The following is a 144,179-nucleotide window of genomic DNA, read 5'->3' on the forward strand; positions in this document are numbered from 1 at the left end:
ATAGTAAATAATACTGGGGCATATTACCAAGCATAAGCGATAATTATCGCTAAGCTTGTTTAGCGGCTATAATTTTATCGCCGTGCTTCGCCTACTTTTATCGCTTAGAAACCTTGCTGTTATCAAGGTTTATCTCCTAAGCGATAAAAATCGGCCAAAATGCATGAATATCGCTGAAACGTCCGCGATATTCATGCATTACTTAGCCATGTTATCCACCTACCATTGGATAACATGGCTAGAAACTGCTCTGTGGACTCTTGCATCGTGACCTTGCCCTGTGTGGTTTTACACTTCCTGGATCCTCCCGCTGGGCTGCTCCTCTTTGCCTACACATCTAACAACTCACCGGACCCGCTTCGCGGGTCCCGCATCGTGAAGGAGGACTGCGGGGGTCTTGCGGACTAAGTGGAGGCTTACGGCAACTGGGGAACCTAGGGGCACTGTAGCAGGGCTGCGAGCGATATAGCGGGGACTCCATCTACCAGGAGTCCCTGCCTTGCCAACTCGCTACACCTGGCCCGCTCTCCCTGCTAGCCCCGCCCCCTACGCACAGATCACCATTAAAACTTTCCTGCCCGCTGTCTCGGTGAGACTCTTGCATCGTGACTTTGCCCTGTGTGGTTTTACACTTCCTGGATCCTCCCGCTGGGCTGCTCCTCTTTGCCTACACAGCTAACAACTCGCTGGACCCGCTTCACGGGTCCTGCATCGTGAAGGAGGACTGCGGGGGTCTTGCGGACTAAGTGGAGGCTTACGGCAACTGGGGAACCTAGGGGCACTGTAGCAGGGCTGCGAGCGATATAGCGGGGACTCCATCTACCAGGAGTCCCTGCCTGGCCAACTCGCTACACCTGGCCCGCTCTCCCTGCTAGCCCCGCCCCCTGGGCGGCTCATATCCAATATTAGTAGAACTTACTGCCGCTGCGCGGGAGCGCGCAGGAGAAGTCCGGGAGAAGCCCGGGACAAGGGCGGGGCGGTCTGTGGCCGTCCGTGGTCGGGCAAGGTTGGGCTGGGCCATACCCCTTGGTTTGTTTGTATCTACTGGCCCTCACTGTTTAACTTACGAGGTATTGCGATTCTCCCCTGGTTCATTATAGATTCCCCCCTTCCCCTTCTCCGCTTTTGTTGCTAGGTTGCATTAACCATGCCTCTACGTTCCGGAAAGGAACGAATTGTGCAGTTGCAAACCTCAAAGGGGGTGGTTTCTGGTCCCCTGGATGCCTTCCTCATTAAAGCTACTGGAATTTTGGAGAAGGACATAGCTTTTGCCGAGAAACGGCTCTCACTAGATCTTGTCAGTGAGAAACGTTCCTCGTTAGGCCCTATTGCCGCAGTGTCTAGTCCTGAAGTATTACTAACAGGTACTAACCATTACTTGGTTCCTGTATTGGTGGATGTTCACCGTGATGCTGTGGGAGTTTCTTTGGTATCAAGTTGCAGTGACTTAAACTCCAGTGATTCATCTGGTAGCGGGGTGGGGGGGAAGTATGCTCTTATTAAGTCAATCCCAATTAGATTTATCCCCAGAAGAGGATTCACCAAGGAACCATCCCTGCAAGAGGAAGAGAAACACGGGTCGGCAGAGGGGAGGTGTTTCAAAAGTATCCAAAATAGCTTACACATCACCATTAACCTCTAACCCCGAGGCTATTACTGGCTCACAGCCTACCCTGGTTTCTAGTGTTCACGGGCTTCCTTCCCAAGTTGCATCTGGGTTGCCAAACTCCTGCACTGCGAGCAATAGTGGTGACGATGGCCTCATGGCAAAGATGGAAGTATTAATTAAAACTCTCTTGCTGCCTGTACTTGAAAGTACCAGACTTATGAACTCAAAATTAGATGTGCTTGAGAATCTTGTCAATACAAACACCTGTATGTTAAAAAAGCTGGTTAATGTCCAAGCTGCACCGTCTAACTCCATCTCCTCTAGTATTCCTAAACCGCAGGGAGGAGGTACACTAAATACCCAGTCCCAGTTAGTAATTGCTAAGCCCACTTCTGCCCGGGCCGTCTTAAATAATCCCGACGGCATATGTCCCAGGGGCAGCACTTCAAATGATGTACCTGCGCCCACTCTGGACTCATTAGTACAGGCTTCGAAACCCAAGAAGGCTAGTTTTAAATCAAATCCCTCTCCCCAGCCAAGTACTTCCAAGTCTACTGCTGTTACTTCGGCACAGAATTCTGTGAAATGTGGTCCTAAACCACCCATTCAGCCCAAAGCAAGTTCCAGAGTAGTTGGGAGTTCAAATTGTAATCCTGGCAAAAAACGGGGTTCCCCTCGTACTGATCTACCTATCGATGCAACTCCATACACAATCGTCCTAACGGGTGTTTCACCCATTAGGGAGGGCCAAACAGAATCTCATGGTGACCTCAAAAACAAAGTTGTTTTTTGGTTAAGTAAAAAACGACCCCTCCCACCCTCCTCCTCAACCGAAATACTGAATGTCAGAAGAGTGGATTTGGTGGGTCAAGGTGAGAAGGACCTAGAAGGGGATTGTATCATTATAAACTTCAGGGATCCCTGGGGGGTTGACTACATACGCAGGGAGGCAAGGTTTGGGAGGATGGGGGATGTGCAGTCCTTGGGTTTGGGTTATTTTTACCCTAAAAGATATGGTGCGGCCTTTTCCAACCCCCTGATGCCTAGAAGACCCGTTGATAGATCCCAGATGGATAGGATCCCTTATTCTCCTTTTTATCCACAACTGTTTAACCATTTTGATTCCCTCTCTGGCCTGGAGGGCATTGATTGACTGTACCCCGCATCTAGTAGAGGGTGTCATTTGAGCAACCATGTAAATGGCAATAATGGAGTTTGTAATATAAGCTTGAGTTACGCGGGAGGACATATGGAGAAGGCTGTGGAGAGGGTTGTTGAGACCAGTACAGATGTAAACCTGTCATCCAGCCCTCAACCATGCATGGTTAGTATTACTGGGGAGGAGCTGTGTGATTTGGATCAAGCCACACCCCTTAGTCAGGTTGAGCCGCTCAAAGTTGTTTCATGGAACATCGCAGGGTTAAAGGGACGAATAGGTTCGGAGGATTGGGCTGATTTTATTGATACCTTTGATACTGTAATCCTCCAAGAGAGTTGGGCTCCTGATCCTATATATCGGGTAGGGTTTTTAAACTTTTATAAGCCAGCAATCAGGGGTCCAAAAGGCAGAGCCTCAGGGGGCCTATAAATCTGGGTTAGGCAGTCTATTGGGTATAGACCAATTGAAATTGCAGGGGTTAACCCTGATCTCCTGGGAACTAAGCTTAGTAAGGCTAACCTGCAGGACATTGTAGTTATCAATATTTATGCTCGAGGTCGTCCAGGAGGGCTCTGTCCGGTCATTTTGGATGATTTCGACTCTTATCTTGATCAGATAGGAAGAGACAAATTAATCCTTATAGCAGGGGACCTCAATTGTACCTTGGAACCCCTGTTTAGTGAGGGCGAGGATTTGGGGGCTGAGGAAGATGCAGTATGGAATATTCTGTCTCTATCTTTGATCAATCGTAAAAAGGCCACCGAGGCTGCTCTCCATTGGTTAGGGCTGTGTCTGGAGTGGGGCCTGAGAGCGGCAAATGGGCGAACAGCCTCCGATAAGGCTAGCAAACCCACTTTTGACAATGGCATCAGCAAAAGCCGAATAGATTATATTTTGGTCAAAATGGAATATTGGTCACTCGTGGACGATATGGAAGTAGTGGTCCGTCCGGAGAGTGACCATAACCCATTGTCTTTAAGTCTGCAGCTTCTAGGTGGCCCTGGTAGACCCCTAACAACATCCTGCTTAATGGCAGAGGCCGTCCTGTCCAATGATAGATGAAGGGTTAAATGGTGTAGGGTTGTGGAAGACCACACTTTGTTAGATGGCATAGCAAAGGAAGTCTCGATGACATTGAGTGCCATTTTAAATCTATCGCCCACCATGGATGCTGTTCCTCAGATTAGTGATCTTCACGACCAGTGCTTCACTAAACTCAAAGCCCTTTTAACTCTGCCGCTAAAATGTGGGAATGTGAAGGCATTGGGTGCTCAGAAAAAATGGTACAATAAGAACTGTAGGGTGGCACATAGCAGCCTAATAAAAGCCATTAAATCCAGGGTCTCTAGAGAAATTAAATTGGCCCGCCAAACGTATAAAAAGGTACAGTGGGTCGCGAAGAGAGAATGGGACGAGCGTCATTGGTCCGATCTCTTCGAGGCTTGCCAATCATCTAATCAAGTAAAGTTCTGGGAAATTGTAAAATGGGGTAGGAATCCGGATTCCCAAATTCCTGTAAATCACGCCCCAGCTGATGTATGGGTGGACTTTTATTCCAGCCAGTTTAAGGATCCGGACTTAGAACCCCAAATTGGTCAAGTACTGTGTGCATCCCCGCTCGCTGTCCCTAGTCATACGCTAGTTTTTACAACCTCTGATACCGAGTTTGCACTCAGTTCAGTACAATCGGGGAAAGCCCCAGGGATGGATTCTATCCCTGCTGACCGATTTAAAACAAATCTCCAATTATGGGTTCCCTATATAACTTTGCTTGCCAATGCCATCGCAAAGGGGGCAAGGATTCCAGAGTCCTGGAAAGGGCCGGAAATTCTTCCAATTTTCAAAAAAGGGGACCGTTTGGTCCCGGGAAACTACCGTCCCATAAGCTTAATCGACTCTATACAAAAAATAGTCGCTAGGATGGTTCTTGCTAGAATCCAGGGGTGGATGGAGATGGATAGCATTATCTCCCCATTACAGGCTGGCTTTAGATCAGGCACCAGCACCATCGACCAGGTTTTCAGATTCACCCTGATATACTGGAAGGTGGTGCTATTAGGCGGTGGGTCTATCTATGCCGCCTTTGTGGACCTTAAGTCGGCCTTTGATCTTGTGCCTAGGGCAAAACTGTGGGACGTCCTGAGAAATCTGCCCTTATCGCCCGAACTCCTAGAACTTGTGGTTAAATTGCACGAGGACAACTTTGCCCGGGTGAGGTGGGGAGGCCAAGGGCAAGTGACGGCTAGTTTTCCTGTAACGCGAGGTGTCGGTCAGGGATGCGTTTTGGCTCCTACTCTTTTTCTATTGTTTATTGACCAGATGGTGGAGTTCTTTGCCAACACCCCCACTGACGCTCCCTCTTTAGGTGGAACCAAGTTTCCGATGCTTATATTTGCTGACGATACTTTACTCCTCTCAAAAACACATAGGGGGCTGCAAACTGCACTTAATAGGTTCAAGGAGTTTTGTAAACTAAACGATTTACAAATTAATGTAAAATTTTTTAAGCAGAGTGCAACTTGCTGAAGATGTCTCACAATATATCTGAGGGAGAGAGGTTTACAATGAAAGTGTCTTGCAGAAAGACAATTTCTGTTAGTGCTAGTCTCCTGTTTTATTTGGAGAGTGGTTTTCACATGAGGGGTGCGTTTGCTTAAACAATGTCATGCAAGAACCCGGAAAAAACATTTCCTTCTGACACTGTTATTGTGTGTAATGCCAGACAATGTTTATGGAATTTAACAAATTCTGTGTAGAAAAATTGATACACTGTCGCACATCTCTGCTTGTAAGGGAATCTCCGTCCAAAGAATACAGAGGCCAGAATCAAGACATCAAAGAGCTGACCATCCTTGAATCCATTGGCCCCAGTCATCAGATCTGACTTCCCTTGAATCCAGAGGCCCCACTTACTCATCAAAGCAATGACTGCCCTTGAGGTTGATTCCATATTCAGAGACATGCTGCTCCTTGAGGCAGAGGCCACCAACCTACTGTAGGGAGAATCCTTAACTCACTTCAGAGGACACCATCTTCCCTGGATGAACCTGCAATCTGTGAGTTCAAAGGTCACCATCCTCACTCTTGAAGAGAGAGGTCACCTGCTTGACCCTTTCCCTTCATTGTTTTCTGGTATTACAGTGCACCCTAGTATGCCAACACCTTCTTTGGGCCATTACAAGAGTGAATTTATAAAACATTAGGGAGTCATGAAATCACACTTAGTTCACAGGGTGTATCTCTTCCTGCCGCCCCTGCATTCTTATAAGATTATCTATCATTTCGATGTCAGACTCCCCATGGCTTATTATCCCGGAGGCAGGGCAGACACTCTGTTCTACACAGTCTAATATAGAAGCAATACCCACAATGCCAGGACCTGAAGTGTTTTGTAATTTCAGTGTATCTCTGTTCCTGGCTTATTACCCCTGCCATACCTGAATTACGTCCTATTGGCATACTGACTCTGTGTATGTGGTAAGTGTGCTGGTAAGATGCATCTTTGAGTCTCCTAATGCTCTCTGCAGGCTGTTTGATACTAGTCCTTTCCGTCAGATGTGGTTGTTCTCTTATCTCTTGTTTCCAGCAAGGCCCAGTGGCCTAATGGATAAGGCATCAGCCTCCGAAGCTGGGGATTGTGGGTTCGAGTCCCACCTGGGTCGTATGATATTTTCTTAAACGGCCATATTGTGCTTATGGTGGGATCTAGATTAGCATAATCATGAAGGTCATGTAATTGTCTCCAATAAGATCAAAGACAATCTAGCCAGACTTGGCCAGCACCATCTTGGCACCTGTGAAAAGGACCAAGATCAAATGAGATCATCTCTGACGACATAAGGGCCCTTAAACAGGTCTGCATGAGACAAGAAAAAAGATGGAGAGATTGAGATACTGTGACTCAGAAAAGGTCAAATATAGGATATATCTATCTAGATATAAGATGCTGATTCGCAAGAAGAAATTGGCCTGCTCCCCCAACGAAATTGAGGCAGACGCGAACTCCTCAAAAGAACTGTTTGCAGCTGTGAGAAGTTGTCCTGGCATATGCTGTCCACTATTCTAGTGGGCACCTTGCACCAGTCCAAACCACCCTTATTGATGGTAGGTTTAAAGACAACCTATATAGAAAGCTATCCTAGTGGTAACTGTGGAGAGCAGCATTCAGCCTAAGTCTTGGAGGAATGTAAAGCATCTTGTTTTACCAGTCTATAATCTCGTGAATGACCAAATGAAAGTAGAACCACACCATGTATATATATAAAATATATGTATTTATTCTAAACACATCCCACTAGTCTCTTTATGAGGCTAGTGGCAAAAGTTCATACGGTAAACCTATTTAGCACACAGTAAATTAGCACAATACACGTTGAGCCCCAGGGGCATACACAACCATATATTAAGAAAGTGGTATAAGTACCATGACTTACATAGAGCACAGGCCTAGAGCCTGAAGAACTGCTGGGGCCACCAGGAACCACCCAAGGTAGTGACACAGGGGACCCACAGGGGACGCATGCAGTCTCTAAACACAGCCACGAATGACTTTTAACTTCTATGGAGAAAGTCGTGGTTGGAAAATTACAGATAAAGGATACTTAGAAGAGGCCTTGGAGAAAACCCCCTTAGAACTAGGAGGTTCTAGAGACAACACCCACGGGAGCACCGGAGTACTCGAGTTACCTCACTCAGGGAGTTCGGGTGCATTGGTGTCTTTTCGTGCCGGGTTTCGTAGTCGATTTCAATGGAGAGCTGCTGCAAAGTGCTGCTGGAGTCCAAGTGGAAAGTGTCCGGAGGGATCCAAGGGTGGATCAGAGATCTGAAGAACCTGAAACCAGAGGGGACAGAGTCTGGGTCACTAGCCAGTGACCAGGGGAAAACGACTTAACAACGCCGTCAAAACACCCCAGTACACCCCAGTACATTCACATCGCTGTTTTAACAACGCAAGTCATTACCACGACTAGCACTGGAGGGCGCCCTAGACTAAGAAATAGTGTGATTTACTATTCCAACACCTTCCCTACTGTACGTAGGCTGGAGTTGGAATAGTAAATAATACTGGGGCATATTACCAAGCATAAGCGATAATTATCGCTAAGCTTGTTTAGCGGCTATAATTTTATCCCCGTGCTTCGCCTACTTTTATCGCTTAGAAACCTTGCTGTTATCAAGGTTTATCTCCTAAGCGATAAAAATCGGCCGAAATGCATGAATATCGCTGAAACGTCCGCGATATTCATGCATTACTTAGCCATGTTATCCACCTACCATTGGATAACATGGCTAGAAACTGCTCTGGGGAATCTTGCATCTTGACTTTGCCCTGTGTGGTTTTACACTTCCTGGATCCTCCCGCTGGGCTGCTCCTCTTTGCCTACACAGCTAACAACTCACCGGACCCGCTTCGTGGGTCCCGCATCGTGAAGGAGGACTGCGGGGGTCTTGCGGACTAAGTGGAGGCTTACGGCAACTGGGGAACCTAGGGGCACTGTAGCAGGGCTGCGAGCGATATAGCGGGGACTCCATCTACCAGGAGTCCCTGCCTGGCCAACTCGCTACACCTGGCCCACTCTCCCTGCTAGCCCCGCCCCCTGCGCACAGATCACCATTAAAACTTTCCTGCCCGCTGTCTCTGTGAGACTCTTGCATCGTGACTTTGCCCTGTGTGGTTTTACACTTCCTGGATCCTCCCGCTGGGCTGCTCCTCTTTGCCTACACAGCTAACAACTCGCTGGACCCGCTTCACGGGTCCCGTATCGTGAAGGAGGACTGCGGGGGTCTTGCGGACTAAGTGAAGGCTTACGGCAACTGGGGAACCTAGGGGCACTGTAGCAGGGCTGCGAGCGATATAGCGGGGACTCCATCTACCAGGAGTCCCTGCCTGGCCAACTCGCTACACCTGGCCCACTCTCCCTGCTAGCCCCGCCCCCTGGGCGGCTCATATCCAATATTAGTAGAACTTACTGCCGCTGCGCGGGAGCACGCGAGAGAAGCCCGGGACAAGGGCGGGGCCGTCTGTGGCCGTCCGTGGTCGGGCAAGGTTGGGTTGGGCCATACCCCTTGGTTTGTTTGTATCTACTGGCCTCACTGTTTAACTTACGAGAAATTGCGATTCTCCCCTGGTTCATTATAGATTCTCCCCTTCCCCTTCTCCACTTTTGTTGCTAGGTTGCATTAACCATGCCTCTACGTTCCGGAAAGGAACGAATTGCGCAGTTGCAAACCTCAAAGGGGGTTGTTTCTGGTCCCCTGGATGCCTTCCTCATTAAAGCTACTGGAATTTTGGAGAAGGAAATAGCTTTTGCAGAGAAACGGCTCTCACTAGATCTTGTCAGTGAGAAACGTTCCTCGTTAGGCCCTATTGCCGCAGTGTCTAGTCCTGAAGTATTACTAACAGGTACTAACCATTCCTTGGTTCCTGTATTGGTGGATGTTCACCGTGATGCAGTGGGAGTTCCTTTGGTATCAAGTTGCAGTGACTTAAACTCCAGTGATTCATCTGGTAGCGGGGTGGGGGGAAGTATGCTCTTATTAAGTCAATCCCAATTAGATTTATCCCCAGAAGAGGATTCCCCAAGGAACCATCCCTGCAAGAGGAAGAGAAACACGGGTCGGCAGAGGGGAGGTGTTTCAAAAGTATCCAAAATAGCTTACACATCACAATTAACCTCTAACCCCGAGGCTATTACTGGCTCACAGCCTGGCTCACAGCCTTTCTAGTGTTGTAAATTGTAAATTGTTGTAAATTGTTGTGTCTTATAAAGCGCACTGCTACCCGGAGGCCTCGTAGCGCTATAGACCGCTGGGGAACCCGTCCTGGCTTTCCCTGTGAGATAGTCCCTCCTGGGGGTCTCCAAGGTGAAACCAGGCATCCCCGGCGTTTGTGTGGGGCCGTTGTGGAGATGAGGCAAGCTAATGCCCAGAGTTGCCGAGTGTGCTCCCTGGTCGGAGTAGGCACCGATGCGAGAATTATCAGTCCGCTGATCCTGGTCCAAGACCCTGCCGCGTCGGGAATCGAACCCTGGTCCCGGGCCGTTCTCTGCACTCGGGTCTGCCGCCTCTAACCAGTGAGCCACACCTCTCCACGGGCTTCCTTCCCAAGTTGCATCTGGGTTGCCAAACTCCTGCCCTGCGAGCAATAGTGGTGACGATGGCCTCATAGCAAAGATGGAAGTATTAATTAAAACTCTCTTGCTGCCTGTACTTGAAAGAACCAGACTTATGAACTCAAAATTAGATGTGCTTGAGAATCTTGTCAATACAAACACCTGTATGTTAAAAAAGCTGGTTAATGTCCAAGCTGCACCGTCTAACTCCATCTCCTCTAGTATTCCTAAACCCCAGGGAGGAGCTACTCAAAGTAACCAGTCCCAGTTAGTAATTGCTAAGCCCACCTCTGCCCGGGCCGTCTTAAATAATCCCGACGGCACATGTCCCAGGGGCAGCACTTCAAATGATGTCCCTGCGCCCACTCTGGCCGCATTAGTACATGCTTCGAAACCCAAGAAGGCCAGTTTTAAATCAAATCCCTCTCCCCAGCCAAGTACTTCTAAGTCTACTGCTGTTACTTCGGCACAGAATTCTGTGAAATGTGGTCCTAAACCACCCATTCAACCCAAAGCAAGTTCCAGAGTAGTTGGGAGTGCAAATTGTAAAACTGGCAAAAAACGGGGTTCCCCTCGTACTGATCTACCTATCAATGCAACTCCATACACAATCGTCCTAACGGGTGTTTCATACATTAGGGAGGGCCAAACAGAATCTCATGGTGACCTCAAAAACAAAGTTGTTTTTTGGTTAAGCAAAAACCGACCCCTCCCACCCTCCTCCTCAACCGAGATACTGAATGTCAAAAGAGTGGATTGGGTGGGTCAATGTGAGAAGGACCTAGAAGGGGATTGCATCATTATAAACTTCAGGGATCCCTGGGTGGTTGACTACATATGCAGGGAGGCAAGGTTTGGGAGGATGGGGGATGTGCAGTCCTTGGGTTTGGGTTATTTTTACCCTAAAAGATATGGTGCGGCCTTTTCCAACCCCCTGATGCCTAGAAGACCCGGTGGTAGATCCCAGATGGATAGGATCCCTTATTCTCCTTTTTATCCACAACTGTTTAACCATTTTGATTCCCTCTCTGGCCTGGAGGGCATTGATTGACTGTACCCCGCATCTAGTAGAGGGTGTCATTTGAGAAACCATGTAAATGGCAATAATGGAGTTTGTAATATAAGTTTGAGTTATGCGGGAGGACATATGGAGAAGGCTGTGGAGAGGGTTGTTGAGACCAGTACAGATGTAAACCTGTCATCCAGCCCTCAACCATGCATGGTTAGTATTACTGGGGAGGAGCTGTGTGATTTGGATCAAGCCACACCCCTTAGTCAGGTTGAGCCGCTCAAAGTTGTTTCATGGAACATTGCAGGGTTAAAGGGACGAATAGGTTCGGAGGATTGGGCTGATTTTATTGATACCTTTGATACTGTAATCCTCCAAGAGAGTTGGGCTCCTGATCCTATATATCGGGTAGGGTTTTTAAACTTTTATAAGCCAGCAATCAGGGGTCCAAAAGGCAGAGCCTCAGGGGGCCTAATAATCTGGGTTAGGCAGTCTATTGGGTATAGACCAATTGAAATTGCAGTGGTTAACCCTGATCTCCTGGGAATTAAGCTTAGTAAGGCTAACCTGCAGGACATTGTAGTTATCAATATTTATGCTCAAGGTCGTCCAGGAGGGCGCTGTCCGGTCATTTTGGATGCTTTGGACTCTTATCTTGAGCAGATAGGAAGAGACAAATTAATCCTTATAGCAGGGGACCTCAATTGTACCTTGGAACCCCTGTTTAGTGAGGGGGAGGATTTGGGGGCTGAGGAAGATGCAGTATGGAATATTCCGTCTCTATCTTTGATCAATCGTAAAAAGGCCACCGAGGCTGCTCTCCATTGGTTAGGGCTGTGTTTGGAGTGGGGCCTGAGAGCGGCAAATGGGCGAACAGCCTAGGATAAGGCTAGCAAACCCACTTTTGACAATGGGATCAGCAAAAGCTGAATAGATTATATTTTGGTCAAAATGGAATATTGGTCACTCGTGGACGATATGGAAGTTGTGGTCCATCCGGAGAGTGACCATAACCCATTGTCTTTAAGTCTGCAGCTTTCAGGTGGCCCTGGTAGGCCCCTAACAACATCCTGCTTAACGGCAGAGGCCGTCCTGTCCAATGATAGAAGAAGGGTTAAATGGTGTAGGGTTGTGGAAGACCACACTTTGTTAGATGGCATAGCAAAGGAATCTCGATGACATTGAGTGCCATTTTAAATCTATCGCCCACCATGGATGCTGTTCCTCAGATTAGTGATCTTCACGACCAGTGCTTCACTAAACTCAAAGCCCTTTTAACTCTGTCGCTAAAACGTGGGAATGTGAAGGCATTGGGTGCTCAGAAAAAATGGTACAATAAGAACTGTAGGGTGGCACATAGCAGCCTAATAAAAGCCATTAAATCCAGGGTCTCTAGCGAAATTAAATTGGCCCGCCACACGTATAAAAAGGTACAGTGGGTCGCGAAGAGAGAATGGAACGAGCGTCATTGGTCCGATCTCTTCGAGGCTTGCCAATCATCTAATCAAGTAAAGTTCTGGGAAATTGTAAAATGGGGTAGGAATCCGGATTCCCAAATTCCTGTAAATCACGTCCCAGCTGATGTATGGGTGGACTTTTATTCCAGCCAGTTTAAGGATCCGGACTTAGAACCCCAAATTGGTCAAGTACTGTGTGCATCCCCGCTCGCTGTCCCTAGTCATACGCTAGTTTTTACAACCTCTGATACCGAGTTTGCACTCAGTTCAGTACAATCGGGGAAAGCCCCAGGGATGGATTCTATCCCTGCTGACCGATTTAAAACAAATCTCCAATTATGGGTTCCCTATATAACTTTGCTTGCCAATGCCATCGCAAAGGGGGCAAGGATTCCAGAGTCCTGGAAAGGGGCGGAAATTCTTCCAATTTTCAAAAAAGGGGACCGTTCGGTCCCGGGAAACTACCGGCCCATAAGCTTAATCGACTCCCTACAAAAAATAGTCGCTAGGATGGTTCTTGCTAGAATCCAGGGGTGGATGGAGATGGATAGCATTCTCTCCCCATTACAGGCTGGCTTTAGATCAGGCACCAACACCATCGACCAGGTTTTCAGATTCACCCTGATATACTGGAAGGTGGTGCTATTAGGCGGTGGGTCCATCTATGCCGCCTTTGTGGACCTTAAGTCGGCCTTTGATCTTGTGCCTAGGGCAAAACTGTGGGACGTCCTGAGAAATCTGCCCTTACCGCCCGAACTCCTAGACCTTGTGGTTAAATTGCACGAGGACAACTTTGCCCGGGTGAGGTGGGGAGGCCAAGGGCAAGTGACGGCTAGTTTTCCTGTAACGCGAGGTGTCCGTCAGGGATGCGTTTTGGCTCCTACTCTTTTTCTATTGTTCATTGACCAGGTGGTGAAGTTCTTTGCCAACACCCCCACTGACGCTCCCTCATTAGGTGGAACCAAGTTTCCGATGCTTATATTTGCTGACGATACTTTACTCCTCTCAAAAACACATAGGGGGCTGCAAACTGCACTTAATAGGTTCAAGAAGTTTTGTAAACTAAACGATTTACAAATTAATGTAACATTTTTTAAGCAGAGTGCAACTTGCTGAAGACGTCTCACAATATATCTGAGGAAGAGAGGTTTACAATGAAAGGGTCTTGCAGAAAGACAATTTGTGTTAGTGCTAGTCTCCTGTTTTATTTGGAGAGTTGTTTTCACATGAGGGGTGCGTTTGCTTAAACAATGTCATGCAAGAACTCGGAAAAAACATTTCCTTCTGACACTGTTATTGTGTGTAATACCAGACAATGTTTATGGAATTTAACAAATTCTGTGAAGAAAAATTGATACACTGTCACACATCTCTGCTTGTAAGGGAATCTCCGTCCAAAGAATACAGAGGCCAGAATCAAGACATCAAAGAGCTGACCATCCTTGAATCCATTGGCCCCAGTCATCAGATCTGACTTCCCTTGAATCCAGAGGCCCCACTTACTCATCAAAGTAATGACTGCCCTTGAGTTTGATTCCATATTCAGAGACATGCTGCTCCTTGAGGCAGAGGCCACCAACCTACCGTAGGGAGAATCCTTAACTCACTTCAGAGGACACCATCTTCCCTGGATGAACCTGCAATCTGTGAGTTCAAAGGTCACCATCCTCACTCTTGAAGAGAGAGGTCACCTGCTTGACCCTTTCCCTTCATTGTTTTCTGGTATTACAGTGCACCCTAGTATGCCAACACCTTCTTTGGTAGAAAGATAGGGTTCGTGAAGAGCACTCCGTTTATTTGAAATCAAAATATTCCGCTTGTCAAATGGTGCTACGACTAATCAGGGTAGTCACTTCTGTGCGATATGGCTTGGTTATGATGGGTTTTTGGACCCACCTAGTCGTGCACTGTTCACTTGGTGCTCCGCTCCTTTAAATACTGATAACACTCGTGTTTTGTACTACTGTTATTGCTTTTATTTTGCAATTTTCATTACTTTTATATCTAGATACCTTGTTGTGTGTTATTTTACATTGTGCATAACAAAAACATAAACATATACATTTGTTTCTTTTTCCTTTGTGCAAACATTATATCATTTTTACATTCGTTTCTTTGTCAATACTTTGGCAATTCAATAATCATAGATTCACAAAAGAGCCCTATGCATTTCGGCACCTCTGTGGTACCTTCATCAGGGGCGACTCTGTAATGAAAAACATAAAATGTGTGTAAGAGTCTGGTTTAAAAAGGTACATGGGGGTGTATGTCTGTACTGTGTAGTGGTCATACCTGTTATCACAAGTAGATGTTGTTTGTATTTGCGTCAAACACTCTTGCCCTGTATGGATCACTAGAAAAACGACAATAGTCAAATGACCTATGTTAATTCTGTGTCAGGCTACACTAATCCGCTCTAGTTAAATGGTTTAAACTTAAGGGACATACCTGTAATATATGCTCAAGGATCTCTGAAATAAAAGGATAAAGGACATCTGTTTAAGTCCCAAACAAATGGGTGCTAGCTATGATAATATAACGGTTAATCTAGAGACCCTTACCTTGTCTTCACTATTATTTTCAGTCTGTTCGGTAAGCATAAAAGAAAAAATAGAGGTCGTTTACTATTCTGTGCTGTGGGCGCTTAAAGTTATCAGGACACGATACTGGTAGTTCGAGGAAAAAGCGTACCTGGGTTGCCAAGTTTAAATTCCGTATCCACTACGCGTAGCCCTTCGCTCGCTGTGTATGCTTCAGCATCAAACGATCGCCATTAAAACTCCATGAGCTCTGCTAAATTGCGGAGTTATGAAAATAGAAAACGGACTGTAATACTATTCACTGCTATCTGCTGATTTTACTTGAGCGCCATATTAGCGTGGATCTATTTGATAAATAACTTCCTGACTCGTACCTTTTAGAGCGAGCTTATTCATTTCTGAATGTTGCAAACATCGTACATTAATTATCACTCGCCTTAGGTGGTTTTTACACGTATATTGACATTCTCTCATCCATCGTGTAACGGACGTCATATAATCCCTGTTTTGATGGCTTTTAAGTAACCTATACTATACTAAATGCTTCATTATCTTATTACTCGCTGCTAACCTGAAGAAACTGCTGTGTGCGGTAATGACTAACTGGATAGTTTATTCAAGCACGATCGTCATGTTATTCCTAATGCAGTTATTGGTCAGGTGACCTGCTGTTCACGTCACAGCTTTAGGGTTACTACCTCCTATTTGTAATCAACAATGGTTGCTGTCACTCGATTGCTTACTCAAAGGAATTAGACCTATACTTGTGATCCTGGTAATTATTAGGGAGATTAATGTTGTTGTGTGTTGACTGGTGAGCTAGTGTGAGAAACAAATCATGATCAGTGACATTTGAGACAGTAACACATTGTATAGACTATTCTTAATTTCCTATACATTGTTTGCAGTGTACTAATACTGAGATCCCATAAAAGTACAAAACATTTAAACATTCCTCTTGTAAATCATACTAACTGAGCTCAAATAGTCTTAGTGCTATTTTTCTAGTAACAATCCTAAGCATCTATTTACAAACTAGTGTTCCTGATAAGTAAACCACTATTCCTGTGCTGAAAACTATATATATTTTTGTGGGGATATGTTTCTGTTCATTATTTAGTTCCATTATGTAGATGGTCGGTGCTATTTACAGGTAACAACTCAGATCATATTTATCTTTGAGCCCTGTTGGAGCTAAAGTTTTGAGGTATTTGATCCAAAAAAGCTCTCGTTGCATTAGTCTTTGGTGATTGTCTACCCCTTCTTTCATTTGTACTTTTTCCAATATGAAAAATCTCAGTTGTGAGATGGTGTGTTTTTCATCCCTCCAATGGAGCACCAAAGGTGAAGTTAAATTCTGATTGCGGATTCTGCTCTTGTGCTCCGTTATGCGTATTTTGACTTTTCGCTCAGTTTTGCCTGTGTACATCTTTCCGCATGGACACTTGATAGCATATACTACATTGTCTGTGTTACAGTCACTGGTGTGCTTCAACTGTATAAGTTTTCCTGTAGTTGGGTGTGTGCATGTATTTCCAGTGATTACATTGTTGCAATTGATGCAGTTCAAACAACGTGTTGTGCCCTTATATGTTGCTGGACTGTCAGGGAGTTGTGTGTGTTTAAGCCTTGTTCTCAGGTTTGGTCCTCTTGTATACGCATGTATTGGAAGTTCTTTGAAGATGCCTTGAAAATCTGTTTCTGCTGATAACAGTTCCCACCTTTTGTTGATTATTTTTTTGATTTTTGTCGATAAAGTAGTGTATTTAGTCACAAATACCATCCTATCAAGGGTTTTCTTCTTACTTGGTTTCAGTAGATCTGCTCTGTCCATTAGTTGTACTTTATTGAGCTGTGGTTCGAGTACTTTACTGGGTATCCTCTGTCTTTGTATTTCTGTGCCTGTTTTTCAAGTGTTTTTTGACAAACTTGATCGTTGGAGCATATGCGTTTTATCCTGATGAATTGGGACACTGGTAAGTTAATAATGAGATTCTTGGGATGAAAACTCATGTAGTTCAGAGCACTATTACGGTCCGTCGGTTTGGTATATAGAGCTGTTTCAAAACCATGTTGCGTTTTGGTTATTCTGACATCCAAAAAGTCAATGACCTCTTCACTAATCTTATAGGTTAATTGAATTCTAGTGTCCACTTGGTTCAAAGAACTTATAAGTTGCTCAAGAGTCTGCTGTGTGTCATCCCAGATTAAAAACACGTCATCAATGAATCGACTGTACATTTTAACATGTGCCCATTCTCTCAATGACATCAAGTTCTTGGATTCGTATTGAGCCATAAAGGTATTTGCGTATGCAGGGGCCCCTGCAAATCCCATTGATGTTCCATTCAGTTGCACAAAATACTCATTTTTCCATACAAAATAGCTGTTATGGAGACAAAACTTTAGCAGCTGTATCAGGAAGATCTTCTGGTTCATGGGTAAATTCTCCATTTTAAGCAATGCCCATTCGACAGATTCCAGTCCTGCATGGTGGGGTATTGAGGTATAAAGTGATACCACGTCAATGGTGCAGATGATCCAATGTTGTTGAAATCCTGCTTCTGTCCATTTGAGCTTGTTGAGAAAATCCGTTGTATCACGTATGTAGGACCCCCATTGTTGAACGAATTGTTGTAAGTAGTGATCAATGTATCTGCCAATTGGGTCGAAGATCGACCCACATCCTGAGACTATTGGTCTTAGCGGAGGGTTTGTTGGATGTTTGTGGATCTTCGGGATCATGTACAGTTTAGGGCGCCTGGGGTTCTTCTGGGTGAGATATGCTGACGTTTGCTCATTAATCCACTCATTCTCTGTGGCTGCTTTCAAAATATCATGCAACATTTGTTGGAGTGTTCCTGTTGGATCTACTGGTAATTTGAGATACGTGTTCTCATCTGCCACGTGTTCATTCACTTTTTGTTCATAAAAGACTGTGTCCATTAATACCAGGGCACCGCCTATATCTGCTGGTTGTATCGTGAGTGCTGTATTGTTTGCCAAGTTGTTTATTATTCTCTGCTCAAGTTTGGTCAAGTTGTTGTGTTGTTTTCTTTTGTAGTCTAACTCCTGTAGATCTTTCCTCACCATTGTTTCGAACGTGTCTAACATCTTGTGCGACACTGGTGCTTGGAACACACTCTTAGGTCTAAATTTATTGATAGGATCATCATCAATCTTCTCTGTTGGGTCGACAACATTTTCAAAATAGTGTCTCAATTTTAGTGTTCTCATAAATCTAAAAAATGCTCCCTCGGTTTCCATTTCATTGGTAGCAATTGTTGGAACAAATGTGAGACCTTTATTTAAAGTTGATTTTTGTTGTTGGGTCAACGTGGTGGAAGAAATGTTGATAATCAGATCACAGTTCGTCCGCTCCTCAACGCTTTTCCGGCCACTTCCTCGCCTTGTTTTCCGCTTGCTGTTGCTGTTTCTGATGGTAGCGTTGGTGGTTGTCCTGAGTCCTGTTCCTGTGACAAAAAAGTCGTTTGTCCACTGGTGGTTGCTTGATTGCTCCTCTCTCCTGGCAGTATAGCCCCATCTTGGCTAACTTTTACTGGTCCTCTGCGTATGGATGTTTCATTGTCTGTCACCAGACTTTCCTCGGAGGAACGTGCAGATGTCGGTGTTTTTTTTGGAATGTATTGGCGTCGGGCATAGATGTCCGCCCATGTATAAACCTCGTTGAGCTTATAATCTATAGTATCTCGTTTGTACTTTCTCAATTTACCCTCCTGTAGCTCTTTTTCATATTTGTCTAGTTTGATGTTGATGCCCTCCAGGCTCATTTTCCAACTGTCTGTCTCCATTCTAGTTTCCAGTTCCGTTTTAAGCACATAAATTTCTTCCTCCAATTCCCTGATGGTTTTGGATAGTTCCTCAATTATGAGCAATATCAAGTCCAAGGAGCATTTATTTAGAATGCTAAACCATTTGTCCATAAATCTTGAATTCAAATTAAAACGAAACAACATAGGTTTTATTGATAAACGTAGGCCTCTCGGTATGCGCTTTGCTCGGTGATATTGAATGAGTGTAGACGCATGCATCTGTTGATTTAATTGACGACGTGTTAGATATTCCAGTTGTTTCAGTTGTTGACTTATGGATCCCCCATGTACTTCCATGTTTTTGACTTCTTTGATTAGAGAATAAATTTGGTCTGCCTGTTCATTAGTGTACGCCAATGTATTGGCTCTGTTATCTGTCATTCCTGTGATTGTATCAAACTGCATCCTGAATAATTGGGTGCCTCCTCACTAGTTGACTTGTGATTAATGTAGAAAGATAGGGTTCGTGAAGAGCACTCCGTTTATTTGAAATCAAAATATTCCGCTTGTCAAATGGTGCTACGACTAATCAGGGTAGTCACTCCTGTGCGATATGGCTTGGTTATGATGGGTTTTTGGACCCACCTAGTCGTGCACTGTTCACTTGGTGCTCCGCACCTTTAAATACTGATAACACTCGTGTTTTGTACTACTGTTATTGCTTTTATTTTGCAATTTTCATTACTTTTATATCTAGATACCTTGTTGTGTGTTATTTTACATTGTGCATAACAAAAACATAAACATATACATTTGTTTCTTTTTCCTTTGTGCAAACATTATATAATTTTTACATTTGTTTCTTTGTCAATACTTTGCCAATTCAATAATCATAGATTCACAAAAGAGCCCTATGCATTTCGGCACCTCTGTGGTACCTTCATCAGGGGCGACTCTGTAATGAAAAACATAAAATGTGTGTAAGAGTCTGGTTTAAAAAGGTACATGGGGGTGTATGTCTGTACTGTGTAGTGGTCATACCTGTTATCACAAGTAGATGTTGTTTGTATTTGCGTCAAACACTCTTGCCCTGTATGGATCACTAGAAAAACGACAATAGTCAAATGACCTATGTTAATTCTGTGTCAGGCTACACTAATCCGCTCTAGTTAAATGGTTTAAACTTAAGGGACATACCTGTAATATATGCTCAAGGATCTCTGAAATAAATATAGTTTTCAGCACAGGAATAGTGGTTTACTTATCAGGAACACTAGTTTGTAAATAGATGCTTAGGATTGTTACTAGAAAAATAGCACTAAGACTATTTGAGCTCAGTTAGTATGATTTACAAGAGGAATGTTTAAATGTTTTGTACTTTTATGGGATCTCAGTATTAGTACACTGCAAACAATGTATAGGAAATTAAGAATAGTCTATACAATGTGTTACTGTCTCAAATGTCACTGATCATGATTTGTTTCTCACACTAGCACACCAGTCAACACACAACAACATTAATCTCCCTAATAATTACCAGGATCACAAGTATAGGTCTAATTGCTTTGAGTAAGCAATCGAGTGACAGCAACCATTGTTGATTACAAATAGGAGGTAGCAACCCTAAAGCTGTGACGTGAACAGCAGGTCACCTGACCAATAACTGCATTAGGAATAACATGACGATCGTGCTTGAATAAACTATCCAGTTAGTCATTACCGCACACAGCAGTTTCTTCAGGTTAGCAGCGAGTAATAAGATAATGAAGCATTTAGTATAGTATAGGTTACTTAAAAGCCATCAAAACAGGGATTATATGACGTCCGTTACACGATGGATGAGAGAATGTCAATATACGTGTAAAAACCACCTAAGGCGAGTGATAATTAATGTACGATGTTTGCAACATTCAGAAATGAATAAGCTCGCTCTAAAAGGTACGAGTCAGGAAGTTATTTATCAAATAGATCCACGCTAATATGGCGCTCAAGTAAAATCAGCAGATAGCAGTGAATAGTATTACAGTCCGTTTTCTATTTTCATAACTCCGCAATTTAGCGGAGCTCATGGAGTTTTAATGGCGATCGTTTGATGCTGAAGCATACACAGCGAGCGAAGGGCTACGCGTAGTGGATACGGAATTTAAACTTAGCAACCCAGGTACGCTTTTTCCTCGAACTACCAGTATCGTGTCCTGATAACTTTAAGCGCCCACAGCACAGAATGGTAAACGACCTCTATTTTTTCTTTTATGCTTACCAAACAGACTGAAAATAATAGTGAAGACAAGGTAAGGGTCTCTAGATTAACCGTTATATTATCATAGCTAGCACCCATTTGTTTGGGACTTAAACAGATGTCCTTTATCCTTTTATTTCAGAGATTCTTGAGCATATATTACAGGTATGTCCCTTAAGTTTAAACCATTTAACTAGAGCGGATTAGTGTAGCCTGACACAGAATTAACATAGGTCATTTGACTATTGTCGTTTTTCTAGTGATCCATACAGGGCAAGAGTGTTTGACGCAAATAAAAACAACATCTACTTGTGATAACAGGTATGACCACTACACAGTACAGACATACACCCCCATGTACCTTTTTAAACCAGACTCTTACACACATTTTATGTTTTTCATTACAGAGTCGCCCCTGATGAAGGTACCACAGAGGTGCCGAAATGCATAGGGCTCTTTTGTGAATCTATGATTATTGAATTGCCAAAGTATTGACAAAGAAACGAATGTAAAAATGATATAATGTTTGCACAAAGGAAAAAGAAACAAATGTATATGTTATGTTTTTGTTATGCACAATGTAAAATAACACACAACACGGTATCTAGATATAAAAGTAATGAAAATTGCAAAATAAAAGCAATAACAGTAGTACAAAACACGAGTGTTATCAGTATTTAAAGGTGCGGAGCACCAAGTGAACAGTGCACGACTAGGTGAGTCCAAAAACCCATCATAACCAAAACACCTTCTTTGGGCCATTACAAGAGTGAATTTACAAAACAATAGGGAGTCCTGAAATCACACTTAGTTCACAGGGTGTATCTCTTCCTGCCGCCCCTGCATTCTTATAAGATTATCTATCATTTCGATGTCAGACTCCCCATGGCTTATTATCCCGGAGGCAGGGCAGACACTCTGTTCTACACAGTCTAATATAGAAGCAATACCCACAATGCCAGGACCTGAAGTGTTTTGTAAGTTCAGTGTATCTCTGTTCCTGGCTTCTTACCCCTGCCATACCTGAATTACGTCCTATTGGCATACTGACTCTGTGTATGTGGTAAGTGTGCTGGTAAGATGTATCTTTGAGTCTCCTAATGCTCTCTGCAGGCTGTTTGATACTAGTACTTTCCTTCAGATGTGGTTGTTCTCTTATCTCTTGTTTCCAGCAAGGCCCAGTGGCCTAATGGATAAGGCATCAGCCTCCGAAGCTGGGGATTGTGGGTTCGAGTCCCAACTGGGTCGTATGATATTTTCTTAAACGGCCATATTGTGCTTATGGTGCGATCTAGATTAGCATAATCATGAAGGTCTCCAACAAGATCAAAGACAATCTAGCCAGACTTGGCCAGCACCATCTTGGCACCTGTGAAAAGGACCAAGATCAAATGAGATCATCTCTGACGACATAAGGGCCCTTAAACAGGTCTGCATGAGACAAGAAAAAAGATGGAGAGATTGAGATACTATGACTCAGAAAAGGTCAAATATAGCATATATCTATCTAGATATTAGATGCTGATTCGCATGAAGAAATTGGCCTACTTCCCCAACGAAATTGAGGCAGACGCAAACTCCTCAAAAGAACTGTTTGCAGCTGTGAGAAGTTGTCCTGGCATATGCTGTCCACTATTCTAGTGGGCACCTTGCACAAGTCCAAACGACCCTTATTGATGGTAGGTTTAAAGACAACCTATATAGAAAGCTAACCTAGTGGTAGCTGTGGAGAGCAGCATTCAGGCTAAGTCTTGGAGGAATGTAAAGCATCTTGTTTTACCAGTCTATAATCTCGTAAATGACCAAATGAAAGGAGAACCACACCAGGTATATTTATAAAATATATGTATTTATTCTAAACACATCCCACTAGTCTCTTTATGAGGCTAGTGGCAAAAGTTCATACGGTAAACCTATTTAGCACACAGTAAATTAGCACAATACACGTTGAGCCCCAGGGGCATACACAACCATATATTAAGAAAGTGGTATAAGTACCACGACTTACATAGAGCACAGGCCTAGAGCCTGAAGAACTGCTTGGGGCCACCAGGAACCACCCAAGGTAGTGACACAGGGGACCCACAGGGGACGCGTGCAGTGTCTAAACACAGCCGCAAATCACTTTTAACTTCTATGGAGAAAGTCGCGGTTGGAAAATTACAGATAAAGGATACTTAGAAGAGGACTTGGAGCAAACCCCCTTAGAACTAGGAGGTTCTAGAGACAACACCCACGGGAGCACCGGAGTACTCGAGTTACCTCACTCAGGGAGTTCGGGTGCATTGGTGTCTTTTCGTGCCAGGTTTCGTAGTCGATTTCAATGGAGAGCTGCTGCAAAGTGCTGCTGGAGTCCAAGTGGAAAGTGTTCAATAGGGATCCAAGGGTGGATCAGAGATCTGAAGAACTTGAAACCAGAGGGGACAGAGTCTGGGTCACTAGCCAGTGACCAGGGGGAAACGACTTAACAAAGCGGCCAAAACACCCCAGTACACCCCAGTACATTCACATCGCTGTTTTAACAACGCAAGTCATTACCACGACTAGCACTGGAGGGCGCCCTAGACTAAGAAATAGTGTGATTTACTATTCCAACACCTTCCCTACTGTACGTAGGCTGGAGTTGGAATAGTAAATAATACTGGGGCATATTACCAAGCATAAGCGATAATTATCGCTAAGCTTGTTTAGCGGCTATAATTTTATCGCCGTGCTTCGCCTACTTTTATCGCTTAGAAACCTTGCTGTTATCAAGGTTTATCTGCTAAGCAATAAAAATCAGCCGAAATGCATGAATATCGCTGAAACGTCCGCGATATTCATGCATTACTTAGCCATGTTATCCACCTACCATTGGATAACATGGCTAGAAACTGCTCTGGGGACTCTTGCATCGTGACTTTGCCCTGTGTGGTTTTACACTTCCTGGATCCTCCCGCTGGGCTGCTCCTCTTTGCCTACACAGCTAACAACTCACCGGACCCGCTACGCGGGTCCCGCATCGTGAAGGAGGACTGCGGGGGTCTTGCGGACTAAGTGGAGGCTTACGGCAACTGGGGAACCTAGGGGCACTGTAGCAGGGCTGCGAGCGATATAGCGGGGACTCCATCCCTGCCTGGCCAACTCGCTATACCTGGCCCGCTCTCCCTGCTAACCCCGCCCCCTGCGCACAAATCACCATTAAAACTTTCCTGCCCGCTGTCTCGGTGAAACTCTTGCATCGTGACTTTGCCCTGTGTGGTTTTACACTTCCTGGATCCTCCCGCTGGGCTGCTCCTCTTTGCCTACACAGCTAACAACTCGCTGGACCCGCTTCACGGGTCCCGCATCGTGAAGGAGAACTGCGGGGGTCTTGCGGACTAAGTGGAGGCTTACGGCAACTGGGGAACCTAGGGGCACTGTAGCAGGGCTGCGAGCGATATAGCGGGGACTCCATCTACCAGGAGTCCCTGCCTGGCCAACTCGCTACAGCTGGCCCGCTCTCCCTGCTAGCCCCGCCCCCTGGGCGGCTCATATCCAATATTAGTAGAACTTACTGCCGCTGCGCGGGAGCGCGGGGGAGAAGTCCGGGAGAAGCCCGGGACAAGGGCGGGGCGGTCTGTGGCCGTCCGTGGTCGGGCAAGGTTGGGTTGGGCCATACCCCTTGGTTTGTTTGTATCTACTGGCCCTCACTGTTTAACTTACGAGGTATTGCGATTCTCCCCTGGTTCATTATAGATTCCCCCCTTCCCCTTCTCCACTTTTGTTGCTAGGTTGCATTAACCATGCCTCTACGTTCCGGAAAGGAACGAATTGTGCAGTTGCAAACCTCAAAGGGGGTGGTTTCTGGTCCCCTGGATGCCTTCCTCATTAAAGCTACTGGAATTTTGGAGAAGGAGATAGCTTTTGCCGAGAAACGGCTCTCACTAGATCTTGTCAGTGGGAAACGTTCCTCGTTAGGCCCTATTGCCGCAGTGTCTAGTCCTGAAGTATTACTAACAGGTACTAACCATTCCTTGGTTCCTGTATTGGTGGATGTTCACCGTGATGCAGTGGGAGTTTCTTTGGTATAAAGTTGCAGTGACTTAAACTCCAGTGATTCATCTGGTAGCGGGGTGGGGGGAAGTATGCTCTTACTAAGTCAATCCCAATTAGATTTATCCCAAGAAGAGGATTCACCAAGGAACCATCCCTGCAAGAAGAAGAGAAACACGGGTCGGCAGAGGGGAGGTGTTTCAAAAGTACCCAAAATAGCTTACACATCACAATTAACCTCTAACCCCAAGGCTATTACTGGCTCACAGCCTACCCTGGTTTCTAGTGTTCATGGGCTTCCTTCCCAAGTTGCATCTGGGTTGCCAAACTCCTGCCCTGCGAGCAGTAGTGGTGACGATGGCCTCATGGCAAAGATGGAAGTATTAATTAAAACTCTCTTGCTGCCTGTACTTGAAAGTACCAGACTTATGAACTCAAAATTAGATGTGCTTGAGAATCTTGTCAATACAAACACCTGTATGTTAAAAAAGCTGGTTAATGTCCAAGCTGCACCGTCTAACTCCATCTCCTTTAGTATTCCTAAACCCCAGGGAGGAGCTTCACTAAATAACCAGTCCCAGTTAGTAATTGCTAAGCCCACTTCTGCCCGGGCCGTCTTAAATAATCCCGACGGCATATGTCCCAGGGGCAGCACTTCAAATGATGTACCTGCGCCCACTCTGGACGCATTAGTACAGGCTTCGAAACCCAAGAAGGCCAGTTTTAAATCAAATCCCTCTCCCCAGCCAAGTACTTCCAAGTCTACTGCTGTTACTTCGGCACAGAGTTCTGTGAAATGTGGTCCGAAACCACCCATTCAGCCCAAAGCAAGTTCCAGAGTAGTTGGGAGTGCAAATTGTAATCCTGGCAAAAAACGGGGTTCCCCTCGTACTGATCTACCTATCGATGCAACTCCATACACAATCGTCCTAACGGGTGTTTCACCCATTAGGGAGGGCCAAACAGAATCTCATGGTGACCTCAAAAACAAAGTTGTTTTTTGGTTAAGTAAAAACCGACCCCTCCCACCCTCCTCCTCAACCGAGATACTGAATGTCAGAAGAGTGGATTGGGTGGGTCAATGTGAGAAGGACCTAGAAGGGGATTGTATCATTATAAACTTCAGGGATCCCTGGGTGGTTGACTACATATGCAGGGAGGCAAGGTTTGGGAGGATGGGGGATGTGCAGTCCTTGGGTTTGGGTTATGTTTACCCTAAAAGATATGGTGCGGCCTTTTCCAACCCCCTGATGCCTAGAAGACCCGTTGGTAGATCCCAGATGGATAGGATCCCTTATTCTCCTTTTTATCCACAACTGTTTAACCATTTTGATTCCCTCTCTGGCCTGGAGGGCATTGATTGACTGTACCCCGCATCTAGTAGAGGGTGTCATTTGAGAAACCATGTAAATGGCAATAATGGAGTTTGTAATATAAGCTTGAGTTATGCGGGAGGACATATGGAGAAGGCTGTGGAGAGGGTTGTTGAGACCAGTACAGATGTAAACCTGTCATCCAGCCCTCAACCATGCATGGTTAGTATTACTGGGGAGGAGCTGTGTGATTTGGATCAAGCCACACCCCTTAGTCAGGTTGAGCCGCTCAAAGTTGTTTCATGGAACATCGCAGGGTTAAAGGGACGAATAGGTTCGGAGGATTGGGCTGATTTTATTGATACCTTTGATATTGTAATCCTCCAAGAGAGTTGGGCTCCTGATCCTATATATCTGGTAGGGTTTTTAAACTTTCATAAGCCAGCAATCAGGGGTCCAAAAGGCAGAGCCTCAGGGGGCCTAATAATATGGGTTAGGCAGTCTATTGGGTATAGACCAATTGAAATTGCAGGGGTTAACCCTGATCTCCTGGGAATTAAGCTTAGTAAGGCTAACCTGCAGGACATTGCAGTTATCAATATTTATGCTCGAGGTCGTCCAGGAGGGCTCTGTCGGTCATTTTGGATGATTTGGACTCTTATCTTGAGCAGATAGGAAGAGACAAATTAATCCTTATAGCAGGGGACCTCAATTGTACCTTGGAACCCCTGTTTAGTGAGGGGGAGGATTTGGGGGCTGAGGAAGATGCAGTATGGAATATTCCGTCTCTATCTTTGATCAATCGTAAAAAGGCCACCGTGGCTGCTCTCCATTGGTTAGGGCTGTGTCTGGAGTGGGGCCTGAGAGCGGCAAATGGGCGAACGGCCTCCGATAAGGCTGGCAAACCCACTTTTGACAATGGGATCAGCAAAAGCCGAATAGATTATATTTTGGTCAAAATGGAATATTGGTCACTCGTGGACGATATGGAAGTTGTGGTCGGTCCGGAGAGTGACCATAAGCCATTGTCTTTAAGTCTGCAGCTTCCAGGTTGCCCTGGTAGGCCCCTAACAACATCCTGCTTAACGGCAGAGGCCGTCCTGTCCAATGATAGAAGAAGGGTTAAATGGTGTAGGGTTGTGGAAGACCACACTTTGTTAGATGGCATAGCAAAGGAAGTCTCGATGACATTGAGTACCATTTTAAATCTATCGCCCACCATGGATGCTGTTCCTCAGATTAGTGATCTTCACGACCAGTGCTTCACTAAACTCAAAGCCCTTTTAACTCTGCCGCTAAAACGTGGGAATGTGAAGGCATTGGGTGCTCAGAAAAAATGGTACAATAAGAACTGTAGGGTGGCACATAGCAGCCTAATAAAAGCCATTAAATCCAGGGTCTCTAGCGAAATTAAATTGGCCCGCCAAACGTATAAAAAAGGTACAGTGGGTCGCGAAGAGAGAATGGGACGAGCGTCATTGGTCCGATCTCTTCGAGGCTTGCCAATCATCTAATCAAGTAAAGTTTGGGAAATTGTAAAATGGGGTAGGAATCCGGATTCCCAAATTCCTGTAAATCACGTCCCAGCTGATGTATGGGTGGACTTTTATTCCAGCCAGTTTAAGGATCCGGACTTAGAACCCCAAATTGGTCAAGTACTGGGTGCATCCCCGCTCGCTGTCCCTAGTCATACGCTAGTTTTTACAACCTCTGATACCGAGTTTGCACTCAGTTCAGTACAATCGGGGAAGCCCCAGGGATGGATTCTATCCCTGCTGACCGATTTAAAACAAATCTCCAATCATGGGTTCCCTATATAACTTTGCTTGCCAATGCCATCGCAAAGGGGGCAAGGATTCCAGAGTCCTGGAAAGGGGCGGAAATTCTTCCAATTTTAAAAAAAGGGGACCGTTCGGTCCCGGGAAACTACCGTCCCATAAGCTTAATCGACTCCATACAAAAAATAGTCGCTAGGATGGTTCTTGCTAGAATCCAGGGGTGGATGGAGATGGATAGCATTCTCTCCCCATTACAGGCTGGCTTTAGATCAGGCACCAGCACCATCGACCAGGTTTTCAGATTCACCCTGATATACTGGAAGGTGGTGCTATTAGGCGGTGGGTCCATCTATGCCGCCTTTGTGGACCTTAAGTCGGCCTTTGATCTTGTGCCTAGGGCAAAACTGTGGGACGTCCTGAGAAATCTGCCCTTACCGCACGAACTCATAGACCTTGTGGTTAAATTGCACGAGGACAACTTTGCCCGGGTGAGGTGGGGAGGCCAAGGGCAAGTGACGGCTAGTTTTCCTGTAACGCGAGGTGTCGGTCAGGGATGCGTTTTGGCTCCTACTCTTTTTCTATTGTTCATTGACCAAGTGGTGAAGTTCTTTGCCAGCACCCCCACTGACGCTCCCTCTTTAGGTGGAACCAAGTTTCCGATGCTTATATTTGCTGACGATACTTTACTCCTCTCAAAAACACATAGGGGGCTGCAAACTGCACTTAATAGGTTCAAGGAGTTTTGTAAACTAAACGATTTACAAATTATTGTACCATTTTTTAAGCAGAGTGCAACTTGCTGAAGACGTCTCACAATATATCTGAGGGAGAGAGGTTTACAATGAAAGTGTCTTGCAGAAAGACAATTTGTGTTAGTGCTAGTCTCCTGTTTTATTTGGAGAGTTGTTTTCACATGAGGGGTGCGTTTGCTTAAACAATGTCATGCAAGAACCCGGAAAAAACATTTCCTTCTGACACTGTTATTGCGTGTAATGCCAGACAATGTTTATGGAATTTAACTAATTCTGTGTAGAAAAATTGATACACTGTCGCACATCTCTGCTTGTAAGGGAATCTCCGTCCAAAGAATACAGAGGCCAGAATCAAGACATCAAAGAGCTGACCATCCTTGAATCCATTGGCCCCAGTCATCAGAGACCTGACCATCCTTGAATCCATTGGCCCCAGTCATCAGAGACCTGACCATCCTTAAATCCATTGGCCCCAGTCATCAGAGACCTGACTTCCCTTGAATCCATTGGCCCCAGTCATCAGAGATCTGACTTCCCTTGAATCCAGAGGCCCCACTTACTCATCAAAGTAATGACTGTCCTTGAGTTTGATTCCATATTCAGAGACATGCTGCTCCTTGAGGCAAAGGCCACCAACCTCCCGCAGGGAAAATCCCTAACAGAGGACACCATCTTCGCTGGATGAACCTGCAATCTGTGAGTTCAAAGGTCGCCATCCTCACTCTTGAAGAGAGAGGTCACCTGCTTGACCCTTTCCCTTCATTTTTTACTGGTATTACTGTGCACCCTAGTATGCCAACACCTTCTTTGGGCCATTACAAGAGTGAATTTATAAAACAATAGGGAGTCCTGAAATCACACTTAGTTTACAGGGTGTTTCTCTTCCTTCCGCCCCTGCATTCTTATAAGATTATCTATCATTTCGATGTCAGACTCCCCATGGCTCATTATTCCGGAGGCAGGGCAGACACTCTGTTCTAGACAATCTAATCTAGATGAAATAACCACAATGCCAGGACCTGAAGTGTTTTGTAATTTCAGTATATCTCCGTCCTGGCTTCTTACCCCTGACATGTTTGAAGGACGTCCCATTGGCATATTGACTCTTTGGATGTGGTCAGTGTGCTGTTAAGATGTATCTTTGCGTCTCCTAATGCTCTCTGCAGGCTGTTTGATACTCGTCCTTTCCTTCAGATGTGGTTGTTCTCTTATCTCTTTTTTCCAGCAAGGCCCAGTGGCCTAATGGATAAGGCATCAGCCTCCGAAGCTGGGGATTGGGGGTTCGAGTTCCTCCTGGGTCGTATGATATTTTCTTAAATGGCCATATTGTGCTTATGGTGGGATGTAGCTTAGAATAATCATGAAGGTCATGTAAATGTCTCCAGCAAGATGTAAGACAATCTAGCCAGACTCGGCCAGCACCATCTTGGCACCTGTGAAAAGGACCAAGATCAAATGAGATCATCTACCTGCCTATGGTTCTCTGACGACATAAGGGCCCTTAAACAGGTCTGCAGGAGACAAGAGAAAAGATGGAGAGAGTCGGACACTGTGACTCACAAAAGGTCAAATATAAGATATGTCTATCTAGATATAAGACGCTGACACGCAAGGAGAAATCTGCCTACTTCCCCAACAAAATTGATGCAGACGCGAACTCCTCAAAAGAACTGTTTGCGGCTATCAAATAACTCACCACCAACACTTCCTCCTTGCCTAAATACTGTAGGCAATCCTTTTGTAACTCTGCGGCGGAGGCCTTCTGCCTCAAAGTTGAAGACATTTACAATAACTTCTCCTCTCTTACATCTACATCCTCATCAGCTGTGCTATTTCCAATTCAAACTGATTTGGGTTTCTCGCTTATCCACTTCATGCCACCTTCTATGTTTGAGGTTACAAAACTGATCAAAACCTCTAAATCGGTATCGCCATGCACCCCTTGCCCTCCTATAGTTGCCATCCTTGCAGCTCAGACTATTGGGCCAATACTGACCGACATTACCAATAAATAAATAATGTGCCAGTCAGGAGTATTCCATTCAGTCTGGAAGCAGTGTTGGCTCTAACATTAATAAAAAAGAATCTTCCCTCGATCAACGAGACCCTTGCAGCTATCGATCCATCTCCTGTCTTCCATTGCCGGCCATGAGCATTGTAAAGGTGCTGGACAAACATTTGGTGGAGCAAATTCACAATAACAAGCTTCTGGATGCCCCCCAATTCGGCTTTCGTGCTAAGCACACTACGGAGACTGCCCACATTAAAGTGACTGAGCAGATGAGTCTGCCACTTGATCAGGGAAGCAGAGCCGCCCTGATCCTGCTTGATCTGTCATCAGCCTTTGAGACTGTAGATCACGGGCTGCTGATGGATCGCTTGGGTAGGATAAGGGGGACCAGAACAGGTTGGGAGTTGTTAAACTCGCAGCTCACTGGTCACGAGCAATCAGTAATACTTGGTGATGTTATCTCTACTTCCTTCTCTCTTCCCTGTGGGGTCCCCCAGGGGTCCTCACTTAGCCCTACTCTGTATGTATAGGCATTTTATATAGCGCACTACTTACCCGGAGGGTCCCAAGGCGCTTCGACCGCTGCGAAACCCTTCCTGGCTTCCCTGAGAGATGGTCCCTTAATGGGTATCTCCAGGGTGAGACCAGGCATCCCCGGCGGTCTGGTGGGGCCGTTAGTGAAGATGAGGCAAGCTAATGCCCAGAGTTGCCGAGTGTGATCGCTGATCAGAGTGGGCACCGAGGCGAGAGAATTATCGAGTCCGCTGACCCTGGTCCAGAAACCTGCCGCGCCGGGAATCGAACCCTGGTCCCGGGCTGTCCTCTGCTCTCGGGTCTGCCGCCTCTAACCAGTGAGCCACACTACTTCACTATAATATATATGTCACCCCCTTGGCAGCACTGATTCAATCTCATGGCTTTGCAGTGACATCATATTCTGAAAGCACACAAATCATTGTTTCACTTGCTATGGAGGACAAGGATGTTGCCACCAGAATCTGTGACTGCAAGAAGGCAGTCAGTCTACCGATGGCTATGAAATGCCGCAAACTCACCTCTAGTAAAACAGAGGTGTTGCTGGTCGGGGCTCAGGTGGTGTAGTCCTTCGCTTTAGTCGTTCCTCTTCTCCATTAGAAAGCTTGCTTCCTTGCAGACAAAGGTCAGCTGCATCTCTGCAGATAACCTACTTAAATTGAGTGGTAACCCATCCACACTGCAGTGAGACCTTTCTACAGATTCAGAAGTGATCACATTCTCTGCAAGTAATGCCCTCCCTTATAGTCAGTTAGAGTGGAGTGCTTTTAGCTTGAAAGTAGCTTGAATAGTTGAAGCAGGAAGGCTTGAGGGGGGAGGGATTAGAAGTGGAAGGAAGGGGAGTGCTGCTTGGAAGTTTTCATTTTAAAGCATGGAGAGAATGAGAGAACACAGCGTGAATGAAGGGTGTAATTCCAGGGTTAGTGTTTTGTAACACTCGTAGAAAAGGTTTTCTCAAAAGCATGTATGAAGGTGGGGAGGTAGTGTGGGGGTTTCATGTTGGGAAGGTTAAAGGGGTCGAGCAAAGTTTGAACTAAAACTCGTGGGCATTGGGGGATGCATTTGATGACAGAGTGACACTGACATGATGTTTGATGTGATTTACGAGTAAGGGATATACAATAAATAATGTATCGTGTTAATCAGGGTGAATTGAGACCAATACAGTAATTAATATTTTTTAATACTTACAGTGACACCTGAAGAAGAGCGTGCAGTGCTCGAAATGCCCTGGGTTTTTTAATAAAGGAAACTGCTATGGACAATCATGCGTTTCCATTGTGTTCGTGACAGAGCCTGGATGGGCACATCGTAAGCATGTAAGTTGGGAGAGAGCATGATCCCTACCTGTGGATGAAACCGAAATAAGATTGGTAAAATTATGGATGAAATGGACAAATAGAATAAGACAAATGGAATAAAATAACATATATTTGTAGAAGATTGGAGGAATTCCACTTATCAGCTGTGCTGCTGGGTTAGGGGAAATGTTCCCGCACACAGTCTGGCTCCCTTATATTCTGACATCACATTTAACATTAGCAGCTTCCCTTGGTATCCAAGGGGACCATCTTCTCTCCAGAAATGTGAGAGTTCACTGTGTTGTGCCAGAGATCTACACCATTTGGCTTGAGAGAATGCCTGGGTATAGTATTTTTTTTTAAAGGAATGATTTTACTTGTCTTTACTCAGTAAAATATACCCAACCATAGAAGTTTCAGCATTGGTTGTACAAATACATGGGTATATCAGAGTTTAAGTTGGACTACAGGGAAATGTAGCAGTCTTAAAATAATATTACTGGTTGGCTACGGTATGCACCAATGCCAGGCAGGAATCACCACTCTAGTCAGGGTAAGCAAGACACACAGTAATAGAAAACCTGTGTTCACCCTCTGGTGGCTTGGCACAGAGCAGTAAGGCTTATCTAAAGAGGCAATGTGTATTTATTTATAAAGTTTTATATAGCGCAAACAAGATCCCGAAGGATATCAGAGCGCTTTACAATAGGCAGAAAGAAAGAACATGGGGGTATATTATATAAACATCAATTGGAAAACAGCACCAAAAAGAGGAAGATAATACAGTAAACAGGTGTACGCATGTGAAAAAAACAACATCAAAAACCACAAACAGAGGAGATGATCCATTGTAGCTGGAGGTACCTTGGTGAAAGGAACAAAGTCAGACGAATTAGTATTTTTGCAACACTCCCACATAGTACACAATGAATAAACCACAAAAAGACTCCACAAATATTTAGAAAAAAATAGATTATTTATCTGAGCAAAATAAGACCAAATTGACAAAAATCCAATAAGTAGAAGTCAAGATGTGAATTTTTCAAGAACACACCAACAATAGTGCTTAGATGTCACTAGCGGTCAAAAGGTTACCTGAGGTCGTGAGGGACCAGTGCAAATCCAAAGTTCAGGCTGACCGCAATGGAGGACAGGCCAGCTACAGGACCCACACAGGGCCCACTGAGAAACTACCTTGGATGGAGCAAAGAGTCGAAGCGGAGTTCTCGATGCATCGATTTTTTCCATGCAGTCGGGTTGCTGTGCCGTGGTCGTCGAGCTTCTCTGAAGTGAAGGTAATGTGTCACCAAGCCGTGCAGAACATTGTTGTAGAGCCACTCAGGCTGTGGAACTGCTGTTGTCAGGCAGCTGCTGCGTGGGTGTCGAAGGGCGATGCAGCAGAATTTCACATGCAGTCGATGCAATGCATTGATTTTTTATGGAAGCAGGTGCAGAACCCATTTCCGAGGCCCAGAGCTTGGAGGGGGCACCTCAGGCAAGCATTGTAGGAAGTATTTCATGTCCCCGAAACTTCAGAAGAACAGGAGGCCAACCAGCAAGCCCTTGGAGATCACTTGGAAGGAAGACAGAGTCCTTCCAGCCGTCAGGGTGCAGCAGGCAGCAGGGCAACAAGCAGTAAAGCAGTCCTTCCCGAAAAGCAGTCTAGTTGCGTTCTTAAAGCAGCACAGCAGTCCTTCTGACAGAGGTTCAGTTCAAGATCCAGAAGTGTCTGATTTCAGGGGGTCAGCCTTTGATGTAGGGGATGACTTCAAAGGAACTCTCTGAAGAACATAAGGAACCAGCCCTGGCTGCCAGGCTAACCCGGGGCGGGGGTGGGGGGGGGGTGGTAGAGCATTGCTTTGTGTGAGGACAGGGCAATACCTATTGAAGTGTGTCTGCACCTCCCATTCCTTTCCTGCCCAGGTAGACCCATCAGAATGCAGACAAGGGCTCAGAAGGCAGATGAGCCTCCCCTTCCAGTGTTTGTGGCTGTTGAGAGGTATGCAAAAAGTGTACCTGTCACCCGCCCCAGACGTGGATTGGAGCATAGCTGTCAGGTACAAAGAGCGTAAGTACAGAGAAATGTCCACATTCTAAAAGTGCATTTCTAAAACAGCAATGCTAAATCCAACTTCACCAGCAAGGAGGATTTACCATGATCATTCCAAACATATCACATATGAAAAAGCTACTCCTCTGTGATCAGGAATTACATATTAAAAGTATATTGGGCCGAACGGAGTTGAGTGAAGAAATAAATAAATAAACTAATTACATTGTGCGCTTTTTCGCCGATTTGGCGTTGCAGCACACGCAATGTAATTCCAAAACCTCGGACATGAGCGGCGCTCAGCCTCTCTTGGGAGCTTTCATCAGTGCAGTTCATGGGACCTCTCGGATCCTCTGCGGTCGGGCCTGGGCAAATTGTAATTATGCTTCTGAAATCCTAGAATTTTGCCTTATTTTAGAATCTTCTTGAAACATCACCTAAGGCAATTTTGTGTAGCTTTTTAAACAAGCACTGGCGTTGCCAATAGGTCCCGTAGTAGGAAAGTTGGAGCTATTGGTTTTGTAAATGACAAAGCCCTTTATGTTTTGAAAATGAAAACAAAAATAAAAGGCATTGTTATTTGCAATTGTAATAGCTCCAACTTTCCTCCTGCGAGACCAATTGGCAACGCCAGTGCTTGTTTTGTTTCTTGGAGGGGGAGGCAAGACATAGCCAAGGAGTGTGGCAAATGGCCGGAGGGAAGCCGGGTGGGGGCGGGAGAGCCTGGTGGGGGGGGGGGCGGGAATGCGAGCGAGGGGAGGAGAAGTGTGAATGCAACACAGAGATGCAAGCTGCTCTTTAGTACTGGCAGTCGCAAAAATAATTTAAAAAATGTGAATGAAACATAAATAAAGCAAGGCGTGTTGGGGGTTGATTAATGTTTTGGAGCAAAAGACCAGTAGGAAGGCCCTGTCGGGAATGTGCAGCTGTCGGGTATTCACAAAAATAAATAAATAAAAAATAACAGTGGGAGGAGTGAAGAAAGTAATGCCCTGCCATGGAGTGCTGAAACCTAAATTAAACCAGTGCTTACTGCATTAACCGGCAAATCCTGGTGGGACCAGCGGCACTTTTCTTTCAGCAAGATAGGAAGGTATGCCTATAATATCCACCACCCGGGCAACTAGGTGAATAGACCAAGCTGCGTTCTCATAAGGGATACGCGGGGACAGCTTGCTAGGAGAAGTTGGGGGCTCAGGCCCGACCCAAAATGACAAAAAAATGGAGATATGAAGAAAATTGCCTTGGCTTCACGACTCCCCACGTTTAAAACCGTTTACGAGCATAGAGAGACCCTATTTCAGCCTGACCATGGTGATTCTCTGACGAGGCCAGAGGAGTTCAACACTTGCAACGCTATAGTCACAGAGGCGACAGATGGTTAATAGGCAAAGGGCTTGGATCGGGCAGAGAGCAATGCCCGCAATCAGGTTAATGTTAGATGGCGGCCTGGGGGCAGGGGCGCCGTTTCCTGTGATGGTAATCGCTGAGGTATCCGCTTACTGCATATTAAATTTGACTAATGAAGCCCGCCCGAGCGCGGCTGGGTGCAAGGAGGAGCTAGGCGGCAGCAAACATGGCTTGAGTGAGGACGCGCTGCAAGGGGCTCTCCAGGGCACGAGCTCCGATGAGGGGAAGACGGACAAAGAGTGGGGAAATAAGTAACAGCACACAGGGTCTGTCTGAGTGTCGCAGGAAGCAAGAGATGAAAGGGACATAGGAATCAGACAACGCAAGGTTATTGCCCGGAGGTTATTCAATAGGTTATTTGCAGGCTGATCCGGGAGTGGTTTAATCCAATCTCCGGGACATAAGAGTGTCCTCGGGAGAGACATATCTTCACTTATAGAACTCCCCGAGATTAGGGGACGGCATGACTGAGTTGCGGGATTGGGACTTTTCTCTTTACACATAATTTGAATACATTGATTGGTTCCTGTTTTTACACCACTTTACTGGCACATGTTCTAACATCTGTATGTAGCTCAGTGGTAGATCGTGTGCTTTGCATGTATGAGGCCGCGGGTTCAATCCCCGGCCTCTCCAGTTAATGTAAAAAATGTTTGCTTTGAAGAGCACATCGCTTTCTTTAGTCAAAAAGGAACATATAAAAAGCCACACATCAGCAAAGACGGAGGGAAGGCAGAGAAGGGGAGAAGCTGGCTGGGGAGGTACGGCCGGCCTGCGGCTGGCCATGAATAATTAGGGGAGGAGAAGCCCTTTGATGTGCTGGGCTGGCCTTGAATGCGCGGGCTTGTTTGCTCACGTGATTCACGTGAACTTCAAGAAAAACGCGGCTGAAAGCCCTTGGTTTGACGAGGATTTTGCCGACTTGAATGCTCGCTCCCTCAATGCGCTTGCGCGCATTGTAGGTCACGAGACCTAAAAATTTATCTGAGGGAGAGTGGTTTTACAAAGAAAATGTCCCCGTGAGAGACATTTTCTGCTAGTGCTAGCATCCTGCTGTATCGTGAAAGTCATTTTCACGCGTTTGCTTAAAAAATGTCATGTAAGATACCGACAAACCACATTTCCCTCTTACATTGTCATTTTGTGTAATATCACACTTGCGTTAGAACAGTGCCGCAGTAGCCAGTAGTTTCTTGACAGGAGAATCATAGCTGCGCTTTTCTCGCCATCTGGTGGCTTGGTTTTGAAGTGCTACTGAAATAAAAATCCTGTGGCTCGGTACCCAGGTTGAATTAGGCAGTATTAGAAGGAGGGGGCCAAGCGGCACAGAAGAAGAATGATACATATCCCTGGCCGGTAATCCACGCCCTTTGCACTGTCAACATAAGGTGGCAGACGAGAACATAAAGCGCATTACCAGGTTATTCCAAGAACACTCCCAAGCCAACAAGAGTAAGAAGAATAGAGATACCTGTATTTATGCACAACACGACAGTATCAGCTTTATTTGAGTGAATGCGCTTTACAAGGTTTGCAACAGCATTATTATTAACCCCTAGAATCCGGTGGTCTGACCATGTGACACGTATTCAGACACAGATCGGCGTTAATAGTCTTAACATAAGCGCGGAGCTGTCTTATCCTTGGCACCTCGTTGATTCGGATGTAGGTGGCTCGCTCGTGCCGTTGCTGGATTCCCTCCTGCGGCACAGCGCGACCCCCGCCGTTGCAGAAGCGTGAATAGATGGTCAGGTGAGTGTACTCAGTGGCGTAACTAGTTCCGTACCAACCATTAGCAACTGAGAAGGGGCTAACACTTCCAATAATAGGCATCGGAATCCTTACAGCCAAAATACGAAAACAGGGTGAAAATAAGCGCATCTTAAACATAAATAGTGTTCAAGACATGTACAATTTGAACAAAACTTTTTTAGTGGGTTTCACAGTGCTTAATTTTGTGAAAGAGCTGAGAAATACTTACCAAGAAACTGTCATTGAGGACCTGTCTCTGGCATAGTCCAGCACACAGCAATGAAATAATTGTGTGTTTCCTGGAAGCTGCAGCAGCCTGGGCTAAGACACAATGATGGGGGGACTCAAGCTCTTACAGCCCAATAGCGTTGCACAAGGCCACAGCCCGTGCAGGTAAGAGCTGTGGGGTGTGGTGAGGCCTGGTGAGGGGGATTTTGACGGACAATGACGTGGGGAAAGTAATTATTTATTTCATTTTCCCTCGTCGTCGTCCATCGAATTCCCCCCCCCCCCCCCTCACCCGGCCCCACGCTCCATCGCTCACACCTGCACAGGTAAGGCCGGCACTATGTATGGGCAGTGTAGGCAGCTGCCCAGGGCCTCACACTCAGCCTGCCAGCATGGGGCCCTCACCGCTGGTGTGTCCTGTTGTTTCCCTGGCAAACCATTTGAAAGAAAGGTGTCTCCTTGCAGTTAGGGTCCATGGGAGGGCCCCCCTCCCGGGTCTCTCAGGGATGGTGTCTGGAGGCCTAGGGGATGGAAACACTTCCTCTTGTCCCAGTTGCAAGGAGGCCATTTATAGACACTGCGGGATGCCAATTGTCCAGCATTTTTGCCCCCCTACAGTTTTAACCTTCAGCCCACAAGCAATTCTCACACCTTCAGCCCGATAGGAGCTGTAAAAGAGGTGCTTGTCGGAGGCTGGGGGAAGGAGCTGAACCCCAGGAGGAGTCTGCACAAAGCAGCCTTCTGAGCTGTGTCACTTATGAAAACTAGAGGGGCCTCGCACATTCCCTTTTGGCCCGGGGCCTGCAAATCCTAGAACCAGTCTTGCCGCTGATTGCACACCTGATTGTACTGAACACTGAATAGGGAAAAGAGTTGATTAGACTTCCACTGTGCTGGGGTGTGTCTCCAAGGTGGTGGGGGACTGACATAGACCAAATCACTAGCTCTGCGGGCGCAGACAATACACACGCACACACAGCTATTTCTACTTCGGGGCAGAACCCGAGCGGTCAGCCCTGTAGTGGCCGGCTGGTTACTGTTCCAGTGTGCAAAGTTGTATCATTGTACCAGCCACTCCCCGAGGGCTGGCTTACACTACCCCACACCCATCCATCACAGGTGTCAGAGGCAGTTGCGGCTGGTGGAATTTGAAACTAGTGAGGCGTAGGAGCAATTAATGAGCTTTGGGACACATGTGAGCAAGCTGGAATTTGTTTTAGGAAAGTTTCTCCCCCAGAGAATCTTTATTGAAAATGGTTGTAAAAATGTGCATTTTCCAGCTCAATGTCTATAATAAATTACGAAAATGCATATTTCTTACAGGCCTTTTTTTTGGGGGGGGGAGGAGGGGGGCTTTAAAATAACATCATGAAAAGTGTCCTTGGTTTAGCATGACGCACATTTCATGAGGCTATTTGGTAGCTGTGTCCCATTTCTTTTACTACTACAAAGACGTGCCCTTGAACTATGCGCTTAGCTTTTAGGGGCTGTGAAGAAATGTTGCCTGTGTGATTGAAAAATGCAAGACGTAGTAGTATTCTGCACTTTGCAAATTAATAGCATACAGAAATCTGTGTTAACTTGTGTCAGGGCTTGCTTGTCTCTTTGTATACTTTAATGCTACCAAGAAAGTCCTCAGCATTCCAAGTACCTCCCAGCTAATTGTTCTCCCGCCTTGTGCCCCTTTTAATTTGGTACGCCACTATGCTAGCATGGAGGGCCCAGATATCCCTTAAAGCAGGTTCTCTTTTCACTGAGAGCTTGCCTACAATGAGATGATTCCCTGTCTGTCAGAACCCAGCACTCGGTGACCCCTGAGCATATGGCCATGTCTCTGAGACTCCAACTTCACAGAACTGGTGTCACAGGCTCCTAGATATCGTTACATGACATTGACAAGTGTCATAGGGTCCTGGCTGGTGGCACATGGCCAGTGTCAGATGAGCCTGACTAACCTCACAGGGCCCTGGACTGTGTCACAGGACCCCAACCTGTGTCACATGACCATAACAAGCACACAAGACCTTGACCGGTGCCCCAGTTTCTCGATCTGGCTAGTGTCACATGGCCCTGCCGAGGTGCAGTGAGTTCCATATGGTGACACATGCCACTGACCAGAATTCTGTCCCGCTACTGTGGCTCCGACTTGGCAGAGCTTTTCCCTGCTCTGATCCCAGGCTCGTGCTGCAATAGCCAGATGCCAAGAGAGAGCCAGGTTTTGCGTTAGCATGCTTGATTTTTAATTACACGCTTCGATTTGATGTGCCCATTAGGATGAAATGCAGAGTTGGCAGGACCCTCGGTGACCCAACTCTTCCGCACTCACTTATTTGCTGATGTAACATTTGTTCTTGAAAGTGATAAATAAAAAAATACACACATATGATTGACTCTGCTCGGGCACTGCTTTTTATGTTTGAATAATGCTGCACCTTCGTTGGAGTATTTTCACGATCTGACAGATTGAATGTGACTTATGCTTTTACTGGTGCTGCCTACACTGAGTGCCCTTCACATAGGCCGGAGCATAAGATGAAAGGCAGCGCCATTTAACACTTTGAGACTAAAAATGTATCTTTCTTAAACCAAACGGTTAATCGTCGCGTTAATGGAAAAATACTTAAAGCTATGACTGGGGATGTACGTTTGAATTTATGCATAAAAGCAAACTGTTTGAACACTGAGTCCGGGCCGGGGGAGGCACTGATTCATGCATTGTGGTTAAGAACGCGCACGCCAACTCGCACATGCACTGTATAACATTAAGCCTCATCACTCACCATAATGTATTTCCACGGGTGCTGCTATGACATATATCATCAGCACAGGGTGGTTACATATAAGCATGGTTATGGCGCCAACAATGCTTATATTTGACTGCATGCAATTTGCCGGCATGACGGACGGGTGGGAGGAGGGGTGGAAATGGGGTAATCGCGGGAGAGATTGGGGAGAGGCGGGGGGGGGGGGTTAATTAAAGAAAACTATTTAAAAAACGTACTGTCCAGCTTCTGGGTGGGTCCCAAGTCCGACTCTCGCTCCCACCGTCCACCATTTTCTAATTCAGACCTGCACCCTCCACCAATCTCAATGCTGTGCACCACATTGTTGCTGTGCCACTGTCAGCTACAAAATATAAATTATGTAAACTATTAACTAAACTCACTCACTATGACTATGAGGAGGAATCCTGGCTCCATCCGTCTGACTCAGAGCTCAGCCGTATCGGGTTCAAGGGGGAGCGCGTGCCATCACTCTCCTCGTGACTCTGGTGTTCTTGTTGTAGCAGGCCTGTCCACGCCAGGGCGTGGTGACGTCCCAACAGCGCCGGCCAATTACTGACTACATGGAGCAGGGCTAATACTGCCCATAATGAGACCCGGCTCCCCCCCGGTCTCTGCCTGTGTGAATGCAAGAAGAGGAGGAGGAGGGAAGGGGCTACTGCATGTTTGCGCATGCGTGGGCAAGTCATAAAAATGACTTGTCCTAAATGCGCACACACTGCTGCTGCCCCCTGCCCTCCCTGTCACGCTGCTGCTATCTGCTAGCCCATCCTACCACTCACTGCAGCAGGCCCGCCCCCCACAGACTTTCACGATGACGTCACTATAGTTAGTGACTCCGACCGACCTCAAGGCTAAAAAAAAATGCATTATGACTCGGTAATTGGTATGTATGCAGTGACGGTCGTCCATGGCTAGTGGGGCAATGCCCCAACGCCCTCAATGGACGAACCGCCACTGGTCAGAGGACATGGGACCATGCCAATAAAAAGGGCCACACACACGTTCCCAGGGCCAGTTCTAGATACCCTAATACCGTGTCTATGTGTTCCTTATTACTGCATGGGGGCCTAGGGCCCAACACTTTAAAAGCCCAGTTTTATTTAACACCTTGGCTGTGCTCAGCCGAGGTGGTGCGTGCTGACATCAGGGCATATCATATTGCCCGGGTAGCTCAGTACATCCCATCTAACGTTAGTTGGCTGGGAACACATCGGCTTGGGCACACACAAAGTCACAGAGTCTCTGATTGGGAGTCGGATTGGATTTCAGTCCATATGAGTGGTTTCTCCTACCCTGTTGAGCCATTGGCATTCTCGATATTGTGGGGTTGGGCCTGTCTCCATCCAGGTAGGTCATGTTCCCTCTCTGAGCCCTTGTGGGGAACTAAAGGTCGCCAGAGCCCTCCGTTGCCTCTGCACTCCCCAGTGTGGGGTTGTTGAGCACCGGAATGTCCTCGTTGTTCTACTGCCTCTCTTGCACATGCATTAGTTGGGCTCAACCCAGGGGTGGCTCCTCCATTGGAGTGGAGGAGCATTGCTCCACTTAAATGCACCCAGAACAGCCCCAGAGACAAAAAATAAAATGGTAATAAAGTTAATTCCTTACCATTGTATTGTTCGTCAACCTGTCGTGACTCAGGAAGGGACGGGGCCTGCTGAGTGGCAGCAGTTTTGGGTTGGCAGTGCTCTAGTTTATAGTGTGCATGTCCCTTAGGCATGCACACTATTAACCTCTTAACCCAGCTGTCTCCGAAAGCTGGGTTGAGAGCCAGCACTCCACTGTCCTCGGGAGCACCAAGAGACGCTGCTTCCTCTAATCCTGGCACTTCTCTCATGCCGAGAGCAGCACCAGGATTGGTTAAGTAGGTTAGCTGGGGCCCTGGATGTGAGGTTGGAAAAGAAGAGGACCGGAGTGAGGAGGATGTGACTGCGCAAGCAGGTACTTTTTTAAAATTGATTTAATGTATTTATGTTGTGTATTTGTTGTATGCCCCCACCCATTTGCCCACGCCTCTAGACGGCATACTGGCCAGCCACCACTGGCTAAACCACAATATGTTTCGTGTGGTGACCTCATGACCTTGCTGTACAGTTATCATAGTGCCACTGATTTTCGTTACTGCCCACGCTCCTCTATTGAATGGGGTGTGGAACTTTCACCCAATGTGTCAGTCCATCACCAGAACTTGGACCCCCACATCTAGATGTCTTTCCACAGCCTTCTTTGCCCGACTGGTTCTTTTGTTGGTTTTCCGGTGCCTTCCTTGTGTGCCTTCCATAATCAATGCAGCCGGGCTCCAGTCTGAGCCAGTCGGGATGCTGTCCTTTACAAGCCTTTAAAATATCAGGTCCATTCGGGTGCATGAGGGTCATGCAGTGAGGGGTGTTGCGGTACACCCTCAGAAATCTATGCACTCTCTTCTAGGTCCGTTTTTTGGTCTACTGCAATACAGAGGGCTTTATTCAAGGTCCTCATAAACCTCTCCACCATGCCAATGGCTTGTGGCCACTGAGATGTTATTTTCTGGTGCTTGATTCCAAGTGTCTCCAGGTACTCTCAAAATTCCGTCCCATGAAAAGGGTCTCCATTGTCCATCAGGATGGTCTCTTGTAGACCATATGCTGCGAAGGTCATTTCCAGCAGTGGGCCTTACTTTGGGAAATGCTGTTGTGGTTTCCAGCTCTACAAGGGGTGCTTGGACCAGTCATCGAGCATTACCATGGCGAACCTGCCATTGGGGAAGCTCCCGAAGTCCAGACTGACTTTTGCCCAAGTTGTCGTTTGTATGTCTTCCGTGTCAACGGGTGCTAGCGCACCCGGGCCCCCCATGATCTGACAGGTCATAAACTGCCAAATGGCCTCTTCCACTCTGGTGTCTATGCTGGGAAAGCACACCTTTTTCTTCAGCCGGGCTTAGTTTTTTTTAGCCCCTTGGTACCCCTCGTGGACCTGGTCAATCACGTGGTCCATCAGTGACTTGAAAACCATGATATGATGACCGCGCATTATGATGCCTCCAACCATGGAGCTCAACTCATCTCATATTCTCCATTGGTGCTACAACTGGGGCTTCTCCGCTGGATCCTATTAGTTAGCGTCTTGAAGGAACAGCTCCCAGGCATTGTTGTTGATGGCCTCTGTTACTCTCTTGAGGCCATCATTGGTGTCAGTGGCTCGCAGCATGTCCTCAGCTGTCAGGGCTTGCAGATAAGCTGCTGTTACCACCAAGCGGGCAAATTCTTCTGCGCCTTCATTGTCTGGGGACACGCTGACAGCTCCTTCAGAGGGGTGCCAGGACAGAAAGCCAGTTGGTTGCCGGCTCCCAGCCAATACACTACACAAATTGGTATGGTAGCAGCTGCACAACTAATTGCTCAATGCATGAGGGTGGGCACGGGGACAACACTCAAAGCAGTCTCACTAGTGAGTTGTGGTCTTTAATCACCTTTAATTCCCACCCATATATGTACAGGTGAAAATGGTGACAAGCCCATTTGATAGCAGGGTCTGCCTTTCTGTATGTGTGTACCACGCTTCTGTTGCTGTGAGCGCTCAGCTTGCAAAGCAAGGGGGGTCCACTCCCCCCCAGGCACCTACTCTTGTTTTAGGAATGCTCCAGAGCCACTGGGGCTTGTGTCTACCACTAGTTTGCTGGCCCTGTCGGGGTCAAAGTACACCATTGTGGCATCGACCAGGACAGCATGCTTGATCTTATCGAAGGCCTCTTGCTTCTCTGAGCCCCTGCCTCAACGTGTTATGGCCTTCGTGAGAGCATGGAAATGCCCAGACAGAGTGGCTAGGTTTAGTAGGAATCGACCGCAGTAAGTCACCATGTCTAGAAAACTGCACACCTCTGTCTTGTTCTTGGGTGCAGGAGCCTCTTTGCTGGAGAACACAAAGCATAGGAATTTGATTTGGGCTCAAAGAATGAGCGTTTGTCCTTGTGCACAGGTAGCCCACTGTCCCGTAGTCTCTGGAGTGTAACTTTGAGAAGACTCTGGTGCTCTTCCATGGTGGTCAAGTAGACAAGAATGTTTTCGATTATATTGAGGACCCCAACAGCGTTTTCCAGAATACATTCTGAAACATCTCGGCGGCAGAAGAGATCCCAAAGTTCAGTCTCTTGTATCTTCTAAGTCCTTTTTTGGCCTCTATTCGAGTTTGTGGTGACGCCCTACATCTGGTTATACCAGTAACTCAGGGTTCATATTTTAGACTCTTTTTTTACTAATACTCCAATATATACTGAGCTACCGGTGACCCTGATCTGTATTTATGCTATGACTTTTTACTTTTACGCCAGAGGGTTCACATTACTTAATGCCCCATTTACTTTGTTGTGGTTTTATGAATTACAACTGAATCTTCGTATATTTTAGTAATATGCTGAATATTTTACATAGGTGCACGCTCACTTATGATACCTTCAAGCTTTATATGTTTAGAATATTATTACATGATTAGGATGCGATGACTCTAACTATTTTTTCGAGACCTGACCATCTTTTATTATTCTTTCACTATGTTATCAATTATATCTTGATAGAATACATTTTTCATACTAGACTGTTCATTTATAGGGCTTCTCTGCTTCAGCCCATCTGAAATTTCCCTATATTGTAGTTACCGACCTTTTATCTTCAAGTGACCTGAACCATTTATGATACCTCTGACCGCCTTATAGGTGGGTTCCTTCTGATTAGCTCTTTAATTACTGTATGCCCTACATATTTCACTGATATGAATTCTCTTCTCATGTTCACAAATGTATTGTCAGCATGTTAACGCCCAATGGGTATCTAGTGACCAGTCCTGTATGCTAGATAATTTTCGAACTTCCTAATATACTCAATCAAACAGCCTAGGTGGTACATGTGACACCCTAGGATGGTGTTTGGTGTTGACGTCTACTTGTGTCTTTTCTGGACACCATCACTTTTATCAGCACTTCTGATATTTTTGTCTTTGCTGGGAGTTTTTATCACATTCAAACTTTTTTTCTGCACACTTATTCTCGGTGGTCCTTCCCTCTTCTTTTCCCTGAGTCATGATCATGTATCATGTCCGTTAATAATGCTGTGTTTAATGTATAATTATTATCTGTTAGATTTATGTTCATATTATCTGTGTCTACAGCCTTGAGAAAGTCTGAGTACCAACGTTGTACAGACGAAACACGTGTTGGCTGCATATCACGCTTGAATTTGAACAACGAATAAAGAAAACAACACGCATAAATACCCTGATTTGGTCATCTTGTTCTGATGCAATTAGAAATTTGTTTATGTCATTACTATATTCTGTATCTTCATAGGTTGACTTCTTGATTAAATAATCTTGAAACTGACAAGATCTTTAACAGTTGTTATTGGGTTGTGCTTCGCTGACCTTTCTATTTTGATATTTGTGTGGGCAGGTCGTTCTGATCTGCTCTAGTCACTCTTTGGTAGTGAGTGGCATTGGTCTCTATAGCACCCCGGCTGTACTTACAGCAATCTTGACATAAAAGTGCCCTGATTACATGGTTGCCTTACACATTTGTTAATGCTTTGATGTGCGGTTATTCCCTTATAGGAAACACTACTACCAGATTGTTTTCACTTAAGTCCGAGGTGTGTTGAGAATGTCGTGAAGTATCAACAGTCCGGGTAGAGGACCAGTTGGTGGTATCCAGCATTCAGATCGTTCTTCGAGAACCACCTTGCCCTGTTCAGGTCTGCTATGATGTTGTCCATTATCGGGGTGAAATGCCATTCCCTGCAAATGGCCAGATTGGGGAGCTTCATGTCTACACAGAGCTGTATTCCGCTGGGTTGCTTGGGTTTCTCAGGTATGACTGGGGGTGACACTGTGTAGGTCCTGAGTCACTTTCAAAAACATCCATGTGCTCTAGTGTGTCTAGCTCCTCTTCTACCTGGGCTCACAGGTGAAATGGTACCCTTTAGTGTCGGACCACTATTTGTTGTATTATCATGTCGAGATCGAGTTTGACCGGAGCTCTTTTTCGGCACCCAGCCTTTGGAATAGCTCTGGGAATTGGCTGACTAGTTGATCCACTTGCAGGTCATTAATGGCCTGATGCATAAGACCAGGCCCAGGTCTTTGGCTGTGCTGCAGCCAATTAGGGTCCCTTCTCTGACTTTCGTCACATGAAACATTGCTGTGACTTCTCTGTCTCTATGTCTTACCAACGCATGCATTGCTCACACCAGCGGAAGTGGTTCTGTGCCTCCTTAGGCACATACCCTGTTGCAAGAGGGTTGTATAGGTGGTTGCGAGTGCTGTTGCTGATAATGGTGATGGTTCATCACATTGACAGAAGCACCCTTAACGATGAGGGCTTGTATCATTGTGCTGATAATTGTGACATTGCAAACCAGGTCCCTGGAGCTGCATATAAAATGAGGGACACCTCCTCTTCATCCAGGTCTTCCTCATCAAAATCTCCCTCTCTCCTCTGATCTCTGCTCATGCAGCTGAGCTATGATTGATCACCTATGGACAGGTAGCGAATAGCCTTCGTCTGTGACCTTCTGCCGCAGGCTCGGCTGCCCTGGTCATTGCTTCTGCAGACTATTGAAAAGTGGCTGTGTTTGTTGTATGCAGTGCATGTGCGTCTTTCAACTGGGCATTGCGGTTTCAGATTTGGTCCAGGTTTTTCCCTGTGTGAGGCGGGGGTTTGTTGCAGATGCCATCCACCATTTCAGTTTCGATGGCTGACATTTTGGTGTTGGGGGGCAGTCATGTCCCTCTGTTCAGTGCCACTCCAATTTCTTCCACCCTTGCTCTGGACAGGTCATTGGTGCGAACATGTCGTCCTGCTTGATTCCTGGTTGACTGGTGATGAGCCTCCACAAGTTGGCCGATCTGCACCCCTGAATAAGTTGTGCTCTTAACTCCTTCTGCTGGTCATCGTCTGTGCAGGTGCTTTCCAAAGCCCGAAGGCAGGAGTAGAAATTGCCCATTGATTCCTCTAACGCTGCCGTGCCTGGTGCAATTTGAAACGTTCAAAATTGGGGTTAAGGTGGGTGTCAAATTGCATATTAAGGGCAGTGATCGTAGTCGTCATCAATGTCCCCTGTGTCTGGAAGGTGCTGTAGCAGTTTATATATTTCTCCCCCCGCAAAATGTAGTAGAAGGGACCTTTTTTCCTCGTTGTCCCTCTTTCTTGTGGCCCTAAAATAATTCTCCAGCCACCTCACTCAAGTCTTCCAACCGTGGCGGCAGTATCCAGGTCTACCAGATTGCTGAACAAGTCCAGAACTCCTGTAGTCGAATGAGAACTCGTACCTGCCCCTGCCCCTGCTGGGTTGTGTCCTCTGCCAGGGCCGGCCTTAGGCATGTGCAAGCTGTGCACCTGCACAGGGCCACCAAACCCCAGGGGCCACCACACCAATATATATCCTTAATATATTTATCGTCTGAGGATGGATACATATTTGTGTGGCGGCCCCTGGCAGGGATTTGGTGGCCTCCGGCTCAGTTCCACTTCTAAACACTCTGACATCCCCCCCCCCCTCTTTACTGGCCTCCGCGCTCTGCCCCACCCGGACCCCCTCTTCCGGGGGCCCCCTACCTACGCTCCCTGCCCAGGGCCACCATGACCCTAGAGCCGCCCCTGCCTCTGCGGACTGTGCATCATCTGCCATACCCAGGCATTGTTCAGGTCGGGGTGGTGTGCATGCTGCTGGAGTGGGCGTGTGTACTGGTTGGTGTGTTCACTCCTAAAAGCAAGACAAAAGGTCAATTTTAAGCAAGTAGTTTAGCTAACCTGTGAATGCAATTTTACAGTGCCCACAGTAATTTTTAAAATCTGTAAAGCATTGCCCTTCACGTTTAGCTCCTACTTTTTCCCTTTTATGTGCCTTCCAGGATTATCAGGAACTCACCAAAAACTCAGAACAGATTAAAACTAATACACTTTGCTGACCTCCTCAAAACTCAATAAACTTCCTGTCTACTATGGAAACGTTTGCAATGTCTTACCATAGACTAGCCAAAGATGCCATGCTAATGGCATATTGTGCACCATACAAATGCTAATTTTAGGTTAAAATATCCGGTGAGGAGGCTACAATCTACATGTTTAGCAAGCACTGACAATGCCTGTAGGTGTGGCTTTAATTTCCTGCCCTCAGCTCTGCAGTCACACACAGACACACAACTCTCCCTGCAGATACAGAAGGACCAGCTCTCCCTGAACTCGCAGAGGGACACCTCATGTTGTACTCACATAGGCACACACTGCATGCAGACATGCATGTCTCTCATCTTGCACTCACATAGGCACAACTCTTCCTTCCTTCTATCCATTCCTTCTCTCTATTCCACATTTGGAACCTCCCAATCAACCTCTACTACTAACCGTTATGGTATTTCACCCACACACTATAGCTCACAGGGTCCTAACTTCCAGCGGCGGCTGGTAATTTGAGCAGGGAGTGGGGACGAGTGGGTCACACACGGAAACATAGGCCCTCTCCCCACCTTTAAAACAGATTTGTTCCACCTATAGGAGAGCAAAAAGAGAAAACTCCTCACACTCACTCATCACTCTTGTGTTTAAAACAGACCACCTCATCATGCACATAGCTGTCGTTCCCAATACAGCAGCAGCCCAAAACTTCAACACTCCTGTTAGAAATGGGGATCTCTAATTGGCAGTGGCTGGCGCCAAGGTCCAAATACGGATCCTTCTTCCTAAGTCAGAGTAAGGGGGCTACACCCTTTGATAACCCCTGCTCAACCCTGTAGTAATGTATCATGACCAGACAGGCCTATCTCAGAGGCAGTGTGTAAAGCATTTATGACCATACACAATAACGCAGGAGAGACGCTACAAACGGACACCACAAGTAGTTATAGAAAATTAGTTATCTTTATATAGACTGAACACAAGGCTAAAAGCGCTCAAGGAGCCACAATGCATATCATTACAGATTCACTTCAAAAGCAATAAAGGCACTCAAAAAGGGCCCTCCCCATACTCCCACTGCAGATCTCTCTGTTCACTCTAGGTTGTGCTCAGCCTGCCGTGTCCCTCCAAAACCAGACAGCCAATACACATAACAGCAGAGCCCACTGGAAGGCTTAGGCAGGAAAACATCCACTTTTCAAAAGTGGCCCTTTCAAACACAGAATGAAAGGTGGTGTGGCACACCTTGAGTTTAGTACAAGTTCAAAGAAGGTAATCCTCAATAAAAAGTTTAACTCGTTTCTGGGCGCCTCAGGAATGGTCCCTTCTGGCAGGTGAGGGACTCTAAAGTAAAGACTAATACCAGGGGGGTGTGGGGGATTCCCACACTGAATCCTGTAGGTGCTCCTGTAGAGGTGACTACCTCTAGTTTTTTTCAAAATTATTCTGATTCAAAGGTCCAATTAGTTCATCCCCCCAGGATAAAGGGGTGAAAACATCACCCAAAATATCCCTACAACTTCTGGTGTTCCTTTTTTAGAGAAAGGTCCAACCGTCACCGTAGAACCAGGAGGGGCAGAAACCGCAGCCACAGCAGCAACAACGTCTATAGCTCAAGCAACCAGGAGCAAAAGAATCTAGTCATTAACATTTCGCAAACATCTTTGTCTACTAATCAGATGAATGTGTTACAAAAAGAGATATCTTTTGTGCCCACCTACCATGCCAATGAACTTGAGATGGAAATTTGTTTATTCAAATTCATGCGTAACCTACGACTACGCCATTTTTTCACCAACGTGAACCCTCCTACAGGTCCTCCCGTCCAACATACTTGTAAAGACTTAAGAAGTAAGTGCTCGGAGGAGGAGCTACGCTAGCAAGCAAGATGGCCGCATAAGCTCCCGGCTCCGCCGACCTCTGCCAGCAGCTCGTATATCCTGCAAGTTATCCTGTTTTCACACCGGACTCCCGTGTACATGAGGAGTGACTGACTCTGAAGGCGCAATCCCGAACCTTTTACCACATCGGGTGACGAAGATACGCTGTGTTTCATTCTCGGCCTACCTCAGCGTGGAAGCCGGGGCCTCGATTTCCAACCCATCCGGGCTGGAGTTGAACAACATCGGCTGTGAACTTTGGGCTTCGTCCGGTCTCCCGAACGGAGACACACTTTACCTGTTTTTAACGGCGATTTCGTATCCTGCCTGCACCGCACACGCTGCAGCGTGACTCTTCCTTTGCTGCGGCCCTGTAACCGACGCTCGGAGACACCGTAAGCCTTTCGGGGGTGGCGGACGGGAGCCCTGACCAGCGGCGAAGGTGCAGAAATTGTGAGGTGAGAGCGCCCATTGTTGTTGTCTGCTCCGGTTGTGCCTGCTACCCCAGTGTAGTTGACCTCCGGGGTTCACATACTGCTCTGTCGCTTCGCGAGAGGAGATGGAGGGGACAGAAGACACACCACCGTTGCATGCCGTAATGGCGGCCATTAGAGCGCTCCACTCACAGATCATCGCCAACTACCAGGCACTGTCGGTAACAGTGGGCGATCTTTGCCGGAGACCGGACGGCAACTTTTCGGCATCATCTCAGCCAGCTGTATTACCCACGGAACATCATATGCTCAACTTTGAGGACCCTGTGCGGAAGCCGGATTCCGTGTGCGCTGCTGGTCCCTTCAAGACACGTCTCGTGCCCGTGAACATTGTTAGCGTCCCCTGCTTGAGCCATATCCCGCTGAATATCGCTATGGACAACCTTGAGTGCCTCAACAAGATCGCCGGTGGCTATTGGAGAGCTTTATCATCCTTCCACGCTTTTCCTCGCTTGCTCTGTGGATATCGTGAACTTTTATCCTTTCTTCGGTTCGCTCATACTGACTTGAACTTTTATGAAAGCTTTGCTTCTCTCATTGTTGCTGTGATCTGGGTTATAAGTAAGCATGGGCGGAAAATCCGGTCCGCTCGCGGATTTTGCGGATTTTCGGTAAATTCGCGATCCGCAAACGCTCGCGTATACCGAAAATCCGCAAAATTCGCACGCAGCGGATTTTTTTTTCTTGGTGATACAATTTTGTGGCGTGCGGCGTAAGTTCGCAATTGCGAACATGTAGGTGCGGCGTACAGCAACAATCTCGCACTCGCGAAATTACAAAATTTGCAATTCTGCACAAGAAATCCACTAGCAAGCAGCATATACCTTCTGAAAATGATGATTTTTATCAGAATAACTCCTCAGGTTGACATTTGCCTGCCCTTTTTTGGATTTGAGGCCTTTTGACTTTCTTTGGATCACTTTTGGATTAGAAATCAACTTTCACAAGTAAGTTTGTTTGGGGCATTACATTTGCTGTTCTGCAGAAAAACGAGTTTTGCTAAACTGAAAGCACTCAGCAGGTGCAAAAGTTCAAATTCATCATTAGTAACCATTCCCTGTGTGCTTCCTGACTGGGGCCCCTTCAGAGTTCAGTTGCTAGTTGCAACAATTGTATGACCCTGCTCTGACCCTCACAGCCGGATCATAGAATAGCTACAAGTAGGCCACAAAGGTCCTGGAAAAAAAAATTGCACTGCAACAGAAAGCAAATTACAGATAAGGAAGCAGGTGCCAGACTGGAATTTTAAAACAGTGACACATTAATAAATCAACCCCAAATTAATTCATGTCAGTTGAAGCAGGGCAGGTGTGCTTGCTTTTTCCCCCCATAATCTACAGTGATGATGATGAACCAGAGGGTGGCATTGATGTACCAGAGGTTGGCATGCGTGAAACTGAGGGTGGCAGTGTTGAAACAGAGGGTGCTGTGAACCTATGATGATGAACCAGACGTAGAAACAACATAGTCGCGACCGTTGCGTGCCGACAAGTAAGTTCGCAATTGCGAACTGGTACAAAATCCTCGTGAACTGGCAGAAACCCTTGCGAACACTATAAAAACAAAAAAATCCGCAAATTCGCGAGAATTCGCAGATTTTGCGGATTGCGAGTTTGCAAATACGCAAATTCGCGAATGCTAGATTCGCAAAATTCACCCATGCTTAGTTATAAGTGCTCTAGTGAAGAATCGTACTGGCCAGGGTTAACTTGGGTTTTTTTAGGGTTCGGAAAAATAATTTAATCTGCTGCTGGGATTGTGATCTGTAAAGTGCGGGAGTCGGGTGGTATGTATCATGCTTCCCCGGATTGATTGTGTATTTCCCTGCATTCTATTTTGACCTTGTTTCGGGGTGGTCGCAACTGGTGGGGGGTAAGGGAGTCCGGGAGTGTGTTTTTGTCTCTCCTCCTCCGCTTCTCTTCTCTTTTAGGGACGTTTCTGGGCGACAGGCACGCTGCTAGTGGGTTAGGCCGTAGGGGTGCAGGGTGGTGGGGGGGTTTGGTTTTTTGCCTTTGTTTTGTTCTATGGCCCCTTTTTCTTTCTTTCTCTCTCTTTTTAGGGTATTCCTCTGGGCGACAGGCACGCTGCTAGTGAGGTAGGCTGCTGTAGCCATTGCAGGGGTGCAGGGTGGGGGGTGCGTGGGGGGTTTGTTATTTTGCCTTTGTTGTGTTCTATGGCCCCTTTTTTCTTTTCTTCTTGCAGGGTCCGGTAGCAGTACTTTCGGTTTCATCCTGGAATATACAAGTGGGCGGGGTCTGGGGTGGGCGGCTACGACGAGAGATCGGTAGTTTTGTTCTTCACCCTCAGTGAACTTATTAGCGCTTGCGTCTTTACTGTTTCTTTAACTTGGTCCGCGACTACCTTCTTACACCTACCCGCATTTATTATACCTTCGAGTGTGTGGCTCCGGATATCCTGTATCTTCTTCTTTATCTTGTCTCTGGGGGGGTTGGGGGATTAAATGTAAAATGAAACCTTATGTATATCCTTGATCCGAAATATTTTCAATGCACCGTATATCCTTTAGCGCTACCGGACCCCAGGGTTGCCGGCTGAAGAGCTGTGTTATTGGAACTCCTGATACGTATCGCTTACATGTGGTGACCGGCCCCTGTGGTTGTAGGGCTACTTCTGTACTTTTTGTTGAACGATATAATAAAGGTTTTCAAAAAAAAAAAAAATGAAGTAAGAGCTCCTTTATGGCTCCTGTAAGTCAAAAGATTCTGGATTCATATGAGACCATAACTCTCAATGCACTGAAAGAAAACTTTAAAGAATCTCCTCCAAAGGTTAACAATTTCAATGCTAGAGACTACAGAGCACTCAGAGAAATCACCGACAACAAGAAAATCACCTGTTGTAAGGCCGATAAGGGGGGAGCCCTGGTCGTCCTTGACCAGGAGTTCTACCAAACAAATGTAACCGCTCATGTGAATGACAAGGAACTTTATATGAAATTAATTTCTGACCCAACTGAAACTTTCTCTAAGATCCTGAAATTGAACCATTCTGGAAAAAGCCATGGAAATGGGGACTATCACCCAAAAAGATTTGAAATATTTGATCCATCCTCACCCTAAGTGCCCTAGCATCCATATGCTGCCTAAAATTCATATAAACTTACATCAACCGCCATTTAGACCCATTGTGTCTACGAGGAATTCCATTCACTAACCCACCGGGAAGTTTGTTGACATGTACCTTCAGCCTATTGTGAGGGGCATGTCCACATACATACGTGACTCTACTGATTTCCTTAACCAACGGAATAAAGTGACCTTAAATCCAAATATCCAATACACTCTGGTTACCATCGACGTGTGTGCCCTATACACATCAATACCACATAACAGGGGCATTTAAGCTTTGGAATCCTTTAAACTTTCAAACCCTATGAATGATGACTTGAAAGTGCTACTACTTGAGCTCATGCAATTCATGTTATACCATAGCTATTTCACCTGGAATAATGAGTTTTATATGCAATTAGTGGGCACTTCAATGGGCAATTGTGCAGCTCCCAGCTACGCGAACTTGTTTATGCACCGTCTTGAAATAGATCACATTTTGAAGAATGTCCAGTGGCGCAAAAAAATTGAAACATACTGGAGATACATAGATGATATCTTTCTGATTTGGGCAGGACCACCAGAAGAGTTACCAGAATTCATCTTCTACATCAATCGAGTCGATGATCACATTTGATTCACTCACAATGTAGACACCACGAGTTTACCCTTTCTGGACATTCTAGTCACCCTTGATAATGGCAGTTTAAAAAATTTGCTGTTTGTAAAAGCAACCGATCGGAACAATGCTCTCTTGTATACTAGCTGTCATGCAACTCCCTTGAAAAAGCATCTTCCTTTTTCCCAGCTGTTGAGGGCCAAAAGGATCTGTTCTGAACCGAAAGAATATCTACACACTGAAAAGAACATTTTGCAAAAATACAGGGAGAGAAAATACCCTGAAGTTACTCTGCAGGCTGCTCGTGACCGCATCATGCTTAAGAACAGAAATGACCTTCTAATTCCCAGCACGGGCATGCGCAAAACTGAAAAACCAGTATTCTTGTCTAAATGCTCCTCCAGAAGTCCAGAGATAAAAAACATCATCCTAAGCAACTGGCAGATGATACAACTCGAACCAGATTTTCAAGGTATATTCAACTGTACCCCATTGTTTGCCTATCAAAGAGCGAACAACCTGAAAAACATGTTGGAACTCAAACCTGAAACATCTGACTCTGTTTTCTCCGGTACCAAACCATGCCACAATTGCAGCCACTGCAACAATATAATCAGAGGCAATTACACCAACCATCCTCTATCTGGCAAACTAATTAAACTAAGAACTAATGCTACTTGTGACTCTATGAATACCTGCTGAAGTGCCCTTGTGGCTTACCCTATGTTGGGAAAACCGAAGGAAAACTCAAAGTTCGTCTAACGGAGCATAAAAGCACAATAAGGAACAAGAATTTGAAATCTCCCTTAGTTGCTCACTTCATTTCATCTCAACATAATATCAACCAGTTAAGGTTCCTTGTACTGGAGGTTGTCCCGACGAGACCTGGCGTTGACAATCGGAAAAAATTATTACAACGCAAACTTTTCTGGATTAAATTGTTAGAATCGTGCCAACCAAAAGGACTCAATGAACGGATTGAAAATAGTTGTTTCCTTTGAACATGTCTCTCGCTCTCTGTCTATCATATTTGGTTTGTCTGGTTAATATGTTCCTTCTTTTTCATGTTCTTTTACATGTTCTTTTTCATCTTCTTTTTCATCCTCTTTCTATTATATCTTTCCCCTCTGTGATGATGATCTTTTATCTTAATGTTTTCCACCTTTCCCACTTTTCATTCTAAAGGTTTTCCATTCTCCTTATACTTTCCATTTCTTTAATTCACTTTTTTGAGTCACTCATTTCTTTACTTCTTTTCACAGTCCTGTTTTTGCGTTCACTCTCTCTCTTATGACCTTCCTCCTAAATAGTTGTGATGACAATTGTGTTTTTTTTGTGAGTTATCATTCCCTACTTACTGATTTTACATTTCGTTCCTAAACTTTCCTTATCCAAGATGGCCGACACTTGTTGTGTTATATGGGTTATTGCGTTTATACATCACTGTTGATTACGTTTGTATGTTATTTTAATTCAGCTTACATTGGCTACTTATATTTATATTTGTCACTTTTTATGGAGCCCCAGGGCCCTTTTAATACACTTTACACTGTTTAAACCTTGCACTCGCGACACTCTGTTTACAGTCCTTTCTTTATGTCCTTTGTTCCATATGGTCTGTTTTCTATGTCGCACTACCCGTTCTTAACAACACACTCCCTTTTCCGCACACCACGCTTCCCCGCCGGTATTCGTCACTGAGCGCGGCAACTCGAACGTTTGGGTAAGAACTATGCACTTGAATCCCGGTTTCGCACAGTTTCCTGCCACTCAAGTAATACGCTCAAGTTGGGTGTTTTATCGGTGATTTCTACGCGTTTTTAAGATATCTTTTTACCGTCCATCTTTCCGTAATGCACGCATCTCTCTCACTTTTAGTTTTGGGTTTCCGTTTTCACTCAGGCTTATCCTTTGGGGTTCACAATTTCATAGTATTAGATTTCACTTCGCTTTTGCTTTTGCGTCACCCATCACTCTTGGTTCCCATCTTCCAGCTACATTTTATTTATTTTGAGGGTAAAGTCCCCTTCCTGAAACAGTGTTTTTTTCCCTTACAGATAAACCTGATTCCCCTGATGAAGGGACATCTGTCCCGAAATGCATAGGGATTTTGGCATTTTGAAAAGTTTGTGATGGATAATGAACTGAATATTATCATCTGAGTCAATATGATCATAATATATGACCTTTTCAAATAAAAACTTTGATGAACTAATTGGACCTTTGAATCAGAATAATTTTGAAAAAACTAGAGGTAGTCACCTCTACAGGAACACCTACCAGATTCAGTGTGGGAATCCCCCACACCCCCCTGGTATTAGCCTTTCAAACACAGAACACGAAAATAACCTTCACCACAAGATGCATTCTAATATCCTGAGCTCAGGCATACTAAACTCTGTTTTCCTATCATGTCCCTTGGGTCAATTTACAATAGGGAGGATTCGCACTGTAGCACTGAATGGCAGTAGCCCAGCGCCCAGAGCACCTAACACCAGCAAACACAGAGGAGACAAAAGAGAAAAAATGGAAGGGAGACCGACGCCAATGGTGCCATGTCTAACAACTTCCAACAACACAAACTTTCATACTTCACCTCCCAGGGAAACCACACAAAACCACTGCTAAGTTTCTTTGAACAGGAGAGTGACAATATGAATCCCTATTGAACGAGGTCCTATCCCTACATAACATGCTGAAAGTTAAAACCTACTCTTACCAAACCCCCTCTGCCCTACACATGCCTTGCCTCCTACTTAAGCTGTCTGCTCATCAGCGCTATATAAAACTTTGCAAATAAATAAATAATTGCCAGATTGGTAGGCAAAAGTAAAAAATACATCTATGACTTACTATCTGACAAAAAAACAGACCTCTTTGTCTTCACAGAAACATGGCTGGGAGACGATGATTTTCAGTACTCCACCAGGCAATTCCACTATGATAGATGCAAAAATTGCTGTGCTGTTCCTTGGAGGGAAAGGGGGGAGAGAGAAGACCAATACAGTGTATGATGCGAGTGGTATTGTTAGGGTAACAGGAAGTTAACCATGGGGATCCATTTTGTTGGGTTTAATGCCCTCACACACCCTTTCAGGTGTCATGCTTCATCATTTGGGCCTGCTCCTCGTTGGGTCGGGGGTGCAATACCCAACGGGCAACACCTCAAAGAGGGGCTCTTTGGCGGAGATCTTTTTCCAACAGCCGTATGGATGAAGTGCGTGTATGGGGCCAGAATGGATTAGTAGACGTTGAAGAGTGAATTAAAATAAAGCTAGGGGTACCGGGAATGATTTATTCGGGTGGTCCGCTGCTTTAACTAAAAACGAATTTCTAGAGGAGGAAGCTGCAGCCCCTGGTAAAGCAAATTCCATCCTATATCCAGGATACGACAGATTTGTTACGTCTGCTGCAGGACTACGAAGAGGCCCCATCAATTGACTTCCTCATAACCCTAGATGTTGAGGCCCTCTACACAAACAACCCCCAGAGGGCCTCCCTAGGAGTAATCGAGGCAGAACTCAATAAGACCCAGTGGACGTCTCAAACACCGATCACTTTCATTATGGAATGCGCAGAAAAGGTCCTTACTGAGAACTATTTTGAGTTCAAAGGAAGGTACTATCATCAGACACAAGTTACCTGTATGGGGAGCACGGTAGCCCCAAGTGTAGCATGTCTCTACATGGCCGACTTTGAAGAGAATCATATATCACCACTGACAAATCCCTATCATGACAATATCAAACTATGGAAACGATACATAGATGACATCTTGATTTTTTGGGCAGGTAATGAAGAATCTTACACTGAGTTTTTCGTGTGGATTAATAACATAAACCCATACCTGAAGTTCACTATTACGGCTTCCAACAGAGACATAGCATTCCTGGACCTCAAAATAAGTATCGAAGGGGGATCCCTCGGCACTACTTTATTCAAAAAGAGCACAGACCGTAATAGCCTGCTACATTACACTAGCCACCATCCTATTGCTTTACGTACCAACCTACCGTTTGGGCAATTCCTCAGGATACGACGTAATTGCAGCACAATGGCCAACTACAACACTGAGTCATCTATTCTCTCAAGGAACCTAAAAGAGAGAGGTTACCCCACTAGAGAGATTAAGAAATGTAGAAAAAGGGCACAGAATAACAACAGAGAAGGCCTGTTAGAACCAAAAGAAAGAGATCCCTTGGCCAATCAACCCATGACCTGTGTGACAACCTTCACACCGGCATCGAACCATTTGAGAAAAATCGTGAGACGCCACTGGTCTATACTTAACACAGGGTCACTCACATTAGACCAACCGAGATTTGCTTTTAAGAGGTCTAAAAATATCAAAAACATCTTGGTACACACTATACCCAAGGAGGCAATCCAAACAACCCGCCAAACCACATTGTGGAATCTACCAGCCGTGAGAGGCCACTATCCCTGGGGGGGTGCGCAGCATGCCCCTTCACTAAAAAATACAAAAGCATTACCCTGACAGACTCATTCGAGTGGGATATGAGAGGTCATACTAATTGTAACAGCTCAAACTGTATTTACCTGATCATATGCCCATGTAATCTTTATTACATTGGCATGATGACCCGAAACATGAAAACAAGAATTTCGGAATACCGAAGCAACTTCAGGTGCAAGAAAAATAACACCAAAATGTGCAGGCACTTTCTAGAAATGAACCATACCCCAGATTCCCTCCAATGGTTGATACTTGAAGCAAACCACAAGATATCCAAACAGTGCCTGTTTTACAAAGAACAACGATGGATTCACAGATTGTCTTCGGATAGCCGTGGCCTCAATGAAGACATCCCCTGGATCAGCCTCTGAGCAACTGTACCTGTATACTTCACCGTTCAAATAACACTTTTTAAGTCCCCCTTATGAATGCCTTAGCCACTTTACACCGGGATCAAATATAACCTCTGATTAATTGAGTTTAACAACTCAGAATATACACGGATCTACTTTATAGGTCTTGTGGTCTCGCAACGCCGCGTCTACCACAACTGACATATCCGAGATGACCACTGCAAGATGGTCGCCACCAATGTCGTGACTAGCTAGACACAACACTGAGCGTGACGCCGGCACCAAACTCTACATGCAGTTCTTCCAAGGACCCACATAACCTACTAAGTTTAGCGAATAAACTTTTGGTTAATGACTTGCAAGGGATTGAACCCCAGGTTAGCATAATACTATACAGGAGGCTAGAAACTATAAGATGGCCCCCGCACTAACTTCATTATCACGTGGAGGCTCTAATACCTTTATATTCGGCCTCGACCCCGCCCTCTGCCTCCACCCAGATCCAGCGGCGAGGGGTAGGCGCTAGCAACGCAGCTCATGCACTCCCAAGTAAGTTCCTTAACAATAACTGAGTTACCGCCTCCAGCAGCGCATTCTTTTACTAACAGACCAGACCCTCTTTTTAAGCAGGCACTCCCAAGCAAGTCCCTAGACATAAGCCTAGTTACAGTAGCTAAAGTCTTAACTAACAGACCCGCCACTGCGGATATGTCTTGTTTAACCTTAAATGAAATGTGGCGGCTCCGCTACTCCAAACTAGCATACCACACGCCTTTAATGAATTTCCCTCTACCTTTCTCAGTCCTGACTCTACGGAACATATGAGGTTCCAATGTACACGGGGTAACTCTTTTAATCATGCCTCGATCCTCCCCATTACCCGTAAGACGTTTAACACGGCAACGGATGAAATTACGATTGCTTCGCTCTGGTATTATAGACTGTAGATACCAATCCTTCCCCTTGCCATACGCCTATTCCAGCCCGCTTGCAATTCTAATGTAATCGCTGGCGGATAATTAGGTCTCCAATAGGTTTTAACCATTGATGCTTCACCAATCCTTGGTATGAAATTTTGAAATTGTATAATGATTGCCATGGCCACTTTCCTTACTCAGAGTTTCAATGGCTAATCCTTTGTTATATAACGTAGACGCACACCATTACCATGGCCACACGCCAGCTAGAGTACGCGTTTGAACCCCAACTCATTAGCCGGCTGATACACAGTTCCTTAAGCGCTGTTTAACGACTGATGGTTATCAGTCTAACCTTCGAACAAGCTGTACTGAAAGATGTTAACAACAACTAACTGGTATATCCTCTTTCAGCAACATTTCCAAGGATGAAAGGGACATTCTTGACATACTGGCCAATGACCCCTCTATAACTATCAAACAGGCAGACAAGGGGGGCGCGATAGTACTAATGGACACCAAAGACTACGACATAGAGTGTCAAAGACAACTAGATGACACCCAATACTATAGGGCCATCGCACAAAACCCCACTGAACGCCTCACTGTGTCCATCACCAGTATGGTGGAATAAGCTGAAGGTCACGGTTGGTTAGGTAAAAAGAAGGCAGACTTCCTGGTGAAAAAGAATCCTAGGGTACCGTATTTTTATACGTTGCCGAAGATTCACAAAGGTGTTACACCAGTCCCTGGACGACCTATTGTTTCTGGCATTGACTCAGTGTTAGAACCTTTATAACAATTCTGTGACCATTTTCTGCAGCCCCTGGTAAAGCAAATTCCATCCTATATCCAGGATACAACAGATTTGTTATGTCTGCTGCAGGACTACGAAGAGGCCCCATCAATTGACTTCCTCATAACCCTAGGCGTTGAGGCCCTCTACTAAGCATGAGCGGGAAATCCGTTACTCTCGCGGATTTTGCGGACTTTTGGGAAATCCGCAATCCGCGAATTTTGCGGATTTCCCGCAAAATCCGCAAAAAAAAATCCGCGAACGTAACGGGTTCAAAAGTTGAACCCCCACTCATGCAACTATTTTACAATGGTGGCAGCAAGCTGCCAGCGCCTTTGTAAAATAGTTACAAAGTTAGCTTGCACAGGAACCACTAGATAAAACGAAGCAGGTGCTTCCTGTGCAAGCTAACTTTGTAACTATTTTACAACGGTGCTGGCAGCTTGCTGGCGCCATTGTAAAATAGTTACAGCCTTACACAGGTCACTCAAGGGACCCCTGCGCCCTTCAGGGCGATTGCATAGTAACACACACATGGTCACTCGAACTAGTTGATGCTCAAATTCAGTGACTCATTCATTAGCCCAAAAACAATCATGAGCGTCTTCGAGGCTGGACAGGTGTGCCTCTTCCCAAATCTACCGTGGAAAATCAGCTGTGATGCTGGGTAGAGGGCGGCCTTTGCATGGTCGCTCGAACTAGTTGATGCTCAAAATCAGTGACTCATTCATTAGCCCAAAAACAATCATGAGCGTCTTCGAGGCTGGACAGGTGTAACTCTTCCCAAATCTACTGTGGAAAATCAGCTGTGATGCTGGGTAGAGGCCTTTGCATCCTTGACTTTCATGAGCGCAATCCCTGTGCTGTTCCTGTGGCCAGGAGCTTCTTTCTCTTCATATAATTGTGTTCGCACGGGTTGCTGCAAGTTCGCACGCGTTTTGTACAATTTCGCAATTTGCGAAATTGTACAAAACCCTCGCGAACTTGCAGAAACCCGTGCGAACATTAAAAAAAAAAAAAATCCGCGTGCATTCGCGGATTTTGCGGATTTTGGCAATCCGCAAATTCGCAAATCCGCAAATTCGCGGATTGCCAATCCGCAAAATCCGCTCATGCCTACCCTCTACACAAACATCCCCCAGAGGGCCTCCCTAGGAGTGATCGAGGCAGTACTCAATAAGACCCAGTGGACATCTCAAACACCGATCACTTTCATTATGGAATGCGCAGAAAAGGTCCTTACTGAGAACTATTTTGAGTTCAAAGGCAGGTACTATCATCAGACACAAGGTACTTGTATGGGGAGCACGGTAGCCCCTAGTGTAGCCTGTCTCTACATGGCCGATTTTGAAGAGAATCATATATCACCACTGACAAATCCCTATCATGACAATATCAAACTATGGAAACGATACATAGAGGACATCTTGATTTTTGGGCAGGTAATGAAGAATCTTACACAGAGTTTTTCGTGTGGATTAATAACATAAACCCATACCTGAAGTTCACTATTACGGCTTCCAACAGAGACATAGCATTATTGGACCTCAAAATAAGTATTGAAGGGGGATCCCTCGGCACTACTTTATTCAAAAAGAGCACAGACCGTAATAGCCTGCTACATTACACTACCCACCATCCTATTGCTTTACGTACCAACCTACCGTTTGGGCAATTCATCAGGATACGACGTAATTGCAGTACAATGGCCAACTACAAGACTGAGTCATCTATTCTCCCAAGGACCCTAAAAGAGAGAGGTTACCCCACTAGAGAGATTAAGAAATGTAGAAAAAGGGAACAGAATAACAAAAGAGAGGGCCTGTTCGAACCAAAAGAAAGAGATCCCTAGGCCAATCAACCCATGACCTGTGTGACAGCCTTCACACCGGCATCGAACCATTTGAGAAAAGTCATGAGACGCCACTGGTCTATACTTAACACAGGGTCACTCACATTAGACGAACCAAGATTTGCTTTTAAGAGGTCTAAAAATATCAAAAACATCTTGGTACACACTAGACCCAAGGAGGCAATCCAAACAACCCGCCAAACCACATTGTGGAATCTACCAGCCGTGAGAGGCCACTATCTCTGTGGGGGGTGCGCAGCATGCCCCTTCACTAAAAAATACAAAAGCATTACCCTGACAGACTCATCCGAGTGGGAAATGAGAGGTCATACTAATTGTAACAGCTCAAACTGTATTTACCTGATCATATGCCCATGTAATCTTTATTGCATTGGCATGACGACCCGAAACATAGAAACAAGAATTTCGAAGGACCGAAGCAACTTCAGGTGCAAGAAAAATAACACCAAAATGTGCAGGCCCTTTCTAAAAATGAACCATACCCCAGATTCCCTCCAATGGTTGATACTTGAAGCAAACCACAAGATATCCAAACAGTGCCTGTTTTACAAAGAACAACGATTGATTCACAGATTGTCTTCGGATAGCCATGGCCTCAATGAAGACATCCCCTGGATCAGCCTCTGAGCAACTGTACCTGTATACATCACCATTCAAATAATACTTTTTAAGTCCCCCTTATGAATGCCTTAGCCACTTTACACCGGGACCAAATATAACCTCTGATTAATTGAGTTTAACAACTCAGAATATACAGGGATCTACTTTATAGGTCTTGTGGTCTCGCAACGCCGCGACTACCACAACTGACATATCCGAGATGACCACTGCAAGATGGCCGCCACCAATGTCGTGACTAGCTAGACACAACACTGAGCGTGACGCCGGCACCAAACTCTACATGCAGTTCTTCCAAGGACCCACATAACCTACTAAGTTTAGTGAATAAACTTTTGTTTAATGACTAGCAAGGGATTGAACCCCAGGTTAGCATAATACCATACAGGAGGCTAAACACTATAAGATGGCCCCCGCGCTAACTTCATTATCACGTGGAGGCTCTAATACCTTTATATTCGGCCTCGACCCCGCCCTCCGCCTAGGCATGGGCGGAAAATCCGTTCCGCTCGCGGATTTTGCGGATTTTCGGGAAATCCGCAATCCGCGAGATTTGCGAATCTCCCGCAAAATTCGCAAATCCGCGAGCAGCGGATTTTGCTCGCACTGCTCGCACTGTTCGCGTGAGTTCGCGTGAGTTCGCGCCCCGCGAATAAGTGCAAAATTGCAGAAATACGATCTTAGCAAAACTGAAAGTAACTACTTACCAGGTTCAAAAGTTCAGGCTCATCATTAGTAGCCATTTCCTGTAGTGCTTCCTGAGGGGCCCCTCCAGAGTTCAGTTGCCAGTTGAAACTATTATGTGACCCTGCTCTGAACCTCAGAATAGTTACACATATGCCACAAAGGTCCTGAATTACAGCTAAGGGAGACAAGTAGGAGCCAGGCTGGAAGTTAAAATCCATTAATCAGCCCCTAATTCATTATTGTCAGTTGGGGCAGGGCAGGTGTTGTAACTAATTTTGCAACAATGAAAGCACTTAGCAAGTGCAAAAGATCACTAATCAGGGCGCACTAAGGAAGCAGGTGCCAGCTAAAAAAATATTCTGTGATACATTAATCAGCCCCAAATTAATTCAGGTCACTTGAGGCAGGGAAGGTGTGCTTTGCTTTGCCGAAAATAATGTACACTGGACAACCAGAGGGTTTGGTGATGAAACAGAGGGTGGCATGGGTGGGCCAGAGGGTGGCATGAGTAGTCAGAGAGTGGCAGTGGTGACAGAGAGTGGCAGTGATGAAGAAGAGTGTCCCAAACAGGCTGGACACGTACAAACAACAAGTTCGCGAAACTTGCGACCCGACAGGTAAGTTCGCAATTTGCGAAAGTGTACAAAACCCTCGCGAACTGGCAGAAACACGGGCGAACACAAAAAAAAAAAAATCCGCAAATTCGCGGGAATTCGCGGATTTTGCGGATTGCGAATCCGCAAATCCGCAAAATTCGCGAACGCGAGATCCGCAAAATTCGCTCATGCTTACCTCCGCCTACACACGGATCCACCGGCGAGGGGTAGGCACTAGCAACGCAGCTCATGCACTCCCAAGTTAGTTCCTTAACAATAACTGAGTTACCGCCTCCAGCAGCGCATTCTTTTACTAACAGACCAGACCCTCTTTTTAAGCAGGCACTCCCAAGCAAGTCCCTAGACATAAGCCTAGTTACAGTAGCTAAAGTCTTAACTAACAGACCCCCCACTGCTGATATGTCTTGTTTAACCTTAAATGAAATGTGGCGGCTTCGCTACTCCAAACTAGCATACCACACGCCTTTAATGAATTTCCCTCTACTTTTTTCAGCCCTGACTCTACGGAATATATGAGGTTCCAATGTACACGGGGTAACTCTTTTAATCATGCCTCAATCCTCCCTGTTACCCGTAAGACGTTTAACACGGCAACGGGTGAAATTACGATTGCTTCGCTCTGGTATTATAGACTGTAGATACCAATCCTTCCCCTTGTCATACGCCTATTCCAGCCCGCTTGCAATTCTAATGTAATCGCTGGCGGATAATTAGGTCTCCAATAGGTTTTAACCATTGATGCTTCACCAATCCCTGGTATGACATTTTGAAATTGTATAATGATTGCCATGGCCACTTTCCTTACTCAGAGTTTCAATGGCTAATCCTTTGTTATATAACGTAGACGCACACCATTACCATGGCCACACGCCAGCTAGAGTACGCGTTTGAACCCCAACTCATTAGCCGGCTGATACACAGTTCCTTAAGCGCTGTTTCACGACTGATGGTTATCATACATGAAGTTCTCACTGCTGAATTCAATCTTATGTATGCCACTACCACTTTCATGATAGGGAGTGTCCAGGTTATACAGAATAGTTATACAGACAGTGTGACCCACACACACAATGCAATTCTAACACATCAATGAATGCTGATTATTAGGTAACCTAGATTCCCCCCTATACATAACCATGCGGTGGAAGATCTAACCTGAAGCTTTACCCGCTGGATACTGTTGTTATCTGACCATTACATTTTTTAGGTGAGTTTGGATATGTTGCTGCAACCCAAACCTACTTGGTATTTTTATTGTTTCTGTGTATATATGTTTTAATATTCCTTCCACACCACTCTCACTGAATTTTTCACATATGAGAGTGCATGTACACTATTGTTATGGTGTCGAGACACGCTAGTGGAATATGACACTGGCATGTAACCCACAGAAGATATACTGTCACTGATGCGAATGTTATAAACCCTTTTGTGATTTGCTTTTCCTCTTTCCTTAACAGGTAATGACAGCTTAACACAGGTTTCAATAGAAGAAGGGTAATATACGGATAATTTCCCTCCCAATCCCCTTCATCCCTAGTTATTGGTGTTTTGTACCCACACTATTGTACACACACTATACATTAGGGAATCAGAGTAGACAGTTTCCACTTTTTTAGATACTAGGTAAATATCCCATAGGTCCTGAAGAATCGCTTGTTTAATTAACGCCAGTGAGAAACATGTTGACCGGACAATAACACAATCTAGAGGATCTCTGGAAGCATAATATTCCAGCTCCCTCCTCTAGAAATCCGTTTTTAATTAAAGCAGCGGACCACCCGAATAAATCATTCCCGGTACCCCTAGCTTTATTTTAATTCACTCTTCAACGTCTACTAATCCATTCTGGCCCCATACCCGCACTTCATCCATACGGCTGTTGGAAAAAGATCTCCGCCAAAGAGCCCCTCTTTGAGGTGTTGCCCGTTGGGTATTGCACCGCCGACCCAACGAGGAGCAGGCCCAAATGATGAAGCATGACACCTGAAAGGGTGTGTGAGGGCATTAAATCCAACAAAATGGATCCCCAGGGTTAACTTCCTGTTACCCTAACAATACCACTCGCATCATACACTGTATTGGTCTTCTCTCTCCCCCCCCCTCTCCCTCCAGGAACAGCATAGCAATTTTTGCATCTACGTATCCTTTAAGGGCACGCTGTAGCTGGACCTTCTACTTAAGACTAAGTAGTAATAGCTCTTTACTCCTCTCTTTGATACCATACCCTATGCACGGCTTGCCCCCGTAGGAGTATATTCTATCTGAAGGTGGGTAAGATTTGTTCTGTCCCCCACTGCTTATATCTCCGCTCAAAAGGAGCCTGTTTATCTCCACCCGTATTGGGTCTGGATTTCCTTAAACTTTTCATTCCCACACTGTTCACCCTGCTCCACATTATGGATGGTCAGGGCCTCAGTTTTGGGGAGGATGATGCTGCAGCTATCCTCAGAACTCCCTCTATTTTAACTTTGGATAATGATAACGCGACAGGAAGTAACACAGCTGACTGGCAAAGCCTTTCAGACTTAAAAAGGGAATGGATAAGGGTCAGTTTACACGGGGCACTAATGGCTGAATATTTCAAGGCCAAAATAGCCCCGAATGGTTTGATTGTAAAAAACTTCCCAAGAATTTTCTGGGAGGACGGCCAATTTAAGGTTGAATGGTCCCAGATATCCTGGAAGTGTACACATGACCTAATGATCTTGATTGTTAACACCTCCAAAGGTCTCGCTGATGCTCTACTGGAACGGATCCAGGCATTAGAGGCAACGCTAAAAAACGCGGTCACCAATCCCGGTTTTAAAACCAAATTGGCTGAGATCAATAAAGATATAAGTGAACATAAGGAATACCTTATGAAGCAAAAAGTCACCAAATTGCAAAAGGACATTTTGTTTCGACAAAGAAAAAGTATATCCATACCTGAAAGCGGATTACACCCCATCAGCCACAGGCTGCCTCTCTGATTCTAGCAACAACTCCTCAAGAAGAGGGTCCAATTGCGACAGTAATTCCAGTGGGGAGGAGTGGCAACCCCGCCAACGCAGAGGCGGGAGAGGAGGCAGATGTGGACAATATCCATTGCCTCACCCACAAATGCCATTTCAGGGACACCCACTTTGGCAATATCCCCCGTTCCCTCAAGCAATGCCACAGTTCGGCCCTCAATACCCTCCCCAATTTGCTACTCAGGGAAAACAGCCTTTTTTAGACAGAGGTTGAGGCAGAGGGCGAGGGCGAAAGAGAGGAAACGCAACAGTGGGAAGACACAACACCCCAAGGAATGGACACTCGGAGCAAAATGAGCAGGAAATGAGCCTTGTGGTTAATCTTTCCTCACACCATCTAACCCCTGAACAGAGCGGGGTTTACAAAAGGGACTTGGATTTGTCCCTAAGCCAAAAACTGATAATTTCCTACAAACTGTGGAATTGCAGAAATTCTTCAGAAAAATCAGATTGCACGCCTTCTTTGATGGCAAGCCGCAGGAAGCATGTGATGACTTCGGGCTACATAATCCATCGACTTTTACCCCTCATAGCGGCATGGTACCCAGTGAGGTCCTAACCTTCGAACAAGCTGTACTGAAAGATGTTAACAACCTAACTGGTATATCCTCTTTCAGCAACATTTCCAAGGATGAAAGGGACATTCTTGACATACTGGCCAATGACCCCTCTATAACCATCAAACAGGCAGACAAGGGGGGCGCGACAGTACTAATGGACACCAAAGACTACGACATAGAGTGTCAAAGACAACTAGATGACACCCGATACTATAGGGCCATCGCACAAAACCCCACTGAACGCCTCACTGTGTCCATCACCAGTATGGTGGAATAAGCTGAATGTCACGGTTGGTTAGGTAAAAAGGAGGCAGACTTCCTGGTGAAAAAGAATCCTAGGGTCCCATATTTTTATACCTTGCCGAAGATTCACAAAGGTGTTAAACCAGTCCCTGGACGACCTATTGTTTCTGGCATCGACTCAATGTTAGAACCTTTATCACAATTATGTGACCATTTTCTGCAGCCCCTGGTAAAGCAAATTCCATCCTATATCCAGGATACGACAGATTTGTTACGTCTGCTGCAGGACTACGAAGAGGCCCCATCAATTGTCTTCCTCATAACCCTAGGTGTTGAGGCCCTCTACACAAACATCCCCCAGAGGGACTCCCTAGGAGTGATCGAGGCAGTACTCAATAAGACCCAGTGGACATCTCAAACACCGATCACTTTCATTATGGAATGCGCAGAAAAGGTCCTTACTGAGAACTATTTTGAGTTCAAAGGCAGGTACTATCATCAGACACAAGGTACTTGTATGGGGAGCACGGTAGCCCCTAGTGTAGCCTGTCTCTACATGGCCGACTTTGAAGAGAATCATATATCACCACTGACAAATCCCTATCATGACAATATCAAACTATGGAAACGATACATAGAGGACATCTTGATTTTTGGGCAGGTAATGAAGAATCTTACACAGAGTTTTTCGTCTGCATTAATAACATAAACCCATACCTGAAGTTCACTATTACGGCTTCCAACAGAGACATAGCATTCCAGGACCTCAAAATAAGTATCGAAGGGGGATCCCTCAGCACTACTTTATTCAAAAAGAGCACAGACCGTAATAGCCTGCTACATTACACTCGCCACCATCCTATTGCTTTACGTACCAACCTACCATTTGGGCAATTCCTCAGGATACGACGTAATTGCAGCAAAATGGCCAACTACAAGACTGAGTCATCTATTCTCTCAAGGAACCTAAAAGAGAGAGGTTACCCCACTAGAGAGATTAAGAAATGTAGAAAACTGCCACAGAATAACAACAGAGAGGGCCTGTTAGAACCAAAAGAAAGAGATCCCTTGGCCAATCAACCCATGACCTGTGTGACAACCTTCACACCGGCATCGAACCATTTGAGAAAAGTCGTGAGACGCCACTGGTCTATACTTAACACAGGGTCACTCACATTAGACCAACCGAGATTTGCTTTTAAGAGGTCTAAAAATATCAAAAACATCTTGGTACACACTAGACCCAAGGAGGCAATCCAAACAACCCGCCAACCAACATTGTGGAATCTACCAGCCGTGAGAGGCCCCTTCACTAAAAAATACAAAAGCATTACCCTGACAGACTCATCCGAGTGGGAAATGAGAGGTCATACTAATTGTAACAGCTCAAACTGTATTTACCTGATCATATGCCCATGCAATCTTTATTACATTGGCATGAAAACCCGAAACATGAAAACAAGAATTTCGGAGCACCAAATCGAGAAGGCGGACATGGTGTCCTTCCTCCACTCTTGGCTGATGGAAACCTTCCCAGCGGTACAATTTTCACCTTGCTTCATTATTGAGAGGGCGCACAGGGCCCTACTGGCAAAACCACCGGAGGGGGCATGACTGCGACCGGTCATTGCGCGTTTTCTCAACTTCGCCGACAGGGACCTGATTCTGCGAGAGGCGAGGAAACTGGGTGAGATCCGTCTAGAAAACGCACACATCATGGTCTTTCCGGACTACAGTCAGGAGGTCCAGAAACAACGCCGCTCTTTTGATGCCGTGAAGGCGAAACATAGAGATTTAAAGATCTCGTACATGCTCCTCTTTCTGGCGAAACTTTAGGTGCTCTACAAGGAACAGTCACTCTTCTTCACCCATCCGGAGAATGCCTGGCAATGGCTGGAGGAACGCCCAATCCTCAACAGCAGAGAGACCGTCGGACGGGACCTGCTAGACAGGTCCTTGCGAAGCGCAACCCAGTGGGAAATACCGAAGGCACAGAGATTGAAATCCAGGAGGTCTAAGAGACAAACCCCGGCGACACCTTATCAGGCCGTGGTATGGGAAACAAGCGGAAAGGATGTTCGGCCTCCCCGAAAGGTGCTGCAGAGGCGGGCTCGAGATTTGTCGGTCTGCGATCCACTGCTTGCTCAGAGGGCGACGACGAGAAAGGACTAGATAGCCGCACGTCTGGAGGGGAGGAAGAGGAAGAGGGGGACAATCTGTTCATCCGCTGGTTGAGGAGATCCGAGTGTTGGAGCAGGACATGTGTGCACAGCATAGTGCGCCCGAATCAGAGACTCAAGACTCCAAATCTTGAACACTGGTGGATCGGGGGACACTGAGCATGCAGCACGATGTTGGGACACACACAAGTTGACACGCCTTTTGAGCGATGGTGCATTGGAGACTGGAAATGGCAGCCCGACATAGGGAAGCACGCAAGTTGACACGCCTCTCTGTTTTACACGTTTTACTGTTTTTTGGTTTTTTGAAGGGAGGGTTCTGTGGGTGGGCGACAGGCCTACTCTTACGGTAAGTTATGTCCTGCGCTAGGATAAGACTGGAAGGGGAGGGAGGTGGGGAGAGGGGTGGGAGAGGGGGATTTCAAGTTTATTCAGGTAGGGGAACGGGTGGGAAAAATTGGAGGGGGACAACAGTTGGGAAAATGCAGCAACGCACATTGAACCTCCACACCACATACACATGCCAGAGTCTAACCACATATAGCCATCACATCTTTGAATGGCAAGTACCTTAGACACTCCACATTGGGGAGATAGGGCAATGAGCATCCTGACGTGGAATGTCAACGGACTAGGGTCTAAGGTCAAGAGGGGCCTAGTGAACTCCTACATCAAAAAGGTGGACCCGGCTGTCACCTTATTACAGGAAACACACCTCAAGGGCACACAGTGTGCCTTCATCGCTAGAAGCCGATATAGAGTTCTGGCTCATGCGGGTTACACATCGGATTCCAGAGGGGTAGCAGTCATCATTAACGAGTCCTCACCATTCTGCATCACACGCACCTGGGTAGATCCACAGGGGACATACGCTGGAGTACAGGGTACCTGGAATAGACACATGTACACGCTAATTTCAGTTTATGCACCACCCAAACTACAGACCCGTACGCTTACAGCGCTTGCGAACATCCTTTTAGACACAGCGGACACTATACAAGTGGTGGGAGGTGATTTTAATGATGTTATGAATATAGGACTAGACAGATCCGGGGACGCAGGGAGAGGAGGGCACCAGACCGCACTGTTCAGTCAGATGTCCAATGTAGGACTTACGGATATCTGGAGGTGGCTACACCCGACACAGCAAACCTACTCATATTATTCTAGGGCCCACAGGGTGTTCTCGAGACTGGACTATGTCTTCATGTCCCGACAGTACCTGAGGGTAGACGATATTGCAGAGTACAAGGCCAGAGGCATATCGGATCACTCGCCACTGTTTGAAAGGGTGGGACACAACCAGGGCAGGGGCACAGGTTCCTGGCGCTTGGCGGCCTGGGACCTTCAAAACGCAGCCATACTGAGAGACATTCGAAGAGACATCAAGGTCTATATCGCAGAAAATGAGGGTACGGTGAAATCGAGTGTCACACTGTGGGAAGCCCTAAAGCCGGTACTACGAGATAGGATTAAATGCAGATTGGGAGAGGAAAGACGTAAACTTCAGGCCGAGGTTGCTGCCCTAGAACAGGCTATCCTGGGATGGGAGAGGGAATATCTGACCCATAAAAACAGCGAGACTCTTAGAAGGCTACTTGATGCCCAGAGACAATATAGAGAATTGGCAACTAACGATGCGAAGACCCAATCCCTCGCCACCCTTCACCGCCTATATGACGTGGGGGACAAGTCAGGCAAACTTCTAGCGTGGCTCAGTAAAAATGAGCGAGCAGCTAGGTGGGTAGACAGTATTTCTATCACCGACGGGACTAGTGTTAACACCGACACCGAGATAGCGGAAGCATTTGCTACGCACTATGAACAGTTCTATGCAACGCGAGATCTTGTAACTTGTGAGGAAGCATTACAATATATGGAACAGACGATCCTACCGGTGCTGCCTCCCGAGGCCCTGGAGGTGTTGGAGGCGGACATAATGACTGATGACATTGCGGACGCCATTGCCAAGCTGAGACCAGGCAAAACCCCAGGCCCGAATGGTTTCCCAGCCGAGCTCTTCAAGCGTGCGGCGGACCTTTTGACACGCCATCTTAAAGGCCTCTTTACTGGTGCCTTCCTGGAGGGGGAGCTCCCTCCGGACCTCACTATGGCAACGATTGTCCCGATCTATAAGGAGGGCAAGTCACGAGAGAATTGTGCTTCCTACCGCCCCATCTCCCTACTCAACACGGAAGTAAAACTGTTAGCAACCATCTTGGCAGTCCGCTTGAGAGCGGTTATTCCAGGCCTCATACATCTAGACCAATCAGGTTTCTTACCAGATAGGGCGACTAAATTGAACCTTAGGAGAACCCATAACTGGCTACAGGAAGTACGGGGGCGGAGCGAACCACATTGGTTCCTTTCCTTAGATGCCGAGAAGGCATTTGACGCGGTACACTGGCCATTCCTCTTTGCAGTGCTTCACAAGTTTGGTTTTGGACCAAACTTTGTCAAATGGGTCCAGCTTCTCTACACTGCCCCGAGGGCCAAGGTGAGGGTGAACGGGAAAATGTCGCGTGAGTTCCGGATTCAGAGAGGCACCCGACAGTGTTGTCCCCTGTCTCCCCTCCTCTTTACACTCACTATTGAGGTACTCGCAGCCAGGATCCAGCAAAACAAGGACATCTCTGGCTTTACAAGCAACGACACGGACCAGACACAAGAAAAGATCTCGCTGTATGCGGACGATATCTTGCTATATATAACTAAACCAGAGACCACCATCCCGGAGTCATTCCGGGAATTAGAGCATTATGGCGGGCAGGCGGGACACAAAATAAATTGGCACAAGTCTTTCCTTTATGACCCTGGGGGACGAGACCGATGGGTAAGGTTGCCGGAGAGACTACTGACGACTACCGAAGGCTTCCAATACCTCAGGATCTATATGACCCTGAGTGCGACCCTCTTGTTCCAAAGAAACCTGGAACGGATCATATTGAACGCGTTAGCGGATATGGATCGTTGGAGACAGCTCCCACTCACACTCCTAGGCCGAGCCGCCATGTACAAAATGATTACTCTACCCAAATTCCTTTACGCCCTACAAAACGAATATTATCCAATACCTACGGCGGTCTTCACTAGGATCCATGCAGACCTGCGATCCTTTCTTTGGCTAGGCAAACATGCTAGGTTGGCTCTGTCCACGCTTCAGAGACACCAGTACAGTGGGGGGATCTCGCTCCCTAACCTAGAGGCCTACTACTGGGCGGAACATCTGAAACCAATTATTGATTGGTTCCACGCCCCGGCGGACCACCCGACTTACGCCCTGGAGAGAGCAAAAATGCCGTCCAAAAACCTATTGTGTTTTCTCTACGGGGGCGCTAGAAGGGCACTGCTCCTCCCGGCAACATCTATAACACTAAATGCATGGATAAAGGCCACAAGACGCATGGGTTGGGATAAGAAGCCCACACGGCAGACACCGCTGTGGCACTGCCAATGGTTGGCAGAACTTAACAAGCTGCGAGATTTCCAAAGGTGGGACGATATCGGCATCTCTACTATAGGAGATGTGATAGCCAAAGGGGAGCTAAAATCCTTTCAAGTACTTAAATCAGAGTTCGGCCTACATAATACACAGCAGTTCAAATACATCCAACTAAGGCACGCATGGCGAGCCCAAAAAATCACACTCACCGATGTCCCAGAATATGCACCATTAGAGGGGCGGCTCTTCCAAGAGCAGATAACGGGGAAGGCGGTCTCCCTAACCTATAAAACCTTAACTAATCATATGTTGGGGGACCTGGCAAAACTCAGAGGCACGTGGGAGGCAGAGGTGGGAGAGATGGAAGACCTGGATTGGGAAATAGTGTTGATGCATCCCCGAGAGGTGGCAATCAAATCAAGACTGCGACTCATTCCATTTAATGTACTCCATAGAACTTACTATGATAGACTACGTCTTAGCAAAATGGGGAAAGTAGAGGACTCACGGTGTCTTAGATGTCACCAGTCTGATGGGGACTTCTATCATACTATATGGGCGTGTGGCACAATACAAACATACTGGACACAGGTATTCAAGGAATAAGAGGAGGTCTTGGAGGTTCCGATCCAACGGGATCCCAAGCTGGCACTGCTAGGCATGACTAATGAGGTAGACCTGACTCGCCCACTTCTTACATTCCTAGTCCTTGCACTGGTTGTAGCAAAAAGGGACATCGCAAAATATTGGGGGGCGCCGGAACCGCCGGGACTGGAGGAGTGGAGGAGGGGACTGGATCTATATATGGCAGCCGAGAGGGTTACTTATAAGGCAAGGGGGTGCCCCGAAAAATTCCGGAGAGTTTGGTCCAAGTGGCGCCACTATCATGGGCTAGATGGGGGGTGTGAGGGGTTTTATGTTAAGTATAGGTTAATACACCGGGACAACCTTGACACCACTAAGATGGATAAGATGAGACAAAATGAACACGCAGGGTGTCAGGAGGCACTGGAAATCTGAGGCTCAGAACTGTGAAAGACTCTACTGGCATGGAGGGGGATGGGGGGGAATTAGAAGTGTAACTGCTGCTATTTTCGTGACTGTATTGTTAGAGGTATAACAAAATGTGTTTACTGATTCACTGGGGGGGGTGGGAGGGGTTAAAAAAGAAAAGCAGATGCTCGGAATGCTCATTGGATGCTCACATTTGTTTATGAGTTTGTATTTCCAGCGCTCTAACGATATTTGCCGCCCAACCTCCGGGTTGTGGGCTAAATGGCTGTGTGTTGCTCCACCGACTGTGCGGTGCACTAATATTGGTGAATAACTGGAATAACTGATTGATTGCTGGTAGCTTTCTGTGAATCTGCAATAAAAATAAATAAAAAATAAAAAAAAGAATTTCGTAGCACCGAAGCAACTTCAGGTGCAAGAAAAATAACACCAAAATGTGCAGGAACTTTCTAGAAATGAACCATACCCCAGATTCCCTCCAATGGTTGATACTTGAAGCAAACCAAAAGATATCCAAACAGTGCCTGTTTTACAAAGAACAACAATTGATTCACAGATTGTCTTCGGATAGCCATGGCCTCAATGAAGACATCCCCTGGATCAGCCTCTGAGCAACTGTACCTGTATACATCACCATTCAAATAATACTTTTTAAGTCCCCCTTATGAATGCCTTAGCCACTTTATACCGGGACCAAATATAACCTCTGATTAATTGAGTTTAACAACTCAGAATATACAGGGATCTACTTTATAGGTCTTGTGGTCTCGCAACGCCGCGACTACCACAACTGACATATCCGAGAGGACCACTGCAAGATGGCCGCCACCAATGTCGTGACTAGCTAGACACAACACAGAGCGTGACGCCGGCACCAAACTCTACATGCAGTTCTTCCAAGGACCATCATAACCTACTAAGTTTAGCGAATAAACTTTTGGTTAATGACTAGCAAGGGATTGAACCCCAGGTTAGCATAATACCATACAGGAGGCTAGACACTATAAGATGCCCCCCCGCGCTAACTTCATTATCAAGTGGAGGCTCTAATACCTATATATTCGGCCTTGACCCCGCCCTCTGCCTCCACCCGGATCCAGCGGCGAGGGTTAGGCGCTAGCAGCACAGCTCAGGCACTCCCAAGTAAGTTCCTTAACAATAACTGAGTTACCGTCTCCAGCAGCGCATTCTTTTACTAACAGACCAGACCCTCTTTTTAAGCAGGCACTCCCAAGCAAGTCCCTAGACATAAGCCTAGTTACAGTAGCTAAAGTCTTAACTAACAGACCCGTCACTGCGGATATGTCTTGTTTAACCTTAAATGAAATGTGGCGGCTTCGCTACTCCAAACTAGCATACCACACGCCTTTAATGAATTTCCCTCTACCTTTTCTCAGCCCTGACTCTACGGAATATATGAGGTTCCAATGTACACGGGGTAACTCTTTTAATCATGCCTCGATCCACCCCATTACCCATAAGACGTTTAACACATCAATGGGTGAAATTACGATTGCTTCTCTCTGGTATTATAGACTGTAGAAACCAATCCTTCCCCTTTCCATATGCCTATTCCAGCCCGCTTGCAATCCTAATGTAATCGCTGGCGGATAATTAAGTCTCCAATAGGTTTTAACCATTGATGCTTCACCAATCCCTGGTATGAAATTTTGAAATTGTATAATGATTGCCATGGCCACTTTCCTTACTCAGAGTTTCAATGGCTAATCCTTTGTTATATAACGTAGACGCACACCATTACCATGGCCACACACCAGCTAGAGTACGCGTTTGAACCCCAACAGTGGAGAAATATGTTCTCATTTTCGTTTACGTGTCCTATAGAGCGGTGCTTCACTCTACTCCTGAGCCACTGCCAGGTGGGGTGAGGTCTTCACTTCTTACAAGCTATGGTAAGATTTCCTTTAATATATTTGGCATATAATTCATATATCCTGATATGGTAAATCAACCACACTACTTTTATGACTGTCCACAGTCAGCAGTGGCACTAGAAGTTTGACTTAGTCTAAGGTCCGTATTTATTAGACCTAGCTTTCATGTGTGTTTTTGTGTGTGTAGTCAGTCTTTCTGACATTTCACCCTTTCTGTTTTGACCTTTCTAGTGAACGACATAACCTGTAAGCAAAAGACAAGACTCTTCACCTGGAGACTCAGGTGATCTCAGTACTTGTCTGTGAACGTTGTTTCTTAGTTGGCACTTATTATTTCTTTTATACTTGCAGTAGCATTTATTTGTTGTAAGGTCCTGAAGAAAGCAAGGACAACTGTGTCCACGTATTGCTGAAACATGTCGACCTGGTTCCATTTCTAGACAGCGCATTTCTCAAACTATCTTAACAAATTTTTAATATTGGCGGAGTGAGTATCATACGAATAAAATTTGTTCTATGCTCCCTCATCCAATTTTAAACACACCTTTCTATTTTATTTTTTCACGTACAAGTTTTTTCTGCACTGCACTCCCCCAGTCACACTACACTCGACCACTCACCAATCTCGAGGAGTGGTATACCATACTATTGTTTTTTCAGTGGAAGAGATCTATTAACATCTTGGTCTCTCTCTCTCTGTCTGAAAAAAACATATCTGTGTAGATGGTTTTGAAAAATCCCAAATGATGAAGTGCGGCTCCGAGTGGTGACTGATGGGTATCTCTGACCATCTATCAGGTTGTCATTGAATACCATGTTTTATAGGTCAGTCTAGAGGTCTTTTGTTGTTTGCCTGTTTTCCGCACACTATAAACCCACCTTTTCTTCTAGACCCTCTGGTACTCTTTTGTTGTTCTGTATCTGTGAGGGCTGTTCCCAGAGTTTGGTCTTTAAATATTCCACCGGGTCCTACCCTACCATAGTGTTGTTGTTGTTCCCACACTATTGTACACACACAATACATTAGGGAATCAGAGTAGACAGTTTTCACTTTTTTAGATACTAGCTAAATAGTCCCATAGGTCCTGAAGAATCGCTTGTTTAATTAACGCCAGTGAGAAACATGTTGACCGGACAATAACACAATCTGGAGGATCTCGGGAAGCATAATATTCCAGCTCCCTCCTCTAGAAATCCGTTTTTAATTAAAGCAGCGGACCACCCGAATAAATCATTCCCAGTACCCCTAGCTTTATTTTAATTTACTCTTCAACGTCTACTAATCCATTCTGGCCCCATACCCGCACTTCATCCATACGGCTGTTGGAAAAAGATCTCCACCAAAGAGCCCCTCTTTGAGGTGTTGCCCGTTGGGTATTGCACCGCCGACCCAACGAGGAGCAGGCCCAAATGATGAATCATGACACCTGAAAGGGTGTGTGAGGGCATTAAATCCAACAAAATGGATCCCCAGGGTTAACTTCCTGTTACCCTAACAATACCACTCGCATCATACACTGTATTGGTCTTCTCTCTCCCCCCTCTCCCTCCAGGAACAGCACGGCAATTTTTGCATCTACGTATCCTTTAAGGGTACGCTGTAGCTGGACCTTCAACTTATGACTAAGTAGTAATAGCCCTTTACTCCTCTCTTTGATACCAATTCCACTATGATACTATGGGGCATATTAGCAAGAAATAGCGATATTTATCGCTAAATGTGCTTAGTGCATTTTTTTTATTGCTGCCTATCGCTGGATATGTTAGTGGAGAAAACCTGCTATAAGCAACGTTTTTCTCCCTTGTGCTAAAATGTCCAGCGATAGTGGCGAAATGCATTCATATCGCTGGAAATCTAGCGATATTCACGCATTAACGTCAATGGGGACTTAACCTGAAGATTCACCTCCCATTGGATAAACAGGTAAGTCATGTTTTTAGCAGGCGTTAGAATATAGTGATTTTTTAATCGCTATGCCTGCCTTGCTAATAGGCGATAGCTGTGTTAGCGACTGCTTTCAGTCGTTAACAGTTTGGGTACGCCCACTTTGCATGTCATTAGCGATAAATATCGCTGACATGCAAAGCGGGCCCCAAACCGGTCGCTATCGCCTAAAAGCGGTCTCTAACTGCTGTTAGCGACAGCTTGCTAATAGGGTGATAAAAATATCGCCCTATCGGCAAAAAGTGCTGCTAAAGCGGCGATATGGCCCTTGCTAATATGCCCCTATGTTTTGTGCATAAGTGGAAATACAAAAAAGAAGACCTAACTATTCATGGGTAAAAATTTTACCCATTCACTATAAATGGATGTGAAAACGCAGGCAATTTTGCCTCTCGGGGATTGGAAAAAGTAAGGAATACAGGTGAAATGCTCTGCAAAACAAGAATTCCTCTTTCCGGGCATCGAGGAATATAAGAAGCAAGGAATTGCTGACCAGCACTGGGGGCGGCCATTTTAATTACCATATTACAATGTGTGGCCTTTGTCAGTGCTCTTCAAGAAACCTTCTCAACAGCAAGGCTTGCGTGTGAGGCATCCCAGCCAGAAGGGCCTTGCAGGCAGATGCTGCACACAGACGTCCCTGCTTGAGAGGCTGCAGTACAGAGCTCTCTGAAGGGTCTGGACAATGTATTTAGCTTTAATACAGTTTGCTCTGTGGGCAGGAAAAACTGGTGAAATTCCTGCGTTTCAATTTCCACATGGAAACGTTGCCCACGCCTAAACATACCCACCCCAAAAAAGGAAGATATATGAACGTCAGGATGTGAATCTCTACTGACAAGCTACAACCCCACCCTAATCTTCTCATGCACATTTCTACTATTGTAACTACCTCCACCAGAAAAACAAGCATTGGAAATGCAATAGGTCTCGCATTAGAAAAGTTGGAGCTATTGGTCTTGTAAATGACAAATATTTTATTTATTTGTTGGTTTTTAAAATAGCTAAATTGATAGCTTTGTCATTTACAACGCCAATAGTTATAACTTTCGCGAATGTGACACCTATAGCATTTGGAATGCAACATGTTTTGTATTTACGTGACATAGATGGCAGCTCTGGTCGTTAGGCCACATCTCTAGAGAGCAGGAGAGTGCAGCAGGGGAGAGAAGCACAGCAATGCAATAGGTCTCGCATTAGGAAAGTTTGAGCTATTGGTATTGTAAAGACACATTTTTCATTTATGTGCTTGTTTTGAAAATTGCGAAATTAATAGCTTTGTTATTTACAATGCCAATAGTTTTATCTTTCGCAAATGTGACACCTATTGCAACACAATATGTGTTGTAGCACTGAGTGGTGTGATGGTGAGTGGGTGTGTGAGGGTGTGAGGGTGAGTGAGGGTGAGGGTGTGTGAGGGTGAGGGTGTGGGTGTGTGAGGGTGAGTGAGGGTGTTTGACGGTGTGTGAGGGTGAGTGAGGGTGTGTGAGGTGGTGAGGGTGAGGGTGAGGGTTAGGGGGTGTGAGGGTGAGGGTGAGAGGGTGACAGAGTGTGTGTGAGGGTGAGGGGATGAGGGTAAGGGTGTGTGAGGGAGAGGGGGTGATGGTGAGAGGGTGCGAGGGTGAGGGTGGGTGAGGGTGTGTGAGGATGTGTGAGGGTGAGGGGGTGAGGATGTGAAGGCGCGTTTGGCAGTGTATGTTTTAACGCTCGGAATATCATAATTAAACGTACGTAGCGTCACCAGAACTCATTTTGTTTAAAAAAAAAAAAAAGTAATAAAAAATTTGCAGTCTGTTGCTGTCCTTGCAAATCAGAGAAACACTGCACGGTAACAATTATTCACCTTCCTTTAAGTAGAGTACCTCGTCGGCCATCTTGGATCGGTTATTGATACCGAGGTCCAAACCATGTAGTTGGGGAATCTTACTAAGCCCTCTTTTTTATATCTACGGGGCACGGTAAGCAGCCAGTTCTGAGATGGCAGCTCCTGCGCGTGGCCCGCGTGTGGACTCGGACTCTGACAGCAGCGAGGACCTGCAACGTTTTCGAGAAGCGACGTGGGTGGTGGCACCGGTGCGAGGTATCGTGGGGAGAAAAGGGGTGCATAGAAAATGTGGATGTGTTTGTACGGCGCTCAAGCGTTGAAACTGAGAAAGGACCAGAGTTGCAGGCAGAGATACAGAGGGTTAATCTATGTCAACCGACTGCGGCTGGTTGCGTCTTATTGTGGGAAATAATGGAAACGACCAGGCTGGAATGGACTGCTTATCAGACGACCGTTTTGGAGTTTCATGAATTACGTCAAGGGGGTGTGACCGTGATGTGTTAATGAGCGTAATAAGCGGTGCAAAATATTGCTTACGGCCGCAGAACAGTGGTGGTTGTAATTCAAAAAGTTGAATGTTAACAGGTGTTTACGTGCTTGGAGTGGAGAAGAATGGTAATTAACTACATGCATACCTTGTAGTTCGTTTTACTATACTTTTTTAAATGTCCACGTCCTGCTAATACAAGATGGACCGCTCTGTCAACAAGAGAATGCTGTGCTTATAGCTGGTGTAGTTGATGTAAGAGAGCAATCTGTTCTGGGTTACCTAGCGGCCATCTTGGAGTGATGCAAAGTCACAGATAATGTTTAGGAAGGTGTGGACTTTGTGATCGTTGAATGAGTTACGTGATGAACGATCAGATTTTTTGGGGACAAAACATGTTGCAAAAGAAACGTGTAGGAACTTTGAATGAACCCTTACCTTTGTTTGCACAAAGGTTTATGTTCTCTACAGGATGCGAGTACAAGAAGGGAAGGCAGAGAAGGGGAGGGGGGAGGAGAAATGCGACACAAACAAGACGGAGGGAAGGCAGATAAGGGGAGGGGGGAGGAGAAATGCGACACGGCGGGCAGGGGAGGGGGCGAGGGGGGAGGAGAAATGCGACGTGCGGATGAGGGAACTGATGTGCACGCGCTTTTAAGCTCAATGCGCATGCGCATTGAGCTTAAAAGTCACGGGCACTGCAGGAATCGCCACGATTCCTTGCAAGTTAGTTAAAGAGTGGTTAAGCCCCCATAGTCTCGCAAGCTCGATGCGCATGCGCATCGACAGGCGAGACCTAAAAACAATCACAGATGCCTTTCTAGACACCATATTAAACCTTAACATCAAATACCCTAACTTATGCATCATCGGTGAGTAAACCATTTAATTTGATAAACCTTTAATGCCACAGTCTAATACAAACACATATGGAATAAAACACCCCTAATCTCTGGACAATGGACGCTGTTTTCTGCAATCCAGGTCTAGGAAAATTCCCTGCAATAAGTCTTCTTATTTCGATAAAATCTCTAACCAACTTCCTGTCTCACATAAGGAAATACAAAATTGGAAAAAGACTGTATGGAGAACATTGAAGCCAACCTTTCAAAAAACATACAGACGGATCAAATAAACTCAATAGAGTAGCAAAATGATAAAATGAACACTGACAAAAAAGTTATCCTACTAAAAATGTGATGACAACAAAAAAGGAAACAGAAGACGCCTTGAATGATAATAAAAAGATAAAAGCACAAATATGTACCCTTCACCTACCATGGTACAGATCATAAACCACTGGACAAAACATGCCTATAAAGACACAACATAACGTACAAATCATACATCAAAAAAGCTAAGAAGACCTACTTCTCAAACAGTATTACGACAGCCAATTGTCAGTTGACATAGCTGATCAAGATTCTAGCAGAATTTAGCCATCTAAATTGCACAACAATATCAACTCTTCAACAGAGCTTCTGCAGCCAAACGGCTGCGCATTTAATCACTAAAGCTAACAAACTGGATGCAGGGCCGGCTTTAGCACTGGTGGCGCCCTGTGTGACAATGTCTGTTGGCACCCCCCCAATGACGACCTCCGCCACGTATTCCATCACTACCACCATTTGACAGTGCCCCTCAAGTCTCCATAACCACTGTCTCTTAGATTTTTTTAGTTTTATAGTGCCACTTGTAGCAGTTAAAGGTATCAGAGCACTTTACATCACACACACTTTGCACTGAGACAATCCTACATTTACATTTACATTTTACATGAAAATCAGTATATAGGAACTGTTATACAAGACAGAGGTCTACAAGGTGTGGGAGTCACATTTCATCCATACTGGGATGCAGTATAGTTTAAGAGTCCTTGTAACACTATTGTTAGGGGTTTTCTTTAATAATAAGAATTGATTTGTACCCAAATGAACCCCTTTTGCATTATTAGGACAACGAAAGACTGGGCAAAAAATATATAGCTCTAATATGTTCCTTGCAGTTTGCACACAGCTCTTTGAAGGCAGTTAATAGCTCACTGCTCTATTATCAGGATTTTAACTTATAAACTTAAAGTAACAAAAGGATCTCTGACAAAAGCAGTAACCCATTGACCTATTTATATGATATGCACTTTGTGATGTGAATAGAACACGTTCTTTACAGCTTGCACATTAACCCTCTGCGCTAAGATGAGTCAAAACGTTCACTAGACGAAGCTCCGGTCTCTCTCCAGGAAAAACATTAATCACCAGAGTTGTCATTTTTATTGATGCCTGAAAATTGTTGGGACAATGTATGTGGCATCAGGTGCTTTTAAAATAGATGAACATGGCGCCCCAACCCTAGTCAGTGCCCGGTGCAATCGCACCGATCGCACCGCCCTAGAGCCAGCTCTGACTGGATGAATACCTATTTAATAAAAGAAAAATTATACTTTTTCAGCAACCTGACAAAGAAAGGTCAGATGTGACATACCCACTCTGGCCTCCTTCCAGCAACTGTCTTTCACAGAATCCCATGAGATAGTGCATTGGATGGTCCATTCGGCAATCCTTCAGACATCAATCCTATTAAAAATATCTTACTATCAATGTCAGCAGCAATCTCAACACTGAATATCATCAAGTCCCTAACCCATAGGCATGATTTCCTTCAGAACTCAAAACATCAAACATACAACTGCTATATAAGATGACTTACTTGACCCTAGCAAACCCCAACAACTACAGTCCACTTTCCAACAGACCATTTCTAATACAACTGCTAGAAAGTGCTACCTTCTCCCATACCTCAAAAAACAGAGAGGTAAACGCATTTTTATCTGACTACCAAAAAAGTTTAATGTTTAAAGTTTAATGAGGGAATTAATCCACCATGCCGTCAATATGAGACAACCTGAAAAATACTTTGGATAAAAGAATAGTGGTGTGGTGTGTGGTGTGGTGTGTGTTGAATTATGCCTAGCAGCATAATTCAACAACGTACATCAAGAAATCTTACTGAATAGATTAAATGATATGGGTATTAAAAGAAATATTCTTGAACTGATCACCTTCTATTTTAAAGACAGGTCAAGCATAATCTCTATTCCCCAATTTTTCCTCCAAGTCATAGAGCATCTAGAGAGGAGTTATAAAAGAATCAATCATTTCAACACTTTATTTCAATGTGTAAATTAAACCACTCCTGGAACTCCTCAATTCTTTCAACTTCACATGTGATGGCAATGCTAATGATACCCAGATAAAAAAGTATACAAAAAGAGATGGATGGAATGCTTGAATTAATCTCAGTCACTGGAAATTCCTCGAGCTGCATCCCTGTCCATCGTTGTTTTACACACCATACCTTCACAGTTAGGACCCAGTTACATGCAAATGAGTCTTGAACTTGCTCCAATGGGAACAGTCCAGCACAAACTGCAAGGCCCCATGAACCGGAACACAGCAACCCACAGCCATGCACACTGTGTCACTGAAACCAAGCTATGTCTGGCTGATGAGCCCAAATAAGGGCAAAACTGGTCTTGGGTTGCGTGTGTTCTGGTTCATAGTTGACTTGGCTTTGCCTCTTTCTCTCACTCATTTCCATTACTTTGCCTCTTTCTCTCACTCGTTTCCTTACTTTACCTCTTTTTCTCACACTCTTCCTTTTTCTCTGTGCCCCTTTACATTGTGCAATTTTGCATTGTGCTTCTTTTATTTATGTCTCTTTTCCTTGTGCTGCTTTACTTTGTGCCTCTGTATCCTGTGCCTCAATTTTCCCCTCACCCCCAGCTCCCTCTTCGTGCTTTTTCTCCTCCTGCCTCCCCCGGCTCCTTGCCTGCTCTCCTGCGTCTTTTTCCAGTCTCCCATTAGCCCTGCCCACCACCCCCTTCATTCACCCCATCCACCATTCCCCTTCACCCACCCCACCCACTGCCTCCCCTCACTCACCCGCCTCCCAGGACCTGCTTAATGGTAGCACAGCAAGAGCAAGCCCGTCTTGTCGCATCTGGCATGGGCCCAGCGCCATGACCCCTGTCCTGATCATCCAACATTGCGTCTCTGCAGCGACCCTCCAAGCACATGACCATGGATGCACACCAGACCTCCTCTTCCTATTGGAAACCTGGATGAACCTCCCCCCAGCCCCTGACATCGCTGTGGGTATCCCCGAAGGATACAAAATTGTATGCCATCCACAAACCCGGCAAAGGTCTCACTATCCTCTACAAAGACACCCTCAAATGCACTACCACCACCGATCCAGACACCCCTTTCATGGAACACATAAGCTTCAACCGGCAACCAAACAACAGCACCACCGATAAGGGCACCATAACTTACAGACTAACTGGTCTACGAGTCAACTTCAGCAAACTCATCTCAGAATTCATTGCCCTCCCCTCACCGTCAACTCCAAGAACTTCCTTCTTCTTAACAAATTCAACTTCCACCCAGAAGGCACCTCCAACTGCTCCACCAACCTCCTTGGAAGTCAACACTACATAAGACCTTTCTAGCTCTTCACGGAATCTACTCACAATGCAGGACACACCTTAGATGCAATCTTCGCCTCCGGCAGCTGCATCACTTACCGCTCCACCTCTCTACTCACATGAGCTGACCACTGCCATATTTATTTCATATCTCTATGACACAAGCCAAAGCTTTCATCCACACCAACCAACCCAGACAGAACAGAAACAGACTGGCGTGAAACTCTTGAAGCAAACCAACCCGACCCCACCAAAGACCTAGCTACGCACATCACAAACTTCAACCAATGGATCTTCAACTGCGCCAAAGTTCGCGCACCCATAAAAAAAACACAAACATCGCAGAACCTACACCCGCACCACATGGTACACTCTGGGACTCCAAAAGATTCAGCAAACCCCAGAAGTGGAGAACCAACCAAGACGCTGAAGCCAGCTCAACCTACAAAGCCGCCCTCAGGCACTACCACCACCTCCTGACAGTTACCAAGAAAAGTGTCAGGATTTGCGTAATGGCGCCTACAGAACTACAACTCCCATAAAGCTAGGTGTGGAACAGAGTCTATATATTTGTGTTGTCCACTAGATGGCGCTGTAATTGATTACTCTTTGGAACCTGAAAGAGAGTGTGGTCGTGTTCCCTGTTTCGGGAGCTTTATTCCAGGATCAAAGATTGGGAACCTGAATGTTTGCTGGAGTTTCTGAGCGGCAAGATTATCACGTTAGCCAAACAGACTTGGGGAAGGCTTTCCCTACTTGTTCTTTCCGAACGCGAGCGGCTGCCACGAGGAGAGAAATGCGTGTCATCAAGGATGAAGCCGTGTTTGTGTAACGGCTGCCAAAAGAAGGCGTTCCTGTGTTCTAAGGAGATTTCCCGACCGCGAGCGGCTGCCGCGAGGGAAGATCCCCGGTTTCTGGGTGTCCATTTCGAGGGGCGCTTTACTTCGAACTTTGTTGTGGCTAGAAAGCTTGTCAGCGCTGAGAAGTCTACTGTGCCTTGGTTTTTACCGCGAGCGGCTGCCGCGAGGAGGAAAGCAGCTGATACTGTGACAATTCTGGGTTGCTGGAACACGAGAAAACTCGCGCAACCAAATTTCTGAACTATATAAATCTCATTCAAGGGAAGCTGGTAAGCCTCGGAGGAGGAAGCATTTCATGTCTATTTTTGTTAGTGTTCCATTATTAGTTGGGCCCAGCTAGGAATACTAATTCGAACACTATTTTTTGTCCTTGGATGATTTGGAAGTGCTTACCAAGATACTTTTATGAATTCCTGATCTTCAGTGTGTTGGAACTGAGGTTTTGGCAGTATCATAACTATAACCACTGGGTTACTGGAGAAAACTATTATCTACTCAAGGGAAGCATTATAAGGGTATGTGTGGTGAAGGATTGGCCTTTTGAATGCTTTGCTGAAGGTTGTTGAAAAGTTAGTAATACGTGGTTTTCTTACAGGGAGCACTCTGATATAGAGAAGTATCTATGGTTTAGAGGAAAGAGGTCCCCTCCTGATTTAATTGGTATGTATCGTTTCATTAGCGAGACTTGAATGAGAGTAGTCAGAATTGATGTGATAATCCTCTTTTTTCTTGTCATTTCAGCTATCCCATCCGTTCCAGACCCCTTCCTTACCTTCCCTGATTTATCCCTCGCTTGATTACCTTTACGCTCTGTGTTATTTGTACAGTCAGAGTGTGGGGAAATCAGGAGGTGGACCCCTTTCGGCATCACCCTGATCCTGAGGTTTCCAGAATCGTGACAAAAAGAGCCCTCGCGGGTAGGATCAAATCCAGTTTCAACAGCAGCAAAGAAAGGTTTGCCATAATCGAGGAATTCGCCACCCCAAACACCTCAACCAATTCCAATTCCCCTTTTCAGGAACTCTGTGATGACCTTTCACATTTCTTCAACAACAAAATCGGGAAGGTCTACAACAAGTTCAAAAAGCAACCAAATCCAGGGGACATCATAAGCAAACTGCACACCTACCACTTGGACAGTCACCTAACCAACTGGAGAACACTCACTGAGGAAGATACTGTGAGAAATGCCGTTGCCGGTTCCACATTCTTGTGTATGTGGAGTAATGGGGCACCGGCACCTCCCATACTTACCTGGTCCTCTGCCTCACATGCGCAGGCACAGACAGAGGAGCATAAAACCCCTCTGACCCCGTACTGAAATACTTCGCGTTCCAGCTTCGGGTTTGGTTCCAGGTCCTTCCGGTTCACTCACCTGTGCTTCCGGGTCACGTCACTAAGGCGTCCTCTGGTTCTTAGTCGGGTTGCCAGCGTTCTCGCTCCTCTCCTCATCACACCTTCTACTCGGGACGCCCTGGTGTTTCCTGCACGTTCCTGGTGGCTTTTCCGGCTGTTCCTTTCCTCAGCTCCCACTTACTTCTTCTCAGCCTAGTTCACGGCTCTGGCATTGCGGAAGCACCCCCCAGCTCTACTCCGACTCTGCATAATAGAGAAAACATTACAAGAAAACTACAATTAACCCTCTACACTACTGTAACAGGGCTTTTAGCACTGAGCATGCAATTAGCATTCAGTTAAATTTTGTATACTAATCTGTATGGTTTCCTTGTCCATGGAGATGTGGGTTTTCCTGTCGTTTTTCTTTTTTTATTCTTAAGAATTATTCCTGAAATTTAAAAGGAATGCTAATTTATTCTACCTGGCGTTAAGGTGGACTCAGTTTAGGTTTCACATATCAGTAATTTGCACTGGATTGAATTTAGAGTATTAGTTCCTTCATAAGAACATAACATGTGTATTTGTAAAGCGCAGGTTTACCCCATCAGGGTCTCTTGGCACTGAATAGCAGATGTTTACTGTTACCCAACTCAATGGTACTCATTTTATCAACCACAGATAGATGAAAGGCTGAGTGAACCCGCTGGGATTTGAACCTGTGACCATGAGGTTGAAGAAACTCAAATCTTCATTCTCAGGGGTCTCACTAATACTTGATAACAAAGAACTTGGCACAGAAGCTGAAATATGAAAAGACAGCTTTATTAAACTTAAATAAGTGAGACTACGCCACACAGAAGCCTTAGCAACTGAATGAGGCAGTTTGAGGAGTACAGAAAACAGAGGCCTTATATATGCTTAGGGTTACAAACTCAGCATAAAAGTAAGGGGCAGTCCTAGCTTTTGCAAGCATGCAAAATGCCTAACATGGACATGCAAGATCTGCCAAATATCAGCCAATAGGAAAACTTTCAAAACAAGGCATCATGTAAACACAACATCCCCCTTGAGTCATGTCTTTGCCCGATCCCATATGTCAATCAATGACAGCACCTATAGGTCAATCAGTAATGGCAGAACATGTTTGCATGCTTCAAAGGAAAGGTTTGTGGAATAGGAAAACACAGGGAGAGAATAGCGAAGGCCAAAAGATAAGATACGGCACGAAAAGAATACTAAAGGCTAACATATAGTTGATACAGGGATTAGGTGGTCCAGACAAGAATTAGTTTAGGCCGGCTGATGTCTGAGATGGGTTTCAAGACAAGGACGGAGGGGGTTCTCAACACATTGCAGTCCAAAAGGGCAGAGACACTTCGTGAATCATGCAGCCTCTGTAAAGGCAACACAAAATGGAGTTGAATGTAAAATGGAGTCAAAATTAAAGAACCTCAGACCCTCCTTTTGCCATTACACAGGCAAATCCTAATTAATTGCTAGGCGAGCATTTTCCATTCTAAACATTTCATTAAAGGTATGAGCAGGAATACAAAGAGAACAGGGCATTGGGTAATGAATGAATGAATGAATGAATGAATGAATGAATGAATGAATGAATGAATGAATGAAAGTATTTATAGAGCGCACGATGGCCAAACGGCTTCCTGGCGCTGAGAGCTCTAGAGAACAGAACAGACAGGGCCGAGGAGGTTAGCGGGGGTAGGCCTGGGCAAACAGGAATGTTTTGAGCGCTTTACGGAAGTGTGAGAAGATAGGGATAGAACGCATAGAAAGAGGAAGGGAGTTCCAAAACCGGGGCGCAAGGACAGAGAATCTGGTTCCACCAGTGCGAGTTTTGCGGAAACGGGGAACAGTGAGGAAGGCAGAGGAGGATGATCGGAGAGTGCGAACAGGGGTGTGCGTAGAAATCAGAGAGTTGATGAACGCCGGTGCAGAGCGATCGAGAGCCCGATAGACGAGGCACCCTAGTTTGAACAGGGATCTCTGCAGGATAGGTAACCAGTGGAGAGATTTGAGGACAGGAGTGATGTGGTGAGTTTTGGGCAGATGAAAGATGAGACGGGCAGCCTGATTTTGGATTGCTTGAAGGCGGCGAGTTTCGTAGGCAGGAATACCCACGAACAAGCTATTTCCATAATCAAGGCGGGAAGTGATGAGGGCAGAAATGATAATTTTAAGAGAGTCAAGGGAAAAGAAACGGGAAATTTTTCGGATCAACCGAAGGGAAAGAAAGCAGGAAGATACTACAGCACTGACCTGGCCATGCATAGACAGGTCCTGGCTGACCTTAATGCCCAACGTTTTAACGGAGGGAACGGGGGTGGGAGGGGGGCCAAGAATAGGGGGCCAAAAAGTGGAGGACCAAGGGCTGGATGAGCCGCCGGTCAGGACAAGCTCAGTCTTGTCTGGATTGAGCTTGAGGTGATTGGCGCTCATCCACCCAGAAATAAAGACCATGGTGGAGCGAAAAAAAGATAGGGAGTGAGAAGAAGAAGAAAGATCAAAGACGAGCTGGAGGTCATCTGCGTAGTTATACACAGAGACCCCCAGCTCAAGGAGGGAAGAAATAAGGGGGTGAATGTAAAGGTTGAAGAGAAGAGGAGAGAGGGAGGAGCCTTGGGGGACCCCACAGGGCACCGGGAGGGGAGGAGCAGAAAAACCGGGGAGGTGGACAGCTTGTGAGCGTCCTGTTAGGAAGGACGTGATCCAGGAGAGGGCAGGGCCTCGAATGCCCGCTGCGCTGACACGGTCCAAAAGAATGTTGTGATCGACCGTGTCAAACGCAGCGGACAAATCGAGAAGAACCAAAGCTTGGGGAGAGTTGGTGTCAGCCTTAGCTTTCAGCTCGTCGAGGACGGCGAGCACCACAGATTCGGTTGAGTGGCCCGAACGGAAACCTGCTTGGTGGGAAGCAAGAAGAGGGTTCTGCTCGATATAAGAAGAGAGACAGGAAGTGACGTAACTTTCAAGAATTTTAGCAAGATAGGGAAGGAGAGAGATAGGTCTGAAATTAGAAGGGAGGGAGGAGTCAAGACTAGGTTTTTTGAGAATGGGGGAGACAATAGCAGACTTAAATGAAGAGGGAACCAATCCAGTAGAAAGAGAAGCATTAAGAAGGGAAAGAGGGGTGGCAGGGCAAGAAGAAAAGAGAGTTTTCAGGATGCGAGCGGGGGCACAATCGGTAGGAGAGCCAGACTTGATTTTTGTGAGCAGAACTAAAAAGGAGTCCAAGGAAAGGGGCGGGAAAGAGGAAAAGGAAGAATTAGACACAGAGGGGGCAGAATGGAGTGGAGTGAAAGGAGTGATAGAAATGTTGGATTTAATTTTAACGATCTTCTCGATGAAGAAGTCGTTTAAAGAGGAGCAGAGGGCTTGGGAAGGAATAAAGTTAGGGCAGGCACGGTCAGAGGTGGCCAAGTTGTTAACCAAGGAGAAGATCTCTTTAGATTTGTTAGCAGATAGGGTTACCTGCTCGGAAAAGTACTTGGTCTTGGACACAAGAATGGCTTTCTTGTACTCTTTAAGGAGAGATTTGTATTTGGCCTTGAGGTCGGGGCAGTAGCTGCGGCGCCAGAGGCGCTCAGAGCGTCTAAGTTCCAGTTTGAGGACCTTAAGCTCAGAGTTGAACCATCGGTGTGCCTCGTGTGGACGAATGGACTTGACTAGCTTGAGGGGGGCTACTAGATCGCAGGCGGAAGATAACCAGTTGCTAACTGCAGCGGCCTGTAAGTCAAGGGGAATGCCATTGAGATCAGGTAAGGAAGAGGCAAGGGAATGAGAAAGCGAGACCAGGTCAGCGCGATTCCAGCTGCGTGTAAAAACATTCTTAGGACGAGGGGATTTGTGAGGGGAGCCAAGGTTGATAGTAAAGAAAATAAGGGAATGGTCGGACCAGGTGCAAGGAAGGATGCTGGGGGGGGGGAACTATGTCCTGGGATGACCAGACTTGGTCCAAGATATATCCAAGATTATGGGTAGGAATCGATACATGAGACTTGAGGTTAAGGCACAAGAGAGTGGCCGTGAAGTCCTTGGACGCTAAGTCCTCCCTGCGGTCACCAGGCCAATAATTGAAGTCGCCTAGCAGGAGAACAGAGGAGTTATTAACTACGAGCGTAGCAAGGAGTTCCTGCAGGGAGGCCACAAACAGAGGCATACTCAGGGGGGGGCGATAGACAAGGACGACTGTGAGAGGTGCAAAAAGATTAGTGGAGCGGGCAACCAGAAAATCCACCCCAGCTATAGAAGGTTGGGAGAGAAGCTGGAATTGGAGACTGGTTCGAGCAATCATGGCTACACCCCCCCCGGTCTTGCCGTCGGGGCGGTCGGCCCGGAGGGCATAATAAGAATCAGGTAGGATGGCTAGAATGTCAGGGAGAGAGGCCTCAGAGAACCATGTTTCCGTTAAAAACAGAATATCAGGGGAATCTGTGGTAGGAGGTTGAACAGTCCTAATTGATGCTTGCCTGCCGAGCGAGTATTGAGAAGGCAGGCAGAGGCAATGTGTGGTGGTGAAGGTGTAGTGGGAGAAAGTCTGGTGTCCTGAGTGGGCAAGGAGAGCGTGGGCCGCGGAGAAGTGACACGGTCTGAGTGGGGGACATAGATACCTAGAGAGATAAGGTGCTGCGTGAGAGAATGGGATAAGGGCACAGGAGAGAAGTTGTGCAGGTGTGTATGCCAATGAGGAGGCAGGGGGTGTGGCCCCTGGTCCCGGCCCGTCGCGGACGGGCGCAGACGGGCTTAACTTAGGCGCAACTTCGGCGCGCCTTCGTCGCGCCCGCCGCGCTCGTCCGCTGCGTGGCCAGGATAGGAGTGCCATGAAGTAGGCAACCGGTAGTAGTAGGGGCGTGGCAGGAGGTGGAGGGACAGAGGAGCTGCCCCGCCAACCACAGAGCAACCCGAAGTGGTAGCCACGCCCGTCCCCGCCCTCGTGACCTGCCCGTCAGAGGGGGAGGGACCGCTCAGCGTGGGGCGCTCTGGCGGCGGCAGCCAAGGGAATCCGGTGGCGAGAAGGGGTGCGCGATGTCCACAGCGCAGCCCCTGAACCAGTGAGGCAAGGTAATTAAAAACAGTCTTGAAGCACTGTTAAAAGCGAAGTTGCGCCACGCCTAGGCAGCGTTGTTGCTCCCGGCAGAGCCTCGGGAGATCTGAACAGTTACAGAGAGCTGGAGCGGGACTCGCCCGGCTGAAGGAAATTGCCAGGGGGGGAGGGACAGAGGAGCTGCCCCGCCAACCACAGAGCAGCCCGAGGTGGTAGCCACGCCCGTCCCCGCCCTCGTGACCTGCCCGTCAGAGGGGGAGGGAACGCTCAGCGTGGGGCACACTGGCGGCGGCAGCCAAGGGAATCCGGTGGCGAGAAAGGGTGCGCGATGTCCACAGCGCAGCCCCTGAACCAGTGAGGCAAGGTAATTAAAAACAGTCTTGAAGCACGGTTAAAAGCGAAGTTGCGCCACGCCTAGGCAGCGTTGTTGCTCCCGGCAGAGCCTCGGGAGATCTGAACAGTTACAGAGTTACATAATTAACATATAGACAACAGGAGAAAGTAATGACCTCTATTACAAACAAAAATATCAATTTTCACAACCCTAAGCAAAAAGCAAATCCTAAAATTATCTAGTAACATTTTAGGGCTCCTATGTTTTTCAGTAATTTATTATATATTCAGGTGAAACAGTGGCGATCTTTATCCATGCTCTGAGGTGAAAAGGGAATACTCTTCCACAGAGAATGGACTTTATTCTGCTTTTACTAAACAGAATACTACTTTAAAACAATGCCAGCAAAACAATAAGAATCAGTCTCCTAACACCCATTTTATGCAATCGCACGGAAACCACTTGTGAAACCACAACCATGCCCAGAGTCCGTTTTAAGCCTCTCTGGCAGGCTTCTATTGTCCATCAAATCTGCTCCCATTGTTTTCGCATTGGGCCTCTCAATTCAGGCATTCCATGAAAATAGTGCTTCTTAGTATCCGTTGGAGTGCCCTCCTGGCAAACACTTACAGCTCACTTGAAAGCCTCAATGTCTCAATGCAGTGCACCAGTGTCTCTCCTCTGCGGCAGACACTACAGATATTGTGCTCTTCATTGGTCATGGGCACAGATCATCTTGTGCAGACCCAGGACCATTCTCAGGCTCCAACACTCATTATTCATTGTCAGAGGATGCTCAAGCTGCTCTTTCATTGGCACCAGAATGTAGTGCCTTTTGCCAATCATGGATCCTCCGGTACACTGCACTTCCGTTGGAGCAAAGGAAAAGGGGGATGTTTGTGGCCAAAACTCAGGCCAAGGGGCTCAAGGGACTGCACACTGTCAGAGGTTACCAACATATGACAGGTGGAAAACTGAAGCCTCAAAACAACAGGAATCCTTCTCTTTCGCTCTTTTGCACTGAAATTCTGGTTCTGTGATGTCCAATGCCGTTTGATGGAGCAAGTGCGATGCTTTAAGCAGTTCATTGTATAACAAGGGAACTGCAAGCAGGTGGCCTGCAATCTTCAAAGGAGTGGCTATACACCATGGGACAATTCTGGTCTAGAATACACTGTCATTCTCAAAGGCAATACAAAGACAAAGGCAGTAGGCAAAACAGTGCCTCTAGCCTCTTCAATTGGGTTTCCGTGTGAGAGCATATCCTCCACCATCTAAGGGTAGATAGCGACATGATTAAGTCTAGGTATTCCTAAATTCCTTATCTAGAACATCTCAGAAGAAAAATCGCATAATACAGATTATCAGGGACATGTAGATACCTCCCTTTTAATAACTGTGCATCAGGTGCACTATGCAACACACAAGCTAATGATCAAATGTGGAAACAAAAGACAAGAACTAGAGAGTCCTAGTATTTCCATGATTTAGAACACATCTGATCTCACCAAAAATTAAAGAAGCAGGAACAAAAGGGTAAAAAACCAAATTAAAATAGTCATTGAAAATTTGTCATGTTCAAAAAAATAAATGTAAGGTATCTCCTATTGAGGTGGAAAACGTGTCTTACTATAGTATTGAGTCAGTTAACCAGTCCATCACTACTCTGACAGTCAGACTGGAAAACCTCGAAGTAGGCCTAAAAAAAATTCTTAAAAACCAGTCTGGTCATACAAAAGGGAATTATACATAATATAGGGTCTCCTGGAACATTACTGCAGTCTAGAAGTGTGAACCTGAACAATACACCAATAATAATAAATGGGCTGACTGGTGAAAGGAATATGGAAAAGAGAAATGGATCTAGGACACAGCTAAAATCCCCAATAACTAGGCACGATGCGACATCGGTCAGGAGAGAAGAGACAAAAGAAAAATCTATAGGAAGAACTTGGGTGATAGTCAAGCATGTGACACAATACCAAGAGTATGGGTGATACACAAAAGTCAAAATAGTTCATAAAGGTTAGCTCTACCGCTGGCCGCTAAACCATATACGGTAACCTCAGATAATGTTCCAGTTCCTTCTTCAGGAAAAAATGAAACCTTGTTTCCTTTATGGTACAAAGCCATACACTACTTAGGAAGCAGAACAAAACTGACTAATGTAATATAGAAATTAGGTCACCATGTACAAGAGTCACAGATCTATAAATTATCCTTACGTCCAATCAGGGTACATAAATCTAGGGCTGTCTGTTCCTTAAGGGAAGGGGGCAGTAACATGACTAACAGCAGGTGACACACTTTGATCCTGTATATCTCTTTTATTTTTCTTGAATACTATTTAGAGCCAAATTGACATACACTGGTGAAGTTTTGTCTGTGTCGTGCACAGTATGAAAATATCATATCTGTGAAATTTAGCAAATCAACCCAATTGTTGTGCAGCGATATGCATCGTCATGAAGATCCCTTCACAACACAGGGGAACTTGTAATAGTATCAGAAGCAGCAACATAAAACAAAAACATGCATAGAATAAAAAAACGCACAAAACGCACATGTCAAGCCATCAGATATACTTGCTGTATATCAAGCACAAAAAGCATAGACAAAACAATAGCATATGTGAATGAGCGGTGACGCACAACACCATGTCATGTACTTTATGCACTATGAACCTGCAGCCCAAAACCCAATATTCGGGCCTGCTTAATTTGTCAGGTTTAAAATCCTTACCCTCCTTTTGACAGCAGATCACCAGGCAGTGGAAATCGGCTGTCAAATACAACTTACTGTGTCTCTTCTGACATACAGGACCAGCAAGAACAATTCATGATAGGACCAAATACACAAACATAAAAAATATATGAACATTTCTTTTCAAAGGAGTTACGCAAAAACACATCTCGTTTCAACCAACCAAACACACGTGTCTTGAAATCACCCAGAACAATCCATGAATGATCTGTGGGCAGAAGCAAAAAAAAAATACACAACACACAAAAGAGAGACATTTCTCATAACAAACAAATATCAATTATAACTTTTAATCAGAAGACAAAACATGATACACATTAACAAACACAAAAATAATTTTCCATTACTTAACTGTTACCATCTTGTCAGTCAGCTTGCAACATTAAGCCGCCTTAATTTTAACTTTCTAAAAGTCAAGCAATCAATCAATCAATCACGTCATTTGTATAGCGCACTACTCACCCGGAGGGTCTCAAGGCGCTGGGGGAGGGGAAAGTTACTGCTCGAACAGCCAGGTCTTGAGCTGTTTCCTGAAGGCAAGATGGTCTTGGGTTCGCCGAAGGTGGGTGGGGAGGGAGTTCCACGTCTTGGCTGCCAGGTAGGAGAAGGATCTTCCTCCGGCCGAGGCTCTGCGGATGCGTGGTATGGTGGCGAGAGCATGGCCGGTAGATCGTAGCTGGCGGGTGGGCGTGTAGAAGGTCATGCGGTCGTTGAGGTACTTGGGGCCCAGGTCGTGGAGAGCCTTGTGTGCGTGGGTGAGGAGTCTGAACATGATTCTCTTGCTGACGGGGAGCCAGTGCAGGTCTCTCAGGTGTCCGGTGATGTGGCTGTGTCGGGGGAGGTCGAGGATGAGTCGGGCGGAGGCGTTCTGGATGCGTTGGAGTCTTTTTTGAAGTTTAGCTGTGGTTCCGGCATAGAGGGTGTTCCCGTAGTCCAGTCGGCTGGTGACGAGTGCCTGGGTGACGGTCTTCCTGGTTTCCGTGGGGATCCATCTGAAGATCTTGCGGAGCATGCGCAGGGTGATGTAGCACGAGGATGAGACGGCGTTGACTTGTCTGGTCATTGACAGGGAGGAGTCCAGGATGAAGCCCAGGTTGCGTGCATGGTCCGTCGGTTTGGGAGCAGTGCCCAGGGCCACCAGGAGTCGTCCCAGGTGGAGGGTGACAATCCCAGGATGAGGACTTCCGTCTTGTCCGAGTTCAGTTTGAGGCGGCTGTTCCTCATCCAGTCGGCGACATTTTTCATCCCTTCGTGTAGGTTGGCTCTGGCGGTGGTGGGGTCGCTGGTGAGGGAGAGGATGAGCTGGGTGTCGTCGGCGTAGGAGATGATGTTGAGGTTGTGCTGGCGTGTGATGGCTGCGAGGGGGCTCATGTAGACATTGAAGAGGGTTGGGCTGAGTGAAGATCCTTGGGGTATGCCGCAGATGACTTCGGTGGCCTCGGATCTGAACAGAGGGAGGCGGACTCTCTGGGTTCTTCCGGTGAGGAACAAGATGATCCATTCCAGCGCTTTTTCTCGAATTCCGATGTTGCTGAGGCGCTTCACTAGAGTTCGGTGGCAGACGGTGTCGAATGCCGCAGAGAGGTCCAGGAGGATGAGGGCCGCTGTTTCCCCGTTGTCGATCAGGGTTCTGATGTCGTCAGTGGCTGCGATCAGGGCGGTCTCGGTGCTGTGGTTGGCCCGAAACCCGGACTGCGAGGGGTCGAGGGATCCGTTAGTCTCGAGGAAGGCGGCCAGCTGTCTGTTGACGGTCTTCTCGATGACTTTGGCCCGAAAAGGAAGGAGCGAGATGGGATGGTAGTTCTTGAGGTGGGTGGGGTCCGCCGTTGGTTTCTTCAGGAGGGCGGTCAGCTCGGCGTGCTTCCAGCTCTCCGGGAAGGTGGCTGTGTGGAAGGAGGAGTTGATGGTGTCTCGGAGATGGGGTGCGATGTTGGTGTCGTCTTTGTTGAAGACGTGGTGTGGGCACGGGTCAGTTGGTGATCCGGAGTGGATGGAGTTCATCGTGCGGGTGGTGTCTTCGGTGCTGATTGGGGTCCAGTTGCAGAGGGTGGTGGTGGCGGGCGTTAGTTTGGTGGTAGGGTGCGTGGTCTGTGCGTCGAAGCTGTTGTGTATGTCGGCGATCTTGCGGTGGAAGAACGAGGCGAGTGAGTTGCAGAGGTCTTGCGAGGGAGTGATGTAGTTGTTTCCGGCACTGGGGTTGGAGAACTCTTTGACGATGCTGAAGAGTTCCTTGCTGTCGTGGGTGTTGTTGTCCAGTCGTTCTTTGAGTGCCATCTTCTTGGTGGCGCGGATCAGCTGATGGTGTTTGCGGATGGCGTGCTTGAGGGCGGTCCTGTTGTCTGTGGTGTGGTCGAGCCGCCAGGCTTTCTCGAGGGTGCGGCAGTTCTTCTTGGATTCCTTGAGTTCGTCGGTGAACCAGGGGGTTTTCTTGCTGCCGTGTCTGCTGGGAGGGTTCTTTAGTGGTGCGAGGTCATCGGCGCAGGAGGTCAGCCACTTGGTGAGGTTGCTGGCTGCTTCGTTGGGGTCCGTTGTGCTGGTGGGAATGTTCTGGCTAAGGGAGGCGGTGAGCTGCTCGGCGGTGATCTTGCTCCAGCATCGGCGGGGGACCTGTTGCGGGTGGTGGTGGGTCGTGGTTTTTTTAAGCTGAAGTGGACGCAGCTGTGGCCGGTCCAGTGGAGTCCGGTGGTGTGGCTGAAGGAGATGTGCTTGCTGGATGTGAAGACTGGGTCGAGCGTGTGGCCGGCATAGTGGGTGGGGGCGTTCACCAGTTGCTTGAGTCCGAGGTTGGCGAGGTTGTCCAGCAGGGCGGTCGTGCTTCTGTCGTTGTTGTTCTCCAGGTGAAAGTTGAGGTCTCCTGGGAGGATGTAGTTGGCGGAGGGAAGGGCGTGCGGGCTGATGAAGTCTGCGATGTCTTCGCTGAATTGTGTGCGTGGTCCCGGTGGTCTGTAGATGAGGGTGCCGCGGAGGGTGGTCTTGGGGTCAGTGTATATCTGGAAATGCAGGTGTTCAGCGGCGGTGAAGGTATCGTCGGTGTTAGTTGAGATGCGGATGGTGTTCTTGTGTACGATGGCGATGCCTCCCCCCGTCTGGTTGACGCGGTCCTTCCGGGTGATCTTGTATCCGTCCGGGATGGCTATGGCGATGTCGGGCGCTGAGGAGGCGTTCACCAGGTTTCGGTGAGGAAGGCGACGTCCGGTGCTGTCGTGTCGAGCAGGTCCCAGAGTTCCACGGCGTGCCTGTGGATGGAGCGGGTGTTGAGCAGGATGCACTTCAGGTGGTTGTTGCTGGTGCCGGGCTTGGCGGGGGCCGTGCAGGTCCGGAAGCAGGAGAAACGGCAGGCTTGGCAGGCAAAGGCTCCGTGGGTGAGTCTCGGGGTGGCTCGGTAGCAGGCAGGGTTCCGGCCAGTGTTGAGTGCGTTGAGTGTTGCGGCGTCGTAGGTCTGTCGGGTCGTCTTGCTTCCGCGGGGGCCAGGGGTCCTGGCACTGGGCGCGGTCCAGGCGCGGACGGGCCTGGACCACGCCTGTTTCACTGACACTCCATGTTAATTTGACACCACAATTTCTACTGCGAAAAATCATTCTTAATTGGCAAATCGTTCTCACTTAGGCATGTAGCCTTCAAAATTTTAGTAAAGGGCTTCGTCTTATTTTCTGTCTAAGACTTAATGCAATACTTCGTTTTCTGGCAAATGAAAGCAACTAGCAGACATTATTTTTTCAGAGCAGAGCTACAAATGCATCAGTTCTGCAGAGCATTTAGCATGATGTTGGGACATTCAAAGAAACCATTTTTTCATATTTTCCCTTTGGAATTAAGTTCTTTAATTTTATTGATGTTCTTATGGAGAAACCAGAAACCCCCCCTTTTAGAGGCCCGTTTAGCAAGGTCATTCTGCACTTCACAGAGACAAGGCCCTAATTTAAAAGGTCACAGATGTCAACATGACAGCCTCCTTCCATTGTTTACAGGGAAACTAAAGATAGCACCTCAGCGCGACTTGAGCCAGCCTCTGCAGCTCTCCTAGCCCCCAGCTTCTGCTCACTCTGAGGCTGTCACAGACAAAAGGCCTTCCTAATTCCTCCTAACCTGCAATAATTCACTTTATTTTGAAAAATAATTTCTCCTTTTTAGGCGCTAAAATATTATCTCTATTCACAGATCATTAAACAGCATTTACTGTGAATAATTTACAGAACCTAATAACACACATACCAGTTTTTAGAACAAATGCTTGTTGCAATGGTACTCATTTCATCACCCTTAAATGGATCTCACTGGGCCATTTAAAAGCAAACCCCAAATGGGGACAACCTGCAAATTTGTATTATACCTAAATGTATGCATTTTACTGAAGCCTAAAGCACTTTAAAACTATTATAAATGGCAAAAATACTGTTCTAAATGATCTATTTTACCCAAATTCGACTTTGATATTAGAGTCACTTAAAAATAAATATCCTATAATTGTGTTACATATTAATCATCCTCATAATGTTCTTTACAAATTGCAGAGATTGGACATTAGACATATCCCATGTAAATCCTTAGAAAAATGAGTTTTTTACGCCTGCGCTAAGTAAAATTCCATATGCTAATGTCCTCATTATGCAGGACAGCACACCTCAAATTAAATTATAATGCTAGGAGGACACAGTATGAGCATTAAGCTTCATGAATAGTAAAAAACGAATTTTGTAGCACTTATGTTTAATAATTATTTTTCATAATTAATAATTATTTTGAATAAACCCAATAATTTTTGATAATTCCACATATAAAAGCAAGCTGCATCCCTTGCCTATCATTTTTAGACGCATTCATTTATAAGCCTAAGCACAGAAGCCTAACTTGAAACATGACAAAATTTCGCGCCACATTTTTTCTTTCTAAAAAGGACAATTTTTATTTAGCGATAGAACCAGGAATATGCTTACAAAAATGCTTAAAGAGAGGAAACCCTTAATTGAAATGCCTTCCTGTAATACAAAATAATGAACCTTAGTTTTGGAACCTTTTGAAAACAACATTCTGAAATGCAAAGATTCACCCGTGTTTAACTGAGGGCAAAGTCCTGGCTGAGTAAATACTCCTGTTTATTTAGCTTGTCTCTCAGCATTGTAACATGAGCACGGTGGCAGTCTTTTTCAAACGAAGACACATCAATGCATGTTCTATAATATGCGTCTGAGTTCAGCAAAAATTTACTTCAGCTGAAGTGTTTGCCCGGAAATTTCTAATACAATGTATGTAAGTAAAAAATGCTATAAGTTTGGTTTTCTACAAAACACACCATTCGTTTTTGGGGGCCTTTTTAGTCCTAGTGAATGTGAATGTTTTTTTTTTTAAGCATTTAGACATTTTGCTTAATAGACTGAAAACATAAAAAAACACAAACACACATTTAAGCTCATTTCAGACATAAACAGAAAGATGTCAAAACACTCAGGACACACAATAGGGCACGCTTTAGCCATGCATTTCGTGAATAGCGCCATCGCTATTCACTTACAGAAGTTTGCACTAATGGGAAAACCACATAGACATTTAAATGCACATTTAACCCACAAATCAATACTCAGAACAGAAACAAAGGACAGCCCCCCGACTGTACTTGAACCAAACCATTTGCAAATACTAGTTGTAAGTCATATTTACAAGAAACGCTTCTTAATAGTGTTCCTAAAGACTGCAAAAACAGCCCAACACACTGATGTATGTCCAAGAAGCGAAAATACACTCAATTCACTAGCTTTGGCTAGCAGAACACCAAAAGAAATCGTTCTGCATATCTTCATTCATAAAATTGCGCAGAACAAAGGATCCTTGTTTTGTATTATGTCATATTTTAATTCCCTGGGGATACAAAATCACCAAGGAAGAAATATGCTTTAAATCTAAACCTATTTAGATATTCCCTCTATGGGAGCCGGCTAATTTACTTCACATCACACTATAGTACCTTTCAAAAAAGGCAACACATTCTTCGATGTGCGCTTGAAAACAGGCATGCCAAAAATATGTGCAGAATATGCAAATATTATAATCAAAGTAGTGCTTAAGGTACTTTTCGTACGTGCACCGTTCAACAAAACCAAATAGAGAAAAATCTCCTCATTACCTGCCTACACAAATTGCAATTTGCATATCCAAAATCCAAAACATATCTAAAGTTGTCCAACACAAATTCCAAAATTCCAAAGCTACTAAACTACCTTACTCTTGCCAATCAAAAGGTTCTCAGTCAGGAGTGACATCATGTGGAGGGTCAAAAACAGGAAGATCAGAAATATACTGGGCTGCAGAGGCAAAGAATCTCCAGAATCTCTGTGCACAGAGTACCTTCTTAGTAGAATCCTGTTCTGTCCTCCTCAGTAGATTTCAGTCTCCTGACAAGATCACTCCCACAGAAAGTCACTTCTCTGATGAAGCCCATGTTGGCCGCGCCAATTGAAGAAACTCAAATCTTCATTCTCAGGGGTCTCACTAATACTTGATAATAAAGAACTTGGCACAGAAGCTGAAATATGAAAAGACATCTTTATTAAACTTAAAAAAGTGAGACTACGTCACACAGAAGCCTTAGCAACTGAATGAGGCAGTCTGAGGAGTACAGAAAACAGAGGCCTTATATATGCTTAGGGTTACAAACTCAGCATAAAAGTAAGGGGCAGTCCTAGCTTTTGCAGGCATGCAAAATGCCTAACATGGACATGCTGTGCCATCTGCCAAATGTTAGCTAATATGAAAACATTCAAAACAAGGCATCATGTAACCAGAACATCCCCCTTGAGTCATGTCTTTGCCCGATCCCATAAGTCAATCAATAACAGCACCTATAGGTCAATCAGTAATGGCAGAACATATTTGCGTGCTTCAAAGGAAAGGTTTGTGGAATAGGAAAACACAGGGAGAGAATAGCGAAGGCCAAAAGATAAGATACGGCACGAAAAGAATACTAAAGGCTAACAGATAGTTGATACAGGGATTAGGTGGTCCAGACAAGAATTAGTTTAGGCCGGCTGGTGTCTGAGATGGGTTTCAAGACAAGGACGGAGGGGGTTTTCAACACATTGCAGTCCAAAAGGGCAGAGACACTTCGTGAATCATGCAGCCTGTGTAAAGGCAACACAAAATGGAGTTGAATGTAAAATGGAGTCAAAATTAAAGAACCTCAAGGTCAAGCACAGGCCCCTGCATTAGTCCACTGAGCCACCAGACCAGCTGGAAGTCCAGTCATTGTGGTTCTCCACTTCGAGTCAATAGGTGGGTCCCTATGTGCTCTCCGTTTTATTTTCTTTTTCCTTATTTAATGCATTCCTGAGTTACCCCCTTCCTTTCGCTTATTTCAGAGGAGGAGAAACATGCTGCAATCTCAGTCCGCCTAAAAAAACATTGGCTGACCCCAATAAAGTTAACAACTTCCAACCCATCTCTCTACTACCGTTCCCAACGAAGATGATAGAGAAAGCAATTGACCAACAAACGTCTGACTCTCCACATTATTCTCGATCACTCCTAATCCGGATTCCGCAGCGATCACAGCACTGAGACAGCACTTATCGCCACCACAGATAAAATTCAAACCCTTCTAGACCAAGAAGAAACTGCCACACTCATACTGCTGGACCTCTCTGCAGCATTTGACACTGTGTCTCATCCTCATCAAACAAATACATGGCACAGGCATCCAAGACCCTGCCCTCTAACAGATATGATCCTTCCTCACAATGATAATACAGCGAGTCAGACTTCCACTACACATCGAAGAACAAAGGCCTGATCTGTATAGTCCCTAAAGGATCATCCCTCAGACCCACATGGTTCAAAAATGGAAAAAAGAATTTTAAAATATTAAACGTATGTAATTAAAACTAATTAAAAAAATTGCAATACTTAAGAAAATATTTCTACTCTCTGTTTAATATTTATGTCACTCCTTTAGCAAAACTAATTCGATCACATGGTTTCTCAGCAATCTGTTATGCGAATGATACACAAATAGTGGTATTTTTATCATCTGAGTCAGATAATGTGGCAAAGAGGTTTAACAACTGCATGGCACACATCATCAGATGGATGCAGGAAAATTGTCTAAAGTTAAACACCAAGAACTCCTCAGAAATGACTCCTCGTTTTGGAACAACTCTTGGTTGCCGGGCGTCGCTGGACCGTGACCATATCCCATTTGAAAAGTAAAAAATCTGAGAGTTATGCTAGATGATCAGCTGTCCTTTTAATTTTATTTGACTTACAAAAACCAGTAATTATCACTTTGGTTCTATCGAAGATAGACTATTGTAATGCTCTCTACTTGGGAGTACAAAAGCGTATCCAGTTGAAGCTTCAATCTCAGCAGAATGCGGCAGCCCACCTAATATTAAAAATCCCTAAATTTAGGCCCGTATCAAAAAGCATCAGGGACTTTCACTGGCTGCCCTTCCAGGCTAGGGTGACATTTAAGGCCTTGTGCATTGTCCACAATGCACTCCATGGATCTGGCCCCGTTGATTTCCATAAGTTATTTAGGGTGTATGTTCCTCGACGCAATCTTAGATCATCCACTGCTTGATTGTTGGTCATCCCCAGGGCCAAGATGTCAAAAGAGGGGGGGGGGGAATTTTTTTCCACTTGGCCGGTAAGTTGTGGAACACAATGCCATTCCCAATGTGGTCTCAAACTAGTAGGCAAGGGTTCAGAAAATTTTGAAGACTCTGCTATTTGCTTAGGGGTCTAAGTATTTGCATCCCTGTCCCTTCTGATTGGTTATACCACTCCCTAGTGCTAAGACGCCTTGGCATTCATGCGTTTTATAAAAACAGAACTTACTTACCTACTTACCCTCTAGGGGGTCACCAGTGACTACACAATGTCATCTATGGTAGGTTCCAGCTGCCTATGTATATTTGTAAATTATTGTGAAGTATTTAGTGATGTGAGAGTCATAAATGTACTTCTCCTTTTTCTAAAGAAAAGTACTGACTGGACAATCATTTATTGAGTGTTGTTCATGCGTGCCAGTGATTGGTGATAACTAGCCCACACCAGATCCCTTGAGAGGACCTTAGATTGCACTGCCTCACTATCTTGTGAGAGTCAAGCGCTACAATGGGGTGTTTAGTTCCCACTGAGGACAATTGATGAACTATTACTTGTGCTGGTCACACAACCAGCAACCCAATTTCCAACAGATACCCTTTCATTGGTTGTTAATCGACCTATCAAATGTGACTCATTTATTGATTTCGCACGTCAAGGTGAAGGTCAGCAGCAGTCTTGGTGCAGTGTGAAGAGATGATGTTCCTGATAGGTTTTTCCTGCATATACAATGGAATCACAAAATAATTAAAAGTCTTGAGGTGAACCTATGTAGATTGGCTCCATATGAAAGATTCTTTCCAGGAAAAAACAAGATTGAAGAACATAAGGACTGTGATTTTATTATGGGAAGAAACACCAATTGGTGAAGATTTTTCCATTACTTTAGGAAAACTAGAGTTCTTACCTGTGAACAACAAACCCCAGGTGAGCTTACTAATGAAACCAGTGTTAGTCCCATAGCTATTACTATACCCATAGGGCCTTGGCAAGCAACAGCAGCAATCAGCCTTGAGCCTCTGGTTATTTACTGACAAGTTCTGCTATACTCAAAAAAAGATCCCTCTTCAAAAGATTAATTTGGTTTATTTCACTTTAGGCATTGATGGAACTCATTTGGTATCTGTTGATATACAAAGAGAAACCAAATCACTGATAGTAGAGGCAGACTATGGGCATATTGAATCATTAACGTTTAATATCAGAATAAATAACTCTCAGATTTGAATATTATTGGTAAAACTGCTGACTTTGATCTGAGATAAAGTTTTGCTAGTCACTGACAGTCTTCTCCCGGCAAAAAGATAGCTAATTATGTCCCACAAGCATATACAGAATTTCAAGAGGGCTAATCTTATCATATTTATCATTGTGCCACTGATCGGCTGCCTCAGGTGTAAATACGTCATGGCAGCATTTACCCACTCACAAATAAAGAAGATGCAGTATTGAAAGAATACCTAGAAGAAATTCTCACCAAGGGATTCACTTGCCATTCGGCTTTGCCTGCAGAGGTGCCAATATTTTTCATTCCTAAACCAGATGGTGAGTATCAACCAAGTGTGAACTATAGAGACCTAAGCACAGTTGCAATCTGCAGTACTCATCCTCTACTCCTTATTCTGGTTCTACTTCATTGAGTCAAGATGGTCATTGCATTTGCAAAGTTAGATATCCAATGTGCCTTTAGTCTGGTAAGGACCAAAAATGGTAGATGCACCTCAGTCCCAAATGTGTGCATTATGACTGCCTAGTTATATCGTTTGGCTGATATAAAGCCATGGCTCCCTTCCAATATCTAACAAATGATGTATTCAGAGATGCGTGACATATGTCCTTATTTATCTGGACAATATCTTAGTATTCACTGACATGTTGGACATCGCCAAGTTCAGAACTTCATGTGAGAGAAACTGTCCTTTTACAGAAAAAATAATTATTGCATACTAAGACAGAAACATTTATTTTTGGAGATCAACCGATAATCTATTCTTGATTTCTCATTTCCGATCAAGGGATTCAGATGGATTCTGAGAAGATCAAGGCCATTTTAGAATAACAGCCACCCACAAATGTTAAACAAATGCATGAGAACTGCTCTGCACAGGCAAAGGTCTGAAGATGCCCTTTCATGCTGCTCTGAATGATGTTCACCGCTATGAACTTGAATCTCTGGAATCAAAGGGGCGTTTATCTAGGCCTAGGTGTAGTTCTCATTGACACTTGTTGACTCCTGAGGACACAGGGGACAGGCCCTTTCAGGAAGGCTGTCTGTCAGGTGGGACTTTTCTCTTTGGGCTGTTAAATTCTAAAGGTCATATTGCCTGGAGTTGCTGCTTCTATCTACGAGGAAACCAACACAACAGTTGCAACTAAACATTTCTTATGCCCGCCTATGTGAAACTCTTCCTCATTCCTGTGTCTAGGAAGTGGAGAAGGCTCTGCAGAGCCAGAGCGTTGGAGATGCTGTCGGGTAATTCCTTTAACCAGTTGTAACTGGACATTTGTCTGTGGATCTTGTCTGCAGTTGTGGGGGGTGCGTTCCTACAGTTTGCACTTGTGGCCTGTTGTCCAAGAAGCCTTTTCTGAAAATACGGAGACGTTTGGAGCACCATAAAAGAAGCTACAAAAATGTATGTAAAATTGCGCCTTTGAACAATTTCCATCTATGGAGGACTGGGACACGGTGCTAATCCACCTAAATAAAGATTTAACCCCGCCCCATCTACATTTTATCAGTTTCACCACGCTAAAGTAATGCCTTTTGACCATGACATTTGAGTGACTACAAAATGAAGAGAATCCATCCATGTCTGACTGCAGTCTTGTCCCAGTTGAGATGTTTAACCTCCAAAAATGCTGTCTGTCTAAAGATAAAGTTTATTACCGGGACAAACTACCAACTTTTACCTGACTGTGATCCATCAAAGGTTATCTGTGAATAGTGCCACGGTTTTTCACATTCGATAGACTAAAATCAAGTTTTGACTTCCCATTTATTCTGTAACAAAGGTTTTTTGTTTTTCATATAAGGCCTGAATAATTAATTTCTCCTTCCTACTTTAGAAATTGTAAGCCACTTCTCTTTTACAAACTAAATTTTGTTTTGATATTTTTGCTCATGTCTCACATTTATGTTTCTCTGAGGAAGGCCATGCTGCTTGTATCAAGGTCGCAAGTGTGAGTGTGGGCATTCCTCACTTCTGCAGCGCCTGTATGTTGACTGTTTCTGTTTGGAGCTGCTACATGCAGGCAGCAAGGGGGATTTCTTACTTTAAATTCCAGTTGGGCCTAAAACAAAGGCTATTTTTAAGGGGCCATCAGCCCCCCTTTTGTTTGAATGTAGTCCTGGCTGGGTGCTGTCTGGAACTTAAAGCCTAGACACCAATGCAATGGAGGGGAAACAAATGTGCACAGCTTGTTATCACTTAACAGGTACTTAAGAGAAACTAAGATTTGGGGGCAAGCTTTTGACTATGTTTAATAACTGTTTATAAGAGATATTAAAGTTCTGTAAGAATGTCAGGTATATCGGTCAGTATGAGTATTAACATGAATAGCAATTAAATAGCATTAACTATTTTTTTTAAATGTAATTCTTTTATAGCACTACTCATCCCAATGTAGGGTGTCTGAGTGTTTACATCACACACACACATCATACATTGATATGCAAGTGTAGAAAGGTAGGATCCTTCTGCATGGTTACCCCCACTTCTTGCCTAGTGCTGTGATGGTTTCGGACTAGTCTGACTGGGATCCTGCTAATCAGGACGCCCAGTATCTCTGCTTTCTACCTTAAATTATTATGTTTAGCACTTAGGTACCTCCCAGATTGGATACTGAGGAACCCTTGTCAGTCCCTAGTATATGGTAGTAAGGTACCAAGGGCACAGGTATTCCAGAGGTCCCCCATGGGCTGAAGCATGTATTTGGCCACCCATGGGAGACCATTCAAACTGTAACTACAGGCCTGCCATTGCAGCCTGTGTAAACTTATTGTAGCACCACTTACCCTTTTCAGTACCCATCAATAACAACAGTTGAAAAAAAACAACAAGGTTCTAAAAAGGTCTTGCAGTTTGCATGCAGATCGCTGCTTACCATTTTATACTAGAAGGATTGTAATTTATAAACTCCAAGTATTAAAAGGATCATGTATGAAAAGTAGTAATCCACTTACCTGTCTATATAAAATAAAAATCTGTCTTCTGCATGTTACACGGTGTGCTTTGCAGTAGAACCATTAACCTGTTTCGCGCTGCACTAATTTTTGTGCTGTGCGGGCGTTTTATTGAGTGGGTGGAGATTGGACGACCCCAGGCCGTCCTCCGCACATGCCCGCCCGCCGTGACGTCGGACGGCCAGGGGCCGTCCAAAGCACACAAGGGGTTAACACTCTGCTACTCTAATGCGTCAAAACTGTGACTTCACAAAACACAGACCTCTTCACCGAGTGCATTAACTACCAGAGTTATCTTACCATTATTATGATTCCCAGAGACTTATGGGGCACACAAACCTCTCTGCAGCATGTGCCTTAACCCCAAAGGGTATTTGAAAATGTAGCCCCTGCAATCAATTAAGCCAGAACAAATCAACTGCTGGGTTTCTCCTTGTTGCCAACTTCTTGGTGGCACAGTCTTTACTGTATTAGTTGACTGTGAGACTGCTTTTCATGACTCTGCCCCTCATGACTCCACCTCCCTTTTATTGCTACACTTGCGCCCCTAATGTATGGGTTCCAGGAGTAAAGTTTTTCCACTTCCAGCACTAGGAGTGGGTGAAAGGTTAGGTGTGTGAGTAGGGGTACTGTCTAGGTCAATGCTTCTAAGAATTTGGCACCTGACAGCGCTTCTTGATACCGAGCACCCCACAATACCCGTTTTAGGCTTATTTCAATGCCACTGCTTTTTAAAAATAAATCTCACTTAGCTGGGGTGTCAGAAAGGATGGAGAAATAAACAGGTGCTCAAGTAAGGAATTGGGTTTCCCTGGGGACAGGTAGTGGCCCTGGGGATGTGCGGGGTGAGGATCCCATAATAGAGTCATGGACCTTCTTCTCTTCTTTCCAACACGTCACCACACTGCAACCGAACAGAGCGGCATAATAGCAACAAATAGCGATATTTATTGCTAAATGCGCTCAGCGCATTTTTTTTTATCGCCGGATATTATTGCAGAAATAACATGCATTTAGCAACGTTTATCTCTAATGCGATAAAATATCCGCCGATATCGGCTCAATGCGTGAATATCGCTGGAAATCCAGCGATATTCAGGCATTAACGCTAATATGGACTTAACCTGAATATCCACCTCCCATTGGATATACAGGTTAAGTCATGGTCTGAGCAGGCGTTAGGTTCTGGCGATAATCGCTCTTAGAGTGACTTTTTTAATCGCACAGCCTGTCTTGCTAATAGGTGATAGCTGTGTTAGCGACTGCTTTCAGTCGCTAACAGGTTGGGTACGCCCACTTTGCAAGTCATTAGCGGTAAATAGCGCTGACATGCAAAGTGGGCCCCAAACCGGTCGCTATCGCCTAAAAGCTGTCGCTAACTGCTGTTAGCAACAGCTTGCTGATAGGGCTTTAAAATTATTGCCGCTTTAGCGGGAAAAAGTCCTGCTAAAGCGGCGATAGTGCCCTTGCTAATATGCCCCACAGTCACTATGACATCACAGATTGCCATTTACCGCCCAGCTGCTTTCACAACGTCTGTGATAAGGCACAAAGTGATGGGGTCTTGGGAGATTCCCACGCCCGAAAGACCCGAGAACTCTGTCAGTGAACTGGTGTCAGAGCCAGCCCTGACAAGAAAGGCTGCTACCAATAACTTTCAGAAATATGTGTTGGTTGTTTACAGACTCATTGCAGTTAAAGCAGGTCCCAAAAAAACCTTTTGGAGTTTTGCACAGTTATGAAAGGCGTGGGACCCAACTTCTGTAAGAGCATGTAAGTGAGAATGCTTTTGCTTGACTTGCAGTTTAATTTACTTGAGTCGTTGGTTGTAAAGGTCAATAATGAGTATTGCTGCCAAAAAAAACATGTGTGACACCCTAAGTCTACCCTGGTTTTTAACCAACAAAACGTTTCCTTCTGGAACGAGTGGTATTGACGTAAACATTTTATGTATGGAATTGAAAATCCCAGCATTTTAAGTGCTGTTGGAAATATAAAACATGTGTTGCTCTTTTATTGGACTGGGTATAATGTTCTCTCTTTTTTCTAAAACAGCCGCAATATATTATTTACATTACATGTACTTAACCCAACATATATTATGTACTTTCCAAACATTTTGTTGCAGTGGTAACATGCCATTTCTTTGGATAGCTTCCTCGTGCCTTGGCTCTTTGGCCACGCCACACTCTGGCTCGGCTCGGCCCGCAGACTCCCTGGTTTACCCACGTCCACCTTCCTCTGTTACGTTATTTTGGGAGGCCTCTACCCGTGAACAGTGGAGATCTCTATGCTATCTTTGTCCAGCCCCTCCCGCCCGTGTCCCTCCGCTGTCTCCATGTGTACATTCATTCTGAGCCTCTTGTCACTCACTGAAGGTTAAACCCCGGCCTGTTTCAACATGGCACGCGTTCCTGGACAGCCACACTGGGGGATATTTAAAGCTGGTAAGACAACACAGTGGGGTACTGTAATGACCACTGATCCTGCCTGTGTGTAACCCGAGCATCAAAAACTAGTGTTGACTTCCTGGAAGGCGTGCCCGATAGATCGTGTAACACACAGGGGAATAACAAAGGCCCCTGCGGCGTAGGGTAGGGGGCAATCCTTTACTGGGTCCTCCGCAACCAGCTCAAGGCCAATAAATATCTGTGAGATTTGTGACATAAGGCGCCATCACATTCTGTGGGGGTGGGGGGGAGGGGGCGCACATCATTGTACATTACACCACTGGTGACACAAAGTACACGGCAACCCAGGCTTGGGGAAATACAACAAAAGAGTCAACAGTTCTGTGGGTGGGCAGGGTAAAGAACTCTTAATGGTATTATATAACTGAAACCTATAGGATGTGTGCCATATAATTCTAGAATGTGTATGTGGTGAATGTGTGGTCACTCTCCTGGTTGGACATCTGTTGCAAGTTTGGACAATGACACACAGGTGAAAAAGAAGATCGAAATTATTGAAGTACATCCAGTGTCCCCAGGCTCGCTAACCCGCAACGCCGGTTCTCAACGTTCTAATCCAAGCTCTCCCTCAGAGTTCTAAACGGGGCATACCAAGGCAGGAGGGAAAGGAAGGGGAGGGGACAGGTGAGAAGAGGTAAAACTGAAGGAAGGATTTTAACACATATCTCTGCTTAAGCAAGAGTGAAACATTAGAGAGCAAAACATACTGGAAAGAGTAGGCATACATAACAAGGATTCAAAACAAGCATTGGAAATGCAATAGGTCTCGCATTAGGAAAGTTTGAGCTATTGGTATTGTAAATGACACTTTTTTTATTTATGGGTTGGTTTTGAAAGTAGCAAAATTAATAGCTTTGTCAGTTACAATGTCAATAGTTTTAACTTTTGCAAATGTGACACCTATAGCATTTGTAATGCAATGTGTGTTGTATTTACGTGACTTAGATGTCTTGATATTACAAATAACAATGGCTTTTAATTTTGTAAATAATTAATACTTAAATAAAAGTTATTGTAATGTATAATGGCAATAGCTTAAACGTTTGTAAATAACTTTTGTGAAGATTATGTTCAGTGTATTTTATTGTGACGAAAATCCAAGAACATTGCATTTGCACCTACACACACACAGAGCCACACACATATAGATGTGGTGGTGGTGGATCTGGGGGATATGGTGGTGGTGGATGTGGTGGTGGTGGTAATGGTGGATGTGGTGGTGATGGTGGTGGATGTGGGGTGGATGTGGTGGTGGATGTGGTGGTGGTGGTGGATGTGGTGGAGGTGGTGGATGTGGTGGTGATGTGGTGGATGTGCTGGATGTGGTGGTGGTGGATGTGGTGGTTGTGGATGTGGTGGATGTGGTGGTGGATGTGGTGGTGGGTGTGGTGGATGTGGTTGCGGTGGATGCGGTGGCGGATGAGGTGGCGGATGAGGTGGTGGATGTGCTGGTGGATGTGGTGGTGGTGGATGCAGTGGTGGATGTGGTGGTGGTGGTGGATGTGGTGGTGGATGTGGTGGTGGTGGATGCGGTGGATGTGGTGGTGGTGGATGCGGTGGAAGTGGTGGTGGATGTGGTGGTGGATGTGGTGGTGGATTTCATGGTGGATGTGGAGGTGATGGTGGATGTGGTGGTGGATGTGGTGGTGGATGTGGTGGTGGTGGTGGATGTGATGGTGGATGTGATGGTGGATGTGGTGGTGATGGTGGATGCGGTGGTGGTGGAAGTGATGGTGGTGGGTGTGGTGGATGTAGTGGTGGTGGATGCGGTGGTGGATGAGGTGGTGGATGAGGTGGTGGTGGATGTGGTGGTGGATGTGGTGGTGGATGTGGTGGTGGTGGATGCGGTGGTGGATGTGGTGGTGGTGGTGGTGGATGTGGTGGTGGTGGATGCGGTGGATGTGGTGGTGGATGTGGTGGTGGATGTGATGGTGGATGTGATGGTGGATGTGGTGGTGGTGGTGGATGCGGTGGTGGTGGTGGATGCGGTGGTGGATGAGGTGGTGGATGAGGTGGTGGTGGATGTGGTGTTGGATGTGGTGGTGGATGTGGTGGTGGTGGATGCAGTGGTGGATGTGGTGGTGGTGGTGGATGTGGTGGTGGTGGATGCGGTGGAAGTGGTGGATGTGGTAGTGGATGTGGTGGTGGATGTGGTGGTGGTGGATGCGGTGGAAGTGGTGGTGGATGTGGTGGTGGTGGATGTGGTGGTGGTGGATGTGGTGGTGGATGTGGTGGTGGATTTCATGGTGGATGTGGAGGTGATGGTGGATGTGGTGGTGGATGTGGTGGTGGATGTGGTGGTGGATGTGATGGTGGATGTGATGGTGGTGGATGTGGTGGTGGTGGATGTGGTGGTGGTGGATTTCATGGTGGATGTGGAGGTGATGGTGGATGTGGTGGTGGATGTGGTGGTGGATGTGGTGGTGGTGGTGGATGTGATGGTGGATGTGATGGTGGATGTGGTGGTGATGGTGGATGCGGTGGTGTTGGAAGTGATGGTGGTGGGTGTGGTGGATGTAGTGGTGGTGGATGAGGTGGTGGATGTGGTGGTGGATGTGGTGGTGGTGGATGCGGTGGTGGATGTGGTGGTGGTGGTGGTGGATGCGGTGGAAGTGGTGGATGTGGTGGTGGATGTGGTGGTGGATGTGGTGGTGGATGCGGTGGATGTGGTGGTTGCCTTCCGCAAGGCCACTAAAACTCATTTATTTTCTGAGCTTTGTTAAATCCTTCACTCCCCAATTTCTTAATAATTATTTCTGTTCCCCAGTTGTGTTGTGTTCGCCACCTTGTCGGTGCGCCGGGACGCTCCTTCGCTGGAGCAGCCGTGCGCAATACAAATAGCACTAACATAACATAACATAACATAACATGGTGGATGTGATGGTGGTGGTGGTGGATGTGGTGGTGGATGTGGTGGTGGATGCGGTGGTGGTGGATGTGGTGGTGGATGCGGTGGTGGATGCGGTGGTGGTGGTGGATGCGGTGGTGGTGGTTGTAGTGGATGTGGTGGTGGATGTAGTGGTGGTGGGTGTGGTGGTGGTGGTTTATGCGGTGGTGGTAGATGCGGTGGTGGTGGATGTGGTGGATGTGGTGGTGGATGTGGTGTATGTGGTGGTGGATGTGGCGGTGGATGTCATGGTGGATGTGGAGGTGATGGTGGATGTCATGGTGGATGTGGAGGTGATGGTGGATGTGATGGTGGATGTGGTGGTGGTGGGGGTGGTGGATGTGATGGTGGATGTGGTGGTGATGGTGGATGTCATGGTGGATGTGGAGGTGATGGTGGATGTGATGGTGGATGTGGTGGTGGTGGGGGTGGTGGATGTGATGGTGGATGTGGTGGTGATGGTGGATGTGGTGGTGATGTGGTGGATGTGGTGGTGGTGGATGTGGTGGTTGTGGATGTGGTGAAAGTGGTGGTGGATGTGGTGGTGGAAGTGATGGTGGTGGGTGTGGTGGATGTGGTGGTGGTGGATGCGGTGGTGGATGAGGTGGTGGATGAGGTGGTGGATGTGGTGGTGGATGTGGTGGTGGTGGATGCAGTGGTGGATGTGGTGGTGGTGGTGGATGTGGTGGTGGATGCGGTGGAAGTGGTGGATGTGGTGGTGGATGTGGTTGTGGATGTGGTGGTGGATGTGGTGGTGGATGCAGTGGTGGTGGTGGATGTGGCGGTGGTGGATGTGGTGGTGGTGGATGTGGTGGTGGTGGATGTGGCGGTGGTGGATGTGGTGGTGGATGCAGTGGTGGATGTGGTGGTGGATGTCATGGTGGATGTGGGTGTGATGGTGGATGTGGTGGTGGTGGATGCGGTGGTGAAGTGGTGGTGGATGTGGTGGTGGTGGATGTGGTGGTGGATGTGGTGTTGGATGTGGTGGTGGATGTGGTGGTGGATGTGATGGTGGATGCGGTGGATGTGGTGGTGGTGGATGCGGTGGATGTGGTGGATGCGGTGGTGGATGATGGAGTGGTGGTTGTTGTGCATGTGGTGGTGGATGTGGTGGTGATGGTGGATGTGGTGGTGGATGCGGTGGATGTGGTGGTGGTGGATGCGGTGGATGTGGTGGTGGTGGTGGATGCGGTGGTGGTTGTAGTGGATGTGGTGGTGGGTGTGGTGGTGGTGGTGGATGCGGTGGTGGTGGATGTGGTGGTGGTGGATGCGGTGGTGGATGTGGTGGTGGTTGATGCGGTGGTGGTGGATGCGGTGGGGGTGGATGCGGTGGTGGTGGATGCGGTGGAAGTGGTGGATGTGGTGGTGGATGTGGTGGTGGTGGTGGATGCGGTGGTGGATGTGGTGGTGGATGTGGTGGTGGATGCGGTGGATGTGGTGGTGGTGGTGGATGTGATGGTGGATGTGATGGTGGATGTGGTCGTGGTGGTGGATGTGGTGGTGGATGTGGTGGTGGATGTGGTGGTGGATGCGGTGGTGGATGCGGTGGTGGTGGTGGATGTGGTGGTGGATGCGGTGGTGAATGCGGTGGTGGTGGTGGATGCAGTGGTGTTGGTTGTAGTGGATGTGGTGGTGGATGTAGTGGTGGTGGGTGTGGTGGTGGTGGATGTGGTGGTGGATGTGGTGTATGTGGTGGTGGATGTGGTGGATGTGGTGGTGGATGTGGTGTATGTGGTGGTGGATGTGGTGTATGTGGTGGTGGATGTGGCGGTGGATGTCATGGTGGATGTGGAGGTGATGGTGGATGGGATGGTGGATGTGGTGGTGGTGGGGGTGGTGGATGTGATGGTGGATGTGGTGGTGATGTGGTGGATGCGGTGGTGGTGGATGTGCTGGTTGTGGATGTGGTGAAAGTGGTAGTGGATGTGGTGGTGGAAGTGATGGTGGTGGGTGTGGTGGATGTGGTGGTGGTGGATGAGGTGGTGGATGAGGTGGTGGATGTGGTGGTGGATGTGGTGGTGGTGGATGCGGTGGTGGATGTGGTGGTGGTGGTGGTGGATGTGGTGGTGGTGGATACAGTGGAAGTGGTGGATGTGGTGGTGGATGTGGTTGTGGATGTGGTGGTGGATGTGGTGGTGGATGCGGTGGTGGTGGTGGATGTGGTGGTGGATGTGGCGGTGGTGGATGTGGTGGTGGTGGATGTGGCAGTGGTGGATGTGGTGGTGGTGGATGTGGTGGTGGATGCGGTGGTGGATGTGGCGGTGGATGTCATGGTGGATGTGGGTGTGATGGTGGATGTGGTGGTGGTGGATGCGGTGGTGAAGTGGTGGTGGATGTGGTGGTGGTGGATGTGGATGTGGTGGTGGATGTGGTGGTGGATGTGGTGGTGGATGTGGTGGTGGATGTGATGGTGGATGTGGTGTGGTGGATGCGGTGGATGTGGTGGATGCGGTGGTGGTGGTGGATGCAGTGGTGGTGGATGGGGTGGTGGTTGTAGTGGATGTGGATGTGGTGGTGATGGTGGATGTGGTGGTGGGTGCGGTGGATGTGGTGGTGGTGGATGCGGTGGATGTGTTGGATGCGGTGGTGGTGGTGGATGCGGTGGTGGTGGATGGGGTGGTGGTTGTAGTGGATGTGGTGGTGGTGGTGGTGGATGCGGTGGTGGTGGATGTGGTGGTGGTGGATGCGGTGGTGGATGAGGTGGTGGATGAGGTGGTGGATGAGGTGGTGGATGAGGTGGTGGATGTGGTGGTGGATGTGGTGGTGGTGGATGCGGTGGTGGTAGATGCGGTGGTGGTGGATGCGGTGAAAGTGGTGGATGTGGTGGTGGATGTGGTGGTGGATGTGGTGGTGGTGGATGCGGTGGATGTGGTGGTGGTGGTGGATGTGGTGGTGGTGGATGTGGTGGTGGATGTGGCGGTGGTGGATGTGGCAGTGGTGGATGTGGCGGTGGTGGATGTGGTGGTGGTGGATGTGGTAGTGGATGCGGTGGTGGATGTGGCGGTGGATGTCATGGTGGATGTGGATGTGATGGTGGATGTGGTGGTGGTGGATGCGGTGGTGAAATGGTGGTGGATGTGGTGATTGAAAAAATCTTTTTAAACCAAAATAGTTGAGAAACATGTACAGTAAAAGGATTTTCCCAATAAAACAATATATATACATATGTTCTTGAGTTAAGAACTTCCAAAAATCTTTATGGGTAGAGTTAAAGTTTCCTGCTGAACTCACTCGTTTGGTGGTTTATGTGGTTGACATAAAACATTTTGCAGGGCTGCTCTTCGCTCCCTGTTCAGGTCTGACAACCTGTCACACTTTCTACACTCACCTTGACTCAGATTTAAATCAGATTTATAAAAACTATTTCCACATTTTCACTACCACTCCAATAAGCATTATTTTACAATTTAAGCAAGCAATACACGAAAATAGACTACAGAAAAACTAAAGATTGATTGAGAAGTTGTATTAAGCAAATTACCCAGAAGGGTGTTCTGGCACGAAGAGAAAACAAAAATGGAGAAGAGAGAACAGAAATCATAGTTTGCTGCCCTATGGAAACAGATGGGCTTTCAGGTTGTATCAGAACACTGATAAACTACTTTCCTAGTGAAGAACAGAAGGGAGTTCATTCCATAATTTGGGGGTCCAAGAAGAATTAGTCACAACCTCTTACTCTAGTCCTGAGAATTTCAAGGAATAGATGAAAATTCTCAGCAGGTAAGCTTAATAATGCACACGGAAGAGTAGATCTAAAGTTTGTCTGGAATGTAATTCGGTCTAGTGCCATAGAAAGCTCGATGAGAGAATCAGAGGCCTTTAAATACAAACAGCAGCTAAAGCGGAAGCCAATGCAAGCAAGAAAAGACGTGCAGATGCTGGAGAATAACAAGGAAGTTTAAGCAGAAAGGCTGTTGTGCTCTGCGCAATTTGAAACTGTTTTACAACATAAGGAAGAGCACCCAAGTAAAGAGTTGCCATAGTCCAGGCCACGTGATAAACTAAGTGCGTTGACCACTGTTTTCTGACAGCTGAGAGGAAGGAGATGAGGGTTTTCGGAGGACCTGAACACAATAACAAGAATGGCAAAGAACAAATAAAGCAAAAAACAAAACGGACCCGACCAAGCTAAGATTTATGGAGGTAAATCTTTCGCGTTGTCAGTGCTGAGGGAGGGAGGCGAGGGAGGGAGGAGAAATACGAGCCGGCCTGCCGGCCGTGAGACGTGTGAAGGAGGGGGCGGGGGGACGGATACCTTTGAAGTGAAGCTAAGCTTCACTTCAAAGGTGTGGGAGGAGTGCGGCTGAGTGAACAGACGGCGATTTGGTGATGTGCACGCGCATTTTAGGTCAATGCGCTTGCGCATTGACCTAAAAGCCACGGGCACAGCACCAAATCGCCCAGTTAGGTAAAGTCTGTTTAAGACGCTATAGTCTCGCCTCTTCAATGCGCCTGCGCATTGAGAGGCGAGACCTAAAAAGCCCCAAGCAGGGATGAGTAATTGCTCTAATGGTAATAACGGTAATTTGGTAGAGGCAGGAACAATAACATTTCAGTTGAGAGCATAAGAGTCTCAATATAGTCCTAAAGGGAAACACATCATTTTTAGTGTATTACATAATCTTTTTGCCAAGTGGGAGGACAACTTTGCCTTTTCTCCTCCTAATCCCTTCTAGAGATGGACGGAGATGATCCTTGGGGTATGAGCTTAGGGGGACAGTCAACCGACCTATCCATGCTCCACATGCGGCCACTATCCAAAATTACTTCATTCTTTTTCACTTGCTTGATCCTCTCTGTTTCATAGAACTTGTGAATTTGTTCTGACTGTTAATAGGTCTTTTGACAAGCACCCGTTGCCCCTCGTTCAACTCCTGGTTCCTCACACCCCACGTATCATCATACCACTTCTTGTACTTGTCTTGGTGTAGAGCCATTTTCTTTTGATGCTCCCCTGCTCCTTCTCCACTCCTATGTCATTAAATAACCATTTAGGGACCAGTTTAGTACCTGGTTTCCTCCCTCCCTGGATCTCGAAAGGAGATACTCCAATTACACTGTTAGGAGTGGTGTGGTAGGATCACAACATGCCTTTGACTGTCTGTGCCAGAGGTTTCCATCCCGCAATAGCTAACTGCAAAGATTCCTTCAACATTCTGTTGCAACGTTCCACTAACCCATTGGCTTTAGGACAATATAGTGGAATTTCAACATGTTGAATTGACAAATCAGCAATGAATGCCTTCATTTCTTCAGAACAGAACTTGCCCGATTATCTGTGATGAGAGTATAGGGTATCCCTTCTGAGGTAAAAGTCTCTGACAGAAATGCTATTAAGCTTTTAGTATTGATGTTATTAATACAGCTTAATGAAATCCAGTGAGGATAGTAATCAACTAAGAACAATAAATACCTGTTTTGTACACCCAAGTCATTGATGGGACCTACAATATCCTGTACCAATTTGTCCCACGGACAGGGAGGCACAGTAATGGGCTGAAGTGAGGTTTTATGCGCCCATTTGGACTAATCACTCACACTGCACGCATAGCAATCTCTACCTTTGCTCTACACCATAGATTCCATGTAAGGAAACCAGTAATTCACCCTGACTCTCTTCTTGGTTAAGCTCCTCCCATGGTGGCCTTCATGGACCAGGTCAACAATACATTCTGTTTGACCTAGTGGAGGTATCCATTTTCTGGACCTGAGAATAAGGTCACCATCCACCAATAACTCATGTCTTAAGTTCCAAAAAGATTGCAACTCTGCAGGTAGGTTATTGCATTTCTGGGGCCAACCATTCACTACTTTCGCTTTCACAGCACCCAACGTTGTATCTTTTATCATGCACTCAACCCATTCATCATATAATGGCTGGAACGGGTATAGCTAAGATAGTATTAGCTTGATTGAAGGTATCCTCTTAGTACTGTTGGATGGGCATCCTAGACAAATAGTTCACTATCAGATTTTTCTCCACAGGAACATATTTCATTTTGAAATGGAAAAACTGCAACCCAAAAATCCAACTGAAAATGTGTGTCTCTATCTCGTTTCTGAAAAAACTCTCTATCTCTATCTCGTTTCTGAAAAAAATAAAATTAGCGGTCTATGGTCTGTTCTAAGGTGGAAGGATAAGCCTCACAGGTAAAATTTCAAGTGGTTAATTACCCAAAATCAAGCCAAAGCATCTTTCTCCACAGTATTGTAGCTGAGGTCAGCATTTCTTAACGCCCTGAAGGTGAATGCTATAATCCTCTCTGAACCATTCCCCATTTAGGAAAAGGTCACTCCTAAACCTTTGTTGCTAGCATCCATGGTTAGCACAGTTTTAGATTTCACATTAAAGTTTCCTATGCTGGAGGCTTTGATAATGGCTAGTTTAACACTTTCAAAAGATTCAATGTGTTTCTCTCTCTATTCAAAGTCAGTACCTTTCTATAATAATGCTCTCATGGGTTCTACTTGATATGACTTTTTTCACATATTTGGACATATATTCCGCCAATCATAAAAATTATTGATTTCATCCCTGGCAGAGGGAATAGGGGCATTCTTTATCACTTCTACCAAATTAAGTATAGGTTTGATTTCCTCATTGGATATGGTATGTCCCATGTATTTTACAGAGGTAACCCCAATTTTGCACTTATCTCTCTTGATCGTAAGTCCTGGCTCGTGTACAGAACAACTTGGTGATACGCCTGAGATAGGTCAAGCACACTAAATCATTTATCATCATATATGAGACTGAGCATTTCATTTAACTGTGCCAGGGGGTACCTGTCTGGGAACTCAAAATGATAAGGGAAAGACAATCGGTGCACTCAGTCTCTCCTATGACCCCTTGCTCTACCAGTTTGTCTAAATCGTTTTAAAGGTGCCTGCATCGTCAATGGAACTGGCCTAGTTTTGTGTATGACTGGTACAGCTGTGGGTTTCAATTATATTTTGTGAGCAACATCTTTAAGTGAACTTAACTTCTCAGTGAACACACCTGGGAATTCATCACAGATCTGTTTCCCTACTCCTCTTCTATCAAGAAGTAAAATGTGTTCTTTATTGATAGGGTCCAGTTTTATGTCTAGGGGCCAGATGTAGGTCACCAAATACCGGTCGGTAACGGCCGATTTCGGCCGTTACCGATCGGTATTTGGTGATTGAGATGTAGGGGCCCAAACTTTTACAGAATCGGTAAATTTACTGATTCGGTAAATTTACCGATTCTGTAAAATACCGATTCAGTAAATTTACTGAATCAGTAAATCAAAATGTAGGTGGCACTGGAAACAGTGCCATAGGCCCCTAAGAATTTGTTATTTACCATGTAATACTATTACATGGTAAATAACGAATTCCTGTGTACATGCACATCTGTGCATGTACACCTGTGCCATGTGGCACACAGACATGCCCTAAGGGCACGTATGTGTATCACATGGCACATAAGCCTGAATCAGGGGTGCAACAGGCTGTCAAAGTGACACCCTGTCCCCCTTGTCAATTAGGTAATTTTACAGAATCGGTATTTACCGATTCGGTAATTGCCATTGGTTCATATGGGCTTCAAAGCCCATAGGAATCAATGGCATTTACCGAATTTTACAGATTCGGTAAATTAATCGGTAAAAATACCTACATAGCATTTACCGATTTGTAAATACCGAATGAGTAAAATTCAGTATTTACGAAGCGCTAAATGCTATTTACCTATATCTGGCCCTAGGTCTTTCTGGTGATTCCACCCAAACAAGCTTCAACCTTGTTTAGTGAGGTAAACCTTCCCTACTGTGTGTCTGTCTTTGAAAGATATCCTCACCTTGATCATGCTCTCCAATGGTAAAGGTTCTCGCTTGAACCCCCCTGGTTTGATTCCAGCTGGTTCTAATGTGTAGTCCTTTCCCTGCATTCTTTCATGGAAAGTCCTACTGTCAATCAGTGTGTATGGTGTCATGAGTCAGCAAATATACTCATCTTTACACCATCCAACAATATGTCACATGTGGGATAATTGGTTTTCGCATCTGTTTCAAAACATTTTACTTGAAAAAGAAATCTTTTATTTTCCCCAATCTCATCTTCATAATTTGGTCCAATAACATTGACACTCTTATCACCTTCTATAAAGCCTTTAGCAAAGTGACCCCTTTTGTTACATTTCCTACATATGACTCCTCATTTAGGACATCTAGGGCTATTAGCTAAATGTTTATTGCTCCCACACCTAAAACATTTTAGTTTCCTCCTGGTTTTGCTGTTGTGTGGCAACTGTTAATTTTTTATCTTACATACTTCTTCAACTTCTTTTTGGATGTACACATACCCATTGTTTTTTTGTGGGTAAGTGGTTAATTTCATCTCCTTTTTTACACACAAAGCTGTATGTTCAATGCTTTTTGCTACATTTATAGCTTCAGTTAGATTAGGCTTTAACAATAACAGTTTTTCCTGTACCTTATGGTCGTTAGTACACTTAACCAATTGGTCAATTAAGGGGGAATCTGTAATCATGCCTAATTCACAGGTTGCAGAAAGTTTTTTAAGTATTGTTATATATATATATATATGGCAACTTTTTCACTAAATGCTTGAGACCTGTTAAAAATGTGTACTCTCCAATACCACATTAGTTGTTTCCTTAAAGTGACTCTCTAACTTTTCTAATGTGGTTTGATAAACATCTGTCCCCAGACATGTTTATTTATTTAATTTATTTATGTTATGCTTTTTTATATAGCGCGGACTTTACCCGAAGGTGTCAGAGCGCTTTGCAAAAGGAACAGATCTGATACATGAGGAGAACATTATAAGTGAACAAATTACAAAAGCAAACGTTACAGTACATGAGGCAAAAGTGACAATTGTTAGCAAACAAAATACAAGAGGTAGCAAACGGTGCATTACAGGAGGAAAAGCGACATGTGTGCAGGTTACAAAAGCATACAAAGTACAAGTAGAGGTATAATACTGCAATATATAGCAGACACTCAAACACAAGAACAAACATTATGTAGTCAATGGTGGCACTTGTGCAAGTATCTAAAGCAAACAAAATGTAAGAGGTAGCAAACAGTGTGTTACAAGAGAAAAGTGACGTGTGCATGTTACAAAAGAGTACCAAACACAGGAAGAAGGATAATACTGCAATGAATGGCAGAACACACTGGAAAGGCACTTCCAAAGTCATGGAGAAAAGGATTCTCTATAATGGAGGGTCTTCCTTCAGATAGCAGAGAGGGTGTGAATTACATTTGGAAGTGTCTTTGAAGGAGGAGAACTTTGAGGTCAGTTTTGAAGGCCTGGGAGGAGGTGGTGGTCCGGAGCTGCGGAGGAAGTGAATTCCAGATTCGCACTGCGTTGCTTGAAAAGGATTGGGCCATCGATCTTACCTTCTTGAAAGTGGGCGGGTTCAAGCAGTAAATTTTCCGCATTACGTGATGGTCTAGAGCCTCCAGAGAGTTTCAGTTTATTCGCCAGGTAGCAAGGAGAGGAGGAGTGCAAGGCTTTGTGGGCAATGTCTTCATAAACCTTCCTTCCCTGCACTCCCAGCTTATGTAACAAAATGTGCTGCTTACAGATAGATGAGGGTTTTTTCCCTCCAATGGCAACTAGATAAGATTTTTTTTCATTATCCATCTACGCCACGGCAACTCTGGTTCCCCTATATCATTCAAAAATTGAGCAGGCTGATTCATACTGACTGCAGCCATGGAACGTGGAACACTGGGCAACTTGAAGCAGGAAATTAATAAAAATAAAATTGCAGATCAGGGAAGGTTCTACCTCATATGTTTCACTTAACCAAAAAATAAAATAGACTGAGAAACTTGTGAAAAGTTAACTCCAATGAAAATCTGTATGAAAGATTCAATTAATATTTCTAAGTCAAGCTTCCAAAACATGAGTAGCAAGCAATAGACTGTAGATGGACAATGCAAGATAACCCAACATGTAAAGTAATACTTAAGGTATATATCATAACACTTACCCTGATAATACAGTTACTGCTATAATCATTACCTATGAGTAAAAGCATAGTAATACTGATGCATCTCAAAGTGTTAGATTACGACTGCTGGAAATAACTTCCTTACTGTCCTAATTACCGTCCGCTGCAAGACAACAGGCGGGATACATTTTCAGGGGTGTAGACTCTACACTGTCCACTGCGCAGGATCCCGTCTGAAGCCACCAGATATTGTAAGTATGGATAACGACACACAGGTAAGAAAGAAGATCCAACTTATTCATGTACATCCTGTGTCCCCAGGCCCACCAACTTGCAACGCCGGTTCTCAACGTTCTAACACAAGCTCTCCCTCAGGGTTCTAAACGGGGCATACCATGGCAGGAGGGGAAGGAAGCGAAGGGGACAGGTAAGGGGAGGTAAAGCAGAGGGGAGAATTATAACGTCACCCTCAAATTATGGGATTTCGTTTTGGGTTTCTTTTCCACCCACTTGACAAACAGTAATTGGGATGCGTTCTTTCTGTTTTTCCCAATTTTTTTGAAGATAGGCAATTCACTTCTGGTGCCATTTCTTTTTCACACCCTACGTATCACAAAATGTAAACATTTTCACCCCAAATTCCAGTACACTTCATAGAGTCAGCAGAGTCTTTGGAGAGTAGGAGAGTTCTGCGACGTTGTAGCAGTACTCTTGTGTGATAATAGTACTGTTGCGGTTTGCCACTGATGAATTCACTTACAAAAGTTCTCTGTACGCAGTAGCATAGCCACTGTGTCATGGGGCATATTGCAAATAAGGAAATGAGCCCCCTGGATGGCTTTTGAAAACACAACAAACATTAGGGTTTAGTGGGCTCCTCAAGCCTCTGGACTGTGTTGACACTCCACCTGCTGCACCAATGGATGCTATGCCCCTTCCTGTATGGTCAAAGGTCACACTTTGAATGTGTACTGTATTGTATACCTAGGCAGTGGGGTTTTAGGTTCAAACCTATAAGATAAAACCCCACTGAAAGATAAATAGCCCTTGCCGGTGAAAACATATAAACACTGAAAAAACACCTGCACTACCACAAACTAAATGCCATTCAAAGGAAACAGAGAGTGAAAGAGTCAATTTTTTCTTACTGAAGGTATCAATACAATGTAACTTTGTTATACAAGCTAGCAGAAAGGAAGACTGGCTAACATTATTCTGCTGGAGTTTTGTTCTTTAAGGATGCCACTAAAATGTTGTTCCTTCTTCCTTTTACTTTTTTCAGTTTTGTGGCCTTTGATCCAAAGATGCAGGGTTTAGTTTCATGTTTTAGGTCTAGTTTAATCATTTTATAAACTGTAGAGAATCAGAAAATATCAAACTCATATTTAATATTTTGGCTGCATTTGATTCTTTCACTGATAGGTAAAATGGCTGGTTTCATAAAAATCTTTCCTAATATGTGTCATCACATTTACCCACAGAGAATGGGTAAAAACCCTTAATACATCAGACCATAGTTTCTAGTGGTCAGTATTGATAGTAGGTGAATTGCCAACACCTCAGGCTTTAAACATTCAATGCAAGGTATAGGGACAAGTATATATATATCAGCAAACATCTGGGATAGTGGTGAAAACATGACACCAGACTTTTGGAAAGCATTGAACTCAGTGTCAGTTGTAATGCTCTGCAAAAAAGGTTCTTTCCAAGTTCAACAAAGATTGGAGTGATATTGTTTGTATTTGCATTGATTCAGCTAGGTAAATAAAAAAGTTGTGTGATGACCTGTCAAAATTGATACCCGAGCTGAATTTATTCCCTGAAGGAGATCCTTGCCACTTGTTAGATGGTATGCTGAAAGCATCTTTAACATCTTCAGAGTTAATGAGGGATGCTATTGACTTTTTAGTCTATTCTGGTGCACTGTTTTCTTATGCACAGGAACTAAAACGCAAGTATTTATCATTTTGTGCTTTATGCAGACCCTCCAGGATATCGCGATTTCGCGATTTGCAAAAAAATTGCGAAATCAGCCGAACGCCGCAAATCCCGCGATATTTGCCCAAACGCCCGTGAAATCTGCTGTTTTGCCAGCCATTAGTACTTCAAAGTCTTATTTAAGGTCCCCGAACGCTTTGAGACGGCGCTGTCACGCCGTGACGCACTCGACCTCAGCTCAAGGGCACTTGACCATCTCAGAGGCCCTGCGGCGTCGGCACCACCGACACCAGGAAACACGGACACCTCTGATGCTTCCACTCCGGAGATTGTAAAGGCACAAGGAGGTGCCTCGCGCATCTTATCGGCACAACACTCCGTGAAATAACACTCCGTGAAATGACCCCCCTCCGTCCCCTGTTCATGTGTAAAGTAACCATGAATTGAGACTGCGGCCACATGCATATATTTCTGGCATCACGGGGTGCACAGCGCCTCGCTGTCAGGGGTGATCACATCAAGAGCTGCAGGGAAACCGAGGCATAGGTTTAGGAAATCCCGGTTATTTTGCTCAACCTTATTCTGAGATCGATAAAAAAAAAGGGTTCCGTTGGGTAGTAATACATTCCTATTAGTATAGTCAGCCCCAACCGCCGTGTTTCATTTTCGATCCTGAGTTTTTCCAGACCAAGCACTATGGAGTACCGCCCCCAATCCACCGCAGTGTGTGTTCCTTTCTTCCTGCCCACTGTCTGTGTTCACTTTCTTCCTGCCCCCTCCCACTGTCTGTGTTCACTTTCTTCCTGCCCCCTCCCACTGTCTGTGTTCTCTTTCTTCCTGCCCCTCCCACCTTAGTTTGCGTTGCCTTTCTCCCCCCTTGAGCAATGAGAACCTTTAAAAAGATGCAACTACGCAAAACACCTTAAATCTAGGACAATAACCTACGGGTCTGTCACATCCTATATTTTAGATGCACTCCAGTGCACCTACTTCCGGTACCGCAGACAGGCGGTCTCGGGTGTAACGTTTCCAGACCATGTTTGGCTACGGGCACCTTACCAGTACTAGCCTTATCATTAAATTCAAACCCTACGTGAAACCTTTCTTGCGCTGACCACATTAAACCGTCCCAAACAGGCTTCACTCTCTAGCAGTGTTTGACCCTTCTTGACTGGGCACTTTTTTTGCTTTTTTATACAGCATGAACCTGACATAAAAGTATTGGAGTGCTTGATATAAGCACCAGTTATACTACACAAGTATGCATTGTTTTTTACATTTCAGGCAAGGGGAGATTAAGTGCTTTGCCCAGAGTCACAGGATGTTGAGCTTCGAGGCCGAGATTTGAGGCTGGCTCACTAGTTCTGAAGTTCGTCGCTCTGACCGATAGATAGGCCTATCCTCACTTACCACCAGGGAAACGCTGCAGGTCCGGTGTGGTGGTCTCTAAGTGCCTTGTTACATTGCTTGTTTAAGTGCTGATGCACTGAAATTGGTGCCACGCGGATAAGCAGGCGCTGATCCTCTTTTTTTTACAGATTCAGGGGGCTCAGTGCAGTGTGAGTCTGAACTGAGTGTCGCCGCCGCAGCCGCCAATCAAGGACAGTCGCAAGAACCTTTAGCTGTTGTGGTGCTGTTGAGTTAGGTTTTGCACTGATGGCCACCTTCAAATCCAGGAGCAATGATTTTTTTGCTCTCCTTGTGTTTTCTGTGTGGATGTTCACAATGTGCTTACTTTTTGAGTACATCTGTATGTTTCAATGACTAGAACGTAAGCTACTTGGAATATCTGAAATCCGAGGGTTCCCTAGTAAGGATATAAAATGGGCTAATACATGACCCCATGAAGTCTTGTTGCATAAAACAGTTTGAAGGCGCTGCCAGCCTCCGGGGACAGGAGATGCACATGCGTATGGTAAGCACATCTCCTGTCCGTACGCGTGCACATTTCCTGTACGCTCGTGCCTTCTCTTGTCTCCCTTCGGGACAGAAAGCAGCAGCAATAGAGTCTCATAGCTTCATGTTGCTAAATAACTCAAAAACAAAGATATCTGTGTTTGTTGTAGGAAAAATGGCCCAAAAAAATGCCGCAAAATTGCCGCTAAATTTCCATATTTGTGCTGCTAAATTTCCTTTTTTGTGCCGCTAAATTTGCTAATTCATGTCGCTATATCCTGGGGGGTCTGTTTATGTGGCATCAAAGAAAGAGTCATCCCAACGGTGTCCCTTAGCTGATGGTTCTCAGCCCAAGGGGCTATGAATTCTGAAAGGGGATTTTCACAGAAGATTACATGGGAAGGAAAGAGCGATCGCACATGACTCAAAGACTCACTGAAGAAGTATTGTATGGTGTACTACAATAAGATTAATTTGCAACCTCATATACACTATAAATACACTGTCTATATACCATGTTCTTTCAGTGCAGAAAGCAAGCAATAATAAAAGCAAAACATTCCATAAACACCGGAAAAACACTTTTTCTGTTGTTTTTAGTGGCCCGAAAATGTGTAACCACTGATAACAACTGTTTTTTAAGATATTGAAAACACTGAAAAAACCCCACCAGAATTTACGAAAAATAGAAACTGAAACCAGGAAAGCCTATGTATACCCCAGTACTAAAGGGGCAGCTCCTGCATGCTCTCTTGTTCTCACTAGAGTGGTATTCTAATAAGCACAGTCTACTAGGCAATAGGTACAGAATGTGTACGCTTCGTACATCCAGCAATTACGCAAGTACAGCCAATGATGATACACACCACAGTTGGGTGGGAGGCCACTGGGAAAATCAAAGATGTGTTGTTGTGAACCAAAACATTGAGTTCCAGGGCTTATTTTATAACTTTGACACTGAATTTAACTGTAGGGAGGTTCCAGTAATGTCATATGTTTAATTACAGTCAGACTATCCTGTTTTGTGCTTATACCTATAATAACTTATAAAATCCCACCAAATGGGAAATAGCCCTCATCAGCGTAAACATATAAACACCGGCACAATCTCAAATTTAAATTCCATTAAAAGGAAGGAAAGTGAGAGAGAGTGAGTCATTTTGTAGGTCTCGACTGGCGAAAGCAGGTCATGCGCTGCATCTACCATTGCAAAATACCTTGTGGAATTGATTCTGCCGAGGGCTTTCATGCACGCGTCTGCATGGACAAACATGGCTGCTCTCGCCATTTGTCCATAGCAAACAGAATGTGCATGTCCGTACGGACTGTGGACAGTCCGACGCCATCTTGCGATGCTTTTGTTGTCATAGCAACGAAAATGCTGCTCCCTGTACGCAGCTTGTTTGTTTTACAATTGCAATTGCTTTCACTTTCGCGAACGCTTTCACTGTCACTTGTTATATGTAAGCTGCACTTGGGCCCTCTCACCCCGGAGTTTGTAGTGCACTTTGAACCCGTCTCACCTCGTAAATCACGTTAGGCAGTATTTTTAGTAGCGACTGCACGCTGCTCTTGGGCGCTCTCATCTGGGTTCTTCTGTTTTACTAGAAACGCGCTTCACAGCGCAGATCGCGATAGGCAGATATACATTTGTTCACACATCATGCGGCCCATGGGCGTTGTCACCCCGGCCCTTGCTGTCACTAGGAACAAACGTTACTGTGCACACTGCCAACACCGCTTGTTTTAATATAGATCGTTGAAGGCAGATACTTTGCAAATACACACATGCTACTCTTAGGCGCTTTCACCCCGTCTCTTGTTATTAATATAACACGCCCCCCCCCCCCCACTTTGGGCTAACATGGGCTAATCGCATCCCCTATGCTCCCCTTTAAATCACTTTTGGCATTCGAACCATGTATATTTCTCTGTCGTTTTTTAACCTCACGCAATAGCCGGATTTTAAATCTTTGCTATATGTTACTAGGAAATCTAACGCACTTTCACCAGTCCTCACCCTGTGTCTTCTGACTTTTTGGGAATGTGCCGCACACGACCGGGGTCACACGGGCACGCAACCTCTATACTATCTTTATGGCCATGCCCGAAATACGCACAAGACGCACTCACAACACAGTTCTCGGATCACTATGATCAGCCGCGCTTGAGAATTTGGGGCATCAGCGGCTCAAATGAGAGGTCCTGGGTGCAATTGTTCACTTGCAAATTGTATGCAAATTGTATAAATAAGTGGCAAATCACTTTTATATCATTTCCCTAAAATTGTTAATTTGTGTAACGTAAATAAGTAAAAACAAGTTGTGCACATGTCTACCCTTCTTCCCATCACACCTTAGTTCCACAACATTGCAACTGCGCACAATTCCTCATTCTGAAAGTATTATAATAAAAAAATATTGCCATGACTCTCTCCGTGGTGCAACTGAATTGATGCAAGTGGATCAGCTTTTCAGACGTGTTAGACCTGGCACCTTGGCGTGAGTTTCCCTTCCACTTTTTTCTGGTGTGCCTCCGATGTTTTGCTGGTTTTCCGCTACTCAGGGCACGGCGCCACGGCCAACCCGTGCCGCAGTGCAAGTGCTCCCGACTGTGAATTGTACATGTGATTGATGTCCATGATTGGTTCATTGGATTTACTGTTAGTCCCTAGTAAAGTGCACTAGGAGTGCCAGGGCTTGTGAATGCCAATACTGCTAGTGGGCCTGCAGCGCTGGTTGCGCCACCCACAGAAGCAGCCTTAAGATGTGTCTGGGGACTGCCATCGCAGAACCCGCGTGCAGTCTCGTACTGTCATGCTGGCTGGGCAAGTGCACCCACTTGCCAGCCCCTGAACCTTCCCTTGACTTCATATTAGTCACCCCTATGGTAGGCCTGAGGGCAGGGTGCATTGGGAGTGTAAGGTAGGACAAGCCCTGATGTGTGTGGCATGTCCTAGTAGTGAATTACAACTAAATTCGTATTTCACTATTGTAAGGCTACCTGCTTCCTTTAGGCCAGAATGGGCTGCTGGAATTATTACACTCTATAATCCCAGCAGGCTCAGGGAGCATGGTAGAGAGTCATGTTTAGTATGCCTGAACTCAGGATGATAAAATATTTCTTTTAGTAAAGTTTATTTTAGTATCCTGGGTTTGCAAATGCTACTTTTAGAAAGTTAGCATTTGCTTGCCTAACCATTTCAGCCCGCCTCTACTGGTATGTGTATCTGACTATCTGGGATGTGTGAGTGACAGGGCTGGGGGATGACAGGTGGTGAATGCGCAGATTACACCTTAGTGGGAGGTAGGAGTGGCTCTTGACTCGAAATCTAGCTGTGCTCTGCCACCACAATGCTGGCTCCACCCTCCTGGGGAGCGACTGATGACTCAGCCGGCACCTGGCCCAGGAAGGGCGAAGCCCCATCAACAAGGTACTTCTGGCTGCCCCCGTCCCCACAATGCTGGCTCCACCTCCTGTGGAGCGTCTGATGTGCCTGCCCCTCACACTGAAAGCAGAAGCCGGATTGCACCCAACAAGGGACTCAAGGACTGAAAGTGGCTATGCAAAGGCCCCCCTGGCCTGTAAGAACAAAAGAAATGCAGTATAAAAGAAGGAGCCTTGCTCCTTGTAAATTAGATCCTGTTTGTGCTACAGAAGGAACTCTGCCCGACGAGAAGGACCTGGAAGGACAAGGAGGAGTGCTGACTCTTGCCTGTGTCTGGTGCCTTGCTGCAGAAGGAGAGGAAAAGAAAAGACTACAAGAGGACTTTTGCTTTGTAAGACTTTGTGCCAAACTCTGCTGAGAGATCTCCAAGGGCTTGCTTGTGAACTTGCCCCCTGACCAGCGCCCCAGGACCAGTGGGCGCTACCCCCTGACAGAGGAACCACTGCGAGACGCTGTCTCTCCTCTGCAGGCCTCTCCAGGAAAAGCGGAGAGCGCTGTGACCATCGCGCTCTTCAGCAACGCTCTGGGAGCTGTCCTCCCTCTAAACAAAGTGACCGCCGCCTGCTTGGCCCAGAAGCACCGTAAAGATCGGCCCAGCTGATCCGAGCACAGTGACTGACCCGAGCTGCAGCTCGCAACGTGAAGAGAGGTGGCGCCCGGTGCCTGCTGGCCCCCTTCGTGCCTTGTACCCATGAACGCGCCGCCGCTGTCCGAGAAACAGCTGTTGCGTGGGGTGCCTGAACGTCGCCTGGATTGATAGAGGCCTGCGCCGAGGAGCGCTGTCCCCAAAGTGCGCTCTCCTGATCAGGACACCCGGAGGCGCCGGCCCCGTGCAACCCGGCCCGCAAAGCAACGTCGACCCACGAGCCAGAGTCGAGCTGCTGCTCGCTCCAAGCACCGGACGGAAGACAACGCGACGCGGACTGCCGCATTGACCTGCGCCCCATCAACTCTCCCGCAAGGTACTGTTTCCTTCCCGCTGCCTCGCCCAGCCCTCGGAGCTGCGAGCGGAGCGCTCCCAGGGCCCCCGCTCTCTCTCCCTCGCCAACCGCGCCCTACCGCGCAGAGAGACCAGCGGACCGCTGGAGGAATCCTGGTAGACCGCCAGGACCGAGAAAAGTACCGTAAGGAGCCCAGAATCCCCATGCGGGGGATTCACGCTGAACAAGAACTGTTCTGAATCACGAACTGATTATTGCTAAAGATAAGAACTGTGGCAACCTGATTGAAAGTATACTGGAACCGTTTTCGCATTGAATCAAGACTGTATTTACAAGCCTGCTTGAAATTTATATAAAGATATATATTTTTACAAATACAGTTTGGTGTCCTTGTGTGGTGGGTTGGTTGTGATGGTGTGATATTGCAAATGTTTAACCCTATGTGCCCCAAAGATTAGCCTAAGACTGCTTAAGCCACTCTACCTAGAGGGTAAGCAGAGGTTGTCTGGAAGGTAACCCTCAGCCCTGACGAGGAAGAGAGAGTCCCTGCTTGTCGCTGGTGCTACACTGCGCCAACTAGAGACTCCCCCTTCCTACAAGACACTTTGTACCTTTTATGAGTTCTATAGATACATGCTGTGATGTAGATTATTAATTTCTGCTACCATTTCCCAAAAGGGGAATAGCAGCCATGCCAAGCAATTGCACATTATCTTTTTGGATGAAGATGGCTTTGTGAACTGCAAAAATAGTAATAATATCCCCGGTGGAACAGCCCGCAGGATAATGTGCTACATGGCTGAACACTTATAAGGTCCCAAAGGCGAGACCTATTGGCTGTGCCAATGCTTGTCTACCTTTCTTTCTTACTTTCTTTGTTTCTGAAGGGGCCAGCACAATGTAACTTTGGTATAGAAGTGTGTAAGCACTGATTTAAAAAGGTTTGGAACACTGAGAAAACAACACTGAGATCTACAAAGGAATAAAACCTGAAAACAGTACAGCCTAATTACAGTGCATGCAGAGGATCAGGTCACACTGTTACTCCCACTTAGCATTGACCAAAGAGAAATACTTGTGCTGTGTCCTCGAGTGTGTTTCTTACTGTCCTGCTATGTATACGTGAATACGTGACAAATGTGTGTATCGGTGATGCTGACCCTATTTTATTCACTGCTTAGATTGCACTTTGAGTACATAATGGATGTACTTATTTATTTTTTGATCTACATTATTCTAGCTCTCAACCCTCGCATCATTAGTGATGAAACTCTAGAGGGGTTTGTTTCGGGAAACTGTCCTGTTCCTCTCTCACCCCAGCGACCACTTTGTCGATTGAAATATTCTGTTGTGTTCAACGTTTCTTGTTTGATTCCAATGAATTCGCATTGACACAGGAGGTGACACTGTTGGTCAATGTTGAATTTACAATGTATTCAATTGGTGTTGAACTGAATAAGACAGTCCAGGAAGTGTAAAAAGGTGCTTTTGTGTAAGCACCACTCGAAACAGCTGAATATAAAAACAAATTAACCTTAAAATTGTTGCTGGGCCAAATGAAAAACACACCCTGATGTATATATCCAGCTTTTCACCCGCCCAGGTCGCTTTGTTTGGTAAGCTAGTGAGGTAACTGAGCGCCGTTAGCTCACACTCCTTCAGCCACCATACTTCTAAGCACCGAGTCCCATAGCGCCATCGCCGCACCCTCTGTGGTCATCACGCAGGACATGGAACCCCTTCCCACACAGGTTCAAAACACAGAGAAAACCCTTCCAACCACACACTCTACATGGTGCAGCATATTGCCCAAGTAGGCAAGCGCTTCAGTGACCCACGTAGGGATAGTTAGCGCTATTTAATGCTGCAGTACTACTGCTTCTATACACTAAGCATCCACCCCCAAATCCCCCCCCCCCCCTCGCTCCCTGCCAGCCCTGGTGCGCAGCGCATTGGTTAACACCTACCTCTGTCCACCACCTTCTTCCCTGCTCCCAAGTGAGGGTGCCCCAACACCCTCCTGTGGCTTGTTGCCAACATCAGCTCGAAGCGCTACTCCCTCCGCGTGCAGCGCCTCCTCCCCCGCCCCTCCGTGCTAGGAGCTGGGCTCAGGTTGCTCACACCTCACTGCCAAGTAGCCTTGAGTTCGCTTGCGAGAGCCAGGTCACATTTATAGAAACCTCGGCATGTGACGTCCGCTCACTACGCCCCCTGGGGGGGAGGTGGGCAGCAGACCCGAGCACAGAGCGCCAGCCGCCACACGGGTCCCACCGAGCCCCGGGGAGGCCTCTCGTCCGCAGGCCGCGGCGGCGAATGTGGACACTTGGCACTCACGGGCCGCACCCTTGATCTTGTGCACCCTGGTAGCATCATTGGATACTTTCTGAAAACTTTTTTATCTGAACAACTTGGACTCTTTGAGGGCGGACAGGTAAGGCGCGCTGCAGTGTACGGAGGGAGCTGCTGAACCCGGCGCTGGACGGCTTGCGTCGACAGTGAATGGGCTTATTGTTGGATTTATATATATGTATATAAAATCGCCCTGCTTGCACTCAAACGTTTCTGAAATAAGGGTCACCGGCTACCGCCTGCCCCACGGGAGTGACGCTTATGAAAAGGGGGGCACCGGCTACCTACGGCCTGCTCCCACGAGAGTGAGGGGCTCGGAGGTGGGGGCTTCTCGCTTTCGCCGCCACACCGGTGTAGAATAAGGTACCTCAAACGCTGCCTCAGGTTTCATCCGTGACGGCGCAGAGGCCGCCGCCGCAGCAGACTCACACGTCGCCCCAGATGAGTTTACAAGCAGAGCCGGATAAACAGATGGCGGTGCCCTAGCCAGGCCCAAGAATGCATGGGCCTTATTTATGAAGGACTTGCGCCACTTTTACGTGACTTTTAAAATGGAAAAAAGACACGCACCGGTGGCGCAAGGCCTTCATAAATAAGGCCCCATGTTTCTAAGCGCATGTTTTAAAACGATCACTTTTAATAAATACCACGCGATGCAGGGATATAATCTGATGTATTAATATTTAACGGATCCACATGTTAAAGAAATACACTTTTTGAAGTGATTGAATCTGAATATCACAGCGGACAAGGCTGGATGTACAAACTGACACCACAGTGAGAGATTACAGGTAGAAGCAGTGCCTCACAGGATGATGTCACTGGCGAGGCTCTCACAATCGAGTTGCACTGCTATTTCCCCAAACACCAGAACTATTTCTTCCAGCACTGACTGCCTCCCCCCAGAGAGGAAAGTCCCCTTTTGCCTGGCGCTGCGTTTGTTACAATACTTGTGTCCATCACCTTGACCACAGTGCTAGCATGTCCACTGTTCACTCCGAGCTGGGTGCCATAAAAAATGTGGAATGAACACAGGACCCTCCATAGCATGAATTAACTAGCCTGTCCAAAGGTCAATTTAATTGAAAAATCCTACAGCGCACTCACCAACTCTTTTCCTTATGTCACTGCTGAATGTATTGAAAAAGGGGATTTTCCACTCTCTCAACAGTACTGTCACCACAAGGCTGTACTTATAACATTATCTCCATAACATCACCCTTCAGCTTAGTACCATAGACAGCGACACATCACTTAACTTTATAGCTGCTCCCAGGTGGTTACTAGTCCTTGACAGCTGCCCACCTTCCCACCCTCTTTCCTGGGCTCCTTCTACCAACAGCTTGACTTGACGCCATTAGTTGGTGGATTTGAGGGTGCGCAGCCCTAATTAAGGGCCCGATTACGAGTTTGATGGTGCGGGAGCATGGCAGCATGCCACCTCCCCTCTCCAGCACTGCCAAATTTGACCACTGGCCACCCACCAGATTACGAGTTTTCTCGTTGTCTGGTGTAGTGTCTTTGGGGTTCCCACAGGGGTGCCTTGGAAAACATCCATTACATGTCCTGTGTGCATAAATGTGTGAAGCATCATTGTGAGTGTGCAGACAATTGGGGTAGGGCCTCATATCAAGGGAGGATGCAAGACTAGCCTGTCTTGGAACATTGTGCATTGGTAGTCACATCCTAGTTGTTGTCTTGTTTCTTTGTTTAGCATGAGGAGTGGGGAGCCTTATGTCTCGACCAGTAGTAGACTTTCTCTGACTCCTATTGCCTTTATGTCTCTGCATAGGTATTGGAGAGTTTAACAGGTTGTTGTGCTCTGAATGTGTAATCTAGACATGTTGGAGTTTGAGTGATTTTGAGTGACTGAACTTGTACTTTCATATGCAAGGGAATGGCTGTTCTTTGTTTTACTGTTTCCATTTAAGCCCTTCACTGCGGCGGCTATTCCGCCGCAGTGCTAAGGGGGCGGGGCGGAAGAGCGGCGGGCGCATGCTGGTGACGGAACCGCTCCGTCACCAGCGTCGGTTGCGCTGTGCTTATGACGGAGCGGTTCCGTCATGGCCCCGCCTGCTCAATAGAACGCTCAGCGCAGGCGCGGAATTCACGTCGTGCATGAGCGGCGGGCGGGCCATGACGGAACCGCTCCGTCATCAGCACAGCGCCACCGCAGCTGATGACGGAGCGGTTCCGTCATCAGCATACAAGGGGTTAAAAGTAGGTTTGTAGTATCTTGTGTGTTCCCATTCTGTGTATGTCTGAGCTGCTGTCTGGAATGCTGAGAGTGAATGATGTAATAGAATGTTTGGCGTGTGGTCTGGGATGGGAGCTAGGGAGGTGGAGGCAGGATGGATGGATCCCTGACAAAGACCTATGTACAGTTGGTGTAACCCAACAGTCTAAAACATAGAACGTATCTCCTACATAAGTGGCTCCAAACTCTTGTATGAAGACCACACCCTCCATCATCAACACAGACAGAAAGATATGAGGGTATATATCCCTATTTCTGGTACATAACGGTAGATATAGAAGTGCAACGCACAAACTCCCAGGCCTGTTTCCCTGTCTGAGGAAACAAAATACTGTAAACTCTAATGAAGTTCCAAGCCTAACTGGGCATCAATGACAGAAACATACGAACGTGCAGGGAAGCCATATCGCAAGCTTTAACCCCGGCGACCCATAATTAATTTGTAAATTTGTTAAGTTCCTGGAAATAGCCGCTTATGAAGAACCAGGTGTCAGATAACTCCACCATAGTAGTTCACTTTTCAGCTATAGCAAGGCGAAGGCGGAGCGAAGCCATAGTCACCAGGCCTTTTGAACTTACTCCGTGAATGCACCAAGTCTTGCACTTTATCATGTTTAGTTGCTATTTTAAGAAAGAACTTATAACGCACCACAACCAGTATTTATTATGTCTAATGAAAATACTTATAAAATACTCCTCCATTCTTTAACCTTTAGTATGCAGTTTGCTTGTACTACACTATGTTCAGCAATGGGATCTAAAAACACCCAACTAGATTATGAATGTATTCATATTGTACTCAATGCTGCATTTTTATCACGTATAGCGATAGGATGGATAAAAACATCTCGCCTCGCGATAGGAAACGCACAACAAGACACATCAGATAGACTGCTTGGTGGATGGTAGCTTTCACAAATTATAATACTTGCTTACTTTGTACAAATATGTGATAAATTAAGCCCACCACTTTGTTTAAAGCATCTGCGGAGTTGCCAACAAGTTCTAATCCTGTTCTATCTTCCACATCTGTTTATTTTAAAATCTTAGGCTAATACGAATAACCGGCATGATCTGACGAAAGTGGCTGTAGCTTCCTCAAATTATAATGCTTGCTTATTTTGCATAAACATGTGATAAACTGGACCCATTACTTTGTTTTAAGCAACTCCTGAGTTGGTAAAAGTCTTAACCCTGTTTCTCTTGTACATCTGTTTTTTTTTAAATTTTAGCCTAATAAGAATAAGCTGTATGATATGACGAAAACTCTTTTTCAGACTGTAATGTAATGTAATGTACCAGTGTTCTTTCTGGAAAATTGTTATAGTTTTAATTAACTAAAACAATAAAATTAACTTGAACTAACTTGAAATTGTGCACATAGAGTAACCATGAATGCTCTCCTGCAATGCAATTCCTTTAATTTACTACAAAAAATAGCCTAATACTGGAATGCAGACAGGCCCTTCTATTTAGAGATGAAGGAGCCCTATCCTATCTCCCGCTCTTATTGTGGTTTGACATTTACTTGAACCTTTCATGAAACTACCACAGACATCCTGAATTATGATAAAATACATTGCTTACATTTACCTCTATGAACATATATGCCTGCTTACAAGGGTCATATGCCTGCCAAGTATCACGCATCAGGTATGACGCTCACGCATTTCATTGTGGTGTTCTGCATCACCTCTCTGAAATGCATTGTCACGCATAATAGGCTGATAGCGCCCGGATTGTCAAGCCGGTAGGGTTGCTTCCTGAATGCACTAAGCTGGAGCTGGAATGGCTGGCAGTGCGCCATGGTGTACCCCCTCACTGCACTGGGCTTCTTGGGGGATGGCTGAGCTAGAAGCTGCTGGTGCTACAATGTATCAATGGAGATGACGTTATGATTCCCCTGGGCGTGGCATTACATTTTTACCAACGTCATAGGCATCGGCCCGCATGACGTTACGTCCTGCTGCTGACTCGGGCTTCAGTTAAGTCCGTGGGAGGCAGGCTGGCCTAGGCTATGGAAAATTATAGCAGCGCTGCTGGCAGTGCCGCGTATGGTGGCAAATTAAAATCAATCATCCATGAACCCGCCGCGACCGCCGGATCCATCCCCCAGGATGGATCAGTGGCGCCTGCTGCCGAGCCTGACGCCGTGCAAGTTTGCCAACAGGAGAGACCATTACCAGCATTGCAGCGGCTAGGCCAGGCCAGGCTACTATGATAAGCTTGCGGTGCTGTGGTAAAATCCAGCAGCCGGTCCTGTCTCGAAATGCAGCTCTCGCTGGCTGGCATAGTAGTCCTGGACCGCGGAGCTGCTCAGACTGGCGGACCGGACGTAAAGGCGTTCACTGAAAGTAAGTGTCAAGACATTACAGCATTAGCAAACAACTAGGCCGGGACACCAGACTTTCAGCTTTCCACGGCTGCACTGCCTGAGGGCCCAGCCATCCTCAGTGCATGCCGGAGGGTGCTGTGACTGCCCCCAGTCAAAGCGCTGATGTCTCCGGCCATGACACAAGTGTGTATGCGCAAGCATGCCAGGGTATAAAGATTACTTAGATCTGCTTTGCGAGTCTGATGGTGATTTTAATTCACCAGTCCAACCAGCAGCCTGCCATAGTCTGTAGCACCTACTTTGTGGCGACATGAGTGAGTCTGCCATAACTGGATGGAGTTAGTGGCTGAAGAGAGAATTTCTGCAGCTCACCGTGACAATTATCTCTGACCTCTCAGTTTATACAATCCCTGCTGGATGGAGAGGTTACCTATCTGGTAGACCTAGGAACTCTCAGGAGCCCCCATAAGGTGCTTCATGTCAACAGATTGAAACCTTGTGTTGACAGGGCAGACATGGGCTTGCTCATGGCTACTGATGAGGGACAGGAGGAGGAGAGTGACCCTCTCCCTGACCTGCTCTCACAGAACCCGGATGATGGGTCAATTGACGGTGTAGCTTTGGCAGGCAGCCTCACTTCCCAGCAACAAGCTGATTGCAGACAGGTGCTCAATCAGTTTAGGAACATGTTTTCACTGACTCCAAGTCAGAGTACCTCGTGCACTCATGAAGTGGACAGTCTGCCTGTTAAAAATAAGATTTACAGGCAACCTGATCATGTCAGGGACTGTATCAGGACAAAAGTCCAGAAAACATTGGATTTGGGAGTTATTGAACCCCCAGATAGCCCTTGGGCTAGTCTAGTGATCTTGGTACCAAAGCCTCACACCCAGGGTGGTAAGAGAGAGATGAGGTTTTGTGTTGCCTACAGGGGTCTCAATGAAGTCACTAGGACTGATGCCCATTCAATCCCAAGTATATTACAGAACAGGGTTGGACCCAAATAGTCAAAGGGACCTGGGTATATAGGTATTGTAGAAAAGAGGGGTCCCCAACAAACAAGGAGTAGGTAAGAGATGGGGAAAGTCAAAAATATTTTTAAACAATTTAAACAGAAAGTAATCAATCCAAGATGTAGTTGAAATGCAGTGTTTTATTCACCATGCATTCTTTTCATCATAGTTGAAGTTATTCAATAAAGAGCAAAATATACACGTAATTGTAAATTGATTCATGTGCCCAAATAGAGAAAGGGAGGAAAGGGGAGGGAGGTAAAGTTTACAAGAAAGATGTGACTCACTTTTCATTCATTAGAAACAGAAAAACTATACATTAAAGATTCTGGTATGAATTCAAAAGATCCCTATCCAATCAGGGTCTTATGCAGTAACAGAAAAAACTGGGAATTTTTTCAAAAAAGGTTCAAGCTCCTATGAAGCCGTACAAATCGCGCCGGTGATAGGAGTTGATGAAGGGTAGATGAACAGTCTACGTTTCGACCCAATTGATCGTAGGGTGATTGAACCTTACAGTGCGGGTCTTCTTCAGGACAAGCGGGGGTGGGGGTTGGGCAAACCTCCTAGGGTTGAACAGAAAATGAGGATCAGAAATTAATCATCACAGGGCAATTAATCCCTATCTGGACCGTAGCGGAGGGTACCGCCCGGGAACATAGTTAAAAAGAAAATACACTGAGGGCTACACATGAGGACAAATGTATCTATAAGGACTTTACCTGCTGAAAAATGCAGGTCAGGGGGTGATCAGATTGCTACTCATTAATATCCCAGTGAAATAGAGATAATGGGCATCCCAGGCGGAGCTGCTAGTTGGAGAGGTCAATCTGTGTCAGGAATGAAATTTTTTTAATTTTAGAGCGTCCCGAAAACACGGGTACCTCTTTGACATTGATGGTATTTATAAAGGCTCAATAATCCTACCTTGTGGGTAAGATTAACTGTAATGTACTAGGCTCTGGAGATGCCTCTAGGGTCAAACAGGACGGCTGAGCGAGTGTCAAAAATCCGTTTCTGAAGGAGAGACACGGGGACAGTTTTTAGAAGAATTTCAGGTTAGATGGGAACACACGTCTCTCAATAAACGAGTTCGATATGACAAAAGAGCTTACCCATGATTATCTGTATTGCCTCATTAATTAATAATTGGATGGAGGGCTGCCGGGCTCGTGTCAGAAATATGTATCTGCAGGGAAGATACGGTAGATAGTTTATAATTAATTATCTAAGGATAAGCATGTCGCTGAATAAGTAGCGTTGGGCGTATAGATGAACTTACCCAGAGTCATCAAAGTTGACTCGTCAATGGTTTCTCAGGAGGCAGGCGTCTCCAGAGTCCGGGGGAATGCCTGGGGTGAAGTCACGCTGAAAAAACTTTCAGTCCGTGTCTGGGGAAAAAAAGGAGGGGGCCGTAGTGACTTTAAGTAAAGCGTCCTAAGGAACGGACGGTTACCGATTTAATGTGAAGGGAAACGGCTTACCCGTTAGCGCAGGGCTGCTCAATGCTTGCCGGGGCGTCTCGTGGTGAAAGAGCGTCTCCCGTAACCAGGAAGTGTCCTGGAAGGGGGCGTGGTGAGCCTTAAATACGCGGCTCTTAGAGATTGAGAAAGGACTCCGACCGGGTAACCAGGCAACAGACCTGGTAAACAGATATGCGTGTTGTTTGTCTAGATTTACAAAAGGCGGAGCATCTCGGCCGATTGTCACGGAGAGGAAAAAATACCACATGAAATGATAATGACAAATTTAGAAAGCCTAGAAGAATGCTAAAACATTGGCAGACATTTAAAAGACACGGATTAGAGTCAGTAATCAGATAGGTATCAGCAGGAACCTGCTCACACAGCGGTTTAACTGCTTAAAGATTACACCCAAATACAGCATTATACACTATGCAGATTAACGTGGGCAGTATGACAAAAAAGGGTGATCGGCATGAACCTGCCAACATGGCGGTTAAATGCACCACACCGGCACAATCATATGCTGGTTGTGTGAAGTGATGTTTGGAAAACAGGTTGGGAGTTACAAATTAGCAAGTTGGACAAATGTATTCTCTGACTCATTCAGGCCATTTTTTACAGAGTCGAAGGAATTGATCCATTTCAGTTCCCTTACATTCAGGATAGGGATTAGGCTCCCACCCCTAGGGCCCAGTGTGACCTGTTCCAAAATGACCCATCTCAGACTGTCAGGTGCGTGATTTTTTTCGATACAATGTTCTACCATTGGGGCGCCAGGTACCTTGCATTTAATTCTACTACAGTGTTGTAGGAATCTGACCTTTGCACGTTGCTGTGTTTGTCCAATGTAAGGTAGATCACATGGGCATATGATGCAGTATATCACATTAGTGGTATTGCAGTTGGTATGAGATTTAAGGATGACTTTCACTTGTTTGTGAACAAACTCTCTAGTCTGTATGGTTGCAGGGCAGGCTTTGCAGGAGCCACATCTGTAATGTCCCACAATAGGTGGGAGATTCCACATTGAAGTAATAGTGGGTTCTTTAGTGGTTTCAAGAAGTGAACAAACCACATGGTCCCGTATATTTTTGGCCTTTTTAAAGGAGTGCAGTGGTAGGTCTTTGCTGTCCAGGTCTTCGGAGATCAGGTTCCAATGTTTATTAATGACTTTCTTTATAGAATTGCTCTGGGTGGAAAAAGTCGTTACACAAATCAGGCGTTCTTCCATTCTCCTTCTTTGTTCATTAGGTTGTAACAGGATGTCTCGATGGTTAACCCATGCTCTTTTTCTGGCTTTTGTGGTTAGGCGTTTGGGGTAACCGCGTTCCATCAGGCGTACTTTGAGGATTTCCGACTGTTCCATGTAGTCCTCTTTTTTACTACAATTCCGGCGTATTCGCAGGAATTGCCCGAAAGGTAGATTGTCCCTCAGACCTCGTGGATGATGGCTGGAGTATTGGAGTAACGAATTCCTCTCGGTCGGCTTCCTGAATAGGGTAGTGTGTAATGTACCTTCCTCAGCAATGATGGAAATGTCCAAGAGATTGACAGCTGTTTTGTCATATTGGATGGTGAATTGGATATCGTGCGATCTTCTATTCAACCAAACAAAAAAGTCTTGAATTTCCTTCTCAGTGCCGGTCCAAATCAGAAGGATGTCATCTATGTATCTCATCCACGTACGTATGTTAGATCTGAATGGATTGACGTCATTGAGTACAAATGTTTCTTCATATGTTGACATAAAGATTATAGCTAGGTCCGGTGCAAATGCTGCCCCCATAGCCACCCCTTTGGTTTGGAGGTAGAAGAGATTTTGAAACATGAACATTTTTTTCATCATCGCGATTCTGAGG

The 144,179-nt window shown here is 45.8% G+C and overlaps 1 protein-coding gene, 1 long non-coding RNA gene and 3 other non-coding genes across 5 annotated transcripts in view; 4 read left to right on the plus strand and 1 right to left on the minus strand.

Annotated features, from left to right (window-relative positions):
- Positions 1 to 6,357: 6,357 nt before the first annotated feature.
- TRNAR-CCG (transfer RNA arginine (anticodon CCG)) lies at positions 6,358 to 6,430 on the plus strand. Its single transcript has one exon. It is a non-coding gene; the product is annotated as a tRNA-Arg (tRNA).
- A 15,643-nt stretch (positions 6,431 to 22,073) lies between these two features.
- TRNAR-CCG (transfer RNA arginine (anticodon CCG)) lies at positions 22,074 to 22,146 on the plus strand. The gene has a single exon. It is a non-coding gene; the product is annotated as a tRNA-Arg (tRNA).
- Positions 22,147 to 29,983: 7,837 nt separating this feature from the next.
- Positions 29,984 to 30,056, plus strand: TRNAR-CCG (transfer RNA arginine (anticodon CCG)). The gene has a single exon. It is a non-coding gene; the product is annotated as a tRNA-Arg (tRNA).
- A 17,272-nt stretch (positions 30,057 to 47,328) lies between these two features.
- Positions 47,329 to 88,878, minus strand: LOC147712218 (uncharacterized). The gene is made up of 3 exons (XR_015295983.1): positions 88,468 to 88,878; positions 48,450 to 48,551; positions 47,329 to 48,144 (listed from the first exon to the last, which is right to left on the minus strand). It is a non-coding gene; the product is annotated as an uncharacterized LOC147712218 (long non-coding RNA).
- A 17,952-nt stretch (positions 88,879 to 106,830) lies between these two features.
- LOC147712219 (uncharacterized) overlaps positions 106,831 to 144,179 on the plus strand; it is a 97,787-nt gene continuing 60,438 nt past the window's right edge. Inside the window, exons 1-2 of the mRNA XM_086919600.1 lie at positions 106,831 to 106,878; positions 135,077 to 135,331. Of these exons, the coding sequence (XP_086775726.1) occupies positions 106,831 to 106,878; positions 135,077 to 135,331 (303 nt within the window). The remainder of the gene's footprint in view (positions 106,879 to 135,076; positions 135,332 to 144,179) is intronic.

This window comes from Lissotriton vulgaris, chromosome 5, assembly GCF_964263255.1.
Source record: "Lissotriton vulgaris chromosome 5, aLisVul1.2, whole genome shotgun sequence".
Classification (NCBI taxonomy): domain Eukaryota; kingdom Metazoa; phylum Chordata; class Amphibia; order Caudata; family Salamandridae; genus Lissotriton; species Lissotriton vulgaris.